This window comes from Esox lucius, chromosome 1, assembly GCF_011004845.1.
Source record: "Esox lucius isolate fEsoLuc1 chromosome 1, fEsoLuc1.pri, whole genome shotgun sequence".
NCBI lineage: Eukaryota > Metazoa > Chordata > Actinopteri > Esociformes > Esocidae > Esox > Esox lucius.
In genome coordinates, this window is record NC_047569.1 from 34,651,278 (window position 1) to 34,754,524 (window position 103,247).

At 40.3% G+C, this 103,247-nt stretch overlaps 6 protein-coding genes and 1 long non-coding RNA gene across 16 annotated transcripts; all 7 read right to left on the reverse strand.

The window, feature by feature from the left end:
• Positions 1 to 422: 422 nt before the first annotated feature.
• On the reverse strand, positions 423 to 6,143 carry tlcd5a (TLC domain containing 5a). Of its 3 annotated transcripts, none has more exons than XM_020042237.2 (4): positions 6,059 to 6,143; positions 5,768 to 5,890; positions 2,520 to 2,722; positions 423 to 2,312 (listed from the first exon to the last, which is right to left on the reverse strand). In XM_020042237.2, the coding sequence occupies exons 3-4, from the start codon at positions 2,713 to 2,715 to the stop codon at positions 1,780 to 1,782; spliced, it is 729 nt and encodes a 242-aa protein (XP_019897796.1). In that variant the 5' UTR covers positions 2,716 to 2,722; positions 5,768 to 5,890; positions 6,059 to 6,143; the 3' UTR covers positions 423 to 1,779. The 3 variants fall into 3 exon arrangements, with proteins under 3 accessions (XP_019897796.1, XP_019897763.1, XP_010870142.1); XM_020042204.2 differs by adding an exon at positions 2,908 to 3,000 and having other exon boundaries at positions 5,768 to 6,103; XM_010871840.3 differs by lacking the exon at positions 5,768 to 5,890.
• A 2,418-nt stretch (positions 6,144 to 8,561) lies between these two features.
• On the reverse strand, positions 8,562 to 31,431 carry oafa (OAF homolog a (Drosophila)). Of its 2 annotated transcripts, none has more exons than XM_020050510.2 (4): positions 31,327 to 31,431; positions 14,209 to 14,343; positions 13,334 to 13,514; positions 8,562 to 10,512 (listed from the first exon to the last, which is right to left on the reverse strand). In XM_020050510.2, the coding sequence occupies exons 2-4, from the start codon at positions 14,224 to 14,226 to the stop codon at positions 10,235 to 10,237; spliced, it is 477 nt and encodes a 158-aa protein (XP_019906069.1). In that variant the 5' UTR covers positions 14,227 to 14,343; positions 31,327 to 31,431; the 3' UTR covers positions 8,562 to 10,234. The 2 variants fall into 2 exon arrangements, with proteins under 2 accessions (XP_019906069.1, XP_010870095.1); XM_010871793.3 differs by lacking the exon at positions 31,327 to 31,431 and adding an exon at positions 27,768 to 28,548.
• Positions 31,432 to 33,490: 2,059 nt separating this feature from the next.
• LOC109615757 lies at positions 33,491 to 35,024 on the reverse strand. The gene is made up of 2 exons (XR_002196753.3): positions 34,879 to 35,024; positions 33,491 to 34,546 (listed from the first exon to the last, which is right to left on the reverse strand). It is a non-coding gene; the product is annotated as an uncharacterized LOC109615757 (long non-coding RNA).
• Positions 35,025 to 40,512: 5,488 nt separating this feature from the next.
• On the reverse strand, positions 40,513 to 61,872 carry pde9al (phosphodiesterase 9A like). Of its 5 annotated transcripts, XM_034296635.1 has the most exons (19): positions 61,429 to 61,872; positions 56,988 to 57,149; positions 54,421 to 54,491; positions 53,779 to 53,856; positions 53,539 to 53,582; positions 53,309 to 53,372; positions 53,129 to 53,199; positions 52,887 to 52,974; positions 52,659 to 52,743; positions 52,497 to 52,571; positions 52,322 to 52,408; positions 52,103 to 52,207; positions 51,910 to 51,992; positions 50,473 to 50,629; positions 50,182 to 50,295; positions 48,980 to 49,084; positions 48,588 to 48,716; positions 48,329 to 48,424; positions 40,514 to 40,761 (listed from the first exon to the last, which is right to left on the reverse strand). In XM_034296635.1, the coding sequence occupies exons 2-19, from the start codon at positions 57,054 to 57,056 to the stop codon at positions 40,702 to 40,704; spliced, it is 1,581 nt and encodes a 526-aa protein (XP_034152526.1). In that variant the 5' UTR covers positions 57,057 to 57,149; positions 61,429 to 61,872; the 3' UTR covers positions 40,514 to 40,701. The 5 variants fall into 5 exon arrangements, with proteins under 5 accessions (XP_034152566.1, XP_034152526.1, XP_019899006.2 ...); XM_020043447.3 differs by lacking the exon at positions 61,429 to 61,872 and having other exon boundaries at positions 56,988 to 57,334; XM_020043478.2 differs by lacking the exon at positions 61,429 to 61,872 and having other exon boundaries at positions 40,515 to 40,761; positions 53,318 to 53,372; positions 56,988 to 57,334.
• A 4,975-nt stretch (positions 61,873 to 66,847) lies between these two features.
• Positions 66,848 to 75,195, reverse strand: hepacama (hepatic and glial cell adhesion molecule a). 2 transcript variants are annotated; one of them, XM_010871766.5, is made up of 7 exons: positions 74,871 to 75,195; positions 71,765 to 72,112; positions 71,197 to 71,478; positions 69,148 to 69,241; positions 68,638 to 68,717; positions 68,098 to 68,204; positions 66,853 to 67,994 (listed from the first exon to the last, which is right to left on the reverse strand). In XM_010871766.5, exons 1-7 carry the CDS (start codon positions 74,998 to 75,000, stop codon positions 67,665 to 67,667), a joined length of 1,371 nt encoding a protein of 456 aa, XP_010870068.2. In that variant the 5' UTR covers positions 75,001 to 75,195; the 3' UTR covers positions 66,853 to 67,664. The 2 variants fall into 2 exon arrangements, with proteins under 2 accessions (XP_028977172.2, XP_010870068.2); XM_029121339.2 differs by having other exon boundaries at positions 66,848 to 67,994; positions 71,765 to 74,963.
• A 4,033-nt stretch (positions 75,196 to 79,228) lies between these two features.
• Positions 79,229 to 95,410, reverse strand: spa17 (sperm autoantigenic protein 17). Of its 2 annotated transcripts, none has more exons than XM_029121338.2 (7): positions 95,327 to 95,410; positions 92,045 to 92,234; positions 91,868 to 91,938; positions 91,690 to 91,748; positions 89,184 to 91,014; positions 84,212 to 84,382; positions 79,229 to 81,176 (listed from the first exon to the last, which is right to left on the reverse strand). In XM_029121338.2, exons 2-7 carry the CDS (start codon positions 92,196 to 92,198, stop codon positions 81,153 to 81,155), a joined length of 2,310 nt encoding a protein of 769 aa, XP_028977171.2. In that variant the 5' UTR covers positions 92,199 to 92,234; positions 95,327 to 95,410; the 3' UTR covers positions 79,229 to 81,152. The 2 variants fall into 2 exon arrangements, with proteins under 2 accessions (XP_028977171.2, XP_010870037.5); XM_010871735.5 differs by having other exon boundaries at positions 84,166 to 84,382.
• Positions 95,411 to 96,844: 1,434 nt separating this feature from the next.
• Positions 96,845 to 100,686, reverse strand: LOC105011580. Its single transcript, XM_010871722.3, has 10 exons — positions 100,552 to 100,686; positions 100,110 to 100,433; positions 99,798 to 99,833; positions 99,657 to 99,704; positions 99,399 to 99,506; positions 99,266 to 99,281; positions 99,096 to 99,142; positions 98,958 to 99,008; positions 98,744 to 98,856; positions 96,845 to 98,424 (listed from the first exon to the last, which is right to left on the reverse strand). Exons 1-10 carry the CDS (start codon positions 100,595 to 100,597, stop codon positions 98,278 to 98,280), a joined length of 936 nt encoding a protein of 311 aa, XP_010870024.3. The 5' UTR covers positions 100,598 to 100,686; the 3' UTR covers positions 96,845 to 98,277.
• Positions 100,687 to 103,247: the final 2,561 nt, after the last annotated feature.

Genomic DNA, 103,247 nt, shown 5'->3' on the forward strand with positions numbered 1-103,247 from the left:
GCGGTATCCACAAATTTTGAGAGAAAGGCAGCTAGTTCAACAGCTCATGGTTGCACTCTGTGGATCACAGATCTCAAACATTTGATCATTAGTCATTTGGGAATCCTTGGTAATAAGCTAGCCACCATAGCACTTATGGCTACATAATGTTGTATAGGACAAGGCTACAATATTTTGAAGTCTTACATGCAATGTAGGGTCCCGGTGGTTGGGCATGGCACTAACAATGCCAGTGTTGTGGGTTTGATTCCCATGGGGTGCCAGTATGATAATGTATGTGCTTAATACTGTAAGTTGCTCTGATTAAGTATGTAAATGTTACCTAATATCTCTTTAAAATGGTATTGAACAAAAACATATTTCCACAGTAAAAAAAAGTTAAGTGTTTAAAGTGAACAAAACTCCTTATGCAATAAACATACTAGGATGCAAACGTTTAGAAATATTTTACTGGATATTACATAAGATCAGTGTTCATGGTATTTAATCAACACACAACAAAATATACATTACATTTTAACATGTATAAATTCACAAAGGCACACTTGTATTATTCTCCCTTATCATTGACACAAAGGTGGTAAATGTCAAAATACAATTCCACATATCCAATTGAAAAATGTCCTACAAAAGTAGTGAGTTTTATAAATGAAATCATACAATATTGAAAAATGTGACCTAGCGTGGTTGAACATTAAGCAATAGAGTGCACAAACATTTAGCACAAATCATTGTTTACCTATTGGTATCTTTAACTAATTTACAGTACAAAGACCAATGCACACCTAATCTACCTGTGGAATGCCACTTAAAAGAAAGTTATATTATGTTCCACACGTGTTGCTGATTGTTATTGTTTGTAGCTGTGAGCTGAAATGAAAAAGTCTTGGTGCATAGCATTGCTGTACACTACACTAAATGGAACCCAGTCATTTTAAGACACATAGAAGTTTTCTGAGTTTTATGTTATGTCATGAACTCCATAAGTAACACAATACACAAGACTGCAATTTTAGCAATTCTTCATAAGCGTCATTGTAAAAACAAAATGGAATGGACATGGGACATTCAATGGAATATTTTAAATAGCTTCTAAGCAGAAAGACACTGGCAAGACTGTCTACCGTTAGTAGGCTGAGAGTAATTAGCACCTCTACATAGTGTTCGCATATGATAGAAAGCCCATGTTGCCAATACAAGGACTACAGAGTTTAAAATTAAACAACACATAAAATATTTAGAAAAGTAGAATTTCTGCAGGAAAACTATTGCATACTATAACAAAATACTGCATCAGTAAGAAAACACTAATTTCCGATTTAATTTCATTACCTGAAAAAGAACATAGCCCAACCTTTGATGATTAGAGAATGGATGAAGGGAATCAATGGATGCATATTAAAAGTGTCAGTTTCCAAATAGATAAAAAGTAAGAAGAACACACTATTAGGTTGCAGTTCATTGCAGTAAGCTTGTGAAATACTGTGCATCTGTTCGTATTGGCAGTTTGGTTTCAAAGACAAAACATGTCTCAACAATTGTTTTGCTATACAGTTGTACATTTTCCAAGATGCTTTTGCAACATTTTTTCTTGCCCTTGTTTAAAAAAAAACAAAAAAACTGTCAGCTGAATACCAAAGACTATTCCCCATGTTACATGGCCTTACGAAAGGGAAGATGTGGACCTGTTGCTTACAGTATGCACAATCATTTGTTAAGGAGGTCCATTAGTATAAACACTGGATGTTTCTGTTAATCTTCAGAAAATAAGTCCTTCTGTCAGTCTGTTTTTCCATCATCTTCTTTAACTGCTGCCAATCTACGTTGGTCTCTCAAGCGTCTGTATTTGGACTGACTCTTGCGGTAGGCAAAACGGCCAATGTCCACCATGAACACCCAGGACAGCACGTACATGGCAACTCCCCCACACTTGATAATAAACCTAGGCCGCGGAGAGATGAGCTCACAGCACAACATAGTCCCTCCAACTACTATGCGCATGAACACAAATAGCACTACAAACAGGACGTCCACTGCTTCCCCGGCCAGGCTGTCATAGCGGCCCATTTGTCTCAGGAACCAGCGAGCTTGCAGCAGGGGGTTGGTGATCTCGCTGGCAAACAGCACGGCACATGACTCGATGCCCGACTCCCCCAAGCTCAGGGTCAGCAAGATACCCAAGATGCTCATGGTGTGGTGTGCCAGCATTACCGGGCCCTCCGTGCGGAAATACACACACCAGCCCATGTCGAAGATGAAGTAGCCCAGGCTGATGACCAAAGCGATAATCTGAAGGGGAGTATTTTTTGTGCCTGGGAACAAGATCACAGTGCTGATGTAAAACACTTTTCATGTCAAGTTACACTGTGACTTAACCATCAAATTATACTGCATTAGAAAAAAAACATGTTGCTCCCTTGTAAATGCTTCCACCTTCACAGAGTGGTGGTATTGTAACACACTCAACAAATACAAATACAAAGTTGTTTTTCGGTGCAATAAGGTGGCAAGAATCTTACCTGGATGTGTGAAGGGCCAAGGCCCGTCCACCCAACCTATGTATGCTGTTATACAGACAGCCAGAATGCCATGGAGCAGTGTGACCAGTCTGCAGTTCCACTCAGAGCCACGGCTGCCATTGGTGTTACACAGTAGGGAGTACAGAGTGATCCAGCCTGTTAGGCAGAGGGCCACGCCAAGAGCTATTGATGTCATCCCTTAGCTACATTGACAAAACAAAAATGAGATCACATAAAATCAAATATACAAAATCATAGGGTTGTATTGCACTTCATATTTTAACCTCAACAGTATCAGCCTTGCTGAAAATGTATAAGCATGTCCAATAACACAAGCCTGCGTAACATCTGTAAAAGGCAGCCTGATTGCGATGTGAAAACACATTACCTTCCATTGAACCCCTGTTATAATCCAAAGTGACTGATGAACCGTGTATGTGTGAGCTGCTGTTGTAGTCTGGCCAGTCTGAGGGGTTAGCATCTGGTGAAGGGGACATCTTATGCTCAGTTGTATTGGGAAATTAGATCATGATACACCCTTGTTTGTAACCGGAGATTTCATGCTAACACACTTCAGGGAGTTTCAAAACTAGTCCAGAAATAATTGTGTCTGGGTCAGTGGGGTTGCAGACATCAAACCACCCAAAAAGTCAATCTGAAGTATTGGGCCACCAAAATTTAAATAGAAAAATTGTTTCATAATTTGAATTGTCCCTTGACATTCAGTGAAGAAAACATTGAAATAATATATCTTTTGAGAAATTTTTTTTTTCTCTCTGTGGCCTTCAATGAATGTGTACTATTTTGCAAATAATCCATACACTTTGACATTTGTAAAATATGTGACCTCTTTTATTGAGAATGTTGCCTTTACAAAGACAGGTATGATCCCTGATTAGATTCACAATATTATTTGCATACCTCTACGCTCAACCCTGTCACAACAACACTTCTCTTCACTGTGAATTTATCTCACAGGAAGTGACATCATAAAGATCTTTAGAACGACATGGCGCAACGACAAACACATTGTGGGTGACTGATCCACACATAATAAGCGTCTATTGAAGATGCACGGTGGTTTGTACACAAGTCGGCAGTGGCCTGCAGTACGTTTTCTCTCCTCGAACACGGCCACATTCTTTTATTTCATGACAATAACATAATGGGGAGCGACGAAAAACGTGTACGCTTCTGGAGTTTGCTAGAAGTAATGGTACTTGGATTCTATGGCGAGAGGAAACTAAAATAGAGCTCTTTGGCCACATACCATCAGTGGGTTTGGCAGTGGGTTTGGTATTAGAAGGATATACTTTGTATGAGGAAAATAACCTTATACCTACTGTGAAATATGGGGATGGATCTTTCATTAAATGGGTGTGTTTTGCTTGAACTGGGCATTGGGCTCTTGTTAAGGTCAATGGCATCATGAACTCTACCATGTACAAGTACATTTGAGCCAAAAACCTGGCTGACCTACAAAGATCCACAGACAGGGTCTTCTATCAAGTCATTGACTTCAAGCACGCCACAAAATATACACGAAATGGCTAATTGACCATAAAATGAACGTTTTCCATTTGCCTCGAGACTTGCATCCCAATGGAAACCTCTGGTTTGACGTAAAAAGGGCAATCCATAAAATATGGCATATTGGCAATGTAACACAAACCCATGAGATGCCCTATTGTTATTTATAATAGCCGGTCACCCACACAATTATAACAGAAAAAGTGGTGCTATGTTATACCAGTGGAATATGGTTTAATATACCACAGCTTTAAGCCAATCAGCATTACGGATATGAACCACCTGGTTTATAATCATGAAGTTCACCTGGGATCTTACTGTGTGAAGGCCAAAGTACTGAACATGTACGAATTCAACATCCTGCCAATGACAAACAGTCATTGTGGCTAACTATAGTACACTCAGAAATGCATGTTCTACTAAGACATTTTAGGATGTCAGGTTAAGTTGGTGTGTTTGGCAACTCAAAAGGTTTTTAAGTTGATAATTCAAATCTGGACCTCCTACTGGGTCACAGTGACACATAAGTAATGACTACAAAATCCTTTAAACTGTATGGAGAGTGCAAAAGGTTTGAATAATGGACTTTACAGTGGGATGGCAAGATTGGGAACCCATCCTCTGGGGTGTAAACAGGTAGGCCAAGTATTTTCATATGTCCAGTAGCTGTTAAGATACTAGCAGGTAGCATATAGAGGACAGAACATGATAAACAGTCAAAAGGTGGTTGGATTTAATCCTCGAACCGGTCAAATGAAAAAACTGTTGTTCAGTCCCTAAGCATGTCACTTGAATTGCACCTAGGACATTGCTGTAAATAAAAATATGTTCTTAGTCAACTTACCTGGTATTCTTTTTAACAAAAAGGTGTAGAGTAAGGCTGTAATGAAAGCGCTATAATAGCGTTTCAATGTTTTGTATAGAAAAAAGTTATATTAGTCACACAATGTTTTTATGATTCTTGTTCAAGATGACCTGCAATGTCCAATAAGGATAACTAATAAATGTTAATAATATATTCTATTTTTATTTGTTTTTATTATATGGAAATGTAGGGTATTATTCTTCAAATCTTCAACCTTTTACCTGTCTCACCTCCGATTGTCATGATAACCTTTGCAGATGCTTATTACTTATGTTATGAAATATGAACTTAATATTTGCTAATATCAGTCTGACATTTTTAAAGCAATCATAAGAATGGACATTTTATTTCCTAAAGTGAAACCAGAATTTTAACGAACAATGTTGAGGCTGTATGTAGTGCTTTAACCGACCTTTAAATAGATTCTTATTTTCTTGAATAGGCTAAAAGACAATTATAACTAAATCAACGTTGGTATGGAAAGTAAGTTGCCTCAACTTTTACTAGGATTTAGTCAAGGTGGATCAGCACACTTCATCTCAATGGGTGTGGCTTCTCCATCCGAACTGATAAGATAACACAAGCCATGTGAAGGGAGCAGGAATTGTGATGCTAAATGCTAGTCATATAATGGAAAGAGAAAATATACTGGAAAGGCAGTTTCTGCAATTTTTACAAATAATAATATTTAAGCTAAAACACATTAGCGGATACACATTAATCCGGGCGACCCATGTCTGGAATAGACATAAAATAATTTTGATAATGCTTGCGAAAAGCTATCGAATGTTGACGACCAACACCAAGAGAAATACTGTAGCTAGCTATTACTAACTAAACATAGCTGAATCACCTTATTTATGCGCCATGTTCATGTCGGTGATATCCCGTCTTCAGTCGCACTGAGGCACGCATAGTCCAACGGTTGACAAACAGTCCCTTCATCTTTGATTATTTGTGTCCATGTTACTCAGCTCTAAAACAAATAGCGGCTCCAACATCAAATCTCAACAGCCAAACCTTGCTGGGTCAGCAACTAGTGCTGCATACATTGCTAAGCAGACCAACCTAAACGAAATTCGTACATTAGTTTTCCAACCCTAAATAGCTAGATTGATATAATAGAAAAAATACTTTTGCTAACCTGATTCCGTATGTAGGAGTAGTTTGACCGTCTGTGTCTGATCGGATAATAATTATCCGGGGCATGGATTTGGCGCCATCCACTGGTGTTAATGCGTATCAGTAAATGGAGATGAAAGGCCTTATGTATTTTTTCTCACTGGTTCAGCTACCGGTTTCCCAAAATGTACTGTAAGGCTAATTAATCATTATACTCTTTGATGCAGCTTCGTTAAATATTCGAGCTGTTTCCCAAAGCCACTGTTTCTAAGTCGCAATGGGGAAACGCCACGAGACCGCTGTAGAACATACCCTTAGCTTTCTGCCCTTTTCGAGTCACTTCACACAAAACTATATAAACCTAACATTTAATCAAAAAACTAAAACACAACTTCCCTGTCTTTGCAATTGTTTCAAACAAGCAAGGGATAATAACATTTTAAATCACAAAATTTAAAACGTCATTAGTAAAATTGGGGGCACAGGGGTCATGACCCTCCAATATAACAGATAAGGCAATGTGACACCCCTGGAAAAGAGTGAAAATCCTGGAATAGATTGACCCTGACCCCCCAATATAAAATACAAACCTACACTGTTGCTAAAATAGCTTGCAGACTTTTGTAGTCTAGGGCTAGGCCAGTGGTTCTCGAAGCATGAGTAATAGGACCATAAACTGTTAAAATTAACATGAGGGACTCCTACAGGTGTATTCTAGGCAGTGAAAAATTCTGTTGGTTTGGGAAAAAAGTTTGGGAATCACAGGTCTAGGCCTATATAATTTAATATTTATATACATTTCATATATACCGATCAGCCATAAGTTTATGATGTGGTTCAAGGAAGGAAAAGCGGTGAACCGTCAACAGGGTCATGGGCAGCCAAGTCTCATTGATGCACGTGGGGAGTGAAGGCTGGCCCATGTGGTCTGATCCAACAGACGAGCTACTGTAGCTCATATTGCTGAAAAAGGTAATGCTGGTACTGATTGAAAGTTGTAAGAACACAGTGTATCGCAGTTTGTTGTGTATGGGGATTCGTAGCCACAGATCAGTCAGGGCGCCCATGCATACTGCCCTGTCCACTGCCGAAAGCGCCTACAACGGGCACGTGAGCATCAGAACTGGACCACGGAGCAATGGAAGAAGGTGGCCTGGTCTGATGAGTCACATTTCCTTTTAGATGACGTGGATGGCCGGGTGTGTGTGCGTCGCTTACCTGGAGAACACACTGCCCCAGGGTGCATTATGGGAAGGAGGCAGGCTAACCGAGGCAGTGTGATGCTTTGGGCAATGTTCTGCTGGAAAACCTTGACTCCTGCCATTCATGTGGATGTTACTTTGACACGTACCATCTACATAAGCATTGTTGCAGACCATGTGCACCCTTTCATGGCAACGGTATACCCTGATGGCACTGGCCTTTTTGAGCAGGATGAAGTGCCCTGCCACAAAGCAAAAATGGTTAAGGGATTGTTTGAGGAACACAGCAACAAGCTAAAGGTCTTGACTTGGCCTCCAAATTCCCCAGATGTCAATCCAATCCAGCATCTGTGGGATGTGCTGGGAAAAAATTTACAGGACATAAAGGATCTGCTGCCTCGTCTTGGTGCCAGATACCACAGCACACCTTCAGAGGTCTGGTGGAGTCCATGCCTCGACAGGTCAGGGCTGTTTTGGTGGCGAAAGGGGGACCTACACAATATTAGGTAGGTGGTCATAATGTTATGGCTGATCGGTGTATTCCTAAATGATTCATTGTATGACCATCTTACAGCAATTCCATAACATTTGGCAGAAGTGGGAAGGCAATGTTCCGAAGACACATTTAGTTTGTTCGCTCCAATGGTCATTTGTTTTTGGTCTGGATCTCTGTGTAGAGGACCGAATAAATGTTCATAAAGCAAGCACTTTTGTATATTTTGCAGTGTTCCAATCTGGATTTAATGTATTTTCGTATTTTTCACAATAGCACTGTGTGAAGAGCACAATATGTCAAATCTTGATTTAGTGCATAACTATTATTTATAGGGTGAGCACTAGAATATACACTAGAGCACTAGAAATATTGGAGCCACAACAAAAAAATATTTCTAGAAGCTGATCCATCCATAAACCAAGTGAATCTCAGTGAGACAGGACTGCTCTGATTAACAGGAGCCTGATGTAAGGCTAAACATTATTGGATGGTTTCACAGACCCAGATTAAGTCTGGTCCTGGACTAAAAATATCTAACTCAAAGGCAATCTCCACTGAGCTTGATTTTTTTAGCCCAGGGCTAGGTTTAATCTGTGCTCACAAAACGTGAGATGTTTCAAAAACATTGCTTGCTCCTGTGATACAAACATAGCACTTTGCCATTTTGATGCAAATTTGATTAATTTTGAAGCCTTTTGACACCCTACCATCAGACCATGAGTATTTGGGCAGAACTGTCTGAGGACAATATAAGAAATTATAACTTGCTGTGTCAAGGTAGGTATAAGTACATTTCCCATCACACTGAATAAACCCACATACAAAAATTCAGTGCAAAGATGTGCCTTTATTGAAGCCTTTTAGACAAAATATACTTTGGAATTGTAAATTACTTCATTTTTCTGTGGTATTGTTCTTGGCAAACTTACACAACTGTTTCTTAGAAAAATAATTAAGAATTTATACTAGTTTCACATAGCAAAAATATCAGTTTTAAGGCACATAGGTTACCATAGAATGGCCAGTTTGATTTATTTCTTTTTTGTTGTTTTTCTTTTCTTTCTTTTTTGTTTGTTTTTTCTTTTACAAAAAAAAATGACATTTGGTTTGTCAGTCAGGACATACCCCTAAACAAACATGGCTTTAGAATAATGTAACAAAAGACTTAAACTAAAACAAATTGTGACTTACTACTGAATGTTATCTAACTCAAGATGTAAAATTACTTGATGAGGTACAGGAATTGAACAGTTTAATTAATATTGTAGAATTAAACAGACTGCTCATTAAAATCAGAAATATAATCACAAGATGTGAAGACATAGTGATGTTGAATAAAAATAACTGACATTTGAACCAGGTTTTGAATGGATGCTACACATTGCTTTACCAGGAGGTGGCAGTATTGCTTAGAAAATAGTTAGCTGGTTAATTAAACAAGTGTGTGGGCATGGAGTTGAATACCAAGCTCCAACTCAGCCTAGGGAAATAAAATAATCTGATCAATTGCAACTTTAGCCCATCCTTGGAGACATCAAACTTTGCAACAATATTAGAATATAACTCAACGCCATTAGTCTACATTTTATATTATATAATGATAAAGAAGAATCATAACCATCAGTGATTGAGCTGTGAAGGATGTTCAAGTGAGAGTCTTTGTCAAACCCAGATAGTTTACAAATACTCTGGTGTAAGCAGTGATCTTCAGTTTTGAAGTGGGATTCATGACTTGTTCCCCAAAGAGAAGCAGTAATATGCATAATGTTTTCTGAATACAATTTCCACACATTTCCCTGATATATGTTATCTGTGTTGCTACAGATCTACCTGGGTAACTGCTAACAGTTGCAGAATAGGAGGCAAACAACAAAGCTTATCATTCGGAGAACAAAACAGGCAAAATGAGATAGGTTAAGAAACATAATTTAAGATGAGTAATTTTATACATGAGAATCTTCAATAATTTTACCTTGCAAACAAATAAATAATGCCAGCATAAGAGCAACATTAGCTAGGCAACCTGAGTTGCTATCGACCAGGAGGAGAGCTGGCTAAAGCTGTGTTGTTAATGATGTCATATCGGTAATTGTCAGACAGATTGTTCCAGTCCTACATCCCACGATTTCCTGTGACATAATGGGAACGTTGTTCCTTCGCCAGTCATCCTATGAGTCCAGACATCCAAAAGAAGCTGCAGTGTCCAGCTGGATGCATAAACGTCTTTAGAAAAGGTTTTCTTTTTTTTTTTCATTGTTTATTAGCTAGGCCAAACAGAAACTTTCCCAATGTTGGCACAAACGCTTGAGAGTGACTTAAGGTCACCCAGTTGGTCACTTGAACATACCACAACTTTAGGAATGTCCCATGGATATATGGCAAAAGGGATCAATGAGAGGGTATAGCTCTTTTCCCACGTAAGGCATCAAAATAATATGCATCTCCCAACCTGACGTGGCCCACACTTCTGGGAGGAATCCGACTCAGAGCAGTCTCATCCCTAGGTCTCCTCGTCCCATAGACAGAGCTGTTTCTGGGGCACATAGTAGGTGAAGTGGTAGCCTTTGCTACAGCTCTTGATGCCACATTTGTAGGGGCTGCCTTTGCCCGTGGTGTCGCGGTTGCGGCAGTACTTCAGAAGGCAGGGGTACCACTCGAGACGCAGGCTGTAACTGCAAAGGCAGGGCTGCCACAGGGCCTTGGTGGAGCGACACGGTAGCAGGGGCGGGACCACGTCCACTGCTTGGGGCAGGATCTCAAACATGGAACCCTCTACTCCTGTAAGTGCAGAAACACATTGTTAATCAATGCAGTAGCAAGCTAGTCTGGGAACTTGTCCATCTGTGCTGTCTTGTCAACTAGCCCTCTCATAATGACCCAAGGATTTGCCAAGACAGCTCAGACATACTCTGGGCCAGTTCCCAGTTTCCTAAAAGCATTTTAAGTCTCATTAGAACCATTGTTGGAGTCTTGTTTTTAAAAGCCATCCTTACTAGAAGTGGTACTTGAAAACACTTGTTATTCAACAACTACCCTAGACCACTCATAGAACTAAGTCTGTCGGTAGGTACATTTTGTGACTCACAAAGGTATTCACCCCCCTTGGACTTTTGATTTAATGTCATAACACAATACCATTTGAAAAATGTATTTTATTAAGCGTTTTTGCCACTGATTAACCCAAAAAAGTCAGTGGCAAAAGTGATAAATTAAATCTATGAATTGTTATAAATAAATTACAATGACAAAACAGAAAACGACAGATAGAGGAAGTATTCTGCCTCTGTCCATATTTGGTAGAGGCACCTTTGACAGCAATTACAGCCATGAGTCTATTTGGATAAGTCTTTACTAGCTGTGCACATCTGGACACAGCAATTCTTGCCCATTCTTTGCCAAATTTTTCAAGCTCCATCAAGTTAGATTTTCAGCAATTCTCAACTCTTTCCACCGATTGAGGACTCAGCTCTGACTGGCCATTCCAGGACATTGACCTTTTTGTATTTAAGCCACTTTTTTGTGGCTTTGGCTGTATGTTTGGGATTATTGTCCTGCTGGAAGATTAACCTTCTCCCAAGTCCCAGGTCACTTTCAGACTTCAGGTTTTCTTCCAGGATTTCTCAGTACTTTGCTGCATCCATTTTGCCCTCCAACTTTACAAGCTTTCCAAGTCCTGACACAGAGAAGCATCCCCATAGTATGATGCTGCCACCACCATGATTTACGGTAGGGATGGTGTTCTCAGGTGGATGTGCTACGTTAGGCTTAGTGATTAGTATTGATGCCAAAAAGCTTTATTTTGGCCTCATCAGACCACAGAATCTTTTTCCCCACTCTCCATTATTTAGGCCATTATTGTGAGGAAGCTGGGCTATTTTTGCAGTATTCACAGTGTCTCCCAGCACAACCAACTCTTTTAGAACCTACGCCTCTTGGTGGCCTCTCTGATGTGCTGTTCTCGCACAAATACTCATTTTTTGAGGACGGACAGTTCTAGACAGATTCACAGTTGTGCCATATTCTCTACATTTCTTAATAATGCACTTTACTGTGCTCTAGGGGGTATTCAATGGCTTGGAAATATTATGGCCCACCCGTGATTAACACTTTTCATGAAACTTATTCTGGATTTGCTTTTAATTTTCCTTTGTTTTCATGCTGTAGTTTTTGTTACAAAACCCCACTCGGCCTGGGTATTTTGTGACATATATACTACTACTTCGTCCATTGTATTAAGCCTAAGTTCCATTGATATTAGAAAACCGCGCCCATGCTAGTAATAAGGAACTCTGTCATGTAAAAGAATGCTGCTCCCACTCAGACCCAGTACAGTGTGCATGGCAGACAATGAATATTAGGCTACATTGTTTACAGTATAATAGAGCTGCAGTGTACATTCATCTAAGCCTGTGGACTTTATATGAACTAAAAGACACAGGGACTTTTTCATTCTTCGACTTTAAAATTGTATTTTGTGCACTCAGGATTGGCGATTGCCTAAAGTGAAGCCAAACCTGATGCATAGGAGTAAGTGTTTGATTTACATTAGGTTGAATATGGTTAGGGTCTGAACAGAGGCTGGATACTTTGTTACAGGAAGTCTAGCTAGCAGGCTTTTATTCTAGCCCACCACTAAATTTAGGAGCATATTGGCAGGAAGGAAAATATTTAAAACAGGCTGACCTATTTCCAAAGTAAAGAGGATCAGGTTGGACAAACATGAAATGTGATCTGATCTGTATCTTTTATTCCATGTCCACACAACTGTCCTCTATCTGGTCTTAAAGCAGAGCAGGAGTTGAAACAATAACACAGCTTTCTCCACGGCCCACAGTTCGACTAAACTCATTAAGAGTTATAAACTTCCAGAATCAATGGAGAAATATGAGGAACATATAGGTCCAAAGATGGTTTTAGCAAATCCAAACTGTCACTTAAATAAAGGCCACTAAGCAGGACATAACCTTCCACTTTGTCATTTGGATTGATAGTTTTTGGATTATGAAATGTGAGGCACTTTGTCAGTATAGCTACATCCATTCTACAGACCTACCCTCAACCAGTACTTGTCTAACGTCAGCACAGCCACATTCATTCGAATGACTTCTCCCCAGTCAATGCTTGTCTAACGTCAGCACAGCCACATTCATTCGAATGACTTCTCCCCAGTCAATGCTTGTCTAACGTCAGCACAGCCACATTCATTCGAATGACTTCTCCCCAGTTAATGCTTGTGTAACGTCAGCACAGCCACATTCATTCGAATGACTTCTCCCCAGTCAGTGCTTGTCTAACGTCAGCACAGCCACATTCATTCAAATGACTTCTCCCCAGTCAATGCTTGTCTAACGTCAGCACAGCCACATTCATTCGAATGACTTCTCCCCAGTTAATGCTTGTCTAACGTCAGCACAGCCACATTCATTCGAATGACTTCTCCCCAGTCAGTGCTTGTCTAACGTCAGCACAGCCACATTCATTCAAATGACTTCTCCCCAGTCAATGCTTGTCTAACGTCAGCACAGCCACATTCATTCGAATGACTTCTCCCCAATCAATGCTTGTCTAACGTCAGCACAGCCACATTCATTCTTCTGACCTCTCTCCAGCCAATGCTTGACATCCGTCTCCCGGGTATAGATGGCCTCCTGGGCCTCGCTACACATGTTGTGGATGTGGCTGCTCAATTGCCATGAGCGGCTCAGGTTCACTGCCACGTTCATGGTGAGCTGGTCCAGGCCCCGCCTCTCCTCCGCTGAGCGAATGGCATGAGGGTTTTTCTGGTGGCCAGCAGAACAAAATATATTAACAAGTTACATAATCAAACGGGACAACGCTCATTCACTTCTCCTACTCCAAGACCTAGGGCACTCAGCCTCCATGTGGTTCGCATCCATCCTTTTATCGTTCTTCTGGAGTTATTGGTGATCTGCCAAACGGAATTTGAATAGGTAGAAGGAACGTGATCTCATGCTGAAATCGCATACTTTATCCAAATGCGCTATTCACAAGAAATGACAGACTCGGATGAAAAACTAGGATTTGTCGGAGATGCAGGTACGAGTTAAGAGATACTACAACTCAGAACTCCAAGTAACGTTAACCCTAACCATTAGTGAAACCTTGGCCCAAATGTTGATAGTTTGTAACGTGAAAAGCCTGATTATATTTATTTGCAAAATGTATCAGTTGTGACCAATGCAATGAACTCTGGGGGTTGTAGCTTTTCGTTGGACCAGACTGTCCTTTTCATGCAAATTTCATGTTCGGAGGAATTTCCCTCATGAGACCCTTGGTGGGAGCCAAACAGTGAAACTATAAACAAACCTCTTGCATGCGCATACGATGTTGAGTTGGATCAGTGATTTCCCCAAGTAGAACACTTCCACAGAAGTTTTGCACATATTCAAAAAGGAGTTACCCAGTGGCCTAAGCACTTGGGACCTGTGTTTTCAACTTTGGTTGGTGACATACCTGTCTGAGACGGGCCATAGACTCACTGGGGATGATCTCGTTGTGGTTGAGTCGCGAGATGAAGCACAGGGCCTGGTACTGACTCTGGCCCCTCTCCAGCTCCCCAAGGATGAGTGCTCGGAAAACCTTCACATCCTGTGTATGAGGGAGACAGACTGTGAGCCCGGGAAGATGGCAACGCCTAGGTCCTGAGTTCTGTTCAGGGAACCAAACTAAAGCATAATATTATAATTTCCCATTTCATTAGCCATATCATAGCCCTACCGAACACACAACCTTGACCAGTATAATCAGTGAACAAAGGTATGGCATTAAGTAGATTGAAAATTCATACTTGAAACAAAGGTCAGACTGCAAGTTACGGAATAGAACCTTTCATTTTGCATACACATAACTGTGACACACCAAATCCACAGAATCAGACATTTTAAAACTAAGATTGTAGCCTCTCTTTAACATCACTGCTTATTTGCAGTCAAGTCAGTGCCCAGATATCTTCTTGACATACGAGTATATAAACACCCATCATTTCAAAAAAAGGAATCATCTTGTCACACTTTTTATGTGGAACAAAGCAGAAAGAATCAGATGTTGGAGGTTTTACCACAACTTTGTTGCTGTTGGCAACCAAGCCAGAGATCTGGCTGCGGCCACAAGGCCATAAAGAGTTGCATGAGACAGTTGTGTGTGTGTGCGTGGATAGCAAGGCCACAGACCTGTCTCCACCATTCATTAGCTATCCTTTTCCTGACATCCTCTTGGCTCTCCCTTTCTCTCTCTCTCTCTCTCACACACACACACACACACACACACACACACACACACACCTCCCCCCCCAAAACGCACAGTCCTCCTCTGCTTTTCTCACAGACATCCTAAGAGCAGACAGCCTGTTGAGGAGAACGAGCTTCAAAGCTTTCACTCCTGGGGAATAAGGAAGAACACATGGACAACCCTGATAAACAAGCCCTATTCAGAGCCCACTTTCCTCTGTCCTAAAAGTTCATTCGTCTCCCTCCCATTTGGGAAAGTGTACTTTTGAGCGTCCCATATACAATATCTGGTCTCTAGAGACACTTATTATGAAGCTTCATTGATTCAGTGCAATCTATTACAGCCTAGGGAAGAAAAAAAAAAGCGGGCAGCTTATTCTCAAAGACTCAGATATTCCTCCAATTAGTCAGTGTGCGCTGTTACTAGTTACTGAACTGAGCCGTTTTGGTGAAAAAAAATCCCAAGACATAATTAAAGTGCAACCAGAGCCAGACATAAAGGAATCACGGCATAAACAGTGGCAGGGGAGATTAGAAAACACAGAAGGGGATGTAGCGATTATATTGTTCCCCCTAGAGGTGAAGTAGTAGCAGCCTTGTAGAACCTCCCAGTCGGCAGACAAATGGCGCGGCAGCATTGGGTGGGAAGAAGAGAGCTGTGTGTGTAAAGTGGGGGGCCATTCCTGTCAAAAAGGGCTGAGGGAGGGGGTGGGGAGGACTGCCCCAGGCACACTTGGAGTAATTACAGGGAAGCTCCCAGCAGCACCGCTCCTCTCCTCCGAAACCACACCAGACCTAAAAGCCCACGACAGAAAGGAGAAACCAGAGCGGAGAGCGGTGGGAGGTATTTGGTACGGTGTCCAGGGCTGGGCTCGTCGCACCGACCGCTTCTCAAAGACCAGTGTTATGTCGTCATGACTGCGGTTCAGGCGCAGTGACATCAGTATAACATTCAACATCTGGGTCAAAAATATGTTTAGAAGCAAAAACAATAACTGACAATAAGGGCTCTTTTCACATAAAAGAAAATACATACAACATTACGTCATGGGACTTTTGTGGTGGTTTCGCTAATTGCGAAATGGCTGACATTTCTTGAACGAAATAAGATGACACCCTTTTGTTCTGTAAATGAAGCCGTGCGAGTAGGATCATGCCTTGTTTGTTTTGTCCTGAATTCTGGCTGCAATGGAAGCTCAGTGCAAAGTCACCACACACAGACAAATGCAAAACTCTATAAACCACAGCAGCATTGTGGGTTGGAGAAAGGACAAAACACATTAGGTTAGGCTTAAAAGTTACCAAAAAAAGCAGTACACCTGCGCAAATAATGACAGAATGTTAATAAGTCACATTAAAAGCATGCACTGTGCAAGGGAGTTTTAAAGCCAGAGCGATCAAAAGATAGATCCTACAACAAATCTGCCAGGTGGGTTGGTAATGTTTATTTTTTTTTATCAGTGCATTATGCAAAACAACTTGTGGACAAAGGCAAATGTTTTTGCAGCAGATATGTTTACTAGCTACTAGGTAGTCAGAGAGTAGTAGCTGCTTATTATGGGAGTACTAGCTAGCCTAGTACCAAGCCTAGAGACATTTGCTATGGACAGACAGAACTTACAGAAAGGACACGTCACAGAGACAAGATACAAGGAATGTAAATGCAGTGTTATTTGAGGTCATGAAAGGGCAACGCCTGCTACGCTACATCAATTGTAATCCATTTTTTGTTTTAACTCTTTACAAAGTGGAATTTAGGAGCTGTTAGGTTTTTCCACCAAACGTTAACTTTCTATTGCTCTCCTGCCACAAGGTCATCACACTACTCCAATCCAACTCCAGCCTCACACACTCCGACAAATACCTACGAACATGACGTCTGTATGACACGTCCGTAGACCCCTTTGACAAGAAAAGGTGTCGGGACAGGAGGGGAAAACAATTTTATACATGGGAACGGCCATGATGGCCCTGACTGAATGTAATGCACTATATGTATATGGAATGAGAGTCATTTGTGAGGTGGAAAGGGAGTGTGATGATGTGAGGAGTGTGTGTGGAACTGTGCTTGGTGGACATCTGCTGGCCTTCACAGACCCCAACCACAGCTGACCAAACAAATCGGTTGACACTCAAATTATAAAGACAGCACAGGTAGGTGCCGCAGTGTTACGTGGAGGTTTCTATCCAGGCATATACACGACAAAACCAGATTCCTTCATCTGAAATGGGTTGTGCACACCAGTCTGGAGAAACTGAAGATAGAGAGAGGTTTCTCTATGGAAACCAGGGCCCTGTTTTATGAAATCCTGTGACTGCATTTTTGTGAAAAGTTGAAAGGCTTCAAGCACTAGGACAAAGTTAGTTACAATTACACTCTGTTAGATGAGATCATCAATCAATCAATGTAAAGCCCTTTTTACAACAGCAGTTGTCACAAAGTGCTTTACAGAGACACCCGGTCTTAAACCCCAAGGAGCAAACAACAGTAGTGTTGGATCATCATGAGACAATTTGTTCATCTGCTGGAAGCATGAATATATAGTTGGTAAATTCGATACGAATGTATTTTCTACCCAATACAACAGATCTGAGAAAATGGGTGCATTACATTGATACCTAAAAGGACTAGACATGGAATCTCATCTGACTCAATACATTTTATAAACTTCGGAGTCCTGGCCATTCTAATAGCCAACACCAAAAAAGAGCAGACCAACAAAATAGCCCGTTTGGGAACAAACCACTATCTGCATCAGGACAAAAGCCAAAAGCTAGTTTACCAACACAACTCCAGTTAAAGGCTTGTACATACGAGGATCTACAATAGGGGTGAGGACATTTCATGGGTGGTTACTTTTTGTGGAAAGCTCATTTAAAGAGGCACACAAAAGCCTTTTCACACTTTAAGGGTCCTATTTACCATGAACATTCCCGTAGTTGCGCTGTACCCACGCTACAACCACACCTTGAGAGAGAATATGCTGTAGGGCTGTGAAACAGATCAGTAACTTCTGTAGACCCGTAACATTGAACAAATCCATTGAAACTGTACTGGTCACTATGGCTACTACTGCAGTTTTATGGCAGCTACCGAACATTTCAATGCCAGTAAAGTTCTGTGCCAATGGCCATCCCCAGAGTTCCTGTCGCTTCCTGTTTTCCAATCCCCTCTAAGACCCTGTCTGTTTGATAAGGCTGCTGTTTGGAGAGGCCCGGCAGTCACAGATTGATGAGACATTTGGGATCAGTGGTTCGCCCAGTGAGAGGGAGAGCATGAAATAGTTATTGGCATGAACCTGTGAGAAAGCTGTCTTAGTCATTAAAACCAACAACTTAAACTGCAGGTATACGTTTGTTGAACACCAAAATAAATATATTTTCATCGTAGATTCTCATGTCTCAATGTGTTAGATAGGTATGTTTCACATCAAAAAGTAGATTTTAATATTTAGTTCGTAATTGCAGTGGTGACATAGGATGACACTGAACATAATCACGTTTTACCTATTAGTTGTATGGGAACATAAATACAAAATTATACAGTTGATTATTCCACTAATACATATGTTAGCAGTCATGTCAAAGTAAAATGCCAAGAATCTTCTGTTCACAAGCACTGTCAGCTCCTTTAAGTGTAAAGAAAGCATTCCATATTAGAGATTGTATTATTATTAACAGAGAAATAGGATACGTTGTTTTGAATAACATTTCTGATCCAGACCAAAGCTTCAACTAGATTTCACACACAGCATATTTTTTCCCTGAGGCACCCAAACACAGTGCAAACTAGCACTAGCACTAGCAAGTCATACAACAAGCCAGCTCAGATACCTGCGGTCCATCTTTTTAGAGGGAGGGTATTTCCCCCATTAAACAACAGGGATTAGCTTATTTTGTGATGGAAAATATATTTGGCCCAGGTGTACAGGAGGATTAAGCCCCCTATGCTCAGATTAAAGACAAACGCAGCAGCGGGTGAACAGAGAAAAAAGGAGTTAAGCTGAGAAATGCTTGAATTGAGACTAATTCTAAGAGCACTAAAAGGAATGTGAATCCAGATTTGTCACACCTGGCTGTTTTATCAAGAGTAATATCAAATGCTGGCTGTAAAGAACAGAATGAAAACAGAGCTATGGCTGTTGAAAGGAGTCCTGGTAGGATTCTACAGACAACAGAAAGGTTATGTTTTTAAGCCCGATAAAACCACTCAAATGTATAGATGGTATACTCGTATTCATGATTTAACTACACATTTCATTCAGAACAAAGCAATTTTGAGCTATTTTATTACATCTACATTATATTATGTCATTTATATCAAAGACACAAAATACAATATTCTTCATATGGGCAATAACAGTAGCTAGTAATTCTGCATACTACGTCCAACTTGGATGTCAGTCTATATGGACTTCCCATCCAGGAAAAGTGACTGGGGTGATGGGAGTCATAAGGAGATTAAGTTAAATGGTTGACCTACAGCTACAGCTTCAGTTTCACCATTGTCTCTTAATATCCTGAAACAATGGACATGGACATCTGCAGTGGACATTAATGACAAATTAACTCAAAAAAAAAACATAACTGGAAAGATACTTTCGAAGTATCTAAAATTTTTAAACATTTTAGAGAATTTTCAGTCACTCCGTCCGTCAGTCAGTAAGAGATATTCACTCCTCTTGGCCGGCTCCGCTTACGCTGTCCGACAAAAACAAATGTTGTTGTGCCATGAAATGAAATAGCTTAGGCAGTGTAAAGTTCATCTTCAGTCTCCCTAGCAATTGCTCAATTCTTATGACTATTCCAAGTAGTAGGTAGATACTACAAAACCCTATTACGGACTAATAAACAGTTAAAACGCCCAGTGGCCAAAGCCATGCAGTTCATAAATGCTACATGTGGTGGAAGTAAACTTAATAAGAAACGTTAGTCAGTTTAACACAATGCATAATGATGTCTAGCGAAATACGCAAACTTGGTGTGATGCTAATATGTGACAAAGTGATCTAATGTCGAGACGCTATACTGACACACTCAGCACACATATAGCTTTGTAGCGTATTGGTTAAAAACACAGCCTGTCACATGTGAGACCCCAGTTCGAATCCAATGAGGGAAACAATATTCATCCCTTCTAATCACAGGCCGGCTGAACTAGGCTTGCCTGATTCCTTTTCTTGTTTTATTAAGAATACATTTTTTCTGTCTATAGCAGTTGGTGCCAGATTAGGTGGTTCCAGTACCTCAGAAAGAGCAGACCTCATGGGACTTTCACATAATAGTCTGGGGTTTTTGTGTACTCAAGAATTTACAAAAAAAAACATCCATTGAGCAGCAGTTCTGCAGGCGAATTTTTGAATGACTGAAGCCAGAAGAGAATGGCCAGATTCATTGAAGCTGACACAAAGGCTACAAACACTCAAATAACCACTATTTGCAACACTGGTGTGCAGAAGGGCACCTCAGAATTCACGAGTCAAACCTTGTTCTATGAACATGGCAGTGACTTCATGTTCCATACACTCCAAACACCAGATCTCTAATCCAACAGAGCACCTTAGGTGGAATAGGAGTTTCACAAGCATGAATGTGGCCAAATAATCTACAGGGATAGCGTGATGCTATCGATTCAACACAGATTCCACACAGACCCCCCCCCACGCCTCCTAGATGGCCATGCCTCCTCCACACATCCCTTCTCAGCGTGCATTCAGATAGTCTGCTGTACATTACAGATACAGAGGAAAAACACTGCAGTTCCTGTGAACTACTTGCTTCACCGTATTGCGCAACTACCCATTGGTTATCTGTGGAGCAGATCTCTAACACAGGGATCAGTGCATGGTGGGATGTTATGTGTAGGTGTTGCGCTGAACCATCTGAGGCCACCTCCTTCCCACATGACTCAGAGCAGTGGTTAAGACGTTACACAACTTTTCAGTGGGTGTATGGCTCAGAAGGATCCAATTGTTCTAACGTAAGGCGTCTTTTCCAAAAAACCCTAACCTTTCCTGGAAAGTTGCAAAAAACACGATTCCAAATAAAAGTCGTGTGAAAGTTACCACGTGTAATAACTTCTCAGGGCGAAAATCCTGAAGGCGAGGCAGTTGCAAAGAGTACAAATCAAGCAGAAGATCTGGTGAAGGAATATTTAAGGAAACTTAAACATATATTGAAGATAACAAAACCCCGCTTCCTGTTTTCATGCCCAACAGAAAAATGTGAGCTGAGATAAGTAAGCCACCCAAACAATTCAGAAAAGCTGGAGACAATGGCATAATGGTAATTTAGCTGCAACAGTGTGGATGTTCCTGTTCCCATCTCCAACTGGGAGATAGGTGACCGCTATGAAAATAAAAAGACATGGCCAAATGCCAAACGGGTCAGAGATACAGTACATCCCAATGGCAGTTTGCTCATGAACGCCAACCACCATCCTAGTTGCTCTTAACATAGATGTGGGTGTGTGGCAGAAATGAATCAATTCATCCTAAGAACTGCTTACTGTTTGGGTGCTTTTTCTTTGAAGAGATAAGGTCCTGAATCATGGACACCCGGAGGGCTAAGCAAGTTGGGAAACAATACATGCATAACAGAGATGAATGCAGATAAACGTCCTTGTTACCATCAGTGTGGCATTTTCGGTTGAGGCCTAGTAATTTAGAGTAATTGTGTAAGACTGTGTCACGAAGAATCCCAACATCTGTTGCTCATCTCACCGTGCGCGCGCGCGCCTGTCTGTGACCAAAAAGCTGTAGTGATATTACTCATCACATTTAGTGATGATACCCGCGAAAAGACAAAGTGCTGTACAGACACTACATGTCCAATGGCTTTGAGAAGTGGCAGACGTTAAGTACATAGAGCAAAACAAACACACACTACTAAACGTGTGTATTTAAGTGTGTTCACACGATAATGTTTTAACCCTTGTTTTTTAGACAGCGCTGACAGACACTGAAACAAGCTGCCACTGGTTAACAAGTGTGGGTAATTGCCAATCAGACGAGCACTGTGCTTTAAAAATGACAGAGACGTCTAAATGCCTTCAAAAATGGCATGGATCCCAACAGAAGCCAAGGCGATTGGCGACATTTCAGAAAATGAGTTGACAAGTATTTTCCAATGACAGTCCAAGTATGGCTTCTTTTTTAATCTTCTCCCAAAAGACCACAAAAATCTGAAGAGAGCCCCCAGGCAGACCAGTCACTAAGCCCGACAGAACCCATCTCCAAGTACATTGATTACTTCATTAAACCTTTCCTGCTGTCACTCCCTGCATACATTCAAAACAACACGCGTTGAACAAAATCAAGAAGTCAAGCATAGGCACAGCTTTCTTTTTAATCAACCCTGACACCAGCATTGTCTATACACCACCATTGAACATGAATAAGGATTGGCAGCTATGCACCATTTCTGGAGTACTTCTGCCTGAGAGTACTGTGCCTCCCACAAAATTCCTTGTCCTACAGACTGAATAGACATCTTTGTTGACAAGGATTGGATACTCAGATCAGTGAAAATGACTGGGTTTCGCAGGTTTTTGCGCACATCAATCTTGAGAAATTCTACAGTGGCCACTGAATTTCAAAAAGTTCGAGCCACTGCCTCCAGTGTGAATACACTGCCAAAGCATGGTTTGTGAGATTTGTGGAGCATTACTGACCAGCTAGCAAATGTCAGCTAGACTAGCAAAGGTAGTGAAGCTAGTCAGCTACTAACCAGCGCAGCACATAAAATGTAATCCAATACACTGCCTTCAGAAAATACACAGAACACTTTGTTATAGCTTTACACAACTGGATTTGGGCATAGTCTCCCATACTTCCTCGTAGAGCCTCTAAAGCTCTGCCAGTCTGGATGGGGAGTAACAGTGAACTGCAAATGTTAGTAGTTTCCACAGACATTCAAAAGGGTCCAAGTCCACAGCCTCAAGGGCAGACTTGTCGCAAAGCCACTCCACCTTTGTCTTGGCTGTGTGCTTCAGGTTGCTGTTGTGCAGATAGACAAATCTTTGCCCCAGTCTGAAGTCCTGTGTGGTCTGGATGAGGTTCTCAAAGAACCTCTGTATTATCCTTGGTTCATCCTTCCCTCAATCCTGATCAGACAGAGTCCCTGGCACCGAAAATCACCCTAACAGCATGATGTTGCCGCCACCATGCTTCACCGCAGGGTCGATATTAGCCACGTCTCACTGCAGGGACAATGTATGAGCTGCGCCTTGTTTTCGCCAGACGTAGTGCTTGTAAATCAGGCGTAATAGTCCCATTTTGATCTAATCAGACCAGAGAATCCTTTTTTTCATCATTCTCTCAGGGTTCTTCCGATGGCATGTCATGTGCCTTTTACTCAGGAATAGCTTTGGATGGTTGTCCTTCAGGCAAACTAGTCCATCTCTGCAGAGAATCTCTGAAGGCCTAATAAGACTGGCTATTTGGTTCTTGGTCAAGTTCCCTAATCCTCTTCTCACCTTCCCACAGGCTGCATTTGAGCCCACTTTGGTGTGTCATGGCAAAGCGTCTAAATACTTACGTACATGAGATTTCATTTTTGTTATAAAATGGCACAAATTTTAAAAGATTAGATTTTCTCTTTGTTATTAAGGGGTAACGTGTGTAAATTGATGTCACATACATACATGCTTAAATAATTACAAATTAAATCATACAACATAAAACGCTGATGAACAGAAGTTGTCTGAAAACTTTGAGAAGGCGCTGCATATTCCATCAAAAGCTGGCTGCTACTGTTGCTGAGTTAGTAACCAACTTAGTTTTCAAGTAACTGCCTGATGCACTGTGTATAAAACTTTATGAAATAGGTTAAGAAAGCTGGTGTTGCCAGAAGAGGTAGCTAGATAACCTAACTAGCTATGGATAACCTAACTGCGTCTTTCCATGTCAAAATTAACATGTCAAATAATTTAAATGGTCAAAAAAAACACTTGAACTGACTTTTGAAATGAAGATCTACTATAGAAGGTTTTGTATGTTAAATTTGGGACCAGTCTGAAAACAATGACCAGAAACTAGAGTCATTTTCAATATTCTTAGCAATTATGTAGTAGACCAAATGAGACGCAGTCACAAGATGTTTAATGAAAATCAACTTCAGTTCATTTAATATATTAATTGTACAAGCAAGCCAATAACCTAGCCCTGTTGCCTCAAGTTACAGCAAACATTATAGCGGGAACCTAGCTTTATCCTGCAAATAGTCTAGTTTATTTAATGTTGTCTGAATAGGCCCAAAGACTACCCAATGGAAAGGCATTAAAAGTTTTTATGTCTTGATACAAGTTATGAATATTTATCATGCTCCAGCCCTAATTAGAGAAGCATTAAACAGCCAACAGCTTTTGGGATTTAGAAACTGAAGGCCAATAAGTACCCAGGGTGTTTATGAAGACAAGGATTTCTCACCACCTTAGTGGTCACTTTACTGTCATCTAGTGGACATTTCATTACATTTTCCTTATTTCATTACTAGTTATAAATGTTGTTTCCTCCACCAATTCATATGGCACTATAAAGTGTATGTAAACTACACTGAAGATTTCATAACCAAAGGTTTTTTAAGTAATTATGCAGAGAGTGCTATCGTCTCGTTTCTTGATGACTACTTATCTCGATTACCAAAGCGCACCTTCTACCTACAAGGTTCTACGGCATTATCCCAGCAGTCCTCCTCCTCCCTTGTTTTTATCCCAACTGGGAGATATACTGCATTTACTTTATGCTTCACATTTGATACTCCAACTATCCCACCATTATTATGGGAGGAACGAGGGAGGTTGTGACTCAATGAAATTCCGGGAAGGTTTCGCTTTTCATTCAAGGTAATGGTACCTGTTTTCATGTCATTACGTTATTCTAAAGACTTAAAAACAAAAGATTAAGAGTATGCCCTTCTTGGTTCCACGTAACCATATCAGGTTGTTTAAAGCTCTCATTAAAGTACTATTATTATGGGTTTAGTTCTGTTATCTTAACCACTACGTCTGAGTAATTTTGAATCTAACGAGGATTTCTGGAATGTGCGTCTTGTGCCATAACAATGGGGTTCATTTTAAGGGCATGGTCTTTTGATTTTAGTATAGCAACTTCGGCAATTCCATCTCTCTTATTTGCTAAAAAGGATTCCGGCTATATTGTTTAGTATTCCAATGGTTATAACTGTATTACATTCCCACAGATTGAGGTGTGGTTTCATAGGTAACAATATCATTTTGATTTAAGTGAATATTTAGTAAATAACACTCTACTTACCACTCTATCATAGAATGATCCATAGATTATGCTACACATGTTCCCAGAACCAGACCTAACTCATGGTCCAGTAGACAGTAATTGCAGCAACAGATTAATTCACACATTGCCATGAAAAGGTATTTGCCCTCAGTCTTATTTCTTGCATTTCTGCACATTTTTCACATTGAACCAAAGTCAGGCGTTCTTCATTTGTTAGTTAATTCCTCCTAATAAAAATGAGTTATTATGATCAGGGGTTTGAATATCATAGTAAATAATCTGTCTTGATGTGGGGAATTCCTGCCCAACATAAATTGGACTAAGGTTGGCTCTTGACATCAGATTGCAGTTGTCAGCACACAGGTTAACAAAACCACATAATGCCACAATCAAAAGAAATCCTGAACACTTTCAGAAAAAAAGAGAGTTGTTCTTGCCTATCAGTCTGAAAGGATCACAAAGCCATTTCTAAGGCCCCTGGCCTCCACCAAACAACAGATACACATTGCCCAATAGGAAACCGTTTGTGACAGAAGTGAATCTTTCCAGGAGTGGCAACCCATAAATTCTCTCCAACAGTGAGATGTTCAATCATCCAGCAAGTAACAGAGATCCCTAGAAACACATCCAGGGATCTGCAGACCTTTCTTGTCTCAGTTAATATTAATGCACATCTCAAAGACTCAGAAAGCACTTGTTCTATGGACACATAAGTAAAAGTAGAACTTTATGGGCAACATGGGCCCTGTTATGTCTAGTGGAAATGAAACACTGCATTACACATTAAAAACCTCATACCAAAAGTCAAGCATGCCATCAACAACTTGCCATCACTGAATGAACTACAAATTCTGTTTTGTAATCAGATCATTCAAGCAGAAGTTGAAATGCTTCAAAACACAAGCAAATGTATATCAGAAGAATACATGTAAAGTTTTGGGACAGCCTAGTCCCATGGCAGGAACTGAAACGGGCTGTTCATGTTTGAAAATCCACAAATGTCACAATATTAAAGTGTAGAGGAGTGGGACAAAATCTCTCCACAGTGCTGTGACAGACTGATCAATAGCTACAGGAAGCATCTGGGTGCAGTCATTGCAATGCCTTTTTCACACGAAGGCATTGGGTCTTGCAGAACTTCCTCTAAAAAATATTTAAATAAATGAAATAACTATAAATATTTTGTTTGTTCACTCAGCCCTTCTATCTAATATTACGTTTGGGTTAAAGATCTGATAACATGCAGAGCCCAAAAAATTCAAAAATCCAAGAAATTCAGACAGTGTTCTTGTTCACTGCACTGTATCTACTCTTAATTTTTTTTCTGCCTTTATTAATCCAGATTGTTTAATATCCCCAGTTTAAGCACTTTCCAAACGCAGCTAAGTTCAGTAAATTCTGCATGGCAGCTGGAAGTCACAGTTGATCCAACTTTCCATAAATCCTTTAGATACTGAAAGATTCAGATTAGAACCACATGGACACGGAATGGACAGGCAGGGCTCCAAGTGGACCTGATAAAACAAAGAGGAAACAGAGAGGAAACAGAGCCTTGAGTCTAGAGCTCGTTTTGCTCAGCTGTGTGCTGTGAACCACCACAGTGTGATGTGCTCAGATGTGTCATTACTGATTTGGCGACGGGCCGGGCCCCTCTTTTCATCTCTAAATTAGCCATTTGGTTTGGGAACTAGACTCCAGATGAAAAAGGTCAGATACGCCCACTTTAATCCCTAGAAAAGCTCCCCCATTACTTATTGCCAGGCTGTCAATTTTGGTGGGACTGCAACAATCCCAGATGAATGCCTTTGGTTTGTCTCAGAGTCTGGTGCACAGTGGCAAGGGGCAGCCAGCTTCAAGTTGGTTCACTGGTCACACAAACTGTCACAGTGGTTCTCAACCTCTGCCTAAGAGACAAGCACCAGTCCCTTAGGTCTTGCATATCAGTCTTTAAATGACTAGCTCAGTCTGGTTTAGGTTAAGTCCGTTTCCTTTGTGCAATTTCTAATGTAGCCACATATTTGAACACAATCTTTTACAAGGTTTTCCCTTGTCACTGTTATTAGAAATTCTGTGTCCAGAATGCGTTGGAGGAGACAGATGTCTTGGCTTTCGGACTACCTCTGTGATTACAGGGGTTAGAAGGCTCAGAGTAAAGTCAAGTCCTAATGCAGAAAAGTTGAATTGGAATTCCTAAAGTGATCTTTACAAGTGAGAGACTAATTAAATTGTCAGCGTGTTGTGCCACCTCACATCAACTCATGCATGCTAAGGAATTCACCAGAATGAGGAGTGGAGTGCCTTTGGTCAGGGAGTCGACTCATAAGCAGGGAAATGTTTTGGTCTAAATAGCCTAACACTTGTAGCTTATTGTGGAATACTGTTTTCTAAAATGGGTTAAAGGTTACATCATTTGTGCTTTCAAAATCATCATGACAGCTCCTCAGCTTGGCCACATACGTGGCCATTCAGCAATAACCAAAGTGTCTCAAATATATACAGGATAGAAAATACACCTATCGTAGCCGCTCACCTGTTTAAAGTCAGCGACAAATGTTATGAGTGCTCCATCTCCCTGTTTGAACTCAAGTGTGATGGAGTCTTTTTCGCTGTCTGCTTCAAGAACTTCTTCTGTGATTTGTCCGTCAGCTAAACGAACACGAACCTTCAACTCAGAACAAAGTCCAAACGCTGTTAAAAATATCAGTGCCAAGAAAAATGCTTTTATCGGAACTGAAACCGGTTTTATACAACTCGCAAACATTCCAAAAGATGCAGAACTGAACTTGACAGATGAAAAACGAAAGTTCAATCGAAATCCAACCGTTTATATTCAATATTACTAGCTAATTATTGATGCATTTCAGTTTCAAAAGATATCCCATTCGTTGTAAAAAACAAAAAAATAAATTCAAGCAATTGTTCCTCTTCCATATTTTTAAACTAGAATTCATGCCGTTCTTGATGTAATTTGCCAGAACATTAACGCGAATCGAGAGGTGAATTGTCATCGGCATAGGTAAACTGACGCCGATCAAAGACCTCAATCTCAGCCTTTCATTCCACTACTTCTTTGTATCCATTGAAAAACTGCGTCCTGAGCGACTAATATGCATATTGGAATTATGCGTAATTAGTATCCTGACACTATCTCTTGATCTCAACACAGCACTTAACGCTACACGTTGCTTCGTATTTGGCGTTCTGTTTTTATCCTCTTATTTTTATTTTTTTTCGCTTCTCATTCACTCCCGTCACTTCCTTCGGTCTCCAAACTACCGCAGCAGACAGAGTTGCTACTAGCGTGGCCTGAAAACTTTCAGCGACGGCGCTGTGAATTGAATGAGTATATTCTTAAAGGCACCGTACTCTCGAAATATAAGCTTCCACTTATGCCACACGCGATGGCTTGGTTGTGGTCCAACGAGAAAATCCAAGCTTGCATAACAATTATAATGTTCAATAATGTACAATAAGATTTAGGCCTCTAAACAATATAAAACAGAATATATAATGCTGAATTATACAAAAGTTTAGTGTTACTAATAATTCTGCCAGAAATAATAGCACAAGAAAGCCTGTTGCTGTTGCTATAATTGTTTCTATGAAATTAATGTGTGGGACAAATTGTTATGATATAAAAAATACTAATACATAGTCAGGATTGGGGATTTGATTAGAAAACAATTTGAACTGTAATCAGCTATGTTATCAGCAAACATATAATGTTATTATGTAAACATGTAATCAGATTGCAGATATTTTTTGGAAAACCTACACGATTACTTTCTGGAATCTTTACTTGCAAATTCAGAAGAAACAAGCACATATTGAAGCCTTTCAGTATTGGCAACTCCTGATTGGTTGAGGAGCAGTATTGCTTTCAATAATAGCGTGCCTAAGCGTATACTAATCAGTTTAATGACAGGGACAACCGTTTTTCAGTTGAAGGCTGCTTACTTCTCAAAACTCTGGATGGTACACTTCGAGTTATTTGCTGGCATTGTGGTGGGCAAACAACCCAGGACCTCCGTTTGGTATGGTTTTGGATGTGCCTTTAAACTCTGTAGCCACGTTTAAGTGGTCATTCATTGTGCTTTATAGTGATGCCTCAAAATCATCAAGTTCCCCAAATAGATGTTATCTGATTCTTCAGTTTAATCGCGTCCACAAATGCTAGCTGAAAACCTCAACAGAAAAAACCTCACAGTCGTTATATGTTGAATTCTATCAAGTTCCAGTTCTAGCATAATAGCATGGTGGCCTTTGTCTATGCATTGCTGTATGTTTGCTTTGCCTCCCTCTAGTTCTAGTAAGAGTTCCAGATGTGCATTGCTTATGCCCAGCTCTGCAAAAAGCTTAAGATAAGGTCACTCCTACTTGCTATCTACAATCATCCTGTTTTTACCTGATGAATGCCCCCTGAGTGCAGGGAAAAACAGTAATGCAAATTGGACAGCCATTGAAAGGCATTCCGTAACATAGAATATTGCTAGTAATGCTACTAATAATATAAATATTAGTAATTCAACAATGAGAAGAGTAACTGGTGTCTTGAAATGGCCACGCTCTTCTCTAAGGTGAGCAATGTCAAATTCAATTCACTGGTAGATGATAAGAAGAGCATTGAGTTATAAGGTGACTTATTTTTTGCTCTCCTAGCTTTTCCCCACCATCCAGTAATTACTGTTGTTGTGTACGCAGTTTAAAACAAGACCAATTTAAATTGCCATCTGCATCATGTTGGCATAATCAGAATACATTTTTCATTGCCAACATGACTATAGCTAGGATACAAAATATGATTTTTCAATGTAAGGCTTTCCCAAGGGTTTTCAGAGAAACAGATTGTCGTTTCGGCGTACATAGATTGGATTGGCAAATGAGTGCAATTATGTGTATATTCAGCAACTTTTCCCAACAGACAAACATGTGCTTATCCCATTCAGAACAACCCAGTCCGTTGCACCATGTCATCATATAAGTGTACATCAAACAATGTGATGAATTGACTCTGAAATCAACTGTATGTTGTCACTTAGGCTTGATAGTATGATATCAATGTAGTATTTATTATAATCCTCAATGTCTCGTCTTTCATAGATGAAACATTGAGCTCTGGCATCATGTACAGTATGGCACAAATTACTGTAATTCCAATTTAGCCGATTGTTAGTGTCAAAATCTGCTATTTTTGGCTTGTTTACAGTTCAGCTATGGGAAAATAATTGGATTATCCAAAAGTTTTCTTGTTGTTAACAACGTTAGACAGGTGAGCAGTGCATAGCTATGTACTAGCACGCAAGCTTAAGATAATTACCAGTTGTCAAACCACTTTACTGATATCCTTGAGAAACTCACTCCTCTTTCCTACTTACTCCTATTATTATTGTACTTTTATTATGTCCTTAAGGGGGGAACTTTAACAATATATTTGTAATGGAAGTGCCACACACAGAGAGCAACATCTGGAGATCTGTGGCTCTTAAATGGTAGATTACCTCTGAAGGCAGTAATGTTCCACAGCCAGATCTCAGCATCAGATCTCTTATCTCCCAGGTGATTCAATGCCTACTGGGTGGCCCCCATGTTGGTGACCCCAGCGCGGAGCACTTACGCACTGCTGCAACCAAGTGGTCGCCTGCTCCATTGAAGGGGAAAACAAATAGCCAGGGCTCCAAACCTGAGTAAACAGTGTCAGCTGGGTAGGCACATCAGGCTGCACTCATGATGAATTGGAAGAGCCAAGGAGGTCAAGCAAACAGATCTTTTGTGGTGCGAGCAAAGCTCAAATGTTTTTTGGGCTTAGCACAGAGCCTCATGGAACAGAATTGCCTTAAATCTAATGATGATCTTTGTGTGATGGGATCATTTATTTTTGTGCCTATGGTACCATTGCAGTAATATAATTTTGCTTGGATGATTCTAACGCTAATGACTCTACAAAAGGACACTCATTCCGAGTGAAATTCTCTTTAACATTTCCAAACAAGCTCCGGATTTCGCACATTGTTCATTATGCCAATATAGCTAAATCTATATAGACTTACAAAGGTACATACCAGATTAAACAAAAGTCTAGATATACTTACAATGTTATATATCAGACTGAACAAAAGTTTTAGTCCGAATAATAACCTCTCACTTTCCCGGAATATAGCTTGAGGGATTGAGTGTTATGCTCCATTTCCTTTTATCAGACAGGCCTGTTTGCCTTGCCTGGCATGTTGTTCCCATTTGCTCAGTTTCCATATTATATATTCATATCATCTCAGTCCAAAGGGCACTGCTCGTTTAGCACTGCTTGACTTAGCTGTGCAGAAGACGCATGTTTTTTAACGCCATGTACAAAAGGTGTTCATGATTAACTAAGCATTCAGTATTCTAGCTATCAAAAGAGAACAAAGGCCTGTCTGTTTATGGACAAATGGGCATCTTGCCATTTGTATAACATACTCTCTACTGCAAAGGACCTCCTTATCCAATAACAATGCTTTCAGACTCACTAAAGTGTTGAATTATTAGTTTGTGGTTAGACCAATGCGGGCATCAGGCAGGAACACTTGGGTCATTCAACTTTCATCCTCCGGTTGACAGGAAAACCAAGAACAACAGCCTTTTAAATACTGGGTTTGCGAAATCGCAAGCTGTTAAATGTGCTTTGATTTCAAGCGTGTCTAGTAAAAAGCAGGTACATTGAAATTTGGCTCTGTCCCCTTCCTGCATATTCTGCATGTTTTTCTTACGCTGTTTCAATGTAGCAAATAGAAGCATTGTGTATGTGTCACTGACTGGTTGTGACATATGTTCATGAAAGCAGACCATTTGTCTAGTTTCTCCAATTTCTCAGAAATTACAGAGGAGGTTTTTGTAGTAAGTATTGTTGACCAGGGCAATAGGAGAGAAATTGTTCTGTTTGCTCTGAGGCAGGACACGGTAGGTAATTGTATTGTACGCTATGCAAAAAATTAAATAAAACCCACTGTAGGTACCAACAAACATCACCACTAAAGCCAGATACTTAACCGGGAGTCGTTATAATTGAAATTATGATTAATGGTAATTTTGTAAATGTTTTGTACTGTCACATCACAGCAACACAGGTTGGACGCAACACTTAAGACCACACCAGATGAATGAAAAATGATTCCATACAACTCTTTACTGGACTGGTCTAGACTGGATTCTACATACTATAGTCTACTGTATGCTGAACATGGCAGAGATCTATTCAGGTGATTTGGACTGTATGTGTGTTGATTACGTACAACCCACTTTGATATATATATAGTAGAAATACAGTGGGCAGGACAAGCAGAGACTGGCCTCAGTACTGTTTGTATTTCATTATTGCCTCCATGTTTCAGCCTCAGGGGGAGTGTGTGGAACCCAACTTCTCTCCCCTGCACAAACACACACACACACACATGCACTGCCTAACATACTTGTGCAATGCCTGTATGCAAGTAAGAGCAGTGACAAACACACACAAGCACGCACACACACGCACACACACACACACCATTAACCCTAACCCCAAACTGGAAACCTAACCTATAAGCCTAAAAAAGTATTTTGAAAAGTGGGACTTGGAAAAAGTGGATGAAGCTGGATTCAACCTGACAAAAACACGCCGCAGGGGAAGAAATGTGATTGGTCAAAGAGCCACAAACCACTCATTGGCCCCTAGAATACAGAGGCTAGTGATTATACTATACTTGTTGATGTTTGTTTGTTATTATTGTAGCCCTGGAATTTTGGGAAATTCGTTTTTTGTATAATTTAAAAATAAAGGATATTCCTTCAAATTACTGCATTTCTGATTCATTCTTGTTCCATATACATTAGTACAGACAATATAACGAGATGTTTTTCTTATTCTATAATCAAATACAGATTTATGTAAAAAATCATTTAAAAAAACATACAAGATAAAAGTTTGTCCTTTATGTAATTTGTTTTTTAATGTAATGTGTTTTTTAGGTCAGTGTGTTATGAGTGACAATGTGTGTTTCTGAGTGAGAACTGTTGCCAGTGTTATTGTTAAACAAGCTTGTGTTTTGGTGGTTTTAGTGAGTTTTGGAGGTGATATTAACTGTTTGGCCAAGATGCATGTTAGAAATGCAGATTGTGAAGTGTTTTGCAATTGTGTTTTCAGTATTGACCGATGCTTGTTAGAAATCGGGAAAAACCTTAGTGTAGTAAGAGGCTTGTAGATCCTCAACTATTTATTTAAGTGACACATTCACACATTCATTGGTGCACTGGTGTTTAATTAAGGACAATTAGGCCTACTGGTTGGGTATTTGGGTTCAAACTAGGGTGTCAATGCAGTGTTCCATAAGGTAAAGTATGAAAGAGAAAACCTACTGGTATTTAAACTGCAAATCATACCGATCAAAGGATGGAATATTTTAAGGCGTACATCAAATAATAGGGACAATGGGTAGTTAGAGCAATTCATCTTAAATGTGATTTAGCATGCTATTAACAATCACTTACAGTCAGACATTGGTTAACGATGTTCTCCGATATGGTGAGCACATTTCAAACTCTGCCTATGGATCAGCCATTTTCACAGAGCACAGCATGCGAGAAGCAAGCAGCCACTGGAAGATTCCTTGAGTAAGTATTTAACTTGGGGGTTTTAGAAAATGACATGGGGCCCAGATCGTTCTCCAAGCCCCTTCTACACATTCCTCTGTTGAAGGCTAATGATAGCCTTGAATACAAAAAAAAAAAAGTGTCTTTATACATTTTTATAATTGTGTAAAATGTAATATACAGCCAACAACGTATAACCAAACGTCTCATACTCTCTAGAAAAAACATTGGGGAAACCATGACCACATAACACCGGATCCAGTCTTTTTTCTTTTCTTTTACAGCCTTTAACTTGTATATTATTTTCCAACATGTCTCCCAGAACGATTGGCGAGGGGCTGTTTACCTCTGGCCCCATGAGTCAGTCAGTCGTCTTCCACTGCAGTGTGGGAGGGTGAGAGATGGGGGAGAACCAGTGGAGGGTGAGAGAGCTATGCAGCTTGATCTCTATCCCAGACAGATGTGAGAGGATTCGGGGGGGGGGCGCTGACTGTCTTATTTATATAAGGACTGTAGGGGCTCGGATTATGTTGCTTTCCTGTCTCCCAGTTCCCTGGCTCGGTTGCCTGCAGTCAACCGTCAGAGTGTTCACCACTGTGGGCTTTGGGGGGATATCCTCTTACACGTGCATCTGATGGCAGCGCCGTACCAAGGAGCTCACTTTCTTTAGCTAGCTCGCGGTACCTACAGCAGCACAGGCTCATGGAGCTAATGGCGAAGAGGAGAACAGCAAAAAGTCAAACGCAGCATTATGAATCGACCACCCGAGGTCACAAGTAGTTAATAGTCTGAGGTAACTTACTCAAATGTAAATTTTTTCTGTGTTTGCATTCCCCTTCACAAAGCGGCGACAGTAGATAATGTAACGCAAAAAGTGACAAACTCTTACGAAGGCAATGGTGATGATAACGTTATGGCATTTTGAAAGAGTTAACATAATAGCTTATGGAAAATGCCAAATGTTGACTAAATTCATGGCAAGTTGAGTGACCGGATAGAAACAACTGTTGAAACTCCAGAAATCAATTTGTTCGACTCACGTGCAACATTTCTGCGCCTGCCTGTCATTGAGCTAACAGCCTAGACAAGTGGCCTCCAGATGGGATCCTTCCAGCAGCAGCACATATAGGGGGAAAAGTTCCAGACAGAATCTAACTCTGTGTGTTAAGGCAAACAAAACACACAAGCGCCCGCCTCAACGCACACAACACATAACCCAATTTAAGGAATCCTAAAAACAATTCCTTGGAAATTCCCGAAGTTTAAGAAAGAGCAAAAAAAATAAAAATCTTTAGAATTATTACAATAAACAAACATGTTCAGGCTCACTGGGTGGAGAATTAAACCCCAGGGAACATCTTTCCAGGCAGACCCCAACACGAGATGAAAGACTATCTCACTTTAAACAGGGCGAGTGAAGGGTATCATTTATCTCTCCCCATTATATGAGGTCAAAGCTGTTATAAGGTAATAGCAGCTAGTACCCCTCCCGACAGTCTATCTTTAGATTTCAGCCGTGCGTAGGAAGACTTTGTCTTCGGCTGCTCCCGTCTACATCTTCATAATTACAGAACGAGTAGAGCCTGTCATACACTTGGGTGTACACATCAGAAAGCCCTTGATCCATCTGTCCTCACGACGATTATATCCACAGACATCCAAAGTTCTGAGTTACAGCTCATAGTGTGGCTTGAACGAACAGCCAACAGGAGGGTTGCACGTGAAGTCTGATGCACGGAACCTAGTCATTTCCTAACCAGAGGAAAAGAAGTACAGTGCTGCAATGCAGGCCGGGTCCACCGCGAGTCTCCGGGCAAACTACCGGCTATTGCCCGTTACACCAGGGTGGCGGTGAACTCTGACCCATCTGCTGTGGATGTCAGGATGAGCAGCGTTTTGTGGTGGACAAGGAAATGGTCAAAGGAATCGTTAACAAAGGAAGTGACCACTGATCTGGAAGACGTTACCGCTGTGTTGGGCTCGTGGTGTTTGGCTCGTTGTGTTGGGCTCGTGGTGTTGGGCTTGTGGTGTTGGGCTTGTGGTGTTGGGCTCGTTGTGTTGGGCTCGTGGTGTCGGGCTTGTGGTGTTGGGCTCGTTGTGTTGGGCTTGTTTGTGTTGGGCTTGTGGTGTTGTGCTCGTTGTGTTGAACTCGTGCCAAGGAGTGCTGTTTTTCTGTCATCGTTTTTGTGCTGTTGTTTTTTGGGGGGGGGAATTTCCACAGAAACAGTAGTTATAATGTAAAAACAATTGCAAGGAACTCAGAGATGAGGAGATTGTATAAGTCTCCACTGCACTGTAGATCCCCAAACCCCTCTGGCCTTTCATTGTCCCCAGAGACAGTGGTCATGGCTGGTGACAGTACAGACAGATATGACCTGGGTCAAAGAGAGTATGAGGGAGAGAGAGTAGAGTGAAAGAGTATGATCTGGTTCAGAGAAAGTGATGTGTTTAATAGAGACAGGACATCCCAGAGAGATAATTGTATAACAGAGACAGAATAGCCCAGAGAGACAGATATGTTTAATAGACACAGAACAGCCCAGAGAGGGAGGTGTATAATAAAGACAGGATATCCCAGTGAGAGGTGAATAATAAAGACAAGACAGCCCAGAAAGAAAGGTGTATATTATGGTTGCCAGCAGTTAGGCCCGGCTGACTACAGTCCTGCTATTCATTCAGATAAGAGCACAGGGTAACGGCTGTCTGGGCCAACATTCGCTGTGCTGTTGCTGATGTTCTGCCAACACACAATCAAGATGACTGAATGAGATTATCACAGAGTAAACAAATCTGTCTGGTTGATTTCTTCAGCAACCTGACTTTTGGTTCTGAGCAGGATTAAGCAGAATCTTAAACCATCACAATTAAACCATCTACAGCAGCTGACATAAAAAAAACGTTTGTTTTCATGATGTTGTTGATGAGTGTGACAGCATGCTTTTGAAGATGACGCTTGTTATTGCTGGTAGTGTATGTCTAACATATTTCAAAAGCAAGCTGAATGACTATAGGCAAGTACTGTATATGTATATCGTTGAAGTGAAAAATTTATAACTGCTTGAGGGTAGTTATATTTTGTGGTAATATACCATATATATGCCATTAAAAGGCAGTGAAATAGTGAAATAACCATTCCCTAATGTTTTTCCGGCTATGGGCCAAATAATGAAAACAAATGGAATTGCATAACCATTCACTACATGACATCCAAATCAACTCACAATATGAACTGTTTGATGTTGTTTTTCTCAATACCGTGAGTGTCTTCCTGACAGTAATCGACTGGTTCAATATCTCTATTTAAAAACAGGTGGGCACACTGAATGGTCCTGCAACCTTTTCAAGTTATGTTACATAAGACCCTTAATCAAGTCTAAAAGTTTAGACAAGAACATTCAGTTTCCAGTATTACAACCATTTACAATCGGTTCCTTCCCTTTTACTAACTAAAGAAAGATGTCAAGGGGAAAAGAAAAATAACTTTGTATGCAATAACACGATTTTGTGAAAACATCTACAGTGTCACCAAAATGGAACCAAGCAGGACTGAGACATGTTTGGCCAGCATGTGTGATGGTATGCAATCGGAGATTGTGTACACAACAATGGTTAATGCTGGTATGAAGGAAATGTATACTCGAGGAGTTAGCCTCCATTGTCACCAGAGCTCTTTTGGAAATGTGAATGTTCCCTTTGAGATACAGCCTTATTGATCAAACACAGACTGTAGGCAATAGTGTTAATGCCGAATAACTGCTCTCAAGGGTAAGATTCGGACACAATACAATGGTGTAAAATATGATTTATCATAAAGCCATCCATCAAAAATGAAAACAGTAAATAAACAATGTGCTCTTATTTTTATTCCTGCAAGAACACATACAAACAACCCAGGAAGACCCCCCAGCCAACCCACCCAGCAACCTCTCACTCCCGTCTTCCCACCATCAACCCTGCATCGTCCCGGATAACATCCACCCCTCGGCCTATCCTTCTCAGCCCTCCTCAGAGCCCATACTGCTACCGTGAAGAGGAACACAGATGCAACATCAAACTGAACAGCATACATTTTAATATTCATTTTAATTTGATGTACATTTATAATAAGGCCACTTTGTCCGCTAGGAAATCAGAGGATGCCAGATGTTTACAGTGTTTGCTATTTACCAGGAGAGTGTGTCTTCCAATGGTAAACACATATCACATGGCAAAGATCATATGTAGCTTTTTTCTCTAAGTAGTGTAGACTACTTAAGACCTTAAATTGTGTGAGAAGTTTGAAGTCGATTTAAAAGACACAGATGTGTCATATAAACACTATACATGCTTGACCCTCTGTTTGAGGCTATGCACAGCTTGACCCTCTGTTTGAGGCTATGCACAGCTCAACCCTCTGACAGCTAGGGTTTTAATATCTGCCGGTCACTATCTTGACATTTTGGCTTCTAAAATGGTCATCCTTTACAGTAGAAGGAAGGGCTTTATATTCAGGGATTCTGAAAACGCACAGCTACACGAAGGATGTATTGAAAACACATTTTATGAGACACTTAAAATGTCTATTTTTGTCTCATCATTAGTCCCAGCTCTCTTCAGGTCATTGACCAGGTCCTGCCGTGTGGTTCTGGGCTGATCCCTCACCTTCCTCATGATCATAGATGCCCCACGAGATGAGATCTTGAATGGAGCCCCAGACCGAGGGAGATTGACCGTCATCTTGAACTTCTTCCATTTTCTAATAATTGCGCCAACAGTTGTTGCGTTCTCACCGAGCTGCTTTCCTATTGTTCTGTATCCCATCCCAGGCTTGTGCAGGTTTACAATTTTATCCCTGATGTCCTTACACAGGTATCTGGTCTTGGCCACCGTGGAGAGGTTGGAGTGTTTGATTGAATGTGTGGACAGGTGTCTTTTATACAGGTAACAAGTTCAAACAGGTGCAGTTAATACAGGTAATGAGTAGAGAACAGGAGGGCTTCTTAAAGAAAAACTAACAGGTCTGTGAGAGCCAGAATTCTTACTGGTTGGTAGGTGATCAAATACTTATGTCATGCAATAAAATGCTAATTAATTATTTAAAAATCATACAGTGTCACATCTCACAGTTGAAGTGTACCTATGATAAAAATGACAGACCTCTACATGCTTTGTAAGTAGGAAAACCTGCAAAATCGGCAACTTGTTCTACCCACTGTACATGAGTAATAATATGAAATTGCCTGAAAAATGTAGTGCACATATTTTGGTTTTATATTTAAATAAAATAGTAGCCTGTTTTACATTACATTTGGATACCCACAGGGGTTCAGAATAACAAAGGTTTAGAATTTATAAAATAATAATATGAAAAAGAAATTGACTGTCATCCACATCCTTTTTCTTCTCGCTAATTCTGATAATCATTGAAAATGCCCATGAGGTCACTGAACTTATTCTGTCATATTGTGCTTCCAAAAGCCACCACTAAATTGCAGTCCCTTCTTTTTTTAACTCTGAATGTTTTTTTTTTTTGTATATATAGTTCAGTTATTCATTTGTATCTCCAGCAAAATGTCTTACCGTGTTTTGTCACTGGTTTATGTCATTTCCAGCCAGAAGAAACCTATTGGTCAAATAAAATGTCACTATGGCTCAATGTTTGGCATGGGTATGAATACTTTTGGGCTTAACTGTACTTCTCAGGGCTTGTATGGGATATAGGCAAAACAGTGCAAGACAACACAAAGTTACAAAAGGCATACTCAAACAAAACTATACACAATGCAGTAAAGGTATCCGATGGTTAAAAGCTTCCTTGTTAAATAACTTGTCCTGTCTTAGATGTGTGAGGTCCTCCTGTTTAGTCTAACATGTAAAAGTGTAAAATTTCAACACGTTTTGATGCTGCCATTATTAGGCCAGATAATGGCCCTGAAGCGTCTATTCCAAGCTTTAAAGGAAGAGGGGTGTGCTTCTTTTATATGTACGTGTCTTGTCATGAACGCTTCCTTAACCCCTACCCAGAAATCAATAGGAATGAAATGTGTTAGTGTATTTGTCAAGAATAGAAAATTACCATGGAACGTATCACGGTCTCATAAAAAACATGGCCTTTGTCGGTTTACAGTCGCAGATAAGCACTGTTTCGTGGCTGTCTGCCTGGTCAGCAATTTAAAGGAGTGACTCCAGAGATACACAGAAGTTATTTAAACTCAACTATAACTATTTTTTGACCCTATAATTCACTTAAATACATTACTTTCTATTTCATTATATGTAAATCTGAAAATACATAGTCTATAAATTGCAACTACAGAAAACTTTAGGGTGATATGGTAAAAGAATGTCTCATTTAAACCATCATCAAACACAACATCAACTGTATGTTTCAAGTGATGATTATACAGGTCTGAGTTCACCTATTTAGTAAAAAAGATACTGAACTACTTAAAACACTACCTGCATTTTAACTGAATTAAGCTACCACAGCCTACTGCAAGATGTTATGAATTTACTAGTCGAACTACATTTACATAAGTTCCCATTTGAGTAATTTAGCAGACGCGCAATTACAGAGCGACTTTCAGTAATGTGGGCATACAACATTCAACATTTTTGCAATTTTTTTTAGCTTTTTTTGTATTGTAGTAAAGTAAAGTCACACACAGTCAAGCACTCCACACATAAAACACGGGTAATCTTGAATGCAATCTTCTCTGAAGTAGAAGTCGATATATACCAGGCATGTGAGTTGCCATGTCGCTGCTCTGTAGGTTGGGAGAATGCGGGTGTGAAGTCCATGGGTCCATGGGTCATGACAGGGCCTGCAGCTGCAGCAGACATTCCCCTGGCTGCTGATGGAGGGGTTTAAAGCAACAGGGCTGTCATCCAGCCCACACACTAACCTCTGACCCCACAGAAAAACAGACCGGGGATAGTCTTGTCTAGGGAGAGTGAAGGAGAGAGGAAACAAGGATGAGGGATGCTGAGCTTTTTTCCCACAAAAGCACATCTGCAATTTAGAACAAAAAAAATGTTTGCCAATCAAATTGCCACATAATTGTTACGTATAAAAAAAAAAGCTATGACTAGGAATGTAACTTGATGCATTTCTTTTGCTCTGAATTTCAGCCATTACGTGAAGGCAGATTGAATCTCTTATGATGAACATTCCAGGAACTTATCTCAACACACTTTCCCTAACAAATGCAGAACAAGATAAGCCATGAAAGCGGACTGTACAGAGCTTCTACTGGTGTCAGATTACCACTGATCCTTTTTTACTGAGAGGTATTTTGTCCCCTCCTGAGTTACTGTTGCTAGGGAAGCCATTTCACACCTCTTTCATTCTGGAACTTTAATATATATGAACATATATACACATAAACAATACAGACTCACCATAAATAAGTAGCTTTAGTGTTGTTTAATCTTGACCAGGGGCTATTTAAGAATTTTTAAGTAGTTAAAATCAGATAGAGGATCAGAATCCAGGTCACCAGGGGGGTTCAGCTAATTAATTTTATTTGTCAGCAAACATTACTGGTGGCAGTAAATCACAAAGTATAGCTATATATGCATTTAAAGATCACATTTTCATTTATCAAGGTGATAATCCTTGGTTAAGAAGACAAAATAACAGTGGGAACCAATTCTGGCTAATTTTACCAGACAGGCCATTTCAACTCTCAGAACAACCTGCCCCAGAATCTCAATTAGACTGTGATTTGGGATATTTCTAAAACAGGCTGTGGTGACTTTTAGACAAAGTCAGATCACCTATTTAGAACAGTTTGTTGTTAGAAGGGCTGGGCCATTTGAATGGGGTGATTATTTGCCTCCCATTCCGCTTCAACCCCCCCAAAATCTCCAGGGGGCAGTATTCGGTTTGTAAACCAACTCAAAGAAGCAGGAGCTAATACCTTAAAATGGAGGTAGCCTTTGGCTTTGTTTAGAGAAAAATCTTCTGGGTAGAAAAGGAGGTCCCATGATGTAGTGTGTGTTTAAGAGTAGCCATTCTTTCTCCCCCATTATCTCTTAAGACTCATGCAGTCTTATTAACTTCTTCCAACACCGACAACAGCCTTATACAATATAAATACAAAGAGACAAACTCTAGATCAATGGGAACTACCTGCTTGGAGTTAACAGTTATCTGACCATACTTTGAGTCAAGAGATTCTGGTCTCAAATTATATCAAATAAAACGTCTTATAAACATTAGATACTGAAAGAATCATAAAGGTGATATACATTGTTGTTTACAGGTAACTGCCTCAATACTGTCTTCATGTTATGTGAGTAAAATATATTTTTAGGAGGTGTATAGGGTTACCAATTATTGCATATATAACGCTTTCTTAATGTTCTGAAAGGAAAACAATTTCTGAATCATACATTCTAAACGTTAGATATCTTTATCCAGTTTTATCACTATCAACATTTAAAACATATTTGAGGGGCATTTATGACAAATGAAAATGAAAGGAGAACAAACAATAGAAGCTAGCAACAGACCTGCAACAAACAATAGAGGTTAACAGCAGAACAGAAACTAACATTAGAGGCGAGCAGGAGACCTGCTACAAACATAAGAGGTTAAAAGCACACTTCTAACAAATATTAGAGGTTACCCCAAAGGAAATCTGAAATATGGTAATATATGTATGCTCCTTATAGGTGCTGGTCAAAAAGTTCCTCTTCACAATACAGCTGAAACCCATGTCTTGCATACGTCTGTGCGTGGTGGTTCTTGAAGCACTGACTCCAGTTGCAGTCCACTCTTTGTGAATCTCCCCCACATTTTTGAATGGGTTTTGTTTCACAATCCTCTCCAGGGTGCGGTTATCCCTATTGCTTGTACACTTTTTTCTACCACATCTTTTCCTTCCCTTCGCCTCTCTATTAATATGCTTGGACACAGAGCTCTGTGAACAGCCAGCCTCTTTAGCTTTGACCTTTTGTGTCTTGCCCTCCTTGTGCAAGGTGTCAATGGTCGTCTTTTGGACAGCTGTAAAGTCAGCCGTCTTCCCCATGATTGTGTAGCCTACAGAACTAGACTGAGAGACCATTTAAAGGCCTTTTCAGGTGTTTTGGGTTAATTAGCTGATTTGAGTGTGGCACCAGGTGTCTTCAGTATTGAACCTTTTGACAATATTCAAATTTTCTGAGATACTGAATTTGGGGTTTTCATTAGTCAGTTATAATCATCAAAATTAAAAGAAATAAACACTTGAAATATATCAGTCTGTGTGGAATGAATGTATACATTATACATGTTTCGCTTTTTGAATGGAATTACTGAAATAAATCAACTTTTTGATGATATTCTAATTTTATGACCAGCACCTGTATGTTGTAAAAATTTACCTGTACCTATATGTCAAAATACACAAGAACTGGATGTTTTATATATGTCAGATTTAAATATGTAATTAACATATATGATCATGTATTTTAAAATATCTTTTAATGTAAATAGTCATATATTAGATTTCCGTATGGGTAACAGCAGACCTGCTACTAACATTACAGGCTAGCAGCAGACCTGCAAACAAACATTACAGGTTCACAGCAGACCTGCAACAAACATTACAGGTTGACAGCAGACCTGCAACAAACATTACAGGTTGACAGCAGACCTGCAAACAAACATTACGGCCTGACAGCAGACTTGCAACAAACATTACAGGTTGACAGCAGACCTGCAAACAAACATTACAGGTTGACAGCAGACTTGCAACAAACATTACAGGTTGACAGCAGACCTGCAAACAAACATTACAGGTTGACAGCAGACCTGCAAACAAACATTACGGCCTGACAGCAGACTTGCAACAAACATTACAGGTTGACAAGCAGACCTGCAACAAACATTATAGGTTGACAGCAGACCTGTAACAATTACAGGCAACATTACAGGCAATGTTGACACAGTATGTATGTGTTTGATGCAGTAGACTTTATCACCCAATAACACTAATGTATGTACTAAAGAGTGTGACCTATATTATGAGTCTGGGAAATGTGGAAGTAGTAATGAAGAGATTATAAAATAAAACAGTCAAAAGGAAATCTACCTGTTGAATACCACCCACCTGTTTTGTGGAGGGGAACTTATGAGAATGGGGGAGCTTTGGGGGGGGCATCAAAACAGGCAAACTAGTCCTGTTTCAACACATACCCCTTCAAGGCATGACGCTATACCTTGGTCTGAAAATCATAAATGACAATGAGCAGGAAATCCAAGCGTAAGCGTGTGCTGTCCTTAATGGGATCGTGTGGGGTGGGCAATAGGACAGTCTGGTGTGCTTGGTGACCTTGCCCCAACCAGTGGTATGTCTTTTTTCAGGGCACACTCACAGTGGGGTGAGAGCAATAAACAGACTATTGACATATTCCGTTTAAATTTGCCTTAATATATTTATTTACCACAGTTTACTATTGAAAAGGAAATACAATGCAAGTATCACATTTTCAATTGTAATTGAACAATTTTGCAATCAATATACATATTTTGTCATTAGAATTTATTTTACTATTAAAGAGAGCACAACATATAAATTCATAAAAATGAATTAAATGCATGAGAGGACAGTTTGACTTAGTTGTTATATTACAATCCCATTTCCAAAAAAGTTGGTACGCTGTGTAAAATGCAAATAAAGTTAGAATACAATCATGTGAAAATAATTTATACTTATATTTGGTAAAAAGACAACATATCAAATGTTGAAACTGAGAAATGTAATTGTTTTATAAAAATACATGCCCATTTTGAATTTGATGCCGGCAACCCTTTTCAAAAAAGCTGGGACAGGGGCATGTTTACCAATGTGTTGCATCACCTTTTCTTTTAACAATAATCTGTAAGCGTTTGGGAACAGAGGAGAACAATTGCTGAAGTTCTGAAAGTGAAATGTTTTCTCATTCTTACTTGATATAAAATTTCAGTTGCTCAACAATTCAGGGGCCTCCCTTGTTGTATTTTTCAAGCCCAATCTCCAGACCTGAACACCATTGAAAGCCTCTGGAATTTGATCAAGAGGAAGATGGATGGTCACAAGCCATCAAACAAAGCCAAGCTACTTGAATCTTTGTGCCAGGAGTGGCATAAAGTCACCCAACAGCAATGTGACTGACTAGTGGAGAGCATGTCAAGATGCATGAAAGCTGTGATTAAAAATCAGGGTTATTCCACCAAATATTGATTTCTGAACTTTTCTTAAGTTAAGACATCAGTATTTTGTTGTTGAAAAATGAATATGAATTAGATTTGAGTCTAAAAACAATGCATATCTTTTTGGTAATTTTGACCCCTTGTTATTTTCTACAAATACATACTCTAAATGACAATATTTTTATTTGGAATTTGGGAGTAACGTTGTCAGTAGTTTATAGAATAAAACAAAACTGTTCATTTTACTCAAACACATATAGTGGATATAAAGTCTACACACCTCTCTTAAAATGCCAGGTTCTTGTGATGTAAAAGGACACAAAGATAAATCACGTCAGAACTTTTTCCACCTTTAATGTGACCTATAACGTGAACAATTCAATTGAAAAACAAACTGAAATATTTAAGGGGGGAAAATAAAAAATGGTTGCATAACCTGGTTGCATAAGTGTGCACACCCTTAAACTAATACTTTGTCGAAGCACCTTTTGATTTTATTACAGCGCTCAGTCTATTAGAATGTCTATTAGCATCTTGACGTGGCAATATTTGCCCTTTTTCTTTGCAAAAGCGAGCAAATCTGTCAGATTGCAACGACATTTCCTGTGCACAGCCCTGTTCAGATCACCCCACCCCTCAATTGGATTCAGGTCTGGGCTCTGGCTGGGCCATTCCAAAACGTTCATCTTCTTCTGGTGAAGCCATGCTTTTGTGGATTTGGATGCGTGCTTTGGATCATTGTCGTGCTGAAAGGTGAACTTCCTCCTCATCTTCAGCTTTCTAACGAACGCCTGAAGGTTTTGTGCCAAAATTGCTTGGTATTTGGAACTTTTCATAATTCCCTCCACATTGACTAAGGCCCCGGTTCCAGCAGAAGAAAAACAGCCCCAAAGCATGATGCTGCCTCCACCATGCTTCACTGTGGGTATGGTGTTCTTTGGGTGATTTGCAGTGTTGTCTTTGCGCCAAACATACCTTTCGGAATTATGGCCAAAAAGTTCAACCTTGGTTTCATCAGACCATAACACATTTTCCCACGTTCTTTTGGAGGGACGTCCAGTTCTTGGTAATGTCTCTGTTGTGCCATATTTTCTCCACTTGATGATGACTGTCTTCACTGTGTTCTGTGGTATATCTAATGCTTTGGAAATAATTTTGTACCCTTCTTCTGACTGATATCTTTCAACAATGAGATCCCTCTGATGCTTTGGAAGCTCTCTGCGGACCGTGGCTTTTGATCTGAGATGCAACTAAGAAAATGTCAGGAAAATCCTCCTAGAACAGCTGAACTTTATTTGTGATTAATCAAAGTCACTTTAAAGAATGGCAAGCGTGTAATGACTTCTATTTAACATGAGTTTGAATGTGATTGGTTAATTCTGAACACAGCCACACCCCCAGTTATAAGAGGGTCTGCACACTTATGCAACCAGGTTATTGTAAGGTTTTTATTTTTCATTTTTCCCCCTCGAAGATTTCAGTTTGTTTTTCAATTGAATTGTTCACATTATAGGTCACATTAAAAGTGGAAAAAGTTTTGAACATAATTTGTCTCATTCTTTTACATCACAAAAACCTGGCATTTTCACTGGGGTGTGTAGACTTTTTATATCCACTGTACCTATGAATAGTAAAACCAGAGAAACTGATAATTTTGCAGTGGTCTCTTCATTTCTTCCAGAGCTGTATTTTTCAAGAGACAATAAAATGTCTCAGTTTCAACATGTGACGTTGTCTTTGTAATATTTTCTATTGAGTATAGGGTTTAAATGATTTGCATATTCTTTTTTTTTTTTTATTGTACGCAGCGTCCCAACTTTTAGGAAATGGGGTTGTAATTGGACAACTTAGTTGGCATTCAATATATTAGATAACATCAACAAGTGCAGCTAATCTAAATGAATTAGAAAATAATGACAATTAGCTTGTAGAAATTATAGTACAACTTTGAATAAAATACAAAATACACAAAGTGCTCTACATTTCCTACTATTCACGTGTGGACACTGAACCAGAGTCCTTGTTTCATAGAAATTCACAAAACAATGGAATTGCACCGAGAATTGTATGTAGTCTAAGGTTGGTTGAGGAGCGTCTTTAGCCTCCATGTTGTCTTGAAGGATGCAGTTCAGGACAACCCAATGCCATGCATCAAAGAAACGGTGAGTTCATTACTTTTTGAATTTCTGGAGCATGAAATGAGTACCGGAGCCCTAAAAGGAAAACAAAGTACATCTGGATTCTATAGAAATAGGTACGTTAAAAAAATATTGTTACAAATACGCTATTTAGTTGCCTACTACTATGTTCTGGGTGTTGGGCAGAACGCACAGCGCTGGGATTGCATATCATGTGCTCGCCTCGGAGAATAGGAGTGAACAATTTAGTTTCTAGGGATCTCATTCCATAAATTTTACATAATTTTAATTGACCACTTTGGGGTGTTGAAGTAAACAACAAGGTCTTTATGTATTCAAGACAGCTGATTGTAGCATGTATTGCCAAGGTCGTGCTAAAGAGCAATATAATATCACAGGTCAAAATATCACAGGACAAAATTGGAATTGGCGAAACATCTGCCTCGAACGAGATGCAGAATCAAATTACAGAGGAAAGTAATATTTCCCCACACATTGATGTAATGTAGACACTATACGTAGCACAATGTTTTCACAATTTTTCCACTGCCTGCAGGCCTATAAAATTCACCAGATTTGTTTTTGATGTCCAAGGTGAATGCCCTCACTCCCAAGGACCATGACGCAGAGTATTAGTGCTAACCGGAGGGGGATACCATAGAACTAAGAACCTTCTGGTGCTAGTGTCTTGATGCTGCTTTGGTAAAATGTAAAATTCAGGATGTTCAGCAGTTTTCCCTTTTGTTCATACAATCATTATTATTTTATAGCAAATTCAAATCGATTAAAATATTGTGCGGCTGTAGTTATAAAAAAAAAAAAAAAGATAAGAAGACTTCTACTGCAGCCATTTCACTGGAGCTGTGCAGCCTGAAGAGAGTCAGAAGATATGCAGCCCTCAGGTCTAACACTACAGGACAAAGATTTTATTTTTCCTCCTTTCTTCTGAACCTCATTGAACAAAAGACACTTTCTTGTTAGCAACTGGCTCGACACATTATCCCACATGCTTGCTACAAATACTCTGGTTAAACGTGGGCGATGAGAAACTAACATTTGTGGTCTTCAATGTTTTTGAATTAGAAAATTGTGGAATTACCGGAATTACCGGTTCTGAATTTACCGGAATTAAACCGGAATTGACATCAACCCAAAGGCCAGTGCCCTCAAGGTGTCTTTAAACAGATATCCTACCTCTGTCATGGCATCATCAATCTGCTTCAGCTCCTCGTAGTGATCTCTGGAGTCTCTCAGAGGCTGCACCATGATCTCCTCAATCTGGGGGAAGAGCTAGAATACACATGGACGTAGGGGTGGGGGTTGGTCAGGATCGGGGTAGGTATTCACCCTGGGTGAGTGTGGTTGTAGGAATTCAGACACAATGCCACTCTTTTATAGTAACAGTTCTTTAGAGTTCAGACACACACACACACACACACACACACACACCTACCTTCATGACTGTCTCAAACATTGGAATGAGGACAAACTTGATGAATCCAATCTGGGCAGTGGGCTTGGTCACTTTGTCTCTGTCCATGAACGGAGCCACCGGCAGCCCCTCAGTCTTCTCCCGGTCACTCTATCCATTCCAGAGAAAAAGCACTGCGTGGATGTCACTCCACTCTATGATGACATCATTCCCTATCAACACACTCCTAATGAAGCCCTGTGATGGACGAAACTTCTAACGTTTCACACCACTTCCAACTAAAACTTCTGCATTGTTCAAGAGTAATCACAGAGCTCTACACTGGACAATCCCAACAAATAGCCAGAGTTTTTTTTTTTTATTATCATAAGACTTAATAACTATTGTAAATTATTACATTTGATTGAGATTACCTGCATGAAATACTCCTCTAGAAGACAGTCCACCCAAGGCTCAGCCACCTCTGTAGGCCTAACCTCGTTGGATATGTCACAGCATTTGATTAAAACCATCTTCAGCTGCACAAATATGGAGAAGGAATGAACAGACCTCCTCACCATGCATTTTGTGAACGTATTCATAGCGTTTATCATCAGCTAGCCAGTACGACATGTTTTTAATTTGTTTTCATGCTTTAATGGGCAGGAATGTGGCAAAAGATAGAGAAGAGTTGGGGTTTTTTTTGCTGAAAGAGCAGCAGGTTGGATTTGAACCAGCGCTGCAGAAGAACACTAAGTTCTCCAGGGGCAGCGGCTTAGGCTGTGGAAACACTGCAGCACTACTCATCGAGTTTCACTTAGTCCAATCCCATGAACCAAACAAAGGTCCACTTGGGCAACATGATATCACTGAAATGAGTCTGGTACAAATTAGACTGCAAAGAATGACGTGTGTAAAGGATCACACAGGCTGGGTGACTTTACATAACACGTGCCCCAATGCTTTTAGTCAGAAGAATTATTGTCAGATGCGATGAGGTGCGATGAGGTCTGGGTCTGCTAGTGTCAGAAATGTTATTGTTCTATCATGTAGTGTTGTTGTGATTGTAGACTGAACAGCGTGGATAATGATGCCCTGCTGGCTCGGGCAGATGGATATGAGCAATATCTCAAAGCCAACAGGATCTAGAGAAGGAAGGGAGGTTCTGGAATGGCCTGAATTTACTTAAATTACAGGCTACTCTGGCTGCGCTTAGAATGGATCTCGGGCAAACTAATTTGGGTAAAGTAGCTGATCTGATTGGCTGCTGGTCAATATTGCTGGATAGGAATTGGGCCTCCTGTGTAAATATAAGAAACATAACTGCTCTTCAATGCAACCAGTAGCCTTGGCTGCTTCGTTTAGACTAAAGAGGGACTGCTAGCTAAAATAAACATTCCATTGAAATCCATTGCCCAATGATGAATTTTGAATAGAGGTTATGTTTGACCATGAGCTGATTGCATTCCTGTATGTCACTGGTCCCTTCCTAAACTCAACTATCTTTTTATTTACTGAGCAGCGCTCTTACTTTGTGTTGTTCACTCAGTTAGGGGTCATTCATGAACAGAGGAGCATGTCAGCTCACTGGGCACCTCTGGATCTACAGTGTACATAGGCTGTTGTCAGTACTTACGCATGTCACATGCTCCTCATTGGTGAAGTCAAAGTTGTCCAATTTCTGCTTGAAGGATTCTAGTATTTCTCCGTGCCGTGCCATATCTGTGGCCAAGATCAGGATGATGATGGCCTGTGAAAGCAGATGGAATCATCCAATGTATCTATGTTCCTGTCCCACACATTAGATTGTCGGAGAGGAGGAAATGCAAAAAGGTAGCCCTCGTGCCCGTAGGGGCCATAAGTACATGGATCAGAAGTAAACCACTGCACAAGCCCTTGCCATGTTGGTACACAGCCAGGCGTCTACCTGTCTGATCTGCTTGAAGGCCTCTGGCTCAACATTGGCAAAGATGTTGCACTCAGGCATGGAGAGGATCTGGAACGCCACAGCGCAGTGGTGGTTCTCCAGGGGGGAGATGTCGTTGTAGCGCACGGCCAGCTCCGTGCGCGCGTTGATCTGGTACCTGACCAACAAAATGAATCTCAGTGGAATTTAATCCCCTTTTATTTCTACCTTAGAGCAGGATTCTTCCAAGACTGCATGACCTGACCAGGGCCCGGTTTCCAGATAACGTGGCATGTAGCCTTAAGATGGACATTGTTACCAGGGACCTACGCCTATTTCCCGAACCACCACGTACGTCGCTCTTTATAAAGTGCATCGTAAGAGCCACGTTACTGCCGTTTGGAATAGAATTAGGCAATTTTTGTGGTTTGGAATGGAATGATATTTATGCATCAACAAGAAAATGCAAAACTCGAAGAAGTAGTGAAATGTTGGATGGACGAAACGGTTGTATTCAACCATGGGGTGGACTTTAGCCAATCAAAAGCATATCTCCGGAGATTGATCACGTGACATCAAATTTTTCTCCGGTAGCCATAGAATGTGTTACTTAAGTCATAACAATCAACACATGATTGGCTAACTGGTAATATAAATCAGTGGGGTAAATCCATTCTAATTGTTTGATATAAAAATGGAACGCAAGAGAAAACTAGCATTCAGAGCTGAATATATCAGTGTTTTTCTTGACGAGGTAGAGGCACCAGCAAAGACAGTACCAGTACAATGCGGGTTTCAGACTCGTAAACGTTCTGAACACTTTTTCTTCATTATTTCTTGTTTTACATGCGTTTTTCTTTTTCCTCAGTTGATCATTTGCATTCAATTATATTGACATCCACTCACGCACTTGTTATATAATTTTTCAAAATAAATTGTTCTAAATCAAAACTGTTTTGTTACTTTTATTTCGTTCTATTGCCTGCAATGAACTGCGATCGCTCCTCGCATGTTTAGGGAGGCACTTTTTCACAAAAATAGTTAAGTACCTCTTACGATGGACTAACGTGGTCCGGTGCACTCATTAATTAACGAGCGATGTAACGTGGCACTTAAGTAACAATGCTTTCGGCAAACTCTCTGATGGTATTGCGTGGCAATTACGTGCATCTTACGATCATCTTAGTGCTTTGGGAAACCGGGCCCAGGTCAGCCTATAATCCCTAGAGACCAGAGGCTATTAGCCCGGTCATGTCACACAGACAGGAATTAACTTCTAGTCTTTAATCTGACGTAAAAGGAAAGATTGTCATTAGACTATTTCAAGATTTTCAAAACATTTCTTTATGAATGAACACCTTGGTTGGGTCTTATGTCATGACCTGTTGAGAGATGTAGTTAGTTACAGTATAGGGCATGGGGAACTGAGGTGCCGAGTAGGAACCTTTGGGTGCTTACGTATTGTTGTAGCCAGGGTGGTCTAGGTCGTGGCACACTGCAGCTGTCATGAGAATGCCAATGTCCGTCAGAGTCATTTTCTCCTGGGGAGACACAGCACTGCATCTTCTTTGTATACTCTTACATTTCTAGCACCAAGTGCCAAGAGGTTTTTCATGTGATAGGGATATTATTAGCCAGAGTTGTCCCTTACCGGCAGGTTACACAGATTAATCATACCGTACATCATCTGACTGACACAGAAACAGTGGCGGAAGTTATGGAACGGGTTGCTGCGGTAGTTCTCCTGAATGCCCAGCTGCGAGAGAGACATAGCTGTCCATCAAACCATTCAAATAGTATTTTGGTTATTTCAGTCATTCCATATCACTTACTCATTCAGATAATTGTCTATATACATTTAGACTTTTACCAGCCAGCGTTTTAGAGTGATGGGGTTCATGCTGAATTCATTCACCAGTCCCAGGTCGTGGTACATGTACTCCAAACAACTCAGCATCTAAACCCCACGTCGAAAACACAGTTAAACACTACATGAAGATATGGCAACGACTTTCTCTTGAAAAGGTGACAATTGAATTGCTAACCTCATTGTGTTCCCAATGCCAGACGTCAAACGTTGGCTTCTTCAGTGCTTCAATGGTCTCCTGTGATAAGGTATACTGTAGAGATGGAAAACAATCCCAGCATCTGTCCTAGGATAATTTCTGTCAGTTTGCCCCTGTGACTGGAATCCCCCATTTCCGTACCTTTGGATAACTTGGAATGTCAATTCTGGGAGACAGCTTCATCCCGTTGTCTGAGAAGTTGTATTTGCAGGGGCAAATCCCGACTCTGATTAGATTGGAGCAAACACATCATATTTGTATCAAGAATCTACAGTTCACTTATTTGAAACCATCGGTAAAGTAATTCTACAGAATAGCCTAGGAAATCTAAGGCAAAGGTCATCTTGTTTATGTCAAAGGTCATCTCACTTTCCTAGACCTCTGGAGGTCATCTCATCTCGTAGCTTCTTTAGGTCGTTCTTGCACTTCTCAAGTTCAACAACCTTCAGGCCCTCTACTGTTACAGGAACCGGACAGTTAGTATAGTGTCGGATTTGGGTAAAACAGCAATACTGAAACAAAATCCATGAACACAGACAAACCAAAACACAGACACACACGTGGCACGCACAAACACACAGAAACACACACACACATGAAAAAGCACCTACACTGCACTCTTTTCTCCAACATGGACAGTCTGTTGGTCACCTCAATTTTCAGTTCATTGATTTGGAAAGCCCTGCAAAAGTAAGTTCAATGGTTTTAAAAAGCTTTTGTGGCACATAGGTGTTTCATTGGAGAGGAAGAACTTAAGCAGAATGTTTCTGTCCGCAGTGCGACATAAATACCCAAATGACCTGCTGAACTGCTCTGCCACATGAGATAATATGTTTTGAAACATGTCTTCTTTCTCTGTGGGTGCAAACAAACACATTAAATCGCGCCTGTAAATATGAAGAACAGTTTGGTAACACCGTTGTTTCTACATTCTTTTATATTTTAAGTTGCTAGCTTTGCTTGTGTGATCTGAGTAAGAACTAATTAAACAGTGAGATGAAATAGCATGCTGGTACTTCACCTTCTAGCTGGCTGGTGGCCAAAGAAATCACTTTGTACAAAGAGCTGTGAAAAACAAACCAGTGACATTCCGGCATCATTCATCAGGTTCATGTCCAAATCGCAAAACAACAATATGTGTCTATTTTTACACTTAGTACAAAGGATGTGTACTTCAGGATGAACAAACGTCAGGAATGTCAGTGACTAAGATCAACAGCAGTTGTCACAGCTATTTGGCAAGGACTGTTATGAGTCTCACTGTGGGCTGTTGGTGGGCATGGTTGGGTCTATAGAGACAAGGGCCCCTTCAGGATCAACCAGCATTATTGCAGTATTCCTGTGGAGGGGGAGCAAGACAAGGAATGAACCCATGAGAACGCATACAAGACGGAACCCTATTCTCAGTGTACACCAAGCTCTGAAACTATTTAAACAGTGTCATTTCTTTTTTTGGGGGGGGGCTCTGTATTCCAATACTTTGAAAATGGGGTTAAAGTGTAGACTCTCAGGACAAAACAGACTAGAGTGCAGTATCATTTCAAGATCCATAGTGCTGTAAACAATGAATGTGTCACCGTCAATATTCTTATGCAGTTCACTGTAGATCAGCTGCTTGTCAGAAGCAATGGAAATGCAGTGGAATATATTGTAAATAGGGAGTCGTTTGGAACATGTCCTAGAGTAGGTGTCTTCCTGACATGCTTGAAATCACAAACTAAGCTCTGGTTTCTGGTTTACTAGGGTTTACGACCCTAAATAATGTATAATTCAGGAAGTGCCATTGGAGGCATTGCCGACCGTTTGTATAAAAACACAACAAAGGGTTTGCCCTGTAACAAGTTCGCTGCATACTTATCCACTGATGAAAGGAGGAGACGGCTGCAGCTGAAATGTCACTGACCTGGGGATGTTGGATGACGAACAAAGAAGCTCCTTGATGTCACACGGGCTGCAGTGCCGACTGAAAACCACCTGAAAGACGGCAGATGCACTGTGAAAGTCATCTGTGTCTCCTTACGTACAGCCACATGAAAACCATAAGCTCTCTGGCACTGGTGAGAACGACAACACTGGCTTTACAAAGGGTAGGGGAAGGAAACACGTGTATTGTTTTAAAATGTTATTTTTCTATTCAAGGGATGTCACACTGAGATCTTCTCCAAGTGAGTCCTGTGTACTATGACTTGGAGCGTTGAGCACTAAACCACAAAGGAATGCAGTTGGAAATGTGTGGCCAGGGACCAGACCAATGTTTTAAATCAGGGGTTTGGTTTAATGGGTGAGGACCCCCACTACCAAATATATTTTCACAAGCTCTTGAAAGCCACATGCACACAAGCTGCTCAATTGCAACTAAGGGTATTTCTGCTAATTCCGCACATTTTATCACAGTTCATGTTATGTTTCATAAGCTGTCTGAGCAAGGGCAACTGTTGGGCCCCTAAATATGTTTTAGTCGGACCCCAGATTTCAAATATCCCTGTCTTAAACAGTTGGTCACCATAACAACATAGAAGAGTCAAAAAAGTGGGCCATCAGCCCAGTGAGTGGTGATATCATCCCATGTCGTATCAAAGCAATTTTTATCAATTGTGCATTCTGTGTTCTGAGATTCTATAACAGCACAGATGTCATAGAGGTTAGGTGTGACTTTCAGGTCCGACCTGACCCACTATATGCCTCCATAAGAACAGAGAGGGCTTTGTCCCTTTATAAGTATTCTGGATTTCCAAAGTGCCTGGCCCTATGAATCCAAAATCAAAGCAGAAATTGTAGTAATAGATTAGTCTGTGTACCAAAGAAACACAAGTGGGTAGATGTATTTGTAAGTGGATTAACTGGTCTAAGGCCAATGAAAATGTCTATCCCTGAATGGAGTCACAATATCATGAGCAAAGGTGATGCCAATCTGAAACTGAAGGACATTTTTCCTATTCTTGCTTGACATAGTGCTTAACAGTTCAGGTTCTCCTTTGTCATATTTTTCGTTTCATAATGTGCCAAATGTTTACAATGGGTGACAGGTCTGGAGTCCTGGCAGGTTAGTTTAGCACCCAGACTCTTTTACTACGGAGCCAAGCTGTTGTAATATGCTCAGAATGTGGTTTTGCATTGTCTTGCTGAAATAAGCAAGGCCTTCCCTGAAAAAGACGTAGTGTGGATGGAAGCATATGTTGCTCCAAAACCTGTATATATTGTTCAGCATTAATGGTGCCTTCACATATGTGCAAGTCACCCATTCCATGTGCACTAATGCACCCCCATACCATCATGGATGCTGGCTTTTGAACTGTGTGCTGCTAAGAAGCCAGATGGTCTCGTCAGACCACAGTTTTCCACTTCGCTTCAGTCCATCTTAAATGAGCTCGGGGCCAGAGAAGGCGACAGCATTTCTGGATCTTGTTTATATACAGTTTCTTCTTTGCATGGTGGAGTTTTGACTTGCATTTGTGGATGCAGCAACATACTGAGTTCACAGACAAAGGTTTTTGAAAGTGTTCCTGGGCCCATGCAGTGATATCCACTACAGGATCATGTCTGTTTTAATGCAGTGCCACCAGAGGGCCAGAAGATCAGGCAAGCCAATTTTAGTTTTCAGCCTTGTCCCTTGCATATATAGAATTCTCCGGATTCTCTGAATCTGTTAATGATGTTATGTACGATAGATGAGATCCCCAAACTCTTTGCAATTTTATGTTGAGAAACCATTTGCCCACACAGTCTTTAACAGAGTGATGTACCCCTGATGAACACAGCTGATGGCAACAAGAGACATCCAATGACTACTGCACAAGGTTAGATGTGTGGTAACCAACACAAATTGTGGAGTAATAATTAACCCACTTTGTCAGTATCTTCAGTCACCTTGGGAGTTGAAATGAGCTCTAGTATCCTTTTGGTTTGGTCAGTCGATCCATATAGAAGTCCCCACCAAGCCTTATTTTAGGCTTGTTGAGATGATGTGATCATACTAGGTAATTTGGATGCCATCTATGATAATACTCTAAATCAGAGGTCTCAAACCGGTTCCACGGAGGGCCATGTGTCTGCAGGTTTTTGGGTTTTCCTTTAAATTGGTTCCCAGTTCAGACCTAAACAACCAGGTGGGGGTAGAAACAAACCAATGAGTGACCTAATTAGTCAGTTAAGTACAAGGTGAGAGCAAAAACCTGCAGACACTCGGCCCTCCGTGGAACCGGTTTGAGACCTCTGCTCTAAATGATATGATTTAGAGTCTAGCCTGATTTAGAGTCTAGCCTGGAAGACATCTCCGCTAAAACAGGCAGATGTGGTCAATCTGTCTGTGGATCTCATTTCCTGGATGCAGTCTGCTGAAATGAGATGGAGCTCATTGAAACATACTTAGAGAGGAATTATTGGCGTTTCAAACGCTGGTGATCCTGAGACAATTGTTCTCGGGAAGTATTTGTTTTTATACTTCAAAAAAAGATATACAGGAGGACCTACCTTTTGAACTTTTCCGTCCACATCCAGATAGATGGTTCTAGGGACGTACGATGAGGAGCTGGACCCCATGCTGTCCCCTTCTGTGCTTCTCTCTCTTTCTCTCTAATGCAGAAGGAAGTAGGTTTGTAGCCCCCGTCCTCCTGCAGAGAAAACCCCCGGAGCCTGCATGGAAATCGTCAGAGCCCTTGGAAAAAAAGATTCTACGACCGCAGCACTGAAATACAACAACAGGCGCACACTGGAACTGTGACTGAACAATAATCAATCAACTACATTTATCCCGATTTTACTCATTTAATCTACAGTCCAAAAGCAGACAAGCGTCCACATGTTTTCGCATGCCTAGAGTATAGAAGACCCTTGACTACTAATTCTAATTCAAAGGGGAGACCGGGTGACCTGGGTGGGGGCGTGGGGGGGGGGGGGCACTGAAGGACTTGGGTGATAATTGGAACTCTCGTCCGTTGCCAGGGAACTGTTACTACAGTGAGTCCACCCTCCTCTTTCTACATAATGACTTCAGTAAGGATGTTGCTTACTGAAGTAAATCTTCCACACTTATTTGTGTGTGCGGTATGTCTGATTTATCAAGGTGATCGGATTTATGTACGCCTGGGATGATTTAAGTGTCTTAATAAATGAATGCTTGCGAGAGTGGCTATAAACAAGAACAAAGTGTGCCACGTTTATGCTAAAAGACTGAGGAAAATGTAACTACACAAATATGTGGACAGCTATGGATGCAATGGCTGACCGTCATCATTTTAAAAACAGGCTTTGAAACGATATAGTGTTCCTTTACATATACCTTGTTTACAGTACAAACATTGGACTAATCATTGGAGATAACAATTCTAAAGTAACTTACATATATAAATATATGTTGAAGCTAAATGGATATATTTCATATTTGTTTCAACATAATCCACATTACTAAATGTAATAATAGAGCTGAGATGATACAACATATACGACAATATGTGCTGAACTGTGTGTTAATAGAACAGTTAGTGGCTACAAATCAATCAAACTAAAAGTAGACAGCCTTGGAGGTGAATGCAGTGCTACTGGTCCTCACATACACCCTCTCCTCTGCTGTGTGCTGAAAATGAGAATAACAGATGGTGAAGGCAGACAAGCTCAGCAGTAGAGAACTTGAAATTATCTTCTAGTCTTTCCAGCACCCTCCTGACTCGAAATAAGCAGTGTTATTAAAAGATGTAATGAAAGTTTTAGAAAGTTATTAAAAAAGTGCAATAAAAAAGCTTTAGTTCCAGTAAAATGTTTATGGAACCCGTGTAAAATGTATCCCTGCACCCAAAAAACAACATTTTCAATGGCATTTTTATCACTTAGCTGACACTTCTATCCTGAGCGACTTGTTCATACAAAATTGATTGCAAACATTAAGTAACATTAAGGCTTGTAATGATAAGGCGGCCATCACAATGTTATCAGGGCCAATTTAATAAACGTTCAAATATTTGGAAACTTCCAAATGTGCGAGCTGGGAACCAGTCAATTGGCCATTGCTATAACAATACGTAAAACATTTCTATTTTGGGTATACATGTGCATTTAATTTCTCAGGGTATATTATCAAGTATATATTCTTAATTATCTCCTGCCTGGATGACTATGTACCAACTATGACCCACTGACCTACAAAGGCACCTTTTATAAAACAATGTAGGCTACTATTTAACAACAGTGTCTCAGACTCACCTCCTCTGTCATAATCTATTTCCTGTTTGTGTGTAACTAGCTAGAAGTAATGGGAATGTATGTTTTTAGTGTTACATTGGATTTGGGAGGGGAACAAAGACATGCTTTTTGTTCTGACAACCACAAGTGAACATTTTTAAATTGTACAATTAAATCTTTTAAGAATAATTCTGTCAGTGAGTGTTTCAATAAGACTTTGAACATCACTTTCAACAAATAAAATGTTATTTTGATTACAATGTCGGGCATACAAACCCTTTTTTCAGTGGTTTAATCGTGGAACGAACCTGTCATTTATTACCAGCTATGACGCCGTGGACCAAGGCTTTTAAATAGAACTGTAAGCAAACCTGTAGGAAATATTATGTGTATTGCACATAACCTAGTGCACAAACCAAAGAACTGTATCTTTACATTCTCTTAACTAATGTATTTTAAAAGATTGCCAATGTTAAACCTATTAATGAACATCATCAATATTACATCAAACGCAACCAGGTTTTAACTTGGTGACTTAACACTAGGACAACAATGCCCTCAGAACGTGGTTTTCAGAACATGTGGTGCTAACTGGGTATTTGTGTGTGTGTTGCAGCTTCACATAAGGTGTGAGAGGGCCTGTTCCAACCACATGGCTGCTATAATTCATTGCCCTGGGGACTGCGGCTAAGCCTCTCCCACATTAGTTAACGGAGCTGATACGCCACTCACAGAGCGGATCCTCATCACATCACCAGACCGAGCCGCGCAAATAGAGTTGCTGTGGCCGACCAGTCCCTGAGGCATAGTCACAGCGCTCAGGAAGTACTGTCAACATCACCTGAGAAAGAGAGTCAGAGAGGCTGAACGATTGCTCGGAATAAAGGGACAGACTATGAATGGGTCCCTTGATCAATGACCATTTATCATGAAATTGTACTTCATCAAACTGATCCACTCGTCTGCGTTTCGCTTTGAATATGGTTCCAGCCTAGCTGCCTCAAGCGCACTATGGGTCCTGGGCCAAATGATGGAGCTGGGATCAGAAAGAGATACATCTCCAATGCTTATGTAATTCGAAAGAAATGAGCATGACACCTTTTAGGATAATCAGGTAATTTGAAAGGGACAAAAGCAGCAGCTTGCAACGCTCAGTGGGATTTTCATGATAAAAGATCTGAGAGGGAAGACTTCATCCTGATAATGAGGATGGAACATGAGCATCAATCTCTCTCTCTCTGTTTTTCACTTACTCCTCCCTCTTTCTTCTCATCTCTCTGCTCCCCCTGCTCTTCTCTCTAACAGCCTCCTCCCTCCACTCTCCCTCTTTCTTCTCATCTCTCTGCTCCCCCTGCTCTTCTCTCTGACAGCCTCCTCCCTCCACTCTCCCTCGTTCTTCTCTTCTCTCTAACCCTACTCTCTCCTCCTCCATTGCTCGGACCTCAATACAGCTCAGGAATATTTAAAACTGTTCAGAAGCTCCTTTTATGTTGTTTCTTCTTTCCCCACAACCTTCATGTTTTGTGTTATCAGTCTGGAGGATGAAATACCCTTATTTACCTATTCGGATGCAGCTATCGACTACATCAAGCACACCGTGTCCTGTAGATGGTACATCTTTAAATATTATATTATTTTTTTTGCCTAGGGGCCATTTATATAAAGACCAGAGGCATTAGTGAAACAGCAACAATAAAACAGATGTGGATGTTACAGCATTGTTTAAAAACTAAAAGAATCATGAGACAGTTATTAGAAAATCTATGTCTTGAGGGGTGAGGGAGGTAGTCATGCAGGGAGGGCAAGAAAGAATACAGACATTATTTATTGGTCCTTTGCATGGGCAGGAAGACACCTTTGTTTCTGGTGGACTGGTCCAGAGTCTTCTAGAATGTTCTTGACATCTGCTGCATTTCTAATAGACCTGTACTGTTCTTGTACTGTGCATTGTTCTTGATATGTCAATCTTCCGTAGAACAAGTGGGCTACAGTAATTGTCTCATCTGTTACATACCAAGCTCAAAAGACACCTGTAAATTTACTGTATGTGTTATACAGTTGTTATGGTGTTTTCCGGGCTTTAAGGAGCCGCGGATCACACGCCTATGCCATTCTGCTGTGTGAGGTTCTGAAGTACAGTGCTTGAGGTTGGGCCAAAATCTTCATCTAAATCTCTGAAAGTCCTTAAACCACTACTCAAGCTCAACCTGCATGTCTGTGGGCTTTACACTATAGTCAACTCAATTTGAATCAAACACATTATTGATTTTAGATTTTAGAATAACGCCTGTTATGTTATCACTCGTCCTGCTCATGGACTATTTCACCCTTGTATTTTTAGACTACGATATCATACGTACATTTGAATTAGACAGTTTCAGAAATAACATAGACAATGTCATTGTCGATGACGTCATCGAGCAGAATTTTTGAAGCTTTGGTTAGCTCATGTCAGGCTGTTGCGTTGCTTCTTAATAAACAAGCAGTGGAGCTTGTGCAGGCCCTGCTGGACACAGATGGACTTGCATGGCACGCTCCTGAAATGTGGAAACAAATCGTTTTCCGCCACTCAAAGGCAGCTGACGCATGCCACATCTTACAACACACAGGCAAGGTCCAAACAGAAATAGTTCGAAATTTGACCACCATATCTTATGGAGTCAAGATGATGCACCGACTGTCACACACTCTGATATCACATACTTAGGAAGTTACCTGGAAACTTGGCAGCACTTACATGCAAAGAAAACATGTCCATGGTGCACGACTCATGATCGTGACCTTGCCTCGTCGCCGCGTAGCTCAGCCGGCTCTGGAAAATGTGGATGCGCACCCGCTAGGCAGTTGTGCTTCCTGTTACACTGCTAATTCACCCGGGAAGTCAGCTGAAACCAACACACTTGGAGGAGAGTCCATTTTATGTATTTGCAACATATTATTTTATTTTTGTCACACTAAGTGCGTCCATCTTAAGGTGCTGTATCTAGCACTGCACCAAATACCCGTTTCGTAGTCCTAGTTATCTTGACACCTCTCACAAATGTTGCCAATTGCAGGCCAGTCGTGAGAACTAGTCTTTAATTACTCAACACTCCAAAGCCGGTTTATGTTGCGACTTTTCACGAAGAGGAACCGCAAAGGAACTATCGACAGTCAAGAACAGTTAGAATCCTGACTGGCAACAGCTCCATCATGGGGGACATTCTTCTACTTGTCCCTACTTTTAAGGAAACACCCACCACATTAGGACGTATCGCAACTCACAAACCTCACCGTTATTAAAACCCCACCCCCTGCTGTGAGGTATTAACATATCAGTGTAGGACAGATTGTGACTGCCAATGATTCCAGACCTTGACTTTTAACGAGTGTCCACCAGTAAAGACATTTGGATATTTCACAACCCCCCCCCCTTATCCCCCAGTACTTTTCCCTACCCCCCCATGTTTATGTATACCAGTGAAATGCTTTTCTTTTTTAAGTGCAAAAAATACAGTATTTCACAATGAATGTGTACAAATAAACAGATGTTGAATTGTCAAAGTAGTGTAAACAAGTTTGACAAGAAAATACTTGTCTGTACCCTCACAGCCATGCAGCAACAGAACATTCTTATTTGTATACAAACAATTTAACAGGATTACAAGAAAATGTGGTACGAATATTAATTCAAATCTAATAAATATTGGGACACATTACTAAAAACAGCAATGTAATTAAACATAGTGCAAATAGTTACATTTAAAGTGGAAATGCTTGCTTGTAGGTTCCCACACAGCAATACAAGAATATAAAGTTGTCAAAAGGACACTGGCGGCCAAAAGCTTGGAATAATGTACAGATTTTGAGGAGTAACAATAGAAAATAAATTGTCAATGTGAATAAAACCTTTATGCAATACTAACCTCACAGCAATGTACCAATAGAAATGCTAAAAACAAGTAGCAAAACATTTGATGTAATGGACAACATAATAACTACACCCTAATAAAGATACTAAAAACTACAGTGGGGAGAACAAGTATTTGATACACTGCAGATTTTGCAGTTTTTCCCACTTACAAAGCATGTACAGGTCTGTAATTTTTATCATAGGTACTCTTCAACTGTGAGTGATGGAATCTAAAACAAAAATCCGGAAAATCACATTTTATGATTTTTAAGTAATTAATTTGCATTTTATTGCATGACACAAGTATTTGATACATCAGAAAAGCAGAACTTAATATTTGTTCTGCTTTTCTCAAACTCAGCAGAGCGTCAGCTAGGAGAGGAAACCAGAAATCCACCAGGTTCAGACTACATATAAGAAATTATGTCCTCAGTTGCCCTGGCAAACTGCAACTTCTCTTCAGCCAAGAGGTCTTTCAGCCAACTAGCCAAAGCCTGTGAAAGTACAGTAGACAATATACTGACAATGCCAAAACAGTACAATGTCATACTGTAACAATCTAGAGCGGTCCAAACATTACAGCAAGTCATACACTTCACATTTAATTAAGGAAGCTAAAGGTGTTAGGATACATTTATTTACATATTATAACTATGAGAAAACAGAGACATACGTTTTTTGTTTGTAAAATATGTTGCACACATGTAAAAAAGTTGTAGTTGGTACTTTTGTAGTTGTATAAAAAATGTACATACTTGTAACCAACTTGATATTTGGAATCATTAATAACACTTGCCAACGTAAAACATGGACACTCAGAGTTTTGTCACTGAAATCTTGCTAGAACTATGATAAAATAGTTTTTATATGGAAATCACAGTCTGCAGTAGTTTCACAGTGTTTGCAAGTGGATATACCCATGAGGACTCTGATTGGCAGGCCATACCTTTTCTTACAATGAACTGAACGGAAAGGTTAGTTTAAGGTTACTTCTCACAGCTCTGAGGGTTAGGGTAGGGTTTGGGTTAAGGTTAGCTATCACAGCACTAGGGCTAAGGTTTGGGTTAGGATTACAAAGAAAAACTTATGTTGTGACAACACCACGCGCCAGGCCTAGTTCCAGGTTCCCCAGTGGAGCACTGGGTAGTGTGCCTGGGTAAGATGTGGAAGGTTGCTGGTTTGAAGCATTGTTACTGATTTTTCTTTTTCTTCATTCCCGACCCTAACGTTATTTTACTGCACGTAATATATCTTACGAAATCCCCTGTTTTAACTTCATATAAAAATCTATATACACCCATTTTAGATGTGGTCTTATTTTATTTATTTTGAAGATGAATTAGTCATAACTTCCAATCAAATATAAAACAGACATTCTCAAAACATGTTTTTTCTTAATACACATTTATAAACAAACCTGTCGCTTGTGGCGCCGTGTCCACTGTTTGATGTTTCTTTTTGCTGCTTTTGTCCAGGTTGTCCATCGAACAATGTTTCTCCCTTTGTGTCCAGTATCGACTTGCAGCACCATCTGAGAAGTCATGTGTGGTGTTTTAGCAATTATAATATGTTTTATAACCCTTAATTCAATGTTAGATTTTGCAGTGAGGCTATTTCTTATCTTCAAAGTCAGTCCCGCTCCATTCTTCATCAATACATTTTAGACTAATCTGATTTACCACTAATCCCAGCACACCAGTGTTGTGTCGACTGTTCTGCCTGAGATATGAAAGACAAAACATCCCTTTTTCAGTACAGTATTGGAGCCATCTACAGCAGATGATGTACACCAATGTGTAAACCAATGCAGTAAAGCAATACATGTGAAAATCTTCTGCCATGCTGCTTCTACACTTAACAAATAAATATGTCTATAGACAAATGGTAATTAACAAGTCATTAATCTAAGACTAATCTTGTTTAATACATTTGCATGATAAATGTTCCATTTCACGTAGCCACCACACACTTTCTGGTTTATTTCTTTTGACTATTTCATTTTAATATTTGTAGTAATATAAATTCACATTCACATTTCATGCGGCCTATACTTTTCATCCTTGCCAGCAGTATTGTGTAGGTCCCCAATCGCAATCTACGAAAATGGGGTAAATCCTGGCAATCGGCAAATGATAAAAATTCAAATCAAATTACAAACTGCACAAATCTAACATAGTAGGTACTGTTGTTAAACGTTCAGATAATATATTTAGTTTTGCCCGAGAAGACCAGGCCCCGGGCCTTCTGTTGAAATAAAGTCAATAGTCTGGTTAATTTGCTAGGTATGTACAGTGGATATAAAGTCTACACACCCCTGTGAAAATGCCAGGTTTTTGTGATGTAAAAGAATGAGACAAAGAGAAATCATGTCAGAACTTTTTTCCAATTTTAATGTGACCTATAATGTGAACAATTAAGTTGAAAAACAAGCTGAAATCTTCGAAAATGAAAAATACAAACCTTACAATAACCTGGTTGCACAAGTGTGCACTGAGTAAATACAAATGAATGAAACAAAAACGGTGTCTCTCTTTATTTCAGGCTGCAAAGCAACAAATGTGATTATTTTAAAGGGGGGGGGGGTGATTCTTTTCTATACCCACTGTATAAACTTAGGGAGTTTTTCCTAGCCACTGAAATTCAACACTACTTTTGTTTGCTCCTTGGGGTTTAAGGCCGGGTGTCTCTGTAAAAGCACTTTGTGACAACTGCTGTTGTAAAAAGGGCTTTATAAATACATTTGATTGATTGACTTAGCTGACTAAGACGTTGATCAGTGAAGATTTAAGCTCAATTCACCCACTCAAATAAACAGCCGAAGCTGAATTCCCAACTTGCTATGTTTTACCAATTTCTAAAGGGAAAATCAAAATCAGTAAAAAAATATTAAAATCTTAATTACATAAGAAAACATTTTGATATGGTAACATCAAAATGTGGCCATTGATGTGTCAGCTTATCTTCTTATTAATAAATGTGGATGAATGCCTATTTTTCCCAGAACACTGATAAAAGGTGTGGCTGAAATCTGTTTGTTTTGTTTGACTTTTGAAACCTACTAAATATGAAAACTATAATAATATTTCAGTTTGGAAGTGTGGGATTCAATGGATTTAGCTGCCAATTGATCATAAGGTCCAAATAAAATGGAACTCCCACTTTTAATCAAAACCTTTAAATTGGATTCGGGGAGTTATTCACATTGGGCTTTAAAAATACATTTGATTGATTGATTGATTGATTGACTGTAGGCTGGTTGGGGATTCAAATTCATAACTTTTATGTTATAACATCCAAGTGAAAGATATAACACCAACATGTCAGAATGTTTTTTAAAAACAATCATTGAGTTGGAAAAAGGATCACCCCCTTGTGTCAGTATTTTGTTGAACCACCTTTTGCTTTAATTACAGCCTTTAGTCTGTTGGGATATGTCTCTACTAACTTTGCACATCTAGGCGTTCTTTGCAGAACTGCTCAAGTTCAGTTAAATTTGATGGTGACCGTTTGTGGACTGCTGTCTTCAAATCATTCCACAGATTTTCAATGGGGTTTAAGTCCAGGCTCTGACTAGGCCATGCAAGGACATTCACCTTTTTCTCCTTCAACCACTGTGTGGTCAGTTTTGCTGTGTGCTTTGGAAGTGGTTGGAAGGGAAATCTTCTTCCCATTGACAACTTTCTGGCATAGAACAGCAGATTTTCCTCAAGAATTTGACAGTATTTTGCCCCATCCTTTTTTCCTTCTATCCTGACAAGTGCTCCAGTCCCTGCTGCAGAGAAACAACCCCATAACATGATATTACCACCTCCATGCTTTACTGTAGGAATGGTGTTATTTGGATGGTAAGCTGTATTGGATCTTCGCCAGACATATCGTTTGGCGTTGAGGCCAAATAATTAAATGTTATTCTCATCTGACCATAACACCTTTTTCCACGTGGCCTTAGAATCTTCAAGGTGCGTTTTGGAAAAGCTCAGTCGTGACTGCATGTGGCCTTTCTTGAGGAGTGGCTTTTTTCTTGCAACCCTCCCATATAAGCCACATTTGTGGAGAATTTGTGATATTGTTGTCACATGCATACAATGACCACTCTTTGTCATGAATTCCTGCAACTACTTCAGAGTTGCTGTAGGCCTCTTAGTAGCCTTTCTGACCAGTTTCCTCCTGGCTCTTTCATCCAGTTTGGATTCTTTTTCCAACTCAGTGATTCTGTTTTAAAATTTAAAAAAAATGTGTATTATATCTTTCACTTGGATGTTGTAAAGTTGTAAATACAATTTTTTTTTTAAGTGTACTGCTTTTTACTTCAGGTTGCCTGCTGAGTGTACACTGTTGAAATTAGAATGAGGACAAAAGACAAGTGTTAAGAACTAATTTGCATGTTCAAAGTTCGAGGAGTTTCCAGAAATGTCAAGAGCTGACTTCTTACGACTGGTTAAAATAGTTTTACATCGCATCTTCTCTGCGCTGGCCTTTTACCTGTCACCATTACAGAGATCTTTACTTATGGACACACTCCGAAACAGGCCTTTTCATGCAGTGTCGGTGTGGCTGTCATACTCCAGGGGTAGTAAGAAAACTTTGTCAGTGGAGTAGCTGTCAATGTGCTAGAAGTAAAAGAAAATATGCTAATAATAAAATGTTAATAAAAAGGAGCGGGGGAGGGGTTACATGGTTTAAAAACATATTATCTTGCAAATCTTTCATGTATTTTAAAGCATCTGTGTTCAGCACCCTTGGTTCACAAGTACAGTTTCAAAGTTTCCAAAACTTAAATGAAAGCACTGCATAACTTATTGTGATGTACAAAATGAAAAACAGGGAGGAACATTTAAAAAAACAAGAGACCCTTTTAAACTAGAGGAATTTTCCAACATAGCCTTTATTCTTCAGGTTATAAAATGTCATACGTTTATATATGTTATAGAAAAACTATTTTATGATGACATGTTAAGTGAAAATGTATTTCGAGGTAAAAGGTTCCCAAAACATACGCTATTTACATATGTACATATAATGACTCCACGGCTTTGGAGTGAAAAAAGCAACATATGTGAGCGTAGGTGGTCATTCAGTCGTTACTCTTGGGAGCTGGCCACCGGAGTGGCCGTGGACTCCTTTGTCTGCCGACTGATGGGGAGGCCCATGAGGGGGCTGAAATTACGCCCCAAACTCAGAAAATGTTGAGGTGAACCAGAAGATGGAGCTGAGGCAGGTGGCTGGCAAGGGGGCCTTAGTGGGGTGGCTGGAGGTGAGGACAAAGGGTTACGGGGGTATTTGTGGACGGGCCGAAGAGGTGCATCAGGTGAGCAGGAGGAACGTGTGATGGGGCTGGGGTAACCGGGCGCGTTGAAATCCGAGGGGCTGATGGAGCTGGCTGAACCCTCGTCCTCACCTTCAACACTCTCCTAGGTCAACACAAATGAAGGTATATTAATTTAGCAGGAAAAATACATGGGAAAATTTGCAACGTTGGTGACTTTTTTTGTTGTTTGAAAATAAGTGACTTACATCTTCATTGACTACATAAAGAGCCATTGGGCTCCTACGACCAAGGGTTCCTAGGGTTCCATGGGTTCCATGGGTCCCATGGGTAATTGTTTTTGGCACCACATCAACTGTAAATTAAACAAAACATGTGAACATCTGTAAATACCTAGCCGTGTGTACGCCTAAGTAGCAGTTTACAAGCCGCATTAGCTGCAACTGATGATCATCCACACTCAAAGTAACTTCATTCACTTGTTTGGCCAATTAAAAAATATAAACAAACACTCACTGAATGGCTCAAAGGCCTCTGTGTGAATGCATTACATACCACAGCACAATAAAAAAACATCAATAAGGAACATTTTAAAACAACCTGTCAAAGGCCATGCTGGGAAATATGACAAATGACTGGTGTGGTTTTGGTTCATAAGCAACACAACGGGTTCATTTAACTCTCTGTTCATCTCAATAACTAGAAGTGTTAGAGAAAAATCGGCACTAGAATATAAAAAGTAATACCACATATCCAACTGTCAAAATCACACCCAAATTGTCCCTTACCATCGTAACGGATGTCTCCTGGCTCTACATATTCAGGAGATCTCGGCAACATGGCCGCCATGGCACCTTGTCGCTTCTTTCTTAAGCCCAATGAGAGGAACATAAGATAAGAGTTTCTCATGAATTACACTCTTGTGCTCATGTAGCTTATATTGTGTTTCTGTCTCCTCAGGAAAATGTAAACATAGTTGTCTTGTGCTGTATAGCTGCCACATGGACAACAACCCTAGCACTATTCTATACCGCACAAACAGTGCCGGCACCAGCCTACTGGTATACTCTTATCACTGCATTTGAAACAAGAGATGTTCCCCATCCCCCACGGTGCTGTCAGTGCCAAAACCCCAGTGGAACATTGGCTATGAGCCTGCAGGCCGGCAGAGCGGAGAGCTTGGCCACGGCGTTCAAATTCAAACCGCCTGCTCCTCGCCTGGTGCTCTAGTCTCTGAGACGTTTCAAAGCGAATGTGGGGGGGGGGGGGGGGGGGGGGTAACAATGCCGAGCTCTTACTTTTTCGAGGGTGTCCAGCAAGCACACACCGTCACCAGGGTGATGAGGAGGAAAATCCCTCCAGTGGAAAGAATGATATACAGGGAACTCCGTCCTGGAAAAACAAGGAAGCCTGTGGTCAACAGACTAGCTCCTTCTTTGACAACGAAAACACTCTGCCGCTGTACAAGCGAAGAGCACTCCTAGCAATAAATAAGGATGTCACCCCTCAGGCCTGGGAAAGGACTGTAGATACACTTTCCTCTTTCTCTGTGATAGTCCTCATTGTACTGTATGACCTTTAGTGCAGGCAACAAAAAAAAAACATCCCACAATGTGTTAAACGAGCTAGGTTTCCCTAGCCTAGGTCTGTTTACTCTGCTGGCAACGTTTAGCTTGACAATCCCAACTATTGGCACGAGTTGGCAAGACTGTGTGGAAGCCAACTCTAAGTGTGAAAGCTGGTTATTGAAAGGGGTTGCTATGAGGCATTGTACAGGGCTGTATGTACTGGGGGAATTCAGGACCCTAACTTGGCAGGCTGGTCTATCCCCACACCTTCACTGAATTGTGCAGTACTTTTGACCAGAGCCCTGTGGACAATGGAGAAAAGTAGGGGACTATAAAGGGAATAGGGTGTCTTCTTAGAAGGGGAATAACAAACCAGAATGGATGTGGATTCTGGAGAAAATAAATGACAGGAGGATTCAGGAATAAGAATGACAATAGGACAGGAGGATTCAGGAAGGGGAATCACAATAGGACAGGAGGATTCAGGAAGAGGAATCACAATAGGACAGGAGGATTCAGATGAAGGATCCGGGGGTTGAATCTACAGTCTGATGACTACCAGGAGTCATCATCATCAGGCTGTGTTTTTTTCCCTTCCGCTTTCTGTGGGGATACGGGACGAACTACCCTTCAAAAGAATGTTTGGATTCTATTTCGTATTACCTGTAGGATAAACCCAATGAAACACACTCCCTGAACAATCTGTATTTCCATATCTTTCATTTCATTAACCACTTTCTCAGAATGCAAAGGGGCTTTCACTTCCATTTCCTCTCCATCTCAACTCGCTCCTTCAGCTTGGGGCGCCGCCTCAGAACCTGTTTGATAGCCCTGATCCGTGCTGCTGCAAATGACGACCCCCTCTGACGGCCGTCTTAGAAGTCAGGTGCATATGTCTCACCACGGTCGCCAGACCATTGTCTTTCATCAGACCTTTTGCAATTTTGGCCCTGCAGTGGGTTTTGGATATGGGCTCACACTGGGTATCTGCTATTTCACAACTTCATGTGCGTCAGGAGCTCTGTCTCAAACATCAGTTAATGCTGATAAGCTTTCATCTTTTATATCCATCACATGGATCAAATCACACGCACCACCACTTCAGGAAGTTTCCAGCCTGGACACGGGAGATAACACATTTATTATAAGCTTGGATCTGTACTTTTGTGTAAACAACTTTCTTAGCAGCGGCACATCATTCCTGTGGTCAGTTTGAAAGCTACACTGTTATAGGCAATTATCTTACATCCAGAACAAATCTAAAACATTGGCAAAGCATGGTACATTGATGAAGCCAACATCTGACATTTTCCCACCAGTCATTGCTATCATTTAATAAAATCTGGGACAGTCTTGGGAATAGTTTAGTCTTCTCTGGGACAGTCCTGGGAATAGTTTAGTCTTCTCTGGGAGAGTCCTGGGAGTAATACACTATACTGGAGGTGAGAAAATGTTTACCCCTTTTTCTGCTAATATTCATTAAAGGTGCCAGTTATTAGGGACAGGGTGATTGTCTCATAGTTTAAATGGGAACAACATACAGCTGAAAATGATTTTAACTGCCTGTAATTCGATATTTATTCATTTTGATGCATTTACAATTTTTTCCAAAATGTCCATTCTAACTATAATAACATTTACAGACGATAAAGTGATATAAGTTACTTGTATCTCACCCTTTCCCTGACAGGCAGCCTGCATCTTAAAGCAATTTACTGAATGTCAGTAACCTGCTGAGACGCAGCCAGAGAAATATGCCGAAAGGAACGTTTTACATACTGTAGACGGTGAGCTTGACAGGCACACTTCTCATGCTACTGATTGGGTTCTCCACAGTACAGCTGTAGATGTCATCATCTGACATGAGCACCCGGGCAATGGTCAGGTACTTCTGGTCATGTGACAGGAGTAGGCGTGAGTCATTGGTCAGCACCTGGCCTCCTTTCAGCCAGCCGTAGGTGGGTTTGGTCCCATTGTCGTGGGAACAGTGTAAGGTGAAAAGTTCACTTAACTCGAGGACTGAGGAGGCTATCATCTGGATATATGGTCTGGAAAGAGGTACTGTAAAGACAATACACAACAGGTTTAACAGATTCTTGACAGATTACCTCTTTATATAGTACGACATCGTCTCATACCAGTTAGCATATTATACCAGTAGCATCTTATAAAAAACTTCATAATTGGCTGTTGATAGTGTTCCCACAGATTTTTAGAAATAGCCTTGATAAAAAAAACCCTAAGGTCATTAAGGACAATTACTTACAGCAAAGGTTGCTAGTTGGCGGCAGCTTAACCGGTTTCAGTGTTTCAATACAAAGCACTTAAATGTAATCGACGTTCCTACCGTCTACAGTGAGGTTGATGTTGCGCTCCGCGGTGAACGCGTCGTCCGTAATGGAGATCTCCACTTCGTAGCCACCTTCGTCAGACAGTTGCAGGTTGTGGAGATGCAGGGTGCCGTTCTCGTACACCAGGATGCGGTCTCTGTACTCAGGACGAAGGTTCCCGATGATACTGGTGCCCAGGGACTGGACCACTGTGATAGGCTGCTGCTTGTCCCTCTTCAGCTGCCACTTGATGACAGGTTGATCGGAGCTACTGCTGGTGTACCTGACGGAGAGGAGGGCCTCGCCGCCCAGCGTGCCTCGTACCAGAGGAGTCTGACTGGTGATGTTCACTCCGACCACACTGGCTGCATGTACATAGCCCAACACATTACTCAGTATGCCCAACACATTACTCAGTATGCCCAACACATTACTCAGCATGCCCAACACATTACTCAGCATGCCCAACACATTACTCAGCATGCCCAACACATTACACAGCATGCCCAACACATTACTCAGCATGCCCAACACATTACTCAGCATGCCCAACACATTACACAGCATGCCCAACACATTACTCAGCATGCCCAACACATTACTCAGCATGCCCAACACATTACTCAGTATGCCCAACACATTACACAGCATGCCCAACACATTACTCAGCATGCCCAACACATTACTCAGTATGCCCAACACATTACTCAGTATGCCCAACACATTACTCAGTATGCCCAACACATTACTCAGCATGCCCAACACATTACTCAGCATGCCCAACACATTACACAGCATGCCCAACACATTACTCAGCATGCCCAACACATTACTCAGCATGCCCAACACATTACTCAGTATGCCCAACACATTACACAGCATGCCCAACACATTACTCAGCATGCCCAACACATTACTCAGTATGCCCAACACATTACACAGCATGCCCAACACATTACTCAGTATGCCCAACACATTACTCAGTATGCCCAACACATTACTCAGTATGCCCAACACATTACTCAGCATGCCCAACACATTACTCAGCATGCCCAACACATTACTCAGCATGCCCAACACATTACTCAGTATGTCCAACAGCCAAGAGATGTGAACATTGTGGCAGACTGTTTGGGGAACGTGAACATTTTGGCAGACTGTTTGGGGAACGTGAGCATTCTGGCAGACTGTTTGGGGAACATGAGCATTGTGGCAGACTGTTTGGGGAACATGAGCATTGTGGCAGACTGTTTGGGGAACATGAGCATTGTGGCAGACTGTTTGGGGAACGTGAGCATTGTGGCAGACTGTTTGGGGAACGTGAGCATTGTGGAGGACTGTTTGGGGAACATGAGCATTGTGGCAGACTGTTTGAGGAACATGAGCATTGTGGCAGACTGTTTGGGGAACATGAGCATTGTGGCAGACTGTTTGGGGAACATGAGCATTGTGGCAGACTGTTTGGGGAACATGAGCATTGTGGCAGACTGTTTGGGGAACATGAGCATTGTGGCAGACTGTTTGGGGAACATGAGCATTGTGGCAGACTGTTTGGGGAACATGAGCATTGTGCTAGACGATATTGTGTACATTTATATTGTGGTACATTGTAAAATTATTGCTGTAGTGGTTTATGTCATCACATATAGCAGTATAATGTCCTGCATTGAATAATCTGGGATGATTCAATAGCAGTATAATATCCTGTACTGAATAATCACGAAAGGCTTTATATATAGGATATAGTAGCATTTCATCACATCCCCCTGTAGAAACAAAAACACTGTGAAAGGTTGTTGACCAAGTTGTGACCATAATCAATAGGTCAGAGCAAACTCAGCACCATGCAAGACCCTCTCTCCAAACAAGCCCAACTTACAATGTCTGGTACTGTACACCCTACTGGCCTATTATGTCTGTTTTAGCCCAGCTCCTAATATATGCTTTGATTTGTTTAGCACTAATGATCCCCCTAAAGCCAAGAGCATGACACTCTACAACACAATCCACATATCATCCTTTACAGCCCCATTCTGACTTGGAAACCCCACACAGAAGCCAATGTACTCCCAGTGGAGTTTCTTATAAATCATCACATCCTCCACCACATGTAGCCAGAGGCTTGTCTCTGGTGGAAGCTGTAACATTAGGGCCTAACAAATGGGTTGTGGTGTGTCATCCAGGAGCAAGAGAGGGGGGGGGGAGAGAGAGAGCGTCTGGCACCGACCTCCTCGGACGCAGCCCTGCTCCCTGTAGCCAGTCTGTATGGCATTGCTCGATCGCCGTGGCAACAATTTTCAGCCTGACGGGAGTTGCCAGGGCGGGTTGCCAAGGAGAGTTAGACAAAGGCCGGTATTGTTGGACTGATTTCCTCCCGTGGTAGAACAAGCCACTGGGAGAGACACGCTCTTTGTGATTGTGAAAGCATGAGACACAAGGGTTCAGTGATTCTACTAATAGTGGATGGCCACAATGACAGAACACATCGCCACACAGCCACGGCAGGCTGAGCCGGTCAACCGATGCTAGAGACCCCATCACCACCTCCGCCACTGGCAGGGCTGAGAAAGTTCAAATTCCCCCAAAACCTCTGCTCATAATATCCTAGTACGTAACCTATGCTCTCCCCACTTAAATCACAACAACAGCTCAATTCACCCTGGCCCCTCTAACTACAGCCTCGTTGCGGAATAGACCAGTGTCCTGGAGCTACCCGCACAGCAAAAAAAGTTAAATAATCCTGCTGCATCAGGCGATTACTGCATCCAAAATATCACAGTTCCGCTAATTTAAAAAACTTTTTGAAAGTGCAGTTTTAAAACAGAAAATGCATTTGTAAGGATAATCTACGCAGACGAAACATCAGTCCAGGACATAACAAAGCTCACACCCTTAGGCATAGTAGTTAATGAGTTGATACATTTTATAGTGGAACAATTGTTGAAAGTGAAATAATGTATTGCAAAAACAAAAATATTTTGTAACAAATTCACCTACAAAGAAAGTGTGAACCAAAAGTGGTGTTGACTTTACACTTGAGTGCCGATTCAGCCCTCAGTTCTTTAACGCACTGTATTTCCCATAAAACGAATCATGAAGTTGAACGGTGGACTGTTCCCTTACCTGCCTGGAAGAGGAGGAGGCCAAACAGTGTAAATAGTGCTGATCTGACTGAGGCTTCATTCCAGGAAGTCTTCCTCCTCTCCTCTCTCTTCATCTTGGGTACGGCGCTTATAAGGTGTCCATCCACCATCCGACCGGCATAGTTTGTCCACTCTAGTCACGTCCCTGAGAATGCACAGTGAGGGTCCTGCCTGCAAGACCGGGCTCAGCTGCCTGCCTCTTCTGAACCCCAGCACTCAGGACCCCAGCATGAACAAGAGTGCTGCGTGTGTGTGTGCGGCTGTGTGGGACCAGAGTTTTGGGTAGATATTTAGAAATGCACTGTTTTTACTTTCACAACAGTTGGACAAAGAGGACACATTGTTTTCCTTTATTTTCAACATTGTGACCGTATGTTTCTGGAGTATACTTTTCAAAAATAGATACATAGTTTCTACACATTTCTAAATAAATAAAAAAAAACACACGAGTGCATTCAATTACAGTCTTTATTAAAATGTTTTGGAAATAAAACAAACAAATTCAGGTTAGTCCCTCCCTGTCTATTTGAGTCTGTTTTGTTCCTAGTGAATACACCCCAGATGTAAGAAGGGGACCAAAGGACTCAGAAAAACATACACAAATACAACCACTGTGACCACTAGATGGTGCAATAATGATGTGAAATCCATGACACAGAAATATATATTTTTTCTGTAATGTCACCGTTTACCTGGGGATAGCATTTAATACCGGGAGATTAACCCTGTATTAAATTTGCCCTTGTACCGTATATCTGTACTTGCAGATGATCCCCCAAACTGTTTTGTATGAATACACATATGTACATATGTACAAGACGTAGAAGACAATGGGATTCAGCGGAGCAGGCAACCTTGTTTTCCAACGCTCGCGTGCCCATTGTAGGCATTTTCGGTGGTGGCCACAGGGGCCATTAGAGTGCTGCTGAACTATGTTCTCTCCAACACAACCAACTGATGAATCACTAATCAACAAACCAGTACAACAATCTTCCCATGACGGCTGTTACTGTCATCACAATGTGTCCAGCTCATCACTTAACGCTCACATCTGTACACCTGTAATAAGCACACCTGATGATATCCCATTCACACACGTCAGATCAAACAAACATTAGCTTGTGTACACGGTTCATGACATAACCTCTCGGCTTTCCACTCGCCGAAACACGAAATATCAGTCCAAGGTTGATGCGTACATTTGCATCAAAACTCTTGTCCGTTCATAGCCTTTCCCACTCATTCATTCAACAGGCGCTAGACAACACAGCAGATTCTGTCATTTTATACCCGTCGAAGAACTCTCCCAGGGCCCAAGGATTTAAACTCCTCTGTAGGCAGCCATCAAAGCCTGCAGGACTGAGACACTCACTCTGTCTGTCTGTGCCCTGGGTGAAAGCGCCCCTCCCTCTCATCTTCTAACGGCTCCTAAATCAAGAGAAACACTTGCTGTCAATATAGAACAGAGGGTACGAAGGCACCTCTTCCGCTCATGCATGAGTCACACTGTCTGGATATCAGAGCACAAACACAGCAAGACTGTCAATCAGACCGCTGTTAAATCACGGAGCCAGGCTTTTCCAAGGCAGCTCTGATACAGACAAGGTCCGAGCATGTGCGGAATTAATTATTGGATCTAAATGGTCACCTGATCTAAATGGTCAGAAGACATTGGTGTAAGACGCTCAGATTTTGTCTGCCTGTGTAAACGAGGCTGTTAGATGCATGCTTGAGTGACTATGTGACAGCTACAGTACACATATGCTACGTCTGTTCCTTGCCCTGAAAGCTAGCTTCCAGTAGGTCTAATCTGACCTGTCAGTGTGGGTTGAGAGATCCAGCATATATTATTTTCATTCATACCCTAAATAACCCACAGTTTGAATAACCAAACAATCTGGAGCTGTCTTCGGTACCAAGCATCCCGAGGAGTGCTGATTTAAGATCACACTGGCCTTTAACATTATTGTGTCAGTTACATGTACATGAGGGACCTGATTCTATATCCAGAGTACTCCACTTTGAAACACTTTATAAGTCTGTGCCCTGTCCTGAATATTAAGGTTACAGACAAGGGGATGTACATAATGACTAGAAGAGAAGCGCCCTCTGCTGGCCACTAATTTCTGCCCAGGAGAAAACAATGTATCCACCGACAAACTGTGTGGAGGATTTAAAACGCCTAACAAAATTCATTAGTATTTTAGAGGACTACACCTAACCCCAGATCTTAGAAGACTGAACAACACCCCATATTTATTTAAACGTAATTTCTGTCTTGCATGAAAAGTTAGCATTAGCTCATGTTGCAGCTATCTTTTTTGAGATAAAGAAACAGATGTATCCGAGAACTGTTCATCTTTCCCCAGTGAAATACACAAAAGAGATGTTGAACTCTAAACCATCCATCAAACTCTTTTTATGTATGTTACAGCTCTCTGCATTTAGACGTTCTATGTTTGGATGTGTCTGTCAGACATATGGATTCGGCTCCCTGAGTCATTACACAACACTGTCTAAATACCTGTGGGAATAGTTACTGACATATATGGCCAAGGTACTGTCGAGCTGAGAAACTAGTGCTGTCTTCTGTGGGTTTGTGTTGCCATGGAAAACCCGTAGAATTGCTTTAATGTCCCATCTCTCAGCAGCTGGTGACAGAACCCATTCAGAGAGAGATTCCTTCACTGCTTCTGTGTGGCTGGGCTAGCTGAGCTCAGATGTGTGTGGGAGTGTGGGTGAGCTGTGTGGGTGAGCTGTGTGTGAAGCAGATGCTTTCTCCTTCCATATCTGAAACCTGGACTTCTTTCATATGGAGAGAAAAAGGCAACAGGAAGTGTCCGTACAAATACTCTGTAAAGGACATGCCTGACACAACCATTTATAAGATAGTTTAGAGGAGTTTACAGGTGAAGCCTTAAAATGTGCAACACAGAATTCGGTTTTTTTTTAAGGACGTATTTCACTTAAAGCTGAGAGAATAGGTCGTATTTAGCTAGTTTTGTTACTCATCTAATTTGTTACTCATCTAACCAAAAACCTCTACTATACATGTGTATGAGTTATTCCTGAAGTTCCACTACAGAGGCAACATTTCACAGAAGACAAGTCATTTGTTTCAGCTTTGCAGTGGTGGGGACACTTTCCAATTAACATCTTTGCAAATGCTGCATATCATTTGTCTTGCGACAGCATTTATCTCATTACTCTGGGAATCCATTAAACTCTTAAAGGGAGAATTCAGATAAAAATGTGTTCTGGGTAGGTTTGCAAAGCTGTTGTCAATTTATGGAATCTTCTTTCATTCTTTTAAAAATACTTTGTAATTTATAGTTGAATAATTAAAACAAGCATTCATTTGACATTTTCCAAGAGTTTCTAGTTGATAGACTGTAAAATTAAATGTAGAAATAGTTTTGAAACAAAAATGCATATAATGAACAATTGCACTATTTTTAATGACTAATTAATAACCACTTCAATCAAATCAAGTACGTAAAAAATAAAACAATTCTATTTAATGTTGAAAACAATTCACAATGTTTCATTTTCATATTTAGGATGTTTTCAAGCTTTGCCATCTATCTTATGTCATCATTTCATAACATGCGCTAAGACCGCGGAAAATACATGTGATAATCTGAAGTACAAAGGGCCACTAGATACCTCATGATATATTACAGAAAACCCTCGTGCACCTCCTGCAAACCCGAAGGTTACGCCACTGGCGCTCATTCATGTGGTGGAAGCTCACCACAGCAGAACCAACAATTTGGCTTAAAAGTGCTAACAGCGACACTAACCGGGGCCTTCATTGGCGCAGACGTCGTACTCCCGTCATGAACTCTGGGAGCAAAGGGTGGCCATCAGGGGTCTCTATGGCCGTCATCTTGTTGGCTCAGATATGGACGGCCAGGTACACTTTCATATCGGATGCCGCTCTGTCAGTGTGGAGCAGTGGCTACAAAAACAGCAGGAGCGTATACAGATCACAGAGCTCGGTACGGCCTTAATGCCGAGCACGGAAACGTCTCCACTGCGTTTGGTATGATCAGTAGCTTCAGGAAGCCCCGGCATTCTGCAATTTGATCATCACATTGCACCGGAAGCCGAGAACAGTCCGATTATGCTTCTCAGAGGCCAAGCCCCGAAGCTGGAGGCACACTGTCCACAGAGCCTGAGAGAGCAGCTCGGGCTTCAACAGCAGCCGCCATGGGTTCCCCCGAGAGGAGGGACAATAGGAGGTTAAACCTGTTTGTTTAACCTCCTATTGTCAGATTTGATGTTTAAAACTATCAAAATTTGAGCTGCTGGGAAATGATTTGTCCTACACAGACATTTGTTTTAAGATTTATTGATGATTTACAACTTTTATTCTTGTACAATGAATTAATGGAGGATATTAAGTTTGAACATTCAACAACATTTTCATTTGCCTGATATACAGTAGGTCAACAGTTTATATAAAACACACATTCTGTACCCATAAAAATAATGCTGGACACGAGGAAATGACTCATTTTCTCTATGGATGAAGCTGTACATGAGTAATGCTATGTGCAAAATAAACTAGAGTAAATTTAACTGCATGCTTACTGTGTTGGAAGATCTGATTTGTAGAAAATGGTGATGGTAACTACTATGGGAAAATAATATCCTTTATTCATTAAGGTGCAAAACACTTCAACACATAAAATGTAAATGTACATACATATTTTTTTTTTTTTTTACAATCAACCTATTATTAATATGCTGTAAAATAACCATCAGATGTATCTAGCTCCATTGGCGACAGTGTACGTAAGACATAATAAACTGTGAACTAGATTTGAATAAGTAAAGATACTGGGGCTTGCTTGAACTTATTTTTAACAATTTGAGAATTATAAGTTGGTATGACCTAACAGGTCCCTACACATTAAACGTTTTAGTAAATATTGTTTTAGGCTCAATTAATGCTAATGATGCACATTTATGGAAATTCAGGTAACTATAAACAATGAAGGTGTTTAAGAAAATTAACTGGGATTACCTAAAAATGTAAAACAAAGCAGTTTTGGTCACTCTAGCTTCAATGGATTAAGATTTGTTGTGAGTGGGTTAACTATCTCTATTTAAATGTATGCAAATTAATATTGCCATAATCGATACACATTTAAGAATTGTATGTTTTGCAGTTTTAGGATTAATTAACACTCATTTTGCAAATACAAGCAAATGTATAGTGTTACAAATGATCAAAAAGTATTTTAAACTGAGATAGCCTCAACATGTGAAACAAAGTTGGTTTGGTTTAAGGTTAACTAACACTAAGTATGCAAATGTAAGCAAATGTTTCCTCTCATAGTTGATACATGTTTAAGTATTTTTAGTTGGGAAAACCTATATATGTGAAACAAAACTGATCTGTTTTAGGGTGAATTTAGGTAAATTATGCAAATGTAAATTATCATAAGCGACACACAGTTAAGCATTTTAAAATAGGATAGCCAAAATATGTGAATCTATGTTGGTTCGGTTTCTGAAGCTTGAACGTTTCAAGAGAAAGAGATACTGTTAGTATACCATTAAAGTCAATGAAAAAAATCACATTGAAGAAATCTGATTCAAGTCAATGAAAGCCTTAAAAGTGTAGGAAATGTTAGATATTTCAAAGTATAAAATATATGAATAAGTTAAATAGAAGCTCACTATACCAGATTCGTATGCTGTCTCTAGGTTAAATGCTGTGGGAGGAGTCACGGTCCAAATAATAATAATAATCATAACTAATAAACATAACATTATGTGGATGACTGAACCTGTGGCCTCTTGCTACACAAGCCCCAGTAATTATACAATAACTTTAAACAACACAGAAAGCATTCCAGTGGCCGATGTGTATTCATAATGCATAATTGTACACAACCTTCATATTCAATTCAAATTAGCCCTGTTTAGCATGAGAAAACTTTAATTATCAGCTTCACATAAATCTTCTAGACTAGCACACCACCAGAAGTTTCACAAGTACATGCAGTGAAAGTTGCACATTTAGGTCAAAAATTATCCACACGGATTGGTGCCGAAAGCAGGAAAAGTGTTTGAGTTCACAAATCTGATGACGCATTGCAAAATCTGGTGAGTACACTGCTTTTTTTGTGTAACTTAAAAGTTGCTCCTCTGGAAAAAAAAAAAAGGTTGAGCCACAGCCATGCTTCTTCATCTTCTCTCCATCGGGGTCAGAAGCTTCACTGTTCCGGCACCGATGTGTCATCTCTCTCTATTCCCTCTGATCCTCCTGATGCTGAAAACAGAAAGAATAGCATATTAAACACAGCAGATGGAATGCAGAGGTGGACTTAGTGATTCGGAGGCCTGAGGCATATTTCAGACTGAGGCCCCCACAGCACTGACCCCACGTGTTTCACACCCCTGGTTTACCATAGAGAGAGAAGTATTGGTTCTCGGACCAAGAGGATGTATAGAATACTCCAACATTGGAGTGTGACCTCAGTACGGATCCTTATAAAAGGGTGGTTCAAACCCTGACTGTCTGAAAGCGTTTGTATTATGTTCTAATTGCGCTTGTCACACCCTGATGTGTTTCACCTGTTGTTTTGTCCCCGCCCCTCACCAGGTGTTCCCGGTTCCCTATTAGCCCCGTGTATTTAAACCCTGTTCTCTGTTTGGCAGTTGCCAGGTCGTCTTGTCCCGTACAGTCGTTTCCAGCGTTCTATGTGTGCATCATCCAGTCTACCTGTCCTTCCATTCCCCGGTTACGACCCTTGCCTGTCTTTCGAATTACGAGCCTGCCTGCCCTCCTGTACCTTCGACCATCTGATCGTCCGATAACGAACCCTGCCTGTCCACCACTACGAGCCTGCCCACTGCCTGGTTGTTCAATAAATACTTTGGACCGCCCTCCTCTGCCTCTGTGTCCGCATTTGGGTCCCCACTCGTTCATCGGTGTGATAGCGCTAGCTAATTTAAAACAGCAAAAAGACCAGTTGACGTTTGTGATATTTTCCCACTGTACCACTGATAAGTCCTGTATCCCAACACAGTTGTTTGCATCATGACTAAGAACAGCTCATAGTCATGGTCTATTGGTCATATAACCACACCCCCTTGCTCCTTATTGCTTGCATAACCACCCTTCTAACGATGACTCACTTAACCAACCATCAATATCTTAAGAATTGCAAAAAACTTGCCTTAATTAAAACACCTTGTCAAAGTTGATAAACACAGTGGCATGTGGTGGTCCTGTGATGTAAGCTGCTGCCTCCAATGCACCTATAATTCTGCAGCATTTCTTTCAGCCAAAAATTTGCACTATCTTTCCCCACTGTCTACTTTATATCCAATAAAAGGCATGAAAAGATATTCGACAAATTAAATAACATAAGAAGTAAAACACAATTAAACTCATACAACCAATCATGTGGGGAAATATGTTACGGAAAACTCAGTTGAGTTGTAGCACATCTGTTCTTCACTCACACAGTTCTTTTTCTTCCTACAGTATAATGGAACTAACCAATATTTCCAACTTTGAAAACAGGTCATTTTGTGGCCACAACAGCCTCTTGCTAAACAGTCACTTGGAAAAAAAATTACCATGGCTCTCGAGTGTGTAGAAAGAGTGGCTTGCAAACCTCACATTCCTACCTGCATGAAAGCCACACAGATCGAGAGCAGGGAGCTGAGCAGTAGCAAATTATGTTTGTGGTGGAAAGACCTCAAGAAGAGTATTTCAGGGCTTCAAGTGATAAAAAGAATATATATCTATTATTGTAATGACACAATATTCACCAGGCCTTTGATGAAAATAAATGTGAGGGTTGAGGCAGTTGCTTCATGTGGGAAGTCCACACCTGGAATGATGAATTCATGTTACCATCACTAGCTCACACTGCATAATGATGAAGACAGGCATCAAGGTTACAGTATAATGACAACTGACTGAGATTTCTCAGAAAACTCTGGGATAAGCATTAAAGTACTAAAAGTATACTGTAATCACACAATTGGTGTTATAATCCACTTTGAAACACTTACTATGAATACCCAACTTACAATGCATTATGCATAGAAAGAAAAAAGTGATATAAATAAGCTAATAAAAACTGCATTCAGGCTGTGTGTTCATTATAAGTTTTAGCAGTAACCCAAATAAAAAGCAGCAGGATTTAGCTGGCCAATGCCTCTATGACAAGGAACATTCATTCTCCCCTGTCCCAGAGGTATGAGGCACCTGGTGTTAAAAATAACCCCTCAACACCTACATAAAGAAGCTTGGCAACTAATAACTGGGCTGGGGGTCGGAAAAGGCTCCGAAAAAAACTAAACTGGAAAGTAGTTTGTAATGGTGCTGTACAGATTCAAGCACTATAGAGGTCTAGCAACTCTAGGTGGAACATATTTGAACCCTTATTACCATTTTACTTACCCACTAAAAGCCTCAGTAAGGATTCTCAAAGCCCCGCAAACCTAACATTTCAGTAGCTGACACGTGTATTAAAACACCAAATAACAAACGATGTCTCTGGAGCCTTTCGATGAATAATAAAATAATGCAACATGTATTTGTGCAAATGGAAAAAGTTTTGCCCTGAATATATTTTCACCCGCAAAGGTGCTGATTAGACAGGTAGTCATTAACTTTCAAACACTTTCTCAGAAGCTCTTGGCAAGACCTGGCCGGCTTTCAGACAGCAACGCCTGTTGCGATAGAATTACTGATTCTAAATGCATCCATCTATTTGATAATATAACTGATAGAGCTGTCATTTATAATCACCTCATAGACATTAACTCAAGTTATCAATCAGCCACTGCAGACCTTCTGGAGTGATTAAAGAATGTGATGATGCGTGCCACATTACTTACAGTGGGACAACCAATTAGGGACATTTAATAGACCTAGTTAATAATGCATGGCTTTCAAATGGGTTTTAAGCTGAGGTGGTCCTTCATGTGCATTATGCATTTTATGTTTTGAAAACAAAAACAATGTACGCATTTACACACGATGCATAATAACAGGCTCCTCAGCCGCTGTCCAAGGAGATGCTCCCAGCTGACGTAATACATTGTAATAGTTTACGTGTATGATGCCTGCTGATAATCTAGCCCAAAGTCTGTCTGCATGTGGAGGTCACGGACCTGTCCCCTAAACTGACCTGGGTCCCCCTCACGGACCTGTCCCCTAAACTGACCTGGGTCCCCCTCACGGACCTGTCCCCTAAACTGACCTGGGTCCCCCTCAGGGACCTGTCTCCCTCACTGACCTGGGTCCCCCGGGTTGCCGTTGAGTGCCTCCCCACTGCTGCTCACCTCCTCTTCCTCCTCCTGCTCCCCCTCAGGCTTGTCTGCGGGCTTAATCTTCTTCCTGGTCATGTGACCGCGGAAGCCGGCCTGGATCTTGGCGGCTGCCTTGTTGGCCTCAGGGTCGTCCAGAGGAATGTCCATGATGTCCTCCTCCTCCTGGGGTTGGCTGCAATTTTCCTGTAGTAGGATTTATAAATATAAGTGGATATAAAAAGTCTACACACCCCTGTTAAAATGCCAGATTCTTGTGATGTAAAAAATGAGACAAAGAGAAATCATGTCAGAACTTTTTCCACTTTTAATGTGACTCATAATGAACAAGTCAATTGAAAAACAAACTGAAATCTTCGAGGGGGGAAAATAAAAAATTAAAACCTTACAATAAACTGGTTGCATAAGTGAGCACACCAGGCAATTTTGGCACAAAACCTTCAGGCGTCCTTTAGAAAGCTGAAGATGAAGTTCACCTTTCAGGACGACAACGACCCAAAGTACACATCGAAATCCACAAAAGCATGGCTTCACCAGAAGAAGATTAATGTTTTGGAATGGCCCAGCCAGAGCCCAGACCTGAATCCAATTGTACATCTATGGGGTAATCTGTAGAGGGCTGTGCACAGGAGATGTCTTCGCAATCTGGCAGATTTGGAACCCTTTTGCAAAGAAGAGTGGGCAAATATTGCCATGTCAAGATGTGCCATGCTAATAGACTCCTACCCAAAAGACTGAGTGCTGTAATAAAATCAAAAGGTGCTTCAACAAAGTATTAGTTTAAGGGTGTGCAACAAAGGTTATTGTGGGTTTATCATTTTTTCCCTCAAAGATTTCAGTTTGTTTTTCAATTGAATTGTTCACATTATGGGTCACATTTAAGGTGGAAAAAGTTCTGACATGATTTCTCTTTGTCTCATTCTTTGACATCACAAGAACCTGGCATTTTAATATGGGTGTGTAGACTTTTTATATCCATTGTATATATGATTGGGGTAGTGTGGTATGAGGAGGGTTCCTGGGTTAACCCTTGCCAGAGCTCCAAAATCATAACATCTGCCTGACAACAGTCCCACACGTCACACCAGATCATTTCAACATTTTGGTATTACTTATGTGTGCTTTGGGTCTGAAATTCAACACTACTGTTGTTTGGTCCTTGGGGTTTAAGGCCGAGTGTTTCTGTAAAAGCACTTTGTGACAACTGCTGTTGTAAAAAGGGCTTTATAAATACATTTGATTGATTGCCTTAACTGACCTAAGACGTTGATCAAAGAAAGTTTAAGCTCAATTTACCCAATCAAATAAACAGCCGAAGCTGAATTCCCAACTTCAGAATCGCTATGTTTTACCAATTTCTAAAGGGAAAATCAAGATCAGTAATTTTTTTCAAATCTTAATTACATAAGAAACATTTTTGATATAGTAACCTCAAAATGTGGCCATTGATGTGTCAGCTTATCTTCTTATTAATAAATGTGGATGAATGCCTATTTTTCCCAGAACATTGATAAAAGGTGCGGCTGAAATCTGACTGTTTTGTTTGACTTTTGCTGCTGATGAAATACACATGAAAACTATAATAATATTCCAGTTTGGGAGTGTGGGATTCAACGCATTTAGCTGCCAATTGAACATAAGGTCCAAATAAAATGGAACTCCCACTTTTAACCAAAACCTTTAAATTGGATGCGGGGAGTTATTCACATTGGGCCTCCAAGGAGTAAATAGTTAATTTGTCTTGCTCAAATATAGAACAACAGATTTTTCACCTTGCTGGCTTTGGGATTTGATCTGACAATCTTTTCAGTTACCCAATAAAATTTGATGTAGTTGGCTAACCCTAAAAATGCTTGACAAGAAATTGTCAGATGTCAGCAGTGTTTCCTATTACTTTTTCTATGTTAATGATTACTAATAAACACTGCCATGCTGGTATGAGGTACCATTTAAATCAAATCCAGTCCTGAAATGAAACATGTATGATAATTGTAAAATAATCCGAAATCTCAAAGAAAAACATACATCTTCCCATAGAAATCCGACGCGACACTGTCCCACATTAATGTCAAATATCAGACAGTCAGCAAGGCAGCCTATCCAGTGGGAGAAATGTGAATTCAACGAGATGAGAACCTGATGCTCTCTCTGAAAATATTATACAAAAATATATCCCATCCTATAATGTAATGAATGTAGCTCACACAAAGCTCTCGAGTTACTGAGTGGTGGGTAGGGGTAGAACTCTTCTGGTATGCATGTGGTTATGGAACAGTGACAGTTGTCAGCCATCATCCAAACACGTCCACTGCAGCCCACCAGTTGCTCATCCCCTCTCTAAACAATTTGGTGCTTGGGCGACAGAAACGACAACCCACTGCACAGTAAGGAGATTTGAGCATGAGTGTGTCCTCAGTAAAACCCCTCAGTGTAGGAGTGTGACCACCCACTTTACAGCTAGCATTACAGATAGCATTCATTAGTCCAGCTCTAATGGTGGAGTAGAATGCCAACATTTGCATATCTTACAGGAGCAAAAAGACAACAGGTACCGTACACACATTCCATTCAGTCAAAAGGCTTTAAATGTGGTAGGTCAATAAGCTCAAAAGAATAAATAAAGATATATTAGTACTTTAGTAACTTATAGAATACCCAAATGTAGCACCCATTTGCCAGAAAGTGGCCTAAAGCAGGCGCAGTGGACACCTGGGAGATCACAGAGCACTAGCGCTGCAAGAGTCTGAAGCCAAACAGGCAAAACTAAACTGACCAAACAAACAAGCCAAAGAGCCATAAACAAGGAAACACATTCAGGATGTTTCCTACGACATAAAAGCTCGTTCAACAACAGTTTGTAAGAATCAATTACTGAATTACAATGGTAGGACATTTTTAGAAAAATGCTGTAGAAGTGGTAGCAAGGGACTAGGTTTGAATAGGCTAGTTACTGGTTAGATAAGAGGTATTACATTTCCACCACCAGTACAATTGATTTAAATAATGTACTCACAACATGGCAGTCCATGATGAGCAATCTGACAGATGACAGTCTTCGTGTGAAGTGGTCTAATATATCTTTTCCCCTTCACCCAGTTTTGACTGGGAAATATACCTCCACTAGAGACGTCTAGCTCCCAGTAACAGGCACTGTATGCTCACTAGTATAAGCTGGTAGAGCGCGAGAGAGGGTGGGTGGGAGGGTGAGGGAGAGAGGGAGGGTGAGAGAGAGAGAGAGGGAGAGAGAGAGAGAGAAGCTCCCGCAAACACAAACAATGTGATCTATGGCCAGAGTCTCATTAACCTGACAACCTGCTGTGCTTCTACAGATATACTATACACACCTCAACAGGCATAACCCCACCTCAAAGAATACAAGTTATATAAATCTCTGCAGAAATAGTCTACATTAACACATGCCAGATATTGTAGTTGCCAATTCACATAACCTTTATCCAAAGTGTAACAAATCCCACACACACCATGCACAGGCACAATCTTAATTGGAGATAACAGGCACATTTCATGTAACCCAGGTTTCGTCGAGAGAAAACAGCGAAATCTTTGCTCAGTTTTACACAGGAACAAACTGCTAGAAATTGATTAGAGAGAGAACTAACAACCCTTTTCATCGTTTAGATCCCAGCTGCCACCAGCGCCCCCGCTCATTGCCTCTGAGACCAGAAGGAGAGGGAGAAATGGCAGACATCCATTTGCCTGTGTTACTCTCTGACATGATGGCCTGCCCAGTTCCACCTCGTTACGTACATTTATTGTCTTTCAGAAAACCACTTGGTCATGCATTGTTTCGCCTTCTCAAGAAACACAGGAAAAGTAATGTCAGTATATTTTCACGTAGTATGTCCTTATCAAATCAATGAAAATGGATAGAAATGTAACATTGTGTTTGGCTGGGGATTTCTGTGTGTGTGTGTCTGACTTTCACTATATGTGACATAGTAATTGCACATTAATTGCCACCATGTTATTCAATCAAAACTAAATTGGAAGTGTACAGTAAAAGGTGAATTACTGCACTTTATAAAAAAGAGCAAAAAAAACTAGTCACTTACTAGACAAGAAACGATAAAGGTCAAAGAAGTTGGCCTACATTTAAAAGAGAAAAAGAGAAAGGTGACCTGAAACTGATAGCGCAGATAAACTGCACTTGGTAAAGTTGGATAGTGCTTTGCTTGACTGAATGAAAACAAACCGTCTACATTTTTCTCCAGTTTACCTCAAGCTCACAAACATGCACACATTCACATTGTCTAGAAACAATCTGTTGGTAGTTCATCATCTGCATGTCCACCGTCCAGACGTTCCCATATAAAAACAAGCAATAAAAGGATCGTGCAAGTTTCCATGGTAACATTCTTCAAAACCATCCTCTTCTTACCAGCCTGAGACCACAACGGCCCACGTAAGCTCAGAAATATTGTAATGGGCTAATTGATCATTTCGATTGGAATTACCAAGAGCAAGAAGAATTTAGCACTGAAAATGCAGATTTGTCGGTTTAAGATTAATGGTCGCTGTGTACATCAAGATGACATTCAAAGTCCCTACACGTCATCAAGGAAGGTGAACTATTTTTGGGGCATTTTCAATCACCTCTCTCTGGAGACCCTTGGTGGAGAGGTTCAGAGCCATGTGGTTGATCAGAGATGTCCTTTAAGGTTTATTTTTAATACTGGCTACTTGGAAAGAGAATGGGAGCAGGCAAAAGGTTTATCTCTGAACCAGGCAAAGAATCTGCTTACCTTCTTCAACCCTATACTGTATTTTAGAAAATATGGCTCCATCTATTTCCAATAACAGTACATTTATAGAGCAGGCCAACTGTGTCACATTTCTATGGTATGAATCGCCCGAAAAATGTATTGTGCTTTTGACGCACAGAACCATTCAAACCTAGTCCAAAACTCCAGAGTGGCGCTGGATGAATAAAACACATTGCGACACTGGGTTTATTACTACCTCTTACCTCGTCACCCGTCTTGCTTTCAGGGTCCATGGTGTCCTTCAGTTCTCCCTCTGGCATGTGCCCTGGGGTGTCATCAGCTGGGTCTGTCTCATGAGATGGGGTCACTGCGTCTTCCAGTACTTTCCGTTCTGTTTCCCAGTCCTCCTTGGGCTCCACAACATCTGTGTCCTTCTGAGTCTCAGCGATGTCCTCTGTCCCTTTCTTGGTGACCTCTCCATTTCCTGGTCTAATCTCCATTTCCTGGTCAGCTAGCTCAGGTAAAACCGGTTTGTTTAACTCCAGAAATGAATCGTAATCTTTCTCTTTTGTCTCAGGAATGCTCTGTGGGGAGTTTCTAACAACATACGTACCCTCCTTATCCTCATCATCATCCTCATCATCAAACATTTCAGAGAGGTCATTTGTTTCTCCTCGTTTTTCTGAGGTATCAAATGTGTTTGAAATGTATCTTCCCCCATGTTCTGCGTCATCATCACTGATAGGAGCTTCATCATTATCCATCTCTTGCTTCTTTTCCAATTCACTGGAATAATGCTGATTATCAATTTCCTCTTCATTAGGATCTTTGTTCTCATGATCAGTTTCATCCTCTTTTTTCTGCACTAGTTCTGAGGATTGCTGAGACGTGCTGATTTTCAACTTACTACATTTTCCCTCATCCTCGTCACTTGAATAATTTGAATAATCTTGTTCATATTGTTCCTTTTGTATTTCAGCGGCCTCCTGCTCCATGGCTTTTATCTGAGCTTCAGCCTCAGCAGTTACTGTCTCCTCTTCCTCTTCAATGTCAGTGTTAAGTGCAATAAGGTTTTGATTATCATGTCCAACAAGGCCTGTTTCTTCCTCAGCATCTCCAGACAAAACATCATTTTTTTCTGCCTCAGTTGATGAAAGTTTGACAAAGCCATCTTCCCCTGGCTGCTGTTCATCAGTTTTTACCTCAAGTGTTTCAAGCACCGGTTTTGTGTTGATCTCATCTTTGTTGTCTGACAACATTCTAGAGCCATCATCATTACAGGGAGCAATATCATGTGTTTCTCCAGTATATTTTGTAGCAACAATTAGCTTCTCAATTCCTTCCTCTTCTGGAACACCCACTGAATTGTGAGATGCTTCAAGTAAAATAAGATGGTCAGATTCAGTCATGAGCGGTATTGAATTCTCCTGAGCATCAGCAAGATCTTTATCTTTGAAGTTACCACTGAGACTATTTAAGGTGGTTTGTCTCTGGCTCTCTTCAGTCTCTCTTAGTTCTTCAGCACACACATCCAAATTGGAAAGACCAGCATAGGACACACCTTCATTAAGTTCTAATCCACAACTGTGGCTCACTTTATTGGAGATTTCTAGAATCTCTTTATCACCACTGCTGATTTCATAACAAGATGTTTCTTCTTTCACTTCAGTCTGCCTCAATTCTTGAGCACATACATCCAAACTTGAAAGTCCACTGTGTAAAATCTCTTGAGAGGGCTCAAATTCAGACTGGCATACCTCTTTGTCAGCTCTTTCATTAATCTCACCGCCTGTCATGTTAACTCTACTGGATACATCAGCCGTCTCTTCCATTATGTCCTCTTTTTCACTGTGTTCCTCAGAGTCTGCATCCATATCTGACTGCCTCCCGCTTGACATCTCTGAGGAGTGATCAAATTGCGTTGCGATTACATATTCATCTGTGATATTGTCCATTTCATCTATTGCATGACTTTCAGTTTCCTGCAGATCATCAAAGACATCAAGTTTGGAGGTTGTGGGAGTTGGAACCCCATCTGATCTGGTATAATCAGTTTCATTTTCCATTTGGGATTTGGTCAAATTAGTATTTTTCCTGAAAATTGATGAACAAAGAAAATATTTAGCATGATTATAAAAGAATGATAGAAAATAACTTAAATAAAATGTAATGAATGCAGATTTTCTCCTGAATAATTTGCCTATGTCACAATATATCCTGACCTTCTGTATTCCTGACTCCTTTTTTAATGGCCTCCTCATCACCTTCAGACTCAGATAGGTTTCTTGTTGAGCTTGTACACAAGATGGCCCCCTTACTTATTTAGCAAAATATATCAGGGTGCTTGCCAGCTTCAGAAAAACAGGATAATTTCTTCCCCTAATTTCCCCAAAGCTAACCTTCCTTGTTTACAACAATTACAGTGGAGAGATGACTTGTATGCTTGTTCATCAGAGTGATGATCTTGTGCCATGTTCATCAGATGCCTTTTTTGTCTTTATTTTCATTAGTATGTTTGTATATGACTGTATACAAACCCATTCAATCATCATGAAAAATATATTTTTGCAAATGCCCTTAAGTTTACTAAAATAATAATTTATCAAGTAAATGATGACGATCCAAAAAAGCACACTACAATTTATTTTCTCCATTTAAGACTTTTCTTGCTCTTGCTTGTCATTTCCTCTTAAGTGAATGATTTGAGGAAAAGCTGTCTGATGCTTTCTCTCCTTGGGTGTGTAGAGAACATGCTGAGATGAGACTCACTCAGATATATTCAGATGTGCATCATTTGCTGACCTGGTGTTGACTTGATTTCGTGAGTCCTGTTTGGATTAGAATAGGCATTAGATGGTCAAAATATTGAACGAGGCTATTTCACTGTAGTCAGTTTTTTTTTTTTTTTTTTTTTTTAAAGAAATTACTATGGTGAAATAAAGTTTACCTTGAATGCATGACTGTTGTAGAATCTGTCCTCAAGCCTGGCACACCACTCAGCAGGATCCAAGCCACTCTCTGAATACAAAACGACATACAGGGTTCCATCAGTTAATGTAAAAGAAATTCCATCAGCACTTGTTGGTTCATCTTATAAACATAAATATTAATGTTTGCTAGCTACCATTTCTCTCTTTGAGACGAGCAGTGAAGTATTGTGCAGCAAAGGTAGGAATGTCCTTAGGTTGATCTCTCAACACTTCTCTAGCCAACCCCTCCAAGATGTTGCCAAAGCCACGTGGTACACGGAGGTGAGTGTTTGAGAAAGGCACAGACATCTTCCTTGGTTAAAAAATGGTCTGCAAGTAATGTTACTGTTGGACAGAAAATGTTGCAATGGTAATTAAAACCAGCATTAGCTATGTCATGAATATAACATTTATTTTTCAGCCAGCTGTATCCTTATGGGTAGCTTATATTGGTTCTAGGTTCGTGATTAACAATCCAAAGCTAACTGATTATGGAATGCTACTAGATTTATAGCTTATATATTGGTTACTGATTAAGCTAGCTAGTTATTTGTTTTTAGTTGTCGAGTCCATTAGCTAGCTAAACGCTTTTTTGGTTACTACATGATTCCATGTTATTTCATAGTTTCATTATTATTCTACAATATGGAAAATAGTAAACAAAAAGAAACATTTATCTCATACTGTATATATCTACAGTGGGGAGAACAAGTATTTGATACACTGCCGATTTTGCAGTTTTTCCCACTTACAAAGCATGTAGAAGTTTTTTATCATAGGTACTCTTCAACTGTGAGTGACGGAATCTAAAACAAAAATCCATAAAATCACATTGTATGATTTTTAAGTACTTAATTAACCTTTTGTTGCATGACATAAGTAGCCTATTTGATACATCAGAAAAGCAGAACTTAATATTTGGTACAGAAAACTTTGTTTGCAATTACAGAGATCATACGTTTCCTGTAGTTCTTGACCAGTTTTGCACACACTGCAGCAAGGATTTTGGCCCACTCCTCCATACAGACCTTCTCCAGATCCTTCAGGTTTCGGGGCTATCGCTGGGCAATACAGACATTCAACTTCCTCCAAAGATTTTCTATTGGGTTCAGGTCTGGAGACTGGCTAGGCCACTCCAGGATCTTGAGATGCTTCTTACGGAGCCACTCCTTAATTGCCCTGGCTGTGTGTTTCGGGTTGTTGTAGTTCTGGAAGACCCAGCCACAACCCATCTTCATTGCTCTTACTGAGGGAAGGAGGTTGTTGGCCAAGATGTCACGATACATGGCCCTATCCATCCTCCCCTCAATATTGTGCATTTTCTCCATTTTCTAATAATTGCACCAACAGTTGTTGCCTTCTCACCAAGCTGCTTGCCTATTGTCCTGTAGCCCATCCCAGCCTTATGCAGGTCTACAATTTTATTCCTGATGTCCTTACACAGCTCTCTGGTCTTGGCCATTGTGGACAGGTTGGAGTCTGTTTGATTGAGTGTGTGGACAGGTGTCTTTTATACAGGTAACAAGTTCAAACAGGTGCAGTTAATACATGTAATAAGTAGAGAACAGGAGGGCTTCTTAAAGAAAAACTAACAGGTCTGTGAGAGCCGGAATTCTTACTGGTTGGTAGGTGATCAAATACATATGTCATGCAATAAAATGCAAATTAATTATTTAAAAATCATTTTTGTTTTAGATTCCGTCTTTCACAGTTGAAGTGTACCTAAGATAGAAATTACAGACCTCTACATGCTTTGTAAGTGAGAAAACCTGCAAAATCGGCAGTGTATCAAATACTTGTTCTCCCCACTGTATTGATGATGTGACAGAATACAGAAGCAACTGGATGAATTTTTAATTCTGAAGTGTTTAGGGATATATTGTCTGCTCAGATTCAGCCAAATTCAGCTAAGTTGATTGGAAGTCATTTCACTTTACAGATGGACAAAACATACTGATAAAAACATGCTACATGCTTTGTAAGTAGGAAAACCTGCAAAATCGGCAGTGTGTAAGTAGGAAAACCTGCAAAATCGGCAGTGTATCAAATACTTGTTCTCCCCACTATATATATAATTGTTTTTGCTTAAAGACGATAGCCTAATTTTGCTCTCACACTGTGGATGTTAATTACATCAACAGCACACTCAAACTATTGTTTCACAGCAGTGTTTCCCAATCCTGGTCTTGGGGACCCCAAGGGATGCACATTTTGTTTGCACTAAAAAAAAAAAAAGGTGCATCCAGGGTTGTCGCCAGGAATCCCGGGCCCGCTGAAAAGATATATGCCTGGGCCCCCTCGTATTAAGACAACACTCGTATTAAGACAACCACTCTGTTCAATGCTTGTTTTCTGAAATGAACTTAAATTCAGGGTTTAGAATTTTCTCCACCAGAAAATGAGAGATTTTGCTTGCCACCATATGCCATTCGCGTTTTAGGAGATATTTGAGACACAGCTGAAATAGAGTGAGGGTGTTGCTTTTCACATTTGATGGTGCAACTTCTGTTGATCAATAGATATCTGGCATTTTAGGATGAAATATTTTCTGGTAAGTAAACATTGTGAAAGTCCATCGATTTACTACTATTACATTATACACAATTCCCTTTATTAAAGAAAGCATCCTGAATAGCCACAGAATATCCAATATAAAATAAACTTAATTGATATTAGAATTTTACCAAGCAGACTTTTTCCCCAAAGAACATCTTAACCCGGGAATAGGATGTAGGGATCACGCTCTGCCCCCTCTTTCTGATATTCTGCTTCGATCAGGAAGTATCTACAACCGCCATTCGTTCTGATCAGCTATCAAATTGTAAACGGTCTTGTAAACGTACTTTTTACTCAATAAAGGTAGTTTTATTTAACGTTTCACCTAAGAAATGTGTGTACCTATTGAACGTTTTAAAGGATGAACAGCAATGTCTTCATAAAAAATGTATGGTCGTTTAATTTCCCAAACCACCGAGGTGTGTGAATGTGAGAATCGTTTATTTCCTAGCCACAGTTACATAGCGATGTGCATTCCAAGTCTTTTTGGTGAACCGGTTCGTCGTTTACATGAATGAGCCGACTCATTTGGCTCCCAAACGTTTTCCCTGCCCTAATAATTTATATCCTGCAGTTTTTCACCGAATGAAAAATGCACATGGTACACAAAGACACTTCTCCCAGTATTTATTAATTCTGCTGTGCATATATTTAATATTTTGTGTTAACGCGTTGCCGTTGGCTTTTATTAATTTGTATGCACTATAGCTAAAGTTCTAAGCTCCAAGCTAAAGTTAGCATGGTAGTTTGCAGTAACATCGTTAGTTACCGTTGCTACATTTCTACAGTGCACAATTCACGTTGTAGCTAACTGTGATGCAACGCCGTCAGGCAGGAGGTTGCATAGAGTGAAAGTGAACACCAGTCATTGGGGAAATTACCTTCTTTAGTTAGCTAACTAATGTTGGTTGTTCTCCGAAACTTCGCAAAATGTTTGTTTTGCATTTGCAGCCGTTGACACCGGATTGTTGATGCCAGTTGCTAAGCAACAAATCTCACAATCTCTAAGGTATCCCGAGAGGTTCAAACTGGGAACCCCGCATTTCACTACTACACAAAACATTACGCAGGAAATACACAAAACAAGTATACAAATACCAAGAGAATACAAAAAAAATATATGAAACAAAAATAATAAAATACAACACACCATTTAAAAACGATCACATTTTCTCAGCAAGAGCTCCTCAATAAACAATCAGGTCGGAATTGCCTGAAAATCAAAAGACCCATACATTTGAATAACGGTGAAAAACGTTTTCTAGATAGGTTGCAAGGTACAGAACGTTTAACTTAAGCCTATAGTGACATAGCGAAATTCGTGTTTTGACCTAAACTATGTCAAAGAGGGAAATTCAACTTTCTTATTGAGGAAAAATTGATGCATAACGTTATATATCGTGGAGCTCCGCCCCCTAGAGGGGCTTTGCTCCTAGTGGTTTACCCTGCCGCGCGCGCGGCCATCACTGAAAGTTAAAATGCACTATGGCTCAGCCAATCAGGGCACACATGCCCCTATATAACTGAGTGAACCCTACACTCAGCCTCCCTTTTTCTTCACAATTATAATTATTACTATTATTATTATTGCACTGACGATTTTTTTTGCCGCCGTTCTTTCTTTATGATGGCGTCGTCAATTGACAACCTGATCGCGGCTGGATGCCGCTACTCTTCTCTGGCTGCATAAGATGATGTCACGATGAACGTCAAATTACTTCTATTTTTTAGAGGTATGACATGTTTCTGAGAAGATACCCTTGTGTATTGTGAACCTTAGTTAACTCCTGCATATGCAATCTAAAAGACTCAAGTTAACTCCCCAGATATGTAGTCGCAAAACAATGGGCACCATCCAACATAAATACTATTTTTTAGAATAATTTTGTGGGTTTCATTAGAGATAATATAGACTACTTTGTTGTTCTTGTGTTCAAAGGGAAGTTAAATAAAAATACAAGTTTAACTCAGATGGTTCAGATATAACCTGGTCAGCATTCGGGGCAGTATATCAGCATGCATGTGACAAATTAATATAACGTCCACAAATAAACGAAATAGTACAATGGAAAAAACAGAACGATGACAAGCTTACCAACTTAACTAGGAACATACCACTCTAACCCACCAACCACAGGAAAGCCAGGCCCAAACATTCTAGGCATTTCTTATGGTTGGCAGAAATGCAGCTGGTAAATGACAGGGCAGACCCTTTAGCTGGTGTGTTGCTCAATAATGCCCTGACAGCAACAACAACAAGCAGTGTTTCATAACAACACAACAGTCTGTACAGGTTCGCTATAATATGTTTAACGTACTGGACCCATAGCACCAAATATATACAGGACACCTTTTATAATATCCAGAATATTTTATTTAATACCAAATAGACACGTCATTATATTTTCAAGTAGTTTTAAAAGCAGTTACAATAAACCTTAACACAAAATAAACCTTTATTAGTGGATGTTCATTTTTTAGGCAATGTTAACACAGTGCATTTTTAGATGCTTTAATCGTTCAATAAATATCTTTCAGTTGGAAGCTAAATGGTTTGCCTGGTGAAATAACACTGTTACCTCATAGACAGAGCTGTGTGGGCTGACCATCCATGATATATACATTTGATCTTTTTTGGGGTACAACAGTTTAACTGAGCTCAAGCTGCATTTATCCATTTATGAGTCTTCTTCAAAATCTGCAACACATTGAACCCACTAGACATTTCTCTATCACTCCTGGTGATTGATTCTGATTTGTAGAAAATATTTAATTTCCTTCATTATGGTGACAAGCACTCTTTGGTCAAGCACTGTAGAGATATTCCTTGGCCTACTAGGCTATTTGCGATTGCTGAACTCACCAGTGTTTTTTAAAAATGTAGTTCTAAACCATTGTCTAATGGCGCAGATACAATCCAAGGCTTGATTTGCTTTACTATCAGCATTGTGTCCATATGACGTTGTACCTGCTACACCAGAAACCCACAGGAATCAACGTTTTCTTATTTCCATTTTCAAGACGAGTGTGCTTCAGCCATCGGAAATAAACAACATGCGAACACGCTTGGGTGCTGCCAATGTAGAGCAGTAATGGCAGTGTTGAGCCTTTCGGCTAATATTCTGGGTGATTTTCGTTTATTTCTTCCTACATTTTCAGGCTCATAATGGTGTCATTGACTTTCATTGACAAGGCCATTTCTTCATCCAGTTGACCGACAGCAATAGCAGAATCCAAAGGCAAATGCAGAGCCTTGAATCAAGTGTAGACATTGAAAGCTCTCATAAATAACCTGACTAACAGGAAACACCTGTCAATCCAATTATGCAAATAACTGTGCTGCCCTGAAATAGTTGCATTATGTGTAAAAAGTGCTATGTCACAAACATGCCGGTGTAATTTCAAGCAATGGAAATTTTTCTGTAAACCAGATAAGTATATAGTATCTAGCGTTTTTATTCTCTCTCTTTTAAAAGGAGAAACAAGCCACACATACTAAATATAAGGGCCTAATTTGGATATTTCCCTTTGTGTTGTCATTTGTTAATGGTGAATCTGTACAGGTATTCTCAAACACCCATAAATAACACTGGGAATCTATTCTATAACATAGTATTTGTTCGATTTCAAATGCAAACATTTGGAGTCTAAAGTGTAAAATCCTTCTGTGTGCCCAATTCTTACTGCACTGTACGTACATGCGGTTCACAGGGAAAAAACTTTTTTTCACACATTTTATTCAAATATAACAGCCAAGGACTAATGGCATCTACCCGTCTCTACTCTCCCCTTAATGCCTGTACTCGTCTCCTTCCTTCTCCAGCCCCAGTGGTTAAGAATAGGTGATGACAGCGTACTCAGAGCTTGTGCTCATCTTCCTAGAAACCTCTCGGGGGTGGACATGCAGCCTGTCAGCTGAGCGGGAGACCTGAAGGTGGGTCCTGGCTGCAAGGTTGGGGCCTGGCTCCTCTCTCCACCGCTGTAGGGAGAGCAAGGAGCATAGAAGGTGAGGTTCGTGTAAAGTCCCGACCTGTGCCTATGACCGCATTAGCCAGTAGTAATGTGTGGATACAGCCCATATCTGTTGTGTATTGGCCACATACCACAAACCTCCCAATGTGCCTCATTGGATGGATAACAGTAAAAATAAGTATTTTGTCCTACCCATAGAGTGCTGTCTCATATACCACAGCTGTCAGCCAGTTACAATTAAGGGTTTGAACTGCCAGGTTTGTAGTAATGAATAAATAAATATTCTCTTCACAGAGCATTTCTTATTTTAAGAAAAAAGTTGTCACCTGTTTATGGTCCCCTGGAGCCAGGTAGGAAATCTGTGTAAGCTCTGGTGTGCTGGCACCTCTGACAGTAATCATGATGTCAGCATATGGAACCTCCTGATCACTCTGGCAATCTGGTCAAAACCGGGGAAAGTTTTGAAGTGCAGATTATGTACAGTACACACCCACCTTAGGAACTAAACTGACTAATGAATTATGCGTTCCATTAGCTTACCCGCTGGAGTTATTCTTACTGCCACCCTCTCACAACTGGTTGAGAATGTGCCTGTAGGATATCAAGTACCCAATTAGAATTACAAGTCACAACGTTAAGTAATCTGCTTGGTATAGTGAAGAAATGTTTAGGCTCTACCTGTTGCTGTTGGCCTAGCAACAACCGGTCCCGCTTTTGATGTCTTGCTGACAGAAGACCAACAAACAAATTCCAACTATCAATTCAACATAATTATTGCCAGTAAAATGTGCTTTAAATGCCGTATCAAACTTGCCCTTTTGAATGAAGAAGAATTAAAAAAAACTTACCCATCAGCACGTTTTCCTGAAATCCACAAAAAAGTAAAATAAGAAGTTTAAAAACAAGTCCCAATCAATAACGCTTTTTGGAAAGTTGTAATAATACTTTAGATTATTACAAATTCAGACATTTCATGCGTACCTTTGACATATTGATTGTGGCTCATGCATAAGTAGGCAGCCACGAATGCCAACAACACAGCCACTATAACCGTGATGGTTGCCAACAACTTGATGCCTCGAGAATCCTCTGCATTGACGTCAGGACAGATACATTTATAACGTTAAAACGCAATCTGCAGTTTATCTTTATCAATTGCCTCTTACACGGTTTCACATTTTTTTCTCTTTTTTGTTCTCTCATCTCTTTTTGTTGAATGATGTAGCAGCATTATCTCACCATTATTTGTGAAGTCTTCATGGTTAGGTAATACTGTCACTGATACATCTAGAACACAGAAATGAATAACAGCTTTATATTTTGTGCCTTTGAATTATTGTATTACAGACTACTAAACAAAATTAACTTCTATAGACTTACCAGTAGTGACTTTTGTGGTTCGGGCACTAGGTTGCGCTGATAATAAAGGCAAAATAATTACTTTTTGCCCTCTAGCTAGTCATTATTATAAGTATAAATTCATGATCTTTATTTAGACATTAACATATGATAGTTACTTTTAACATACTTGGTTTATAGAGGTCAAACACACATTCTGTAGGCCTACAGTGTAGATCAGTAGCATTTCAATCTGTTTTTGCCCTCTAGCTAGTCATTATTATAAGTATAAATTCATGATCTTTATTAACCTACAGTGTAGATCAGTAGCATTTCAACCTGTTTTTGCTCTACCTTGTTCCTGCAGTGATACCAGCCGCTCTGTCTTGTATTGGAATACTTCACTTCCATGATCTTCAGTAAAGCAGGTATAGTTGTACTGAAAATCTTCTTTAGAAACATTCAGAAAAGACAAGGATAACGTGCAGAGGTCACCATTCATGGTCCGACCTTTTGTTTCCATTAGCCGAGGGCAATCATTACACTGAGGGACTTTCTTCCAGTGTCCCCGGACAAATCCACCGGAACAGTTATAGGTGCAGTTCAATTCAAGTGATTCTCCGACTGCGGCATTAACGACTTCGAGCTGTATCTCCTGGGTTGCACAAGTTACGGAATCTGTAATAAAAAAAGTCATTTGCCCTGGATCTGGATATATAGATAGAGGACTTTGATTTTCATTTGTCTCAGAGATACTGAAAATATAGCTAATAGATATAGAAACATTTATTTTTACCTTTGCAAAAAAGAAGAAGCATTGCGAAGTGGACTAAGATTGACATCCTTTCCAAATATTTTCAGACCCCAGTGTTTCAACTGTTTTGAGTTAGTTAGCTCATGGAATTTGCTTTATTCAAAAAGACATCTGCACTTTTGGTTTTAGAGTGGATTCTGTCATCATACCACATCTCAGGCACAGGAAGTGGGCAAAACAGGATGCCTGTTACATTTGTTCTATACTTTGGTATAGGGTGATGTTGACACTAGACACTGATCTTGGGTCAGTCTTACCGTTTTCTTATAATGGTTAAGTTTTGTATCGGGGAGGGGAAGCTGATCCTAGATCTTCACCTTTCATACATGACACCTGCTTTGTAGAGAATGGAGTAATGGAAAGATCCACAGGAAATATAAAAAAATCTTGCTACGTGATATTATATATACTGACAAGCAATACCATTCATATTGGATTTATAATGATCTTTCTTTATTTTAATAGGGATTTGATCAGGGATTTGAGTTTTTATTATTTTAATTTAACACATATCTAATTACATTTTGTTGGGGTATTTTATGCATCTGACAACACAGAAATTTTAAACATGTTCATTTGCAATAAGATCTAATATCCTCACATTTTTGTGATATTATAAGAACATTAGACTTATATTACAGTTTTTTATATAAAGATAATATAAGGACTAAATTAATATTTTGACATCTGCATTTGCAGCTCCAGAAATATGCACCACAGCTCTGCACCCAGTCCTGAAGTGCAAAACACAAACAGGAAACATTATACGTTCAGTTTACCACAAGAAGTACAATGAACAAGTCTTTCTGTAACATTTTGTCATTATGTGTAAAATCCTTATTATTTTTGGAACTAGTTCCAGCTTTTTTATCTTACGGAACTTGTTTAATCCAGGTATTGCCTGAATTAAGCATTTTAAGTTGACCCAATTTTCAATTATGTGTTTGCTCAACTTGCAATGCTGCTTGATCCTGCAGGCTTACCTGAATGCACTGGTGTTGGGTGGGTATTATCACTGGGGAAGCCAAGTCAGTAAAAAAAATCCATACTACAGTACAAGGTGTTTTTGATGACCTATTGTCACGTCCTGGCCCGGAAGCATGTGGCAATCCTGGCCTGGCAGGACATGACAATTTACTGAACACTGAAAAGTTCAGTAATTTCGATTTATACTTGGAGTACATTAAAGTAGTTGCATGCTAGAAAAGCTGTGGAAATAGTAAATTAAAAAAAAGTTTAAACAACTACCCTTAAAGGATCCATCCCTTTTTGGCCTTAGAATCCTCTTATAATTGTGAATCTCCTTGAGAACAAGGGCTTCTTCAACGACTGACATTGTAAGTGAAAAACTGCTTACGATTCAGCTTTCTAAAAAGGGCATATGATGTCATTATGATCTTAAATCCTGGATTCCTTCCTCAACAAGAGCCAGTACAGACAGAAAAAGAGAGCGGGCATAGCCTTGACTCAAATACATGCACTTTTAATGTGCAGGTAACAGGAGTTCACTGTAACCAGTACCTGGCTGAGCGAGAGGCCTCTTGGAATCAGGTTCCATGATGGTTCACATTTCACTTGTATCGACTGAGCTCTCAGTTTCATCCTTTGGATCAGACATCCTCGTGCCCTTTGACTAGCCTGGTCTGACAGGCAAATACACACACACGGGTCCATATGGAATTTATTTGATATTGAGATCTAAGAATGCCTGAGTGGTATAGTATGCTGCTGTTGTGTTTCTCAGCTTTATGGATCAATCCTGTGCTGAAACAACCATCTTTGGTTTCAGGTATGTTCTAAGTTCATGTTAATACTTTCAGTACAGATCACAAAAACTCTCCTTACCTGGACATATGGGATAATCAGTACATTTATCACTTGCTGCTAATACAATCTGGACGACTTATAAGAGATGTTTCTGATACAGGATCATTCTGTTTTGCCTTCATTCGTTCGTTGATATTCATTCACATAGGGCTCATTGAGACGAATCCTGATCTGGTCCTCAGTGTTAAGAGAAACCACAGCTGTCTTGACGGAACCTACTTTTCAGCCGGTCTCTGTGTGGAGTGTCCTTCAGGATATTTGTGAGTACAAGACATCTTTTTTCTTCGCAGTACCTCAACATGTCAGCTCCCGTTGTAAGACATGAACATATGCCTATTATAAGAACATATACAAAAAGTGTCAACATTAAGTGAACGTTTTTATTATAACATTAGCTGTCCAGGCAACGTATCTGCACCAAAGAGATGCCCAACAGGAACATACAACCGCTACACAGGAAGAAGCAGCATTGAAGATTGCAAGGTATTAATCTAACTTTGCCTTTTCACTGTTTAGTCATCATATATATTTTCTAATAACTAATATATATTTTATTTTATTTATGTATACAGGAAAAACCCACTAAGTCCGAGATCTCATTTACAGTTGGGCCCTACAGGGCAACAATAAACACTGAAACCATACACAAAATACAGATTTAAAACAATTTAACTACAGATTTACTTTCTACTGTATATACCATACACTACTGCATGTATCTTAAATATCATATCTATTGTAGCCTTGTTCACTAGGTTTAGTCAGCACAGAAGACAGGGTGGACTGCAGACTTTGTCCTGCTGGGTTCCTTTGTGATCCGGCATCTGGGACACTAGAACCCTGCCCAGCAG

What these genes read in the sequence shown, in the direction of transcription:
- spa17 (XM_010871735.5), bottom strand. Translation starts at nt 92,198, where the DNA reads ATGTCTGTGCCTTTCTCAAACACTCACCTCCGTGTACCACGTGGCTTT. An exon ending in TCGTCTCAAAGAGAGAAATG is followed by an intron (nt 91,939 to 92,044) that starts GTAGCTAGCAAA and finishes TTTTGTATTCAG; the next exon opens with AGAGTGGCTTGGATCCTGCT. An exon ending in AAAGCAAGACGGGTGACGAG is followed by an intron (nt 84,383 to 89,183) that starts GTAAGAGGTAGT and finishes ATCCTACTACAG; the next exon opens with GAAAATTGCAGCCAACCCCA.
- oafa (XM_010871793.3), bottom strand. Translation starts at nt 27,998, where the DNA reads ATGTTTGCGAGTTGTATAAAACCGGTTTCAGTTCCGATAAAAGCATTT. An exon ending in TTGTCGCTGACTTTAAACAG is followed by an intron (nt 14,344 to 27,767) that starts GTGAGCGGCTAC and finishes CCTCATACACAG; the next exon opens with GATGTGAAGGTTTTCCGAGC. An exon ending in CTATGGCCCGTCTCAGACAG is followed by an intron (nt 13,515 to 14,208) that starts GTATGTCACCAA and finishes GCTGGCCACCAG; the next exon opens with AAAAACCCTCATGCCATTCG.
- tlcd5a (XM_010871840.3), bottom strand. Translation starts at nt 2,715, where the DNA reads ATGACATCAATAGCTCTTGGCGTGGCCCTCTGCCTAACAGGCTGGATC. An exon ending in TTGGCCCTTCACACATCCAG is followed by an intron (nt 2,313 to 2,519) that starts GTAAGATTCTTG and finishes TCTTGTTCCCAG; the next exon opens with GCACAAAAAATACTCCCCTT.
- hepacama (XM_029121339.2), bottom strand. Translation starts at nt 72,818, where the DNA reads ATGCTGAGTAATGTGTTGGGCATGCTGAGTAATGTGTTGGGCATGCTG. An exon ending in TGCTGGACACCCTCGAAAAA is followed by an intron (nt 68,718 to 69,147) that starts GTAAGAGCTCGG and finishes ATTGGGCTTAAG; the next exon opens with AAAGAAGCGACAAGGTGCCA. An exon ending in TTTATGTAGTCAATGAAGAT is followed by an intron (nt 67,995 to 68,097) that starts GTAAGTCACTTA and finishes GTGTTGACCTAG; the next exon opens with GAGAGTGTTGAAGGTGAGGA.
- LOC105011580 (XM_010871722.3), bottom strand. Translation starts at nt 100,597, where the DNA reads ATGTCAATCTTAGTCCACTTCGCAATGCTTCTTCTTTTTTGCAAAG. An exon ending in GGTATCACTGCAGGAACAAG is followed by an intron (nt 99,834 to 100,109) that starts GTAGAGCAAAAA and finishes CTTTATTATCAG; the next exon opens with CGCAACCTAGTGCCCGAACC. An exon ending in AGTAAGAATAACTCCAGCGG is followed by an intron (nt 98,857 to 98,957) that starts GTAAGCTAATGG and finishes GGTTTTGACCAG; the next exon opens with ATTGCCAGAGTGATCAGGAG.
- pde9al (XM_034296635.1), bottom strand. Translation starts at nt 57,056, where the DNA reads ATGGGGTCCAGCTCCTCATCGTACGTCCCTAGAACCATCTATCTGGAT. An exon ending in ATGCCCACCAACAGCCCACA is followed by an intron (nt 53,583 to 53,778) that starts GTGAGACTCATA and finishes TGTTTTTCACAG; the next exon opens with CTCTTTGTACAAAGTGATTT. An exon ending in TGTTTGAGACAGTCATGAAG is followed by an intron (nt 48,425 to 48,587) that starts GTAGGTGTGTGT and finishes TGTGTATTCTAG; the next exon opens with CTCTTCCCCCAGATTGAGGA.